Here is a 144179-nt window from a genome sequence, read left to right as displayed (position 1 = left end):
CCCAACCATGAAAGAAGAAGAATATCTCTTCCCAAGAAGAGGATCCACACCAAGAAGAAAAGCTGAAGGAAGACATGGACACGAGAAGAGAAGCTGCCACAAGAAGAGAAGCTGCCCCGAGAAGACTGGAAGAAGAGACGGACGCGTGGAGAGATGCTGCCACGAGAAGAAGACTGAAGAAAAGAGAAGATGTGAGGCTCCAAAGAGTGAGGAGCCATGTGAAAATCTCTAAGAGAGAGAGAGCCCACAACCCAATGTAACCTGCCCCAATAAAGTAAAACCACCTCTGAGCCACCGATGATGTAGGCCACGTGGTAGATGTATGTGTGAGCACTTTAGTCAAGGTCACGGGCACTTATAGTAGCCTTGGACACATAGAGAGAGAGAGTGTCAAGGACTATGGAGTTTAGGGACTTGAGGCACTGGTCGCGGACTGTCAAGTAAGAAAGAAACTTGATACAGGGTCCAGGTGTGCTGAGATAACTTGAGGGGAGGAGTAGACCCTGGTCGCGGACTATCAAGTAAGGGGAGGCAAACTTGGTATAGGGTCTAGGTGTGCTAGGATTATTCACTTGAGGGGAGGTGTTGAAATATACAAGTGAATAGGGTGTGTGTGGGAACAAGCTCTTGGATAGAGGCTGTAGAAGAGATGTAATTGTGAAAGAACCTGTGAAAAGGTGAGAAGAATCTACTGGGAGAGAATAAAGGGTAGCATGAGAGAATTTAGGAGTGTGGAGATATTCTGGGAGATATTCAGGGAAAAGAGAAGAGGTGGAGAGAATCAGGCAAGAGGTGGAGATATTCTGGGAGTGAATCATGGAGAAATCAATGGGATTTGATGCTTGATGTAAACTCTATAAATTGAGGCATAGCCCTAATGAGAATTTGCTGGTTTTTGAGTATCCATGCCTACATTAATCTATTTGCTAATTATTCACTAATTACATCTTAATCATTTCTTAATCACTTTGTTAATGATGTTGATTCTAGTGTATGATCCACCATAGCCCATCATTATGCTCAAATTTCAACACACTGGAGTTTCAGTTTTTCAAGATGTGGACCCATGCGAGATTGAAATAGCAGAACTGGATTTTCTTCTTTGAACATCTGGAATTTGGGATGACTGTCGACCCATTTTTTCCTTCTTTTCTGGATGACTGTGGTGACATAGAAACTTTTAAGGCAAACTTCATCTAGTGCATGCAGCTGGTCCAGATGATACTGAATGGACTCTTTCGGGCTTAGCGCTTCTACTAATAGCAATGTAGAGACTTGGCAGCACTAGGAATTCCATCGGTACGACTGCTTGAGTGCCATATACTAATTTGAATGGGGTCATTCCAGTGGAGATCTTATAGGCTATGCGAAATGCCCATAAAGCTAAATAAAGCTTTTCATCCCAGTCATTGTGATTTTGATTGACCAACTTTGTGAGAATCTTCTTGAGGATTTTGTTAGTTGATTCAACTTGACCATTGGCTTGGGGATAGTATATTGTAGATCGTTTATGAATGATGAGATGGTGGGTGACCAGTTCTTTGTTGACATCATTGACAAAGTGCTTGCCTTGGACTAATCAACTCGATCGGGCATCATAAATGAGTGATGATCATCTTATACAAAAATTTGGCAATTGATTGTGCCATGTTATCCAAGAAAGCATGAGCTTCTACCCACTTGGTGTTGTAGTCTGTTGCTATTAAGATATACTTGTGACCGACGAAATGGGCTGGGGGCTTAAATGTGTTGAAATATACAAGTGAATAGGGTGTGTGCGGGAACAAGCCCTTGGCTAGAGGCTGTAAAAGAGAATGTGTAAATGTGAAAGAACTTGTGAAAAGGTAAGAAGAATCTACTGGGAGAGAATAAAGGGTAGCATGAGAAGATTTAGGAAGTGTGGAGATATTCTGGGAGAGGTGGAGAGAATCAAGCAAAAGACGTGGAGAGAATCAAGGAGAAGAGAAGGAGTGAATCAAGGAGAAATAAGTGGGATTAGATGCTTGGATGTAAACTCTATAAATTGAGGCATTGGCCTAATGAGAATTTGCTGGTTTTTTATTATCCATGCCTACATTAAGCTATTAGTTAATTTCTCACTAATTACATCTTAATTATCATCTAATCTTATCATCTAATCACTTTGTTAATGATTCTCGATATCCAATTATAACATCTCTCATGCTCAAGGGCTTGTAGCTGTAATTGGCCCTCTCATAATCTATTCTCTAGGTTCATCTAATCAATTTGTGAGCCCATTATCTTGCTAATTAGGATTAGTAGAAAATTAATATTTTCACCTCTTTTTCAACTAACCTCTGCACCCCCAGCCATTGGAGGAGCTCAATCTCCTTGTAGGCTCAACCATTGCCCAAGAATTTTTAGGTACTCATAGTAGACTCAAGGGCCTACACACAGCCCAAAGGAATTGAACTAATTCAGCGCAGAACGCCGGCGGTAGTACGATTTGCAGGCGCTTTTTTTTGGAGAAATTCCGAGTTTTCTACTTCATCAAATAAAATCAGCCTAATTCCTCTTAGCCTCGGGGGTTTCAAGCATGCTCTACAAGCTGGTGAAGTCAAAATTTGATTTGATTAAGTCTACAGTGAGATCTAAGCTCTTCATCAAATCTACAGGTGACTTTGGTAAAACTGAGATTAAGCATTCAATGTTTGGTCAAACCTTGTGTTTCTTGGCTTAATCCTCTACTAGACTAATTGCTATTGATGGCCTTGAAAGGATTTGAGCTCATTTGAACTCTAAGGCCTCATATCTGGGCTCCTCGCATACTCTGTTTTCTGCACACAAATCAAAGGATTAATTTGCTAATCAGTGATTAATCAGTGCTAATCACTATATTTTGGTGCAATTGAGGGTTTAAATTAACCATTAGGTATCTGATATAGATCCCTATAACTTCAAATTGCAATTCGAAGATGGTTTGATACTCCAACCATTCCGTACAAATTGGTTATCCTTGATTTAATGTAATTTCTGGTGATTTTATGCTGATAAATCTGTTGTAATCATCTCTTAAATACTAGATTGAGTTGTAAAAGGGTAGACACTGCCCTTGAATCTTGAAATTGGATCAAGAGGTAAGACCCCCTTCACATCATCATGAGTACAGCACAAGAAATAGCCAAATTTAATGGGGAGCAGTTTTACACATGGCAGACAAAAACCATGTATCTGCTCATGAGGAAAATCTGTGAGGGCTAGTTGAGGGAAGAGATGAATGTCCAGAGGTGAGAGTGGAAAATGAGTGGAAGAGCAGGAATGAAAAAGCATTGGGACTTATTGCACTCAGTTTAAATGATGAAATCATCCATCACATCACAGGGATACAATGGGCAAAAGATGCATGGGATGAATTCAATAAATTATTTGGCACACAAGCTAAAAATTCAAAGATAAATCTGTTAATGCAATTCTACAAATTGGATATGAAGGAAAGTGAACCTTTAATCACACACTTGAACAGATATAAAAGCATTAAGTTACACTGGCAGCTATTGGCAAAAAGGTAGAAGATGATGAGGCACTAGCAGTGCTTCTGAAGAGTGTGGACAAAGGCGAATATGAAAACATTGTAGCAGCACTAAAGAATGTACCTGAATTGAAGCTACACAAGATAGAAGGAGCTCTACTAGAGCAAGAGAGTAGAGGCAAAGAGAAGAAATGGCTTGACTCAACAGCAGGAGAAGAAAAAGCATTCTTCACGCGAGAAGGATTCTCTTGAGGACGAGGATGAGGAAGAGGCAGAGTAGGAGGAAGGACCTTCACTTGCCACAACTGTGGAAAGCCAGGACACATGGCAAGAGACTACTACAGCAAACGATGAGCTCAGTTAGTTAAGGCTTTTGACTACGTTAGGGAAAAGTTATCCTGGTGGAATCGCCCGTGCTTTTCGGGCAAGAGAAGTTTTTCCGAGTTCGGTTTGGAAGAATCGAGGAATTAATCACCTGTCCGGATATCCGTGGGCGAGGCCCCGAGTGTGGGGCCCTGCCCGCGCAAGATGTGCTACTTCCGCTGCTAGCACCCCGAATCCGTTGCGCAGTGGAAACAGGGATCTTACAATGGTCAAAAAGACTGGTAGCTAGCTTGGTGGTTGGTGTGTACAATACATGGTTTTCCTATTAATATTGACCATTCCTATGCTTGTGGCCCAAAAAAAGTGAAAATAATACAATGGCCGATGTTAATTCCATAAAGGTCTTCGGCAAAGCTTAACAGTGTTTTCCTAGTCATTAAACTATAGCATGGGTAGACCTCCACAATACCTCCTCTTTTTAAATGCATGATGCTTTTATGGTTTACATGACCTAATCTCTTGTGCCAAAGAGTAAGTGAGATTGATGGGCCATGGCATGAGATATAAGCATGGTGAGAATCATCTAATTTCAGCTTGAAAATTCCAGTGGAGAAGGAACGACATCGGCAAACTTCATGGAGGCTCCAAAGAAAGTGGAGTCAGATCATCTTTTCTGAGAGAAAGAGAGAAAGAGAGAAACCCCACAACCCATGTAACCTGCCCCAACAAAGTAAAACCACCTCTAAGCCACCGATGATGTAGGCCACATGGTAGATGTATGTGTGAGCACTTTAGTCAAGGTCACGGGCACTTATAGTAGCCTTGGACACATAGAGAGAGAGAGTGTCAAGGACTATGAGTTTAGGGACTTGAGGCACTGGTCGTGGGCTATCAAGTAAGAGGGAAGCTTGATATAGGGTCCAGGTGTGATAGGAGTATTCACTTGAGGGGAGGTGTTGAAATATACAAGCCCTTGGCTAGAGGTTGTAAAAGAGAATGTGTAAATATAAAAGAACCTGTGAAAAGGTGAGAAGAATCTACAAGGAGAGAATAAAGGGTAGCATGAGAAGATTTAGAAAGTGTGGAGATATTCTGGGAGAGGTGGAGAGAATCAAGGAGAAGAGGTGGAGTGAATCAAGGAGAAATCAGTGGGATTAGATGCTTGGATGTAAACTCTATAAATTGAGGCATTGGCCTAATGAGAATTTTTTGGTTTTTAATTATCCATGCCTACATTAAGCTATTAGTTAATTGCTCACTAATTACGTCTTAATTATCGTCGTCTAATCACTTTGTTAATGATGTTGATTCTAGCATTTGATCCACCATAGCGCATCACATTGCTGTAATTTTAACATGGTATCAGAGCAAAGCCTAGAATCCATCAATTTGTGAGCCCATTATCTTGCTAATTACTTTGCTAATCAGGATTAGTAAAAAATTAATATTTTCACCTCTTTTTCAACTAACCTCTGCACCCCCAGCCATTGGAGGAGCTCCCTCTCCTTGTAGGCTCAACCATTGCCCAAGCCTTTTTAGGTACTCATAGTAGACTCAAGGGCCTACACATAGCCCAAAGGAATTGAACTAATTGAGCGCAGAACGCCGACGGTAGCACGATTTGCAAGCGCCTTTTTTGGAGAAATTCTGAGTGTTCTACTTAATCAAATCAAATCAACCTAATTCCTCTTAGCCCCGGGGTTTTCAAGCATGCTCTTCAAGCTGGTGAAGTCAAAATTTGATTTGATTAAGTCTACAGTGAGATCTAAGCTCTTCATCAAATCTACAGGTGACTTTGGTAAAACTGAGATTAAGCATTCAATGTTTGGTCAAACCTTGTGTTTCTTGGCTTAATCCTCTACTAGACTGATTGCTATTGATGGCCTTGAAAAGATTTGAGCTCATTTGAACTCTAAGGCCTCAGATCTGGGCTCCCCGCATACTCTGTTTTTTGCACACAAATCAAAGGATTAATTTGCTAATCAGTGATTAATCAGTGCTAATCACTATATTTTGGTGCAATTGAGGCTCAAATTAACCATTAGGTATCTGATACAGATCCCTATAACTTCAAATTGCAATTCGAAGATGGTTTGATACTCCAACCATTCCGTACAAATTGGTTACCCTTGATTTAATGTAATTTCTGGTGATTTTATGCTGCTGATAAATCTGTTTGTAATCATCTCTTAAACACCAGATTGAGTTGTAAAAGGGTAGACATTGCCCTTGAATCTTGAAATTGGATCAAGAGGTAAGACCCCCTTCACATCATCATGAGTACAGCACAAGAAATAGCCAAATTTAATGGGGAGCAGTTTTACACATGGCAGACAAAAACCATGTATCTGCTCATGAGGAAAAATCTGTGAGGGTTAGTTGAGGGAAGAGATGAATGTCTAGAGGTGAGAGTGGAAAATGAGTGGAAGAGCAGGAATGAAAAAGCATTGGGACTTATTGCACTTAGTTTAAATGATGAAATCATCCATCACATCACAGGGATACAATGGACAAAAGATGCATGGGATGAACTCAATAAATTATTTGGCACACAAGCTAAAAATTCAAAGATAAATCTGTTAATGCAATTCTACAAATTGGATATGAAGGAAAGTGAACCTTTAATCACACACTTGAACAGATATAAAAGCATTAAGCAACAACTGGCAGCTATTGGCAAAAAGGTAAAAGATGATGAGGCACTAGCAGTGCTTCTGAAGAGTGTGGACAAAGACGAATATGAAAAAATTATAGCAACACTAAAGAATTTATCTGAATTGAAGCTACACGAGATAGAAGGAGCTCTACTAGAGCAAGAGGAGAGGCAAAGAGAAGAAATGGCTCGACTCAACAGCAAGAGAAGAAAAAGCATTCTTGACGTGAGTGAGGAGGATTCTCTCGAGGACGAGGATGAGGAAGAGGCAGAGTAGGAGGAAGGACCTTCACTTGCCAGAACTGTGGAAAGCAAAGACACATGGCAAGAGACTGCTACAGCAAACCCAGTGGTGGAGAAGGAATGACATCGACAAACTTCATGGAGGCTCGAAAGGAAGTGGAGTCGGATCATCTTTTCTGAGAGAGAGAGAGAGAAAGAGAGAAACCCCACAACCCATGTAACCTGCCCCAACAAAGTAGTAAAACCACCTCTAAGCCACCGATGATGTAGGCCACGTGGTAGATGTATGTGTGAGCACTTTAGTCAAGGTCGCGGGCACTTATAGTAGCCTTGGACACATAGAGAGAGAGAGTGTCAAGGACTGAGTTTAGGGACTTGAGGCACTGGTCTCACGGGCTATCAAGTAAGAGGGAAACTTGATATAGGGTCCAGGTGTGCTAGGAGTATTCACTTGAGGGGAGGTGTTGAAATATACAAGTGAATAGGGTGTGTGCGAGAACAAGCCCTTGGCTAGAGGCTGTAAAAGAGAATGTGTAAGTGTGAAAGAACCTGTGAAAAGGTGAGAAGAATCTACTAGGAGAGAATAAAGGGTAGCATGAGAAGATTTAGAAAGTGTGGAGATATTCTCGGAGAGGTGAAGAGAATCAAGCAAAAGAGGTGGAATGAATCAAGGAGAAATCAGTGGGATTAGATGCTTGGATGTAAACTCTATAAATTGAGGCATTGGCCTAATGAGAATTTGCTGGTTTTTGATTATCCCTGTGAAAAGGTGAGAAGAATCTACTAGGAGAGAATAAAGGGTAGCATGAGAAGATTTAGAAAGTGTGGAGATATTCTCGGAGAGGTGGAGAGAATCAAGCAAAAGAGGTGGAGTGAATCAAGGAGAAATTAGTGGGATTAGATGCTTGGATGTAAACTCTATAAATTGAGGCATTGGCCTAATGAGAATTTGCTGGTTTTTGATTATCCATGCCTACATTAAGCTATTAGTTAATTGCTCACTAATTACGTCTTAATTATCATCTAATCACTTTGTTAATGATGTTGATTCTAGCTATTAGTTAATTGCTCACTAATTACGTCTTAATTATCATCTAATCACTTTATTAATTGCTCACTAATTACATCTTAATTATCATCTAATCACTTTGTTAATGATGTTGATTCTAGCATTTGATCCACCATAGCGCATAACATTGCTGTAATTTTAACATGGTATCAGAACCAAGCCTAGAATCCATCAATTTGTGAGCCCATTATCTTGCTAATTACTTTGCTAATTAGGATTAGTAGAAAATTAATATTTCACCTCTTTTTCAACTAACCTCTGCATCCCCAGCCAGTGGAGGAGTTCCCTCTCCTTGTAGGCTCAACCATTGCCCAAGCCTTTTTAGATACTCATAGTAGACTCAAGGGCCTACACACGTCCCAAAGGAATTGAACTAATTCAGCGCAGAACACCGGTGGTAGCACGATTTGCAAGCGCTTTTTTTGGAGAAATTTTGAGGTTTCTACTTCATCAAATGAAATCTTAGCCCCGAGGGTTTTCAAGCATGCTCTACAAGCTGGTGAAGTCAGAATTTGATTTGATCAAGTCTACAGTGAGATCCAAGCTCTTCATCAAATCTACAGGTGACTTTGGTAAAACAGAGATTAAGCATTCAATGTTTGGTCAAACCTTGTGTTTCTTGGCTTAATCCTCTTCTAGACTAATTGCTATTGATGGCCTTGAAAGGATTTGAGCTCATTTGAACTCTAAGGCCTCATATCTGGGCTCCTCGCATACTCTGTTTTTTGCACACAAATCAAAGGATTAATTTGCTAATGAGTGATTAATGAGTCCTAATCACACTGTATTTTGGTGCAATTAAGGGTTTTAATTAACCATTAGGTATCTGATATAGATCCCTATAACTTCAAATTGCAATTCGAAGATGATTTGATACTCCAACCATTCCGTATAAATTGGTTACCCTTGATTTAATGTAATTTCTAGTGATTGTAATCATCTCTTAAACACCAAATTGAGTTGTAAAAGGGTAGACATTGCCCTTGAATCTTAAAATTGGATCAAGAGGTATTACCCCCTTCACATCATCATGAGTACAGCATAAGAAATAGCCAAATTTAGTGGGGAGCAATTTTACACATGGCAGACAAAAACCATGTATCTGCTTATGAGGAAAAATCTGTGAGGGCTAGTTGAGGGAAGAGATGAATGTCCAGAGGTGAGAGTGGAAAATGAGTGGAAGAGTAGGAATGAAAAAGCATTGGGACTTATTGCACTCAGTTTAAATGATGAAATCATCCATATCACAGGAATACAATGGGAAAAAGATGCATGGGATGAACTCAATAAATTATTTGGCACACAAGCTAAAAATTCAAAGATAAATCTGTTAATGTAATTCTACAAATTGGATATGAAGGAAAGTGAACCTTTAATCACACACTTAAACACATATAAAAGCATTAAGCAACACTAGCAGCTATTGGCAAAAAGGTAGGCGATGATGAGGCACTAGCAGTGCTTTTGAAGAGTGTGGACAAAGGCGAATATGAAAACATTGTAGCAACACTAAAGAATGTACCTGAATTGAAGCTACACGAGATAGAAGGAGCTCTACTAGAGCAAGAGAGCAGAGGCAAAGAGAAGAAATGGCTCAACTCAACAGCAGGAGAAGAAAAAGCATTCTTTACGCGAGGAGGATTCTCTCGAGGACGAGGATGAGGAAGAGGCAGAGTAGGAGGAAGGACCTTCACTTGCCACAACTGTGGAAAGCCAGGACACATGGCAAGAGACTGCTACAGCAAACCCAGTGGTGGAGAAGGAATGACATCGACAAACTTCATGGAGGCTCCAAAGGAAGTGGAGTCGGATCATCTTTTGTGAGAGAGGGAGAGAAAGAGAGAAACCCCACAACCCATGTAACCTGCCCCAACAAAGTAAAACCAACCTCTAAGCCACCGATGATGTAGGCCACGTGGTAGATGTATGTGTGAGCACTTTAGTCAAGGTCACGGGCACTTATAGTAGCCTTGGACACATAGAGAGAGAGAGTGTCAAGGACTATGAGTTTAGGGACTTGAGGCACTGGTCGCGGGCTATCAAGTAAGAGGGAAACTTGATGTAGGGTCCAGGTGTGCTAGGAGTATTCACTTGAGGGGAGGTGTTGAAATATACAAGTGATTAGGGTGTGTGCGAGAACAAGCCCTTGGCTAGAGGCTGTAAAAGAGAATGTGTAAATGTGAAAGAACCTGTGATGAAAAGGTGAGAAGAATCTACTAGGAGAGAATAAAGGGTAGCATGAGAAGATTTAGAAAGTGTGGAGATATTCTGGGAGAGGTGGAGAGAATCAAGGAGAAGCGGTGGAGTGAATCAAGGAGAAATCAGTGGGATTAGATACTTGGATGTAAACTCTATAAATTGAGGCATTGGCCTAATGAGAATTTGCTGGTTTTTGATTATCCATGCCTACATTAAGCTATTAGTTATTTGCTCACTAATAACGTTGTCTTAATTATCGTCTAATCACTTTGTTAATGATGTTGATTCTTGCATTTGATCCACCATAGCGCATCACATTGCTGTAATTTTAACATGGTATCAGAGCCAAGCCTAGAATCCATCAATTTGTGAGCCCATTATCTTGCTAATTACTTTGCTAATTAGGATTAGTAGAAAATTAATATTTTCACCTCTTTTTCAACTAACCCCTCTGCACCCCTAGTCATTGGAGGAGCTCCCTCTCCTTGTAGGCTCAACCATTGCCCAAGCCTTTTTAGGTACTCATAGTAGACTCAAGGGCCTACACACGGCCCAAAGGAATTGAACTAATTCAGTGCAGAACGCTGACGGTAGCATGATTTGCACGCGCTTTTTTTGGAGAAATTTTGAGTTTTCTACTTCATCAAATGAAATCAGCCTAATTCCTCTTAGCCCCGGGGGTTTTCAAGCATGCTCTACAAGCTGGTGTAGTGAGAATTTGATTTGATCAAGTCTACAGTGAGATCCAAGCTCTTCATCAAAGCTACAGGTGACTTTGGTAAAACAGAGATTAAGCATTCAATGTTTGGTCAAACCTTGTGTTTCTTGGCTTAATCCTCTACTAGAGTAATTACTATTGATGGCCTTGAAAGGATTTGAGCTCATTTGAACTCTAAGGCCTCAGATCTGGGCTCCCCGCATACTCTGTTTTTTGCACACAAATCAAAGGATTAATTTGCTGATGAGTGCTAATCACTGTATTTTGGTGCAGTTGAGGGTTTAAATTAACCATTAGGTATCTGATACAGATCCCTATAACTTCAAATTGCAATTCGAAGATGGTTTGGTACTCCAACCATTCTGTACAAATTGGTTACCCTTGATTTAATGTAATTTCTGGTGATTTTATGCTGATAAATCTGTTGTAATCATCTCTTAAATACTAGATTGAGTTGTAAAAGGGTAGACACTACCCTTGAATCTTGAAATTGGATCAAGAGGTAAGACCCCCTTCACATCATCATGAGTATAGCACAAGAAATAGCCAAATTTAATGGGGAGCAGTTTTACACATGGCAGACAAAAACCATGTATCTGCTCATGAGAACAAATCTGTGAGGGCTAGTTGAGGGAAGAGATGAATGTCCAGAGGTGAGAGTGGAAAATGAGTGGAAGAGCAAGAATGAAAAAGCATTGGGACTTATTGCACTCAGTTTAAATGATGAAATCATCCATCACATCACAGGGACAATGGGCAAAAGATGCATGGGATGAACTCAATAAATTATTTGGCACACAAGCTAAAAATTCAAAGATAAATCTGTTAATGCAAATCTACAAATTGGATATGAAGGAAAGTGAACCTTTAATCACACACTTGAACAGATATAAAAGCATTAAGGCAGCTATTGGCAAAAAGGTAGAAGATGATGAGGCACTAGCAGTGCTTCTGAAGAGTGTGGACAAAGGCAAATATGAAAACATTGTAGCAACACTAAAGAATGTACCTGAATTGAAGCTACACGAGATAGAAGGAGCTCTACTAGAGTAAGAGAGCAGAGGCAAAGAGAAGAAATAGCTCGACTCAACAACAGGAGAAGAAAAAGCATTCTTCATGCGAGGACGAGGATGAGGAAGAGGCAGAGTAGGAGGAAGGACCTTCACTTGCCACAATTGTGGAAAGCCAGGACACATGGCAAGAGACTACTACAGCAAACCCAGTGGAAAAGGAACGACATCGGCAAACTTCATGGAGGCTCCAAAGGAAGTGGAGTCGGATCATCTTTTCTGAGAGAGAGAGAGAAAGAGAGAAACCCCACAACCCATGTAACCTGCCCCAACAAAGTAAAACCACCTCTAAGCCACTGGTAGATGTATGTGTGAGCACTTTAGTCAAGGTCACGGGCACTTATAGTAGCCTTGGACACATAGAGAGAGAGAGTGTCAACAAGGACTATGAGTTTAGGGACTTGAGGCACTGGTCACGGGCTATTAAGTAAGAGGGAAACTTGATATAGGGTCCAGGTAAGCTAGGAGTATTCACTTGAGGGGAGGTGTTGAAATATACAAGTGAATAGGAGTATTCACTTGAGGGGAGGTGTTGAAATATACAAGTGAATAGGGTGTGTGCGAGAATAAGCCCTTGGCTAGAGGCTGTAAAAGAGAATGTGTAAATGTGAAAGAACCTGTGAAAAGGTGAGAAGAATCTACTGGGAGAGAATAAAGGGTAGCATGAGAAGATTTAGAAAGTGTGGAGATATTTTGGGAGAGGTGGAGAGAATCAAGCAAAAAAGGTGGAGTGAATCAAGGAGAAATCAGTGGGATTAGATGCTTGGATGTAAACTCTATAAATTCAGGCATTGGCCTAATGAGAATTTGCTGGTTTTTGATTATCCATGCCTACATTAAGCTTAATTACTCACTAATTACATCTTAATTATCGTCTAATCTTATCTGTTAATGATGTTGATTCTAGCATTTGATCCACCATAGCGCATCACATTGCTGTAATTTTAACATGGTATCAGAGCCAAGCCTAGAATCCATCAATTTGTGAGCCCATTATCTTGCTAATTACTTTGCTAATTAGGATTAGTAGAAAATTAATATTTTCACCTCTTTTTCAACTAACCTCTGCACCCCCAGCCAGTGGAGGAGCTCCCTCTCCTTGTAGGCTCAACCATTGCCCAAGCCTTTTTAGGTACTCATAGTAGATTCAAGGGCCTACACACGGCCCAAAGGAATTGAACTGATTCCTTTGGGCCTACACACGGCCCAAAGGAATTGAACTGATTCAGCGCAAAACGCCGACGGTAGCACGATTTGCAAGCGCTTTTTTTTTGGGAAATTTTGAGTTTTCTACTTCATCAAATCAAATCAGCCTAATTCCTCTTAGCCCTCGGGGTTTTCAAGCATGCTCTACAAGCTGGTGAAGTGAGAATTTGATTTGATCAAGTCTATAGTGAGATCCAAGCTCTTCATCAAATCTACAGGTGAATTTGGTAAAACAGAGATTAAGCATTCAATGTTTGGTCAAACCTTGTGTTTCTTGGCTTAATCCTCTACTAGACTAATTGCTAGTGATGGCCTTGAAAGGATTTGAGCTCATTTAAACTCTAAGGCCTCAGATCTGGGCTCCCCGCATACTCTGTTTTCTACACACAAATCAAAGGATTAATTTGCTAATCAATGATTAATCAGTGCTAATCCCTGTATTTTGGTACAATTGAGGGTTCAAATTAACCATTAGGTATCTGATATAGATCCCTATAACTTCAAATTGCAATTCGAAGATGGTTTGATACTCCAACCATTCCGTACAAATTGGTTACCCTTGATTTAATGTAATTTCTGGTGATTTTATGCTGATAAATCTGTTGTAATCATCTCTTAAACACCAGATTGAGTTGTAAAAGGGTAGACACAGCCCTTGAATCTTGAAATTGGATCAAGAGGTAAGACCCCCTTCACATCATCATGAGTACAGCATAAGAAATAGCCAAATTTAATGGGGAAGAGCAGTTTTACACATGGCAGACAAAAACCATGTATCTGCTCATGAGGAAAAATCTGTGAGGGCTAGTTGAGGGAAGAGATGAATGTCCAGAGGTGAGAGTGGAAAATGAGTGGAAGAGCAGGAATGAAAAAGCATTGGGACTTATTGCACTCAGTTTAAATGATGAAATCATCCATCACATCACAGGGACAATGGGCAAAAGATGCATGGGATGAACTCAATAAATTATTTGGCACACAAGCTAAAAATTCAAAGATAAATCTGTTAATGCAATTCTACAAATTGGATATGAAGGAAAGTGAACCTTTAATCACACACTTGAACAGATATAAAAGCATTAAGGCAGCTATTGGCAAAAAGGTAGAAGATGATGAGGCACTAGCAGTGCTTCTGAAGAGTGTGGACAAAGGCGAATATGAAAACATTGTAGCAACACTAAAGAATGTACCTGAATTGAAGCTACACGAGATAGAAGGAGCTCTACTAGAGCAAGAGAGTAGAGGCAAAGAGAAGAAATGGCTCGACTCAACAACAGGAGAAGAAAAAGCATTCTTCACGTGAGGAGGATTCTCTCGAGGACGAGGATGAGAAAGAGGCAGAGTAGGAGGAAGGACCTTCACTTGCCACAACTGTGGAAAGCCAAACATGGCAAGAGATTGCTACAGCAAACCCAGTGGTGGAGAAGGAATGACATCGGCAAACTTCATGGAGGCTCCAAAGGAAGTGGAGTCGGATCATCTTTTCTGAGAGAGAGAGAGATAAAGAGAGAAACCCCACAACCCATGTAACCTGCCCCAACAAAGTAAAACCACCTCTAAGCCACCGATGATGTAGGCCACGTGGTAGATGTATGTGTGAGCACTTTAGTCAAGGTCGTGGGCACTTATAGTAGCCTTGGACATATAGAGAGAGAGAGCGTCAAGGACTATGAGTTTAGGGACTTGAGGCATTGGTCCCGGGCTATCAAGTAAAAGGGAAACTTGATATAGGGTCCATGTGTGCTAGGAGTATTCACTTGAGGGAAGGTGTTGAAATATACAAGTGAATAGGGTGTGTGCAAGAACAAGCCCTTGGCTAGAGGCTGTAAAAGAGAATGTGTAAATGTGAAAGAACCTGTGAAAAGGTGAGAAGAATCTACTGGGAGAGAATAAAGGGTAGCATGAGAAGATTTAGAAAGTGTGGAGATATTCTGGGAGAGGTGGAGAGAATCAAGCAAAAGAGGTGGAGTGAATCAAGGAGAAATCAGTGGGATTAGATGCTTGGATGTAAACTCTATAAATTGAGGCATTGGCCTAATGAGAATTTGCTGGTTTTTGACTATCCATGCCTACATTAAGCTATTAGTTAATTGCTCACTTACGTCTTTATTATCATCTTATCATTAAGTTATTAGTTGATTACTCACTAATTACATCTTAATTACTCACTAATTACGTGTTAATTGCTCACTAATTACGTCTTAATTATCATCTAATCATTTTGTTAATGATGTTGATTCTAGCATTTGATCCACCATAGCTCATCACATTGCTGTAATTTTAACAAAATGGGCCAACAAAGTTGAGGCCCCATTTTTGGAATGGTTCTAGGAAAAGGATTGGGTTGTGTGGCATCCTGTCTCTGTCTATTGAGTGGCCAAGGATGCTAATATACATCACACTGCTTGGCTCGTTTGTAGGCATCACCAAGTAGTGTTAGCCAGTAGAGCCCTGCTTGGACAATTTTCCTCTCGGTGGTGACTTCTCCGGCGAAGTGTCCTCCACTGATTCCTTGGTGAGATTCTCTGAGGACAGCTTCCTACTCATGTGATGGGACACATCTCTGGAGGATTTAGTCAATCCCTTTCTTGTAAAGCTGGCCAACTATGCCCTGAAAGTACCGACTGCAGATTGCAATCTACTTCCGTTGATCTCTGGAAAGGTTATCCTCCATCAGACCTGTGACAACAAATGTTAGCATTTCATCATACCATGTTTGGGGGATGGGAGTGACTATGTGAGTTGTAAATGGTTCAACATCTGGTAGGTCATCTGCCACTCTATTTGGGGCTTCTCTAGACTCAATCCGAGATAAATAATCTGCCATTGTATGATTGGCACCTGGGGTGTGCACTATTGTGAACTCAAATTCTTGGAGTATTAATATCCATCTATCTAGCTTTCCTGCTAGACTCTGCTTATCTACCAAATAGAGCAAGGCGGAGTGATCTACATGAAAGGTAAATTTGTTACCCAATAGGTAGTGCCGAAAATTGGTTATACTGAATAGATCATGCCAAGGGCTTCTTTGTGTGTGGTTGAGTAGTTCCTCTTCTCAACTTAAGAGAGCCTTTAATTGGCATAGTAGACAGGCCAGAACCATTTCTTCTCGGCCTCTTGTATCAGGACATTGCCAATTGCGACATCAGAGGCATCTATACAAAGACATGAAATGGTAGGTCCCAGTTTGGAGGTTGGAACACTGGTGCTTCTGATAGCATGAGCTTAAGATGCCATAATGCGATGTCACATTCCTCCATTTGATTGAAATTTTCCTACCTTAATTTGCTTGGTCAGAGGTTTTTTTATCTGTACCATTCTTTGATTCAAAGGGGTTGCTACATGGGCGAGGTATCTGAGCATTCTATTGTGCCATCTCACTTGTCCCAAAAATCTTCTGAGCTCTTTCTCATTTGTGGGAGGTGGGGCTTTCCAACTTACCTCAACCTTAGTTGGGTCAACTGCTATTCCTTCTTTGGAAATGATGTGGCCTAGTAGCATTTTGCTTTGGATAGCAAAGGCACATTTGGCTAGGTTTAGGGTTAATTTGGAGAGTTTGCATTTGGCTAAACACAACTGTATATGCATTAAATGTCGAGATGTTTTACCCAAAAACACTGAAGTCATCAATGAATACTCGCATGAAGGAGGTCAGAAAATTGGCAAAAATTTCCTGAACCATGCGCTAAAATGTGGCAGGCACATTCTTAAATGTGGCGGGCGCATTCTTGAGGCCAAAGGTCATGACATTGATGCAAATGCTCCCCATTCTATGATGAAAGCTATTTTGTGCTGGTCTTTTGGGGCCATTTGTACCTGATTATATCCATTGAACCCATCTAGAAATGAGTACATTTTATGGCTTGCTACAGCATCAAGCATGAAATCTTTAAATGGCAAGGGAAAAGGATCTGTGATTATATTGCTACATTTAGCTTCCGGTAATCTATACAGGCCCTCAATTTTTTATTTTTCTTGGGCACTATTATGATTGGGGACAACCATGTTGTCTGATTTATCGGATATATGAATCCGACTTGTAGCAGCTTATCTATTTATTCCTTCATCCTTTTGGCATAATTTGGGTTCATCCAGTATCTTTGTTGCCAGATAGGGATGGCATCTTCCTTTAGATTGATCTGGTGTTGGTAAAAGCTGGGATCAATCTCTTTCATCTTGGTGTAGCTCTAAGAAAAGACATCTTTGAAAGAAGTGAGGAACACTCAGACCTCTTCTCGGAACTCAGTGTCCAACTTTGCACTGATCCATACCATTTTGCGGTTACTATGAGTTCCGAGGTTATTTCCATGAGTTTATCCTATTTGACTCTTTTGGAGTGCGTGAGATCTTTGTCAAAAGATTTTTTTGCTGCAATGAGTTGCTGTAAGCTTGGAGTGGTGTCTTAATTAGCTAGAGCCTCATAAAAATCTTCTTCTGTTTCCAAACTGTGTTCCTCCGTCCTCCCTGGGGCAAAGTGATCCTTAAGAACCTCATCCTTGTGGGTGTTGCTTGGTCAATATCTTTCCATTATCCAGACTACATCAATCTCAAATAGGCTAATCAAATCAGCATTTTGTTGGACTACATCAACCTCAAATAGGCTAATCAAATCAACATTTTGTTGAAGATACTCCTCCTCATCAACGTCTAGCCCTTTGAGCATGTTCACTCCTTCGGCTATGTTAGGCCGGGCTAGTTTTTCCACCTTCCACCTAGCTGTTGGCAACAGAGATCTTGATGATAGTAATCATATCCACATCCCAATCTTGCTTGATCCGTGCTTGGCGGAGCTAAATCAAGATACGCTTTGACTGCGGATGATACAATCTGTAACCCTTGCTTTCAGCACTGTAACCAACAAAAATGCATTTGACAGCCTTATCATCCAATTTTCTGTGTTGTTGCACAGGCACTAAAGCATAGGCCAAGCAACCAAAGACACGCAAGTGACCAATAGAAGGCTTCCTGCCATGCCAAGTTTTAATGGAGTAATAGACTGCAAGGCCTTAGTGGGACACCTGTTGAGTACATATGCAGCACACATGACAGCCTCAAGCCAAAACACATGTGGCAAAGCTTGGCTCTTGACCATACATCGTGCCATCTCCATAAGTGACATGTTCTTCCTCTCAGCAACACCATTTTGCTGAGGGGTATACGGCACTGTACATTGGTGTTTTATCCCACGACTAGCTAGAAATGCATCAAACTCTTTAGACATGTACTCCCCCCCTCGATCAAAACGGAGGGTGCCCATAGTACAATTGGATACATTTTCAACCATAAGCATAAACTGTTTGAAGCACAAAAACACTTCGGACTTTGCCTTCAGTGGATATACCCATGCATGCCTTGAGTAATCATCAATGAAAGTCACGAAGTACAAGTGTTTACCAAATGACGGAGTTTGCATAGGCCCACAAACATCACTATGTACAAGCTGCAATTTGCGAGTGGCCCGCACAGAACCATCCTTTGGAAACGTAGAACGCTGCATTTTGCCCAAAATACAGCCTTCACAAACATGTTTCAATGGTGCCTCAAGAGGGGGCAATGAAGCAACCATATCAAATTTCTACAAACGCAGCAAACTAGCAAAGTTCAGATGACCAAAACGAGCATGCCATAGTTTTGCATCTGAAACTGCCTTTTCATCAGAAACTGCATTTGCTGAATCTTCCACACACTTGTCATAAGAATTGAGCCTATACAGCCCACGAAACAAGGTGCCAGATACAATAATCGTATCACCAGAAGTCAAATCATGAACAGTACATCTGTCATCCACAAATTTGACTACAAGTCCAAGTCTAGCAAGCGCAGAGACAGACAATAGATTCTTCTTTATCCCTGGCACATACAAAGCATCTGAAAGTGTGAAAGCACTGCCATTTGCAGCAGTAAGCATAATTTTACCAATGCCCTTCACTGGGTAAGAAGCATTATTGGCACATGTGACAGTATTCCCATTAGGGACAGCCTCAAGAGAAGTGAACATATCACGATGCGAGGTAATGTGCTTTGTAGCACCACTGTCAAAATACCATACATGAGAGTCAACAGAAACTGCCAAACATGCATCATGTACATGTTGAGATATCGAGCTCGTCTAGTGTGGCGGTGGACACTGATGACCCGCCTGGGGGATAGGCCCCACACTTACACCACTAGCATGGTTGGTGAGATCTTGGGTGATATGCGGCCAGTGGGATGACAGGCTGTGTGACAGCCATTCTAGAGACTGGCATAGTTATAGCGCCAGCTCATTTAGTCGGGTTCACACTATAGAGAACCCGTGTATGTATTTGGTTGAGTACCTTTCATTTTGTGTGTACTCTTATCTTGTATATGGTGTGTTGAGTGTTGAGTAGAGAAGAAGATTTCAGCCTCTCACCTTGTGTGTTCTCTATTAGGGTTTTGTGAGTGTGTGTGTGTGCTTGCAAGAGCTCAAGCTCTCTTCCCCCCTGCATCTTTTCATGGTATCAGAGCCTGGTTCGTGCTAAGGGCTGAGTTGCAAGCAAGAGAACCACAGGAAGCGGTACGAGGGTAAGAGCTTCAACTACTCTTCCCTATTTGTGTTGGTGACTACACCCTTGTCGGGAGCTCTACGGGAGGCACTGGCAAACGGTCTCTGATTGAGGAGCTTTCTTCGCGGGAGTAAAGCTATAGGGCAACTATACAATCTTATCGGACTACAATTTTCGGGCCGAAAACGCGTTTCGGGCGCGTCTGGACCTCCGTTTTTCAGAAAGCAGGCGATTTCGACCACTGCGGGTAAGTCATCGATTCTCTGTAGAACTCTATTTTAAGAACTGCAGGAAGACAGATTGACTGTGCAGACACTGTGGGTGCTGCAAAGAGGTCTACAGTTGCCATTGGGTGTATGTATGCACATTGAAGTCACTGGTTGTGACATTTGAGAGTACTACAGTACCGCTGCAAAAAATACAGCATTTGTGCAGGAAAAACCAGAGTGCAGTTTCTGGTAAAATTGTGTGTTTGGCAAGATGTCTAATGATGGCATAACACAGATTGTGGCTGAGAAGCTGGATAAGAATAACTTCCATGCTTGGAGGTTCAGGTTGACGAATTTCCTGATGGGAAAAGGCTATTGGGACTACATAGAAGGTGAGCATGAAGAGGCACCGGAGATACCGGATATAAATCCGACTGCTCTGCAGATGTGAAAGAGTTTAAAGACTGGAACCAAGGAGCCAGGAAGGTTATGTATTGGCTCTCCATTAGTATATAGGACACCATGATTGGGCACATTCAGGATGCCAAGTCCCCCAAGGAGGAGTGGGACACCTTGGTAAAGCTCTATGAAACAAATACCAAGGCACGTAAGATACAGTTGAAGAATGAACTTCATACTGTGGAGAAAAAGAGCATGTTTGTGAATGAGAATACTTCTCCAATGAGTTCTCTGAATTTTTGAAGAAGAATGGTATTCGAAGACAGTTTACATGCAGATACACTCCGCAGCAAAATGGAGTTGCTGAGCGGAAAAACAGGCACATTGCTGAGATTGCGCGAGCATTGATGGAAGAGAAGAATATGCCGCATTGCTATTGGGCTGAGGCTGTTTCTACAGCAGTATACATCATGAACAGGACTCCAACTGCAGCCATACATGATGTAACTCCAGAGGAGAGGTTTACTGGCAGAAAACCAGATTTGTCTCATCTGAAAGTCTTTGGATGCATTGCATATGTGCATGTGCCAGATGAGCTGAGAACTAAGCTGGATCCGAAAGCTGAAAAATGTGTGTTTATTGGATATTCCCTTGAGCAAAAGGGATACAGGTGTTATAACCCTGCTACACGTGAGTTGAGGGTAAGCAGGGATGTTGTCTTTGATGAGATGAGCAGCTGGTATGCTGCTGAAAAAGAAGCTGTTGGGGCTGATGTGAGTGGAAGTGTGGTTGCACAGAATGCAGGTCAGCAATCACAGTCTTTGAGTGGACCAGGAGAGTCCTCATCTAGTGGGTCTATTGATAGACCATGGAGTGGCAGGCTGCGTCATAATACCAGCCCTGCAAATGTGATTACTACATCACGTAAAGGAAAAGAGAAAGTGGTTGAACCCCTTGGTATGCCTGACATTTCTGCAGGGCATTCTCATGTTGATGGAGAGTCTAGTCGCTCAAATATGAGCCTTGATGAGGAGCTTGGGATCCCAGCTATGAGAACACCTGGTGTAAAGAAGGCTATGGAAGCCATGAATGAAAAGCTGCGAAGATCTGGGAGAGTGAAAAATCCTATGCAGAGATTTACCTATGATGGTTATGTGGCACATCACTATGCATATATGGCAAAGGTTGTGCAGGTTGTTGAGCCCACATGCATTGATGAGGCTGTTGGAAATGTGTGTTGGGAGAAAGCTATGGATGAGGAGATGGATGCACTATATGGAAATGAAACTTGGGATTTAGTGCAATTGCCAGAAGGCAAGAAAGCCATTGGATGCAAGTGGGTGTACAAAGTTAAACATAACAGTGATGGAAGCATAAATAGGTACAAGGCTAGCTTGGTAGCCAAAGGATATGCGCAGACATATGGAATTGATTATGAGAAAACTTTCAGCCCAGTTGCCAAGATGGCAACGGTGAGAGTTGTGATAGTAGTGGCTGCGTCAAAGCAATGGTCTTTACATCAGATGGATGTAAAGAATACATTCTTGCATGGGGATTTGCAAGAAGAGGTGTATATGTTGCAGCCACCTGGTTATGAGGATGTGGGTCACCCCGAGCATGTTTGCAGGTTGAAGAAAGCCTTGTATGGCTTAAAGCAAGCACCAAGAGCATGGTCTGACAAGATTTCTGAATATCTTGTCACTATTGGCTTTCATGTAGCCAATGCAAATTTCTCATTGTATGTGAGACATGGTGATAGAGGAGTTGTGCTTGTTGTCATCTATGTAGATGACTTGATCACCATGATGCAGAGATCTTTGATGTAAAGATCTTGCTTAGACAGAAGTTTGAGATGAAGGATCTGGGGGAGCTTAGATATTTCTTGGGCATTGAGGTGATTAGGTCACCACATGGTATTGGATTACTGCAGAGACAGTATGGCTTGGACATGTTGTCCAAGTATGGTATGACAGGCTGTAAGCCTATTTCTATGCCATTGGATCAGAATGGCAAGTTGAGTGCAGATTCAGGAGAGATCTTGGAGGATCCTACTATGTACAGGCGCATAGTAGGAAGTTTGATCTACATGACGATCACCAGACCAAATTTGAGCTATGCCGTTGGGTTGGTGAGTCAGTTTATGCAGGTTCCATGGAAACCGCATTTGGATGCAGTGAGACGCATACTGAGGTATGTGAAGTCTACTTTGCATTGTGGACTATTCTATGAGACTGGGACAGAGATATGTGTACATGGGTACACAGATGCTGATTGGGCTGGTAGTATCTCAGACAGAAGATCTATCAGTGGCTTTAGGTTTTCTTTGGGGAGTGCTGTTGTGACTTGGAGCAGCAAGAAGCAGCCTACGGTTGCTCTATCGAGTACAGAGGCCGAGTACAGAGGAGCTGCTATCGCAGCATGTGAGGTAGCTTGGTTGAGAAAGCTACTCGCAGATTTGGGTCTATTAGTGGATAGACAAGTTGTCATTTTCTGTGACAACATTAGCAGTATACAGTTGGCCAGGAACCCAGTCTTTCATGCTCGTACAAAGCACATAGAGGTCCACTACCACTTCGTCAGAGAGAAGGTCTTGGCAGGAGACCTTGACCTTGTTTATGTCAGCACAGAGGATCAGGTAGCTGACATCTTCACCAAAGCATTGGGTACAGAGAAGCTCCGCAAATTCAGGGCTTCGCTTGGTGTACATGAGATGGAGTTGAGCTCGAGGGGGAGTGTTGAGATATCGAGCTCGTCTAGTGTGGCGGTGGACACTGATGACCCGCCTAGGGGATAGGCCCCAGACTTACACCACTGGCATGGTTGGTGAGATCTTGGGTGATATGCGGCCAGTGGGATGACAGGCTGTGTGACAGCCATTCTAGAGACTGGCATAGTTATAGCGCCAGCTCATTTAGTCGGGTTCACACTATAGAGAACCCGTGTATGTATTTGGTTGAGTACCTTTCATTTTGTGTGTACTCTTATCTTGTATATGGTGTGTTGAGTGTTGAGTAGAGAAGAAGAAGATTTCAGCCTCTCATCTTGTGTGTTCTCTATTAGGGTTTTGTGAGTGTGTGTGTGTGCTTGCAAGCTCTCTTTCCCCCTGCATCTTTTCAGTACAAATGGGTCATACTGGCAATACACGCTAAACGCCCATTCTGTATCCTGCACAACATTTGCAGAATCTGCATTTGTAGAAGCATCCGCTATTGTGGCTACATTTGACTCTTTCTTCTTTGCCTCTTTAGCCTTTAGCTTAGGGCAATTCTTAATGACATGATCATTTGCCTTACAATAGTTGCACCTGGTCTTTTTCTTGCCTTTATCAAGAGCCTTCTCAGACTTATTGTTGTTACCTGTGGAACGAGAAGAAGTTGCAGACCTACTAATAGGAGAAGAAACAGTGGAAGGGGCTGCCTTACCACTTCTTCTCTGCTCTGCTCGGCAGCAATAAATGCTTGATCAACTTCACGCTGCCTGGCCCTGTTTTGCTTGGACTGCGCTTCTTGCAAAAGCTTGTTGACTAAAGTATCATACTTGACAGCTTCAGGTCTGTCCTCAGCAAGAAGTCTCCACGTGGAAGCAAAAGTCTGATATGTCTCAGGTAAAGCATCAAGAACAGTCTGCACAAGAGAATGATCAGGAATAATCTCACCTGCAAAAATCAACTGTTCTTTGAGATCTTTAATCTCAGCAAGAAAAACATTCATGTCATCATCTTCCTGCATAATCTTCAATTCTAGCTCTTTACGCAGGTAAGAGATTTTTGCCTCGTTTACGACCTGCATACAAACCAGCTAGAATATCCCAAGCCTATTTTGCTATTTTAGCTGAACGAATATGTGGGGTGATGTTACGTTTGACAGAAAGTGCAATCAAGGCATGAGCCTGCGCATCTTTACCATCCCAACGAGCTTGTTCAGCAGTGGGTAAAACAGCAGCAACAGTAGAGCTACTAGAACCTGCAACATCCTTAATAGATCCTACATCCACAAAACCTGGACATACATCCATACCCTGCACAATGTTCCACACTCCTTTTGCAACCAAAACATGCTGCATCATGTATGCCCAAAGTGGGTAGTTGCCGTCTCCATCCAGTTTGTCTTCAGCAGACAACATGCGAAATACATCATTGCTGTTATCAGCCATGGCCACTAACTGAAACTGATGCAAAAGCTACCTATAATGAAGCAAAGACTGAACAGAAGACAACTTGTGCTATGTAGCACGGTCCACAATAGAACACGTTTGCCTGTTTTGTAGAAAACTGCACTGTCAAAATTTTTGCAGAAAATGACGAAAACACCTGTGCAGAACTTGAAATGCAAAAACGGAGCCCGAAACGACCTCAGATGCAAATTCTGAGAACGCAAAGGCCTACGGGCCTATTTGCAGAGTACAGGTACCTGCAAAGCGCTCGTGAAAACTCACCTCAATCAGAGAATGTGAGTCGGAGGGTGCTGGCGGCGTAGCCCTGGGAGCCGATGCCTGCTCTGATACCAATTGTTGGAATTAGGGTTGCAGGAAAGCACACAAAGCTTGGAGAAGAAGAAGCAAGAATGCACACAACACAGTGTATTAGATTGTGTCAATGTACAAAAGATAAGTTAGCCCTAGAATTATGGGCGTATATATAAGCCGGGAGAAAAAACCTCCTAAAGAGGGAAAAAGTACCCCGGCGGTCCTAAGTGTGTTCACACACATCACTACCTATATATATGGCAACAAAATCAAATTTTTAACTATTTTCCTTGGTCCTTAGTCCACTTTTCATCTTATGTGAGTATTTACTCATTTTTGGGAGGTTTTTCTTTATTTCTTCAATTTATCTCCTCCCTACATTTGGATTAATCTTATTGGTCCCTCAGACCATTAATCCAAAATTTTCAAAAATTCTGGACCCTTAGGCTAAGGTCTTTTGAGAAGATTATAATTTATTTCTAATGCACCTTAGGAAATTCTTTTAAAACTTCTGTTTCTGGGGAATTTAGTTTAATAAGAAAGGATATTTTTCCATCCAAAGATATCTAATTTCCATCCAAAGATATCTAAAAACTCTCTAGAATAAATTCTCTCTCTAGGCTAAAACAGGTAGAAACAAGATCTTTTACTATTCTGAAAAGGGGATTGATTACAGGGGAAGAAACTGGACCTCTTGAGGGGCTGGGGAGGAATCTTACAATGAAGACATGTTTCTGCCAATATCGTTATGTCCGATGTGGTGAACGATATGTTCATCCATCTGATTTTGTAAACAGACAGTCATGAAGAGAAGACTTAGCCGTTGTCTTGAAAAGATTCCCAGCTGCAACAATAGAGTAGAGGAGAAATGCCCAATACACTCAAAGAAGTATCGCCTGATCCAATTTAGTTATGGTTTTCTTTGTTTTCTGCATCTTCTTACTGAGGACTCAGAGCCCGAGATAGTGACTTTGGCAAGCACTCAAGTGCCAATCGAGGATGATGGGGTTGAGGAAGAGGTGGCTGTAGACCCAGCATAGGAGAGAGCAGAGGCCGAAAAGGAAACCTTTGAGGCTAATGCATCCCTTATCCCCTTCGATGTAGCACCTTCTGATGAGAATGAATAGGGGGACTTGTCACTACCTTCCTTGCCCAGCTTTACTATGGGCAGCCCAAGCTAATTATGTATTATTAACAGACATTATGCAACATTTCAATATTTGTAAAGACTATTGCTTGGCTGCCTTAGCAAATTTTAGTGAAGCAAACATGGGCTGGATAGAGGAAAGAGTTGACAATTATCTACTAGCTGATTCTGCAGTCCAGGACTTCGAGTACCTGCCTGGCAAGGAGATATTAAAGAAGATGTTCGATGAAGCTAGGACATATGAAACCCAATTGCCCTCCGAGGAGGAGGTTGCAACAATTGCTGACCGTCTTAGTTTGGCAGATATGGGTAAATTTTTGGCACCAAGGGTGCATGAAGACAGTAAGTCCACGATCCCTTTGTGGACAAGATCCATGCTTGAGGGTGATGAAAATCAATAGGTAATAGAGCCAAAGATTTTCAAACTATAAGAATTTGATTTACGTGGACTTTGTCAATTTGATTTACGTGGACTTTGTCAATTGTGTGAATTAAACATATAACATTGGTACCAGGTTTTTGTATATGATGATGATTTCCTGAAGAGAGCAGGAGGCTCAAGATCATCCAGAGCTTCCACTTCAAAGTCAACAGGTCATCAAAAGGATGTTACTCTCGCTCAATATATAAGACATTTGAATCATCAAAAGGTACGTGCAATTTACAACACTTGCTTAAAATTGACAGCAAGTAGTGGTATGAGTCATGATGATTACAATTTTAATATGTAGATCATTATATTTCACAAGGAGTTCTCAAAAGACAATGCAAAATTTCCTTTATTCACATTCAAAGTCCTATCCAGGTTTTGTGGTGGACACGAAGTGCCTTTAAATGCTGAGAAGGTGGTGCTTGTCGAGAAACAGTTTGCACTACAGGTGTTTGATCAGGGGTATGGTTGCCAAGCACTAAGATGCCCCTACTACCTATCATATACAGTGCATGCTATTGTAGTAGGAATTATAGACCCAGACACATTGCATCCAAATGGAAAAAGATATCTAATAAGGACAAGAAAAAGCCAGTCGGAATTATTGCCTCCAACAGTGCAAATGCCAAAAATAGATCTCCCGACAGATGAAGAGGAAGAAGAGGAAAAGGAAGATGAAGAAGGAAGACCACTGAAGAAGATCAAGCCCACCTCATCTAGACCACCTTCTCCCAACCCTGACTCTTGAGTGATGCCACAACTGATGGTGCTCTCTCACAGTTGACTGATTCCAAGCGCATTGTCGCTTTTCTTTATTAATAAATTATATTGCATGTGTCAATGATGACTTGAATGTGTCTTTTTATTTTGCTTTGTGAATCAATTTCCTATAAGTCCATTGATGTAACTCTAAAAGACTATTGGCTCGATTCTTGCCTCCACCATGTTTAGTGTGCTTAAAGTAACATGTTCTTGCCATGTAATGTGACTTCTCCATGCCTTGAGTTGACCATATTGACAATGAGCCGTATCTCTTTGCAAAATATGGTGTATGATTATATAGTGTATGCTGCAATCAGGGATTTCACTGACGTAAACGAGAACATGTGAACATGTTAATAACATATGTTAATAACATATGATTATATAGTGTATGCTGCAATCAGGGATTTCACTGACGTAAACGAGAACATGTGAACATGTTAATAACATATGATTATATAGTGTATGCTGCAATCAGGGATTTCACTGACGTAAACGAGAACATGTGAACATGTTAATAACACAAAAAATCTTGTGATCACATGTTATATTCACAAAGCTTTCACAAGGGCCTAAAAAAATTATATTTGTCGGGCATAAAAAATCTTCTTAGGTGGCCAGTGACCTGCTATTATATGTGAAGATGGTAACATGAGAACATGTGAATAGCTTATTCCCAGGTGTAGCCAAGCTTTTAAAGGGTTCCCAAATGGCAAGTGACCTGTTATTTTGTGAACGGTAACATGAGAACATGTGAATAACTTGTTCACATGTGTTATTATCACAAAAAATCTTATGATCACGTGAATATTAAATCCCTGGCTGCAATCAATGACAACAGAAAAAAATCAGATGTATGTATTAGTTGGTCTCATAGTATTGAGATTGCGACAGTTTTAAAAGTTCTTACCATGTAATGAGTTACATGATCACTCCATCCTGCAAACAATGAATGCCTTCCTCCAAGTCTTCAATATGTTTTCAAATAATTTTATCTCACTATTTCTCCAGCTCTTTTTCTCCACGAATGCAAAGATCTTGTCAAGTGGAATGCAAAGATCTTGTCAAGTGAAATCCGCACATCTGTCTTCCGATTTTGGATTGAACCTTCATTTCCAATGTCCTTGACTGCATTATGTAGATCTTTCCATCAATTAAACATCTTTTGCTTATTTTTATCTCGACAATCTTTGAGGCAGTATGACAAAAATCTTTTAGCTTTCACACCACCTATTGATGGTTTTCTTACTACTTTGTTGCCCCCTTGTGTGACTGCTTGTCGTCCTCCTCAATTTTAACATGCCCCCCATGCAAGCCAATGTCTGATAGCACTTTTTCTATTGCTTTGATTACTTTTAGAGATTCTTTTTTTGGCTTTAACCGTCCATGCAAAGCATATGTACAAATACATCAGCTTCTCTACAATTCTACATAGTGCATGCAATGTGCATATGTGCACTCTGGATAGAGGAATATCAAGCACTGCTTTGAAATCTTTATCTTTTAAATGCCTATCAGGAGCTTTATTCCATAGTACACGATCTAAAGTCTTGGCACTTGACATGCAATATAGACATGGACTCTTTACATTTGCACCTTTGCTTATGTTATACATGCATTTTAGAGTCTTCAAATCACCTGCCATGTGCCATTCCACTTTATAGTCACCGAACCTAGGCACATGAAGGACCCTTCCATTTCTTTGCTCATTAATCAGTGATGGAATTGTAGTTTGATGAAACACCCAATGCAAAATTTCAAAGTCTTCTTTATCCACTTGTGTCAATAAGAAGAAGCCCATGTTTAATACAAGTTTCGTGTTTAAATTATTTCAGTGTAATACATAGTTATATTCAATGATAAAGAAGATACCTCAAAATATCCAAGCGACAATATGTCATTCTTCGATTGAACACTGAAATATCTTGCATCATCTTTTGTAACAGATGTGTCTAAGACCCTGTTCATTAGAGTGACAGTAACCCTCTCCATTTTTTTGTTCTTTAAAATCTCACACTCATCCAGTTTCAAAACAAATTTTAGAACTCCTTCACATTCTCCTTAACTAATCTCAAGAACTGAACTTCGTAGTACCTAAGCAAAGCTTCAAGATCAAAGAAAATATTGTTGTGCTGGTTAAAGAGTACCTCTCTGTCTTTAGCAATGAATGTTGCTTCAATGTGTACTCGTGAACCAAGCTTCTCAAACACCTCTAAGTTCACATGTTGGCGTGCAGACTTTACTTGCATTGGTTTTGGAAGTAACGAACCTTTATGCTTCTTACTTTGACATTTCTCTGCTAGTGCCTTAAACAGTATACTATATGCTTTCTGAGAGATGCCAGTCTCATCCAACATTTCTTACACCTGAGTTGCATCGAGCTGGTTCTTGTTCATAGAAGAAGACACATGCTTCTCATTGATTTTTTGAAACTTCTTTTGATGCAGCATCTCTTTCGCTATTCCTTTTGGTACCAAATGATTGTAATGCACTACTCCAGCTTCGGAATGTACCTTGGACTCTGGATGAAGTAAAGATCTAAAAATAGAATAACATCAAATTTGATTACTTATGTCTAGTTTCAAACAAAGAACCTAATCTAAAAAGAGAAATATATATGAAACAAGAGTTAACATTACCTTACAGCATGTACTCGGTTCTTCATCCCTCCACTTTCAACTTTCATTTTCTCTATGTTGCAAAGTTGCCGTCTTCTTTTACGTGTCCCTAGGGTGTGTCCTTTCTCCTTAAAGCATCAATCTTTTTCTCCAAGTCTTGAATTGTTTCTTTGTTTGCCATAAGCTTCTCTGCATACAACCCATTTAGTTTTTTTATTTCAATGTTCTCTATCTGTAGAAAATCCCTCTGTTGTTTTGTAACCATTTCTTTTGTTTCCAAGTGTTGGGCATAACCCAGCAAACCTTGTCTACCATCACCTGTGAAAATGTAGTAGGTTTGTAATGTTGTAAAATGGAGGTGGTGCATTTGTAAATGGATCCTTGGGATACATTGACCCATCGGTCCACAAGGCCAAATGATGCTCTCCATTACTCCTCCTTTGCTCTTTTTGCTCATAACATTAAAAAAATCTCCTATTTTGTTTCTTCAAAGGATGGTACTCAGATTATATGTCCACATGAAGATGGTAAGTATCATATGTTCTTTTACATGCACCATTTCTACTACTGTTACTGAGAATTTGAGTGTCTCCATGTGTTGTTGAAGGTGGATTAATTGGAATCCCCAAATTTGGATTAATGTTCTCATTTGCAAAGCTAGTATTTTTTATCATCATAAAACATATTAAAGAATTGAAACAAGAATTAACTCGATTAGTAAGGACGTTTTTTTAAAAAAGTTTCAGTAGGAAAACCCCCACGGTCAAGATGATGATTAAAGCTTTCCTCAAATTTATTAAATGCATAACTACCTCAAATCTGGAAATCTTGGTTCTGACAAGTTTTACGTGCATCCAACAAAGAATGCCGCCTCATGATGAAATCTCATTGAAAGAATATGTATATTTTAATATACTTAAACCTACTATTATAATAGTAAAAAATGAGCCGAATTGCAAATTTGGATATGTTTTAAAACTTTTTTATTTTCCTCTCTCTAAGATGAGTTGGCACTTCTTATTACAAGGCCCAAAATTGAGTCCACATTTCTCCTAATGCATGCTGGCCACCACCACTGCTACTATAGGCGATCATGAAGAGCACATGGCAAGCCTGGTGCACGTGAGGATTCACATCTAGAAGCGGATGTCACCGCGACCTCATGAGGACACCACACAGCTCTACTTCGACGACACCATCAGCAAGGCCATATACAAGAATGTGTATCCTTACAATAGTAGGGGGCTAGCCGTGTAGGACATGTTCAACAACAACAATCCCTTGTTCACAATCATTGACCGTGTGGATTTAGACAATGGCAATGGTCTCATTGAGCTGCTGGGAGTTCAAGGCCATGCTCAACAATACAGGGCCTTGCACTTCTTTTCGAAAGCACCATATCCCAATCATCATCTGCAAGACTTGAAGGTCATTTGGTGGATCTGACTCCATACTTTACCTTGTCATTAGCAACCATCTCTGTAGAGCCCACTCCAAGTACCCAAGAGAGCCCCCATTCATCCATGTTTGATAGGGTGCTTCATGCAAGCGTAGAGTACTCCATTCATCAATGTTTGATAGGGTGCAAGCACTTTCGTGTGTTGTGGGACATGCAATAGTGTCCAAAGAGGTAGAGCAAGCCTAAAAATGATGAAAAACAGGTAGAGGGAGAGGAGACACACATAGAGGAGCAAACCCTAATGTATTATCAAACCCTAACCATAGAGGGAAGCCATCTCCCTACTCACACAATGCATAAAGCCATAATCCATAAGCTACAACACACTACATGTGTTGTGTCCACACACAGCTAACTCTAGCTAATGTCTACACACTATGACTAGCTCGATGCGGTCATTTATGTCTCACACATGTTACTACTTAACATGCCAGCACATAGTGCAACTGGCACAAGTTGATCGAGCTTGAATCTCAACACTTTCTCTTTGACAAAATGACAGTGGACCTCTATATGTTTGGTCCGCGATGAAAAACTGGATTCTTGGCCAACTGTATGCTGCTCATGTTGTCACAATTAATGACAACCTTGCCATCAATAGGCTCACCCAAATCAGCCCCAAGAGACTCTTTAACCATACTCCTTCACATGTAGCAATGGCTGCACCCTTGTATTCAACCTCTGTACTAGATAAAGCAATAGTAGGTTGCTTCTTGCTGCTCCAACTCACCACTGCACTTCCAAATGTAAAGGCATAACCACTAGTAGACCTCCTATCATACGAGCTACTTGCCCAATCTGCGTCTGTGTAGCCATGTACATCCAAGCCTTTACCATGCTCATAAAGAAGACCATAATGTGCAGTGGTCTTTACATAGCGCATAATGCGTCTCACTACATCCAAATGAGGTTTTCTGGGGCTCTACATAAATTGGCTTACTAGCCCCACAGCATAACTGAGATCTGGTCATGTGATAGTCATGTAAATAAGACTACCAAACCATCTTTCTATACATAGATGGATCATCCAACTCTTTACCAAAATCAGCCCGTAGCTTCACGTTCTGATCCAAAGGTGTACTTATTGGCTTACACCCTGTCATCCCCTATTTTGCCAACATATCCAATGCATATTGGCATTGCACTAACTCTGTCCCTACATGGTCTTTGATCACTTCAATCCCAAGAAAATCCAATTCACCCAAGTCTTTCATATCAAACTTCCCACTCAATGCCTTCTTGACATGTATAACATCTGTAGTATGATCTCCTATGACAATCAAGTCATCTACATAGATGACAAGCAATACAATCCCATGATCTATTTTCTTCACATAGAGTGAAGAATCTGTTGAAGAAACCTAAAATCCAAGGGAGATAAGATATCGGCTTATCTTATCACTCCAACCACGAGATGCTTGCTTCAAACCATATAGTGCTTTCCTTAATCTGTATACATGAGTGGGGTACCTCAGGTGTACATATCCTTCTAGCTCTGCCATATAAACTTCCTCTTGTAAATCACCATTCAAAAATGCATTTTTTATCTCGCCTTTTTATGCGTACGTGATTGAGGCAGTGACTTTTGGAGCCGAGATGCTCTATGTATATATCAAAAACTTTTGATAATAAATGATGTTTGCAAAAGATTCCAAATTGATTTCGTGGTTTTGAATATTGATTAGCAAAATTATAAGAGTGAATCTTGTTTTCAAAAATTATGATGGAATAATTATTGTTCAAGAAATAAATCTCAAAAAATTAAATAGTCATAAATCTGATGATGAAGTTAAGTTGACAAAAATATCGTTTTGTCAGAATCATGAACGCGCAGCCCATGCTAGGCAACCAGATTCTCTTATCGATGATGAAGAGTTAGATCCGGACGTTCGTAAAGCCCTGCACCGATCCCAACCTGGTCCATTTAAGGGTGAAGGAGAACAATTAGGAGAAACAGTGGAAAAATGGATTGAGGCAATGGAAGAGTACTTTGATGTAACCGGTTACAATGAGAAGAGCAAGATGGCTCTCGCTAGATTAAAAATTATGGAAACGACCAAGGTCGCATGGAGGAACCATTGGGAGACAAACCGTCTCGACCAAAATACTCAGACCTGGTTAGATCTTAAAGCATACCTTAGGAAAAGGTTCTGTCCTCCTGGCTTCCTGGAAACCAAAATGAATGAGTTCTTAGAATTGAAGCAGGATAGCCATATAATTGAAGAATACCATCAGGCATTTGCCCTTCTCCTCAAATATTCTCCACTTTTTTTGTTGAGATATCGAGCTCATCTAGTGAGGCCCCATACTTATACCACTGGCATGGTTGGTGAAATCATGGGTGATATGCTACCAGTGGGATGACAGGCTGTGTGACAGCCATTCTAGGGACTGGCATAGTTATAGCACCAGCTCATTTAGTTGGGTTCACACTATAGAGAACCCTAGTATGTATTTGGTTGAGTACCTTTCATATTGTGTGTAATCTTATCTTTGTATATGGTGTGTTGAGTGTTGTGTGAACAAGAAGAAGATTTTCAGCCACTCACCTTGTGTGTTCTCTTTTAGGGTTTTGTGAGTGTGTGTGTGCTTGCAAGAGCTCAAGCTCTCTTCTCCCCTGCATCTTTTCAGTAAAAACCAGCCTTTAGCTGTAGCCACCATAATCACAGCTATCATAGTTGTCGTCTTTGGCCAGGGAAAATGTCTCCTTCATAATCAATCCCATGTGTCTATGCATATCCTTTGGCTACCAATCTAGCCTTGTACCTACTTATGCTAATCACTATTATGTTTCACCCTATACACCCACTTACATCCAATAGCTTTCTTGCCTTTAGGCAATGGCACCAAATTCCAAGTCTTATTTCTATACATATCATCCATCTCCTTATCCATAGCTTTCTCCCAATACACATTTCCAATAGCCTCATGAAAACATGTGGACTCTACAACGACTTGCACAACTTTTGCCATGTAAGCATAGTGATGTGCCACATAACCATCTTAACTCAACCTCTGCACAGGGTTTTTGACTCTCCCAGATCTTCGTAACTGTGCATTCATGGCTTCGGAAGCCTTCTTTACACTAGGTGTCCTCATTGCTAGAATCCCAAGCTCCTCATTAAGGCTCATCTCCAAGCCACTAGACTCTCCATCAACAAGAGAATGCCCTACAGAAGTATCAGGCATACCAAGGGGCTCAACCCCTTTCTCTTTGCCTTTATGTGATGTACCAACTACATTTCTAGGATTGGTATTATGACGCAGCCTGCCATTCCATGGTTTATCAACAGAACCATTGCATGAGGACTCTCCTAGTCCGCTCAATGACTGTGATTGCTAACTTGCATTCTATGCAACCACATTTCCACTTACATCAGCCCCAACAGTTATCACGGTTTGTCCATCTAATCCTTCTGTGGTTAATTGGGGACACCTAATTACCACTATGTTCGTAGCATGGCACTTGAGTGATTCCGAATATTCCATGTGTAGGACATATGAAATTAGGGATGGCTGGAACTAAGTGTTGGATTTATTACTTATGTGCTGTCGTAGACATTTAGCATGTGTTGCTAGCGTGTAGTATGTTTGAATGGACGACCTTGTGTAGGTTGGTGAGATTGACGGGCTTTGGTGCTCGTAAGCCGGAATGGCTGGGATGTGATGGCAGTGATATGGCGTGAGTAATTACTGGGAAGGGTTATCTCTTTTTTGATAATTGGTCGTAATATTTACTACAAGATTTTGTATCATTGTGAGCCGCCCACCTTTGTTATAATTGGGCGTGAACTTAGTGATTTTGTCGCACGTGAATTATCCCTTGGAGGCTCTCTATGCATTTTTCATTTAGTGGTTTGATATGAAAATTTTATCTTAGCTTTTGCTTAAAGCAACCCCTACTTTTGTAAAAGGGCAAGCCCATGCATAAGCGTGCATCTATTTTTGGCACATGGGCTAATTTTATGAATAAAGCATAAAGACCCAAGAGATGGGAGAATGCCGACACTTCTTGGGAGGGGAGATTGGACCCAACACTGTGTACAAGGTGATGTCCACTTCATTTTCTTGTGATGTTGATCTATTTCTTTTGTTTTATGCTCATCTTATTAATTTTAATTCCAATTCAATGCTTTAGTCTTTGTATTAATTGTGAGTTTTTAGTTATTCTTCAACAAGTATTTCAAAGATTTGTGTGAGTGGTATCAAAGCATAGGATACTTGATTTGAAGAATAGAGGAAACTCTCTAAAATCCAATGGGTAGAGTAGTGAAAGGCTGAAGGACTCTCAGGTAAAGAATTGAATGGTTCATGGGAAATTTGTGGACCCTTGTATGAAAGTATTGATGAAGGGATCGAAGAGTAAATCATCACCTTCTTCTTCAACCACCTGCTCAGTAGAAAACCACGCTTCAAGATTGAAAGTGATTTTATTCTACACTTTATGCTTTATTCATAAAATTAGCCCATATGCCAAAAATAGATGCACGCTTATGCATGGGTTTGCCCTTTTACAAAAGTAGGAGTTGCTTTAACCAAAAGCTAAGATAAATTTTTCCTATCAAACCACTAAATGAAAAATACATAGAGAACCCCCAAGGGCTAATTCACATGCGACAAAATCACTAAGGCCACGCCCAATTATAACAAAGGTGGGCGGCTCACAATGATACAAAATCTCGTAGTAAATACTACAACCAATTACCAAAAATGAGATAACCCTTCTCACGCCATATCACCGCCATCACGTTCCAGTCATTCCGGCTTACGAGCACAAAGCACGTCAATCTCTCCAGCCTACACAAGGTTGGCCATTCAAACACACTACAAGTTAGCAACACGTGCTAAAAGTCCACGACAACACATAAGTAATAAATCCAGCACTTAGTTCCAGCCATCCCTAATTTCATATGTCCCAGAATCACCGAAGCGCCATGCTACAAACATAGTGGTATTTAGGCATCCCCAATTAACCACAAAAGGATGGACAGACAAAGCATGAAAACAACATCTTTTTCAGCAGCATACCAGCTACTCATCTCATCAGATACAACATCCATGCTTGCTCTCAATTCACGTGTAGTAGGATTATAACATCTATATCCCTTTTTCTCAAGGGAATACCCAATAAACACACATTTTTCTACCTTTGAATCCAGCTTAGTATGCAACTCATTTGGCATATGCATATATGCAATAACAAGTGAGACAAATCGGGTTTCTTGTGCCAGTAAATTTCTTCTCTAGCATTACATCATGTATGGCTGCATAGTAGGAGTCCTATTCATGATATAAACTGCAGTAGATTCAGCCTCAGCCCAATAGCTATGCGGCATATTCTTCTCCGTATCAATGCTTGTGCTATCTCTGCAATGTGCTTGTTTTTTCGCTCAGCAACTCCATTTTGCTATGTGAAGTGTATCTACATGTAAACTGTCTCTGAATGCCATTCTTCCGCAAGAAATCAAAGAACTTATTCGAGAAGTATTCTCCCACTCCATCTGATCTTATGAACTGCACATGCTTTCTCGTCTGTTTTTCGGCGATCACTCTGAAATTCTGAAAAATGAGTGAAAACTTCACTCTTCTCTTTCATGAAATACACCCACACTTTCCTCGTGTGGTCATTAATGAATGTTACATAGACATAGTCTTCGCAGGACCCCATACATCTAAATGCACAACATCTAGTACTTTTCTGCTCACATTTCTGTCGTGTGAAAATACATGCTTTATTTGTTTTCCAAATCGACATGCTTCACATACTTTCTGCATACACTCAACCTTAAACTTAGGCAGCCCTGTCACGATTTCTTTAGTCCTACATAGACTTTATTCTTTGCACATTTACATGCCCAATTCTCTTATGCCAAATGTCTATATTTGTAACAATTCCTGAACCATTTGCAAACATTGCAGCACTCACTTCAGACATATTTACATTCGTTGTAAACATTCTGCCCACTCTATTCTCTTTTACAACTAGCCTACGCTTATCTTAAAGTCTTCTACATAACAACCATCAGGGTTAAACTGATGAATGCCGATTGTTTGTTTGCCATAGTCCAAGAGAAGGATCAAATGTCCTTAACCCCTGTAATTTTTGAATAGAGTTTAGACTTTGTGGATCTCATTAGCACAACCACACTAATGGAATTCAGACACCTTTTATCATCGTTGCCACATATTACTTCACGAAAGGGGTCGAGAAAAAAGCTACACATAGAAAGATGTTGCGAGCTCTACCACCAAGCTTCTCTCTATGAGAATGTATTTCAGTTGTCTACTAGTAGCAATCGCATTACCTACTAGTAGCAATCGCATTACACATTTTATAAACAAAGTGGTGGAGTTCTTACTCAAAGAGTTCCTTGGGGTGCATGTAAAGTCGACATCTTACTATCCAGAAGCAGACCGCCAAGCTGAAAGCACAAACATGATGACGTGAACTCTTCTTACCAAGATTGTAGAACATCGAGGAGCGATTGGAAGCACAAGTTATACTCTGATCTATGGGCCTACCTCACATCATACAAGGTGATGGTTGTCAACACGCCTTTTCGGTTTGCATTCAGGCTTGATGTAGTCACGCTAATGGAGCACTTGGTTCCAAGCCTCTGAATTACAGCAAGACATAACCTCAAGGTAAACCCTCTCACCGAGTAGGAGCAAAGATTGCGACTCACATATGGATTGATGGTTGAAAAACTACAATGCAAGCATCAGTTTGACTTGATCATATTTACGACAGTGGGGGTTGGAGGGGCTGCGAGGGGCACATTTGTGTCGTCTCCTAGTGTAGCCCTAGCCCTGGGATAGTATATCACAATGTGACCCTATTGTTGATAGGTTATATCACTGGTATGGTCTACTGGCAATCTACATCCGATGTCTAGAGAAAGAGTCATCCGGTCCTACATAAAACAAAGGTCACACGCACGAGTATCACGACTCCTGGTACCCCATCAACACTCATCGTGATAGCTACTGCGCGATTGTGGGAAGGTGTCAAGGAATTCCAAAACTTGTCTGATTGGCTTTGGCAAAAGCCATAATGCCAATCAAAGGACGGACTGTTGACTTGAAAACAATAAAGACTTTTTCGTATGTTCACATAGGCAAAGAAGGGGGAGGGACAGAAGGAGGAGCTTATCTATGTAAGATAGTGGAGAAGAAGGCGAAGGCGGGTAAACACAGAGGAGGGGGGCAAGGTGGACAAGAGAATTACGCACAGAGGGATATGGCGGGCAGGAGAAAGAACACATGCATGTGGAGAGGTGCGCAGATCAAGACATACGCGGAGCGGAGCTCCGGCTTCCGTAAGGCTCCATGTTTAAAGAGAGTGTACAACTAAAATTTCTCTCTTTTGAATCACCTTAGTCATTATAATTTATCATCCACCTATTTCTAATATGGCACCAAACATGTTTTTTGCATTTCCATTGAAAGCTTGCAAAAGTCAATGAAATGATGATCCCCTCTCTATTTAAGGCAATGAAATGATGACCCCCCATATACTTTCTATTTGCATGCATTCATCCCTCCATATCCTCTCTATTTAAGGCAATGAAACAATGACCTCCAATATGTTTTCTATTTGCATGCATTTACCCAATGTAACTTCCGGGGTTTCAATGCAATTAAACACTGAAATTGGCCATAGCCTTAAACATGTGCCACTTAATCCAAAAAAATCTGTAAACTTTTGATTATAAAAGCATTGTCCTCTTCTTTTCCCTCTAGATTAATTTCTATATTCAGGAGGGTGTTCTCCAAATGTTGGTGTTTCAACCAATGTTTGTCACATTGTATTAGTTCAATGCAAAGGTTCACATTCTGGACCGCTAGAACTGGGCGGATGGCTGGGACAACCATGAGAAAAACTCTCCTCAAGAGATTCACAAAATATTGCCACCTTAATAAATATGGAATTGAGTTTACCCCTTTTCACAAAGACAAAAAAGTATGGACTCAAGGGTGTACCTACAAAATGTTTCATATACACAAAAGGTACTGCTGTTGCTAAGGAGCTTGTAGCTCTTTTGTACTTATTACTTTGGGCACTCCTCCATTCTGCATGAGGCATGGAACCTTGCGCGAACATTCATGTAGTGTACACATTGCCACAGGAATCAACCTCTTTCCTCATATTCTTTGTAATGTAGGACTGGAATCATCTTTGAGGGGTTGGAGTCCAAATATCATATTGCTCTTCCCTTGAAGGGGGCTAGATTTTAAGGGTCATTTTGATTTTCCACCAGGAAGTGGGGTCACTAGAGTGTGGTAGTCAACACCTTGGACACCCCGTGTGACTCGTTGGATGTAGCTCATCTTTCTTTGGAGGGGTGCACCACCACCTTGGCCACCTTGGTCATTGTCTTCTTTGATGGTGGAATCTCCACCACCCTGCTCTTCCAAGTCCTCACCATCCTCCAGACATTGGAACTCGCCAGCAGGACATTGGAGCTGGGTAGGATTGGAATCTGCTGCAATGGGCATTCTCTCCCCCTTAACCAAGACCGCCATGCTAAGGTTTTGTGTTTCCTTTTCAGGCAACCTCGGACTCGTCATCTGCATGTGCTCATCGTCACCACCCTTTCCCTTCATCTGTGAGCCCATCTGCATGCCAAGGCTTACGTTAGTATCTGAAAATCATTTCCATCTTCACATCAGCTTCCCTAGGGTAACCATTTATGGTCCAAAAAGAATGCTCAAAGCCACTTTCAGAAGAGAACAGCACAAAAACTTATTGAAATCTTCAAGGAATAGATTGCACAAGGCTAGCCTCTTTGCACTGGGCAGCCCTGTTGAACACACATTCCTTTGAAAGACCCAATGTATCTTGCAACTCCAATATTTGCAGAAAGGCAGTCCTCAAATCTTGTAACAATCTTGCAGCTCCTGAGAAAGGCATGATAATAACATAATATTCTCTTAAGGATGCACAATATAACATGATGTGCATGAACTCATGTAGGTGCCAGCCATCCTCACCCCCTCACCTCCAAACAGCCAGGTCATTATGTTGCCTCCTCTGTCGAGAGGTGACTCTTATCATGTTGAAGTCTTGCGTTATCCATCATGTGCATGTCTGGGGACCATTAGTGTACATGAATTCAAAAGGAGATCCCGTCTCTAGTTGAGTTAGGGGTGTAGAGGAAGGCTTAACACGTTGATCGCCATCAAGTATTAGAATCCCCTTGCCCGGAATCAGCATCCCAGAAGGCCTCACTTGGTTGCTTAGAGATTGGCTTATTTTCGGACAACTAATCCTAAAGTTCTAGGAGAGAGGAAATACTTAGCCTTGACATCAACTCTTCCATCCCCTTGACGTGACTGGCCCTGATCTTGGACCCTCCCCCGATGCAGTGGTTGAAGTGTTCATCACTAGGTACAACATACCTTTGGCTGTCTATGGTACTAATGAGAGCTCCACCTTTCTCACCTTCTTTTTGGGACCATATAGTAGACTTGATAAAGCACAAATCCTTATGAAGAATTTTAGTGGATGCACCTTACAGTGGGCGAGTGTGATAGTGATTGGTTTCCATGAGCACACATGGACTATAGATCATCCATTGGCCAAGGTGGCTACAGAGGGATTTTGGGATGATTGATCGCCTATGGAATCATATGACAGCATATGCAGGTGCACATGCCTGCTCGCCGAACAGTGCAAAAGCTGGAACTAGAAAGTATGGAACTTGTAAGCATCTCGTCAGATGACCTAGCACAGCAAACAGTGAGACAGGTGCTCCTAAATCATCAGGATGTCAATCTCACCACCTATCACAGGTTGCTGAAGCTCCTCTTGGATCACCATCTTGTGGCCATTTGAACAACATAGGCCTTAATTTTCCTGATGATGTGGCACTGCATGTGACTGGGGGGAAGAGATGGTGGAATTCAGCAGAGTCCTCATCTGCCGTAAGACAGGTCCTTTGGCTGATGCTCTACCTCAAGCTGTGGTTGAGGTGTCATGAAGAGGATTTCTTTGAAGGCCACTCCTAGCCAAGACCTCGGAGTCAAACTCAATGCCAAACTAGCACCAGCCAAGAAGAAGGATGTTCGTAATGTGCCCTTGTCGGGTGGCTTGCACAAGGTGGCTGCTTCCCATGATTGCCTCCACAAGGTTTATGGATTCAAGTGTAGTCAAATAAATCGGAGCAGCTGCCATGGAGCGCTCTGAGGATAAGGAACCAGAGGCGATCAAAAGGAAACTGGGGAAGGATGGAAAGAAAGGAGTTTATTAACGTCAACAAAAGACGCGAAAGGTCTATGAGACCGAAAACAAAATACGTATGATTCATGAGTACACTGGACATAAAACATATGAGAAAATAAAAGGAAAAACTAGCTGCCAAAAAATTAAAGAAAGAGGAGAAGGAAACAGGAGAAGGGGGGGAAGGGCAGAAAAAACATGTTGACAAGAGCTGATGCTGGATTAAGGTTGCATCAGACAAGCCAGGCACCACATGTCTATGCTTAGGTGGTGGGTTGGCCACGGTTATCATTGCCTATAAACATACTACATTGACCTTTGTAGAAAAGGAGTTGACAACCTGAGAAACAAGAGCATAAATCGGGAGCATAACATAGCCACATATCAATTGTGCAAGAACCCTGCAAAACACCATAATCAGATGTTTAGGCCCCTCAATCAAATGCTTTATTTCTTAAAGCTTCAGTGTTTGTATCAGAAACCTCAAAAGGAATATCACTATACATGCCCAAAAGCAATCGCACCCAAGGAGGAGGCGTCCTAGAAGTAGGTATCGATGCCGGTAGAAGCAGTTGCCCTTCGCAAAAACAAACTGGATCCAAACATTTCAATCGTTTAGAAGAAAGAATTTTGAAGGGTTCAAGTGGTGTCTGCATGCATGACGAAGTGATTTTTGTCTCACCGTGCTCCAGAGATGAAGGGAGACCTCAAGTGCATCCTATCATTACAATATCTCATCGATGTCAAGGCTTAAATCATGTGATAAATAAATCAATTATCTGTTGTGAGAAGTCTTAAGCACTAATCTTATGTGATGCAAACCTGAAATAATATAAAATGGATGAGATAGAGTATAAATCTTGGACTTCCAAACCAAAAAAGTTCATCAGTTGGTTTTACATCTGGCATGCCTTCTACCACAGCATGTTTCTCAAAACACTGGACAGCCATCTGGGTGATGATGTGCCGTAACTTTGTGCCAACGGTAAGAACCATCTGCTTCATCCAAAAAGAAGAAATCAGAAGATATATATCCCACATTTTAGATTTGTATGAAGGGAAGCCCAAACAACTTACAATTAAAGGTACGAAAGAAGCCCAAAAATACATTCCCCATCCTAAAATGGGAATAAAAAAACAAACAATCCTGTCAGTGTAATTAAATCTGCTGAACAGGAAATGAAAGCAAATATTTGACAAATAACTAATTGCAAACTTACCATCCACATTTAATAGTGTCAACAGAACTGTGTATCCCCATAGCGAAGGACTGTGTAAGTTGGAAAAAAAAGAAACAATAATTATTCACAAGTAAAACAACACCTGGTTGCAAAATAAGAAAAAATCAGATCTCTTGCTCGGTACGGCAGGGTTGCCCTTTAGCCCCATTATTATGTATCATAGTTGCAGAGGCCATGAGCATCTTCCTCTGCTCCATTGCTGGTATTTCTGGATTGAAGTTGCCTCTTCATAGTCAAGAGGAGCTGGTTGACTCTAAGTTAGCTGATGACACAGCCATGTTCTTGGAGGCCTCACACATATGTTTATGTTCCTTCTAGGTGGCATTGGAAGAGTTTTGTTTGGGAGCAGGGGCACTCATTAATTGGCACACATCTGTTGGTTTTTGGATTAGCGACTCGCCGAGAGTTGCTTGGGATGCAGAGCTTGGTTTTACTTGGATCAGTAAAGGATGGACTGTTAGATATTTGGGATGCCAAGTTGGGGTTGATATTTCTCTTGTGCAGCAGTTTGCTCCGATACTTACGAGTATCCAGAAGAAGCTTCTTCATTGGAGATCCAAGAGATTAGATTTAGCCTCCAGAGCATTGGTGGCTAAACAGGTATTGCTTGCCTTGGCTTGGTTTATTGCCTCTTGTTGGTGTGCTTCTCTCGTGCATGCATTGGTCAATTGCAGAGGTTGATCCACAATTTTCTTTGGTCGGGTTTGGATGGCACCACATAGACACGTGCCAAGGTGGTTTGGGTTACAGTTATTCAGCCCAAACGAGAGGGGGGGGAGGGGGGGGGGGGGCTGAATATTATTGATCCGGATGTTTAGTGCAAGGCGTTGCTTTGCAAACTTGTGGTCGGAGCTTTCCTACCAGGCACTAAGCTTTCGAAGGATTTTTCCTTGTCTCGGATTTCTGGATGTACACCCCATGTTGGGAGAGATTGGCTGCCAAGCACACGGTTTTTGTTCATAGAGGCTGATCTCAAGGCACCATCTTCCCCTCTTACTGCAGCCATTGTCAGAGCATGGAGCAGCATGAGACCATTCTTGCGACAAAGGCTTCCTAGGTCTTCTCATCACTCGATAGATGCATAGGATCCCTACTCTCAGGCCTCATTGGGAGAGTTATGATATCTCTCTAGTGATACAGCGCAGATATTGGCATAGGCTATGAGGCTGACCAACAACCTATTATGTGGAACGAGTTCATTAGAGATGAGGCCCGTCGGCCACTTGGTGCATCTCGTTGCATGCAGTGGTCAGGATGGGGGAGATGTGCATACATAGTTCTTGCTTGGGGAAGACCTTTAAGGGTCTTCCGGCAAATCAGAGAGCTGCATCCATTCAACATCTTAGGGACTCTCGCATACGTATTGTTTAGATTGATGCAACTATACCGCATGAGAGGTTCTCTGGGACCTTTCATGGAGATTATCATCCGAGTTGGCTAGGAGTCTTTTCGAGGATAGGCATACCTCTGTAGGTCATTGCTCTCCCGGGCCAAGAGGCTACAGGTTGCATCATCTATTCTATCATGCTTGGGGGAGATTGAGTAGATGTAGCATGGAGGGGATCATCCCAGATACTAGGCTTAGTCCAGTGAGGATTGTGAAGCACTGGTTCATTGATCCTTCTCCTCAGATAGTGACTCACGGCTCTTGGTGTTTGTGGCTATATGGCGGTAGTCCTATCTTCAGTGGGATCCAGGTGAGTGGGAGTGGATTGTTGCCTTTGATCCATTGAAAAGCCTTCCCTTTTTCAGTTTCACGGTCCGGAATGCCAAGCTTGGAGCCAGATCTCTCATTTCTTTTGGTTATTTTTACATGGTGTTCTCCCCACCAATCAGTGGAGATCGGTTTTCGATGTAGCACCTACTTGCCCGGGATGTGCGGCAACTTCTGAGACTATACAGCATTGTTTATGGGGATGCATCACTGCACAACATATTTGGGATTCTATAGCCCAACTTATGGGCAAATTGAGTAGCCGCGCCATTCATGTGGCAGTTGCTTGGCTTTCCTACTCTGGTCCGCAACTTTTCTACGAGGGTACTAATACAGACTGCTATTTTCATTCGTAGAGGTATTGCCCAACATGGTTTATTGCAGGATGTCCCTCACTCTGATTATCACCCTCCCAGACAGAGGATTGACACCAATTGGGAGATTGTTGCCAGTATTACAGCATGGAAGATCTGGACAGCTAGATGCACGGAGGCTATTGAGGGTGTCCAGATTTTTGAGTCTCAATGCATTAGTACTATATGGGGTGATATCATCCATACTCTCATGGCTACTTGGGCTCGTATTCAGGGGTCCTCTCATTCCGTGCAGGCAAAGTGCGTTATATTTATGCGGGAGTGAGACCATGGCATTTTCTTTTCTTGTAGTCCCATAGGTCTCTCGTGGCATCAGAGGAGTCGTCTACTATGGTACCGATACTTGTTGCAGATATAGAGGAGGTATCATTTTCCTTGGAGCTATCAGTGGTTCCCTTTCTTGAGAACAACTTCTTCTTAATTGATCCCGATGCTGCTTCTACATCTCGTGCTTTGGATGTGTCCATTAATGCAACTTGTACCTCTTCCTTCCAATTTGAGAGGAGGTGGTGTTCTTCTTCGTCGAGTGTTCATCAATCCTTTTCAATCTTATATGCTTTATAGGACATTGATCAACCAAAGGATCCCCCGAACTGAGCTTCGGCTACTTTGGAGGTGTTACTTCAACATGCTGGTATTGGACCGACCCTCTGGTGCTGAAGAGGAGGTGTTGGAATATATCATCTCCAGATGGTCTACATCACCATTTTCATGCTTGTATTGGCCATTTATGAGGCCTTGCATTGGCATATCTTACCAAATATTATTCAGCATTTTTCTACCATTTTTTAGGTATTTTATAACATTTTTATAGCATTTTATGCTATTGTCCTGTTGTCGACCTGCTACAGCTCGCCGACCAACACTCTAAGGGATATATAAGGGTTCTCACCCTTTCCCTTATTTTCATCTCATCCTTTTGCATCTTGTTGAGGTCATTAGCAGCTGCTTCTGTTTCTTATCATTGTACAGCACCTACGGGCTTCCCTCGTGCTCAGTTTTCAGCAATAAAAATCAGTTTCCAGCATTTACAGGTCTTGTACCTGGGCCCACACCTATGTTTTCTATTTGCTTCACTTTCTTTCAATATGTAAGCATGAAAACATCATTTTCATTCATCATTCAGCACATACAGCATTTGAAGAAGTAGAATCCAGCATTAAGCATGTAGAAGGGGCCAGAGGTCACCCCTTTGGAGGTAGATCAAGGGCCTAGATCATGTACAAACAAACAATCACCTTTTTGTACCATATAATAAAGAAAACCTGACACCAGCTATCTCTCTCTTCTTCTCTCCCTATAGTTGTTGGGGTCCATGGGGTCACCTGCTTTCAAGATAGGTACAATAGTATTCGATGACCAGCTGACGGGGTAGCCTTCGCATAAAGCCTTGTTAAACATGTGGACCACTAAAGGGGTTAGCGTGTCTCTAGCATCGGAGAAATGCTCGGTGACGAGTCCATCATGATCCTGTGCTCTCCCAGTCTGCATCCTGTCAATAGCATCTCTCACCATGCTGAGGTGAAAGAAGGAAGAGTGTGGGGGACGAGGTTCCGGTGGATGGGGGAGAGGTGGCTACTCGGGGACATGGTATAGAGAGGTGGCATAGGTGTGCCAGGTGTTGGGTGAAGTAATCGGAGTTGGAAGGCGATGATCCTGGAAGATCCTCCAGGCCTCCTTACAGTCCCTTCCAAGAAATAGCTCATATAGCTCTTCCTCAAGCCTTGCTAGGTAGGCTCTCTTCTTTCTCCGTGTGAGACGTCGAAAGATCACTCGTGCCTGCTGGTGAGTGGTAGATCCTAGTGCCATCTCCCGATGTAGACGGGCTCAGGTATCACGACATTCCTTGTCGTACCAACTATTATGTGGGACAGTCCCTCCTGGTGATGTAGGGGTGGCTTTGGATTGTGGGAAGGCGGATGCAGCGGACGTATGGAGGGTGGCTGAGAGGCTCATCAAGTGGGATGTGGGGTCGAGGTCGGAGAGGATGCGGTAGATGTGATCAAAGTAGATGGAAGAGGTCTCTCTGGTGAAGTGGTATCTCGGACGGTGATGGGGCAAAGCAAGTGATTGCATGGTGTATCGGCATGTGAGTGAGAAGGCCACGTATGCATGGTCGGCTGCAACACCGATGGGGCGAGGAGAGATGGTAAACTCCGAAATGAGTGGGATCAAAGAGAGGGATCCCATTAGGTAGTCCACTGTACTAGCTCCATGTCGGAAGGGGTAGGAGGTGAAGGAGTTGGATCTAGGCCATCTAGCCAGGCCATTATAAATGGCTAGCCTATGAGCCCCTCCGAGGGCTAAGAGATACTCTCCATAGTCTGTGCGGGCTGCTGTATCCTGTGATGTCCGCTCCAGATCTGTACCCATCGTGTCAATCTCCTGGTACATCGGATCATCTGTCTCAAAGAAGGGTACCTGTGCACCTCCGGTGCGGGCATTTAAGTCTCCAGCCAGGAGGATGTCCCCTAGACTAGAAAACTTCATAATGTCACCATAAAGGGGCAGGTACGAGGACTCTCCATGGGTGGCATATTTAGAATTCCAAGGTGCAAAGTAACACATTGCAAGGTAGATGTCTCAGGCCCTCCCTGTCTGGATCCTCACCCACAAAAACCGTGCGGCCTCATCCCGTCTGACCACCTGTATCACATGTTGAAGCTCCTCCCTGTATAATAAAGACACCCCTCCCGACCCCCGGGTACCCCCTACTGTGCGGTGAACAGACTCCCATCTGTATCCTCTCACCTTTGGAAGCCGACTCCCCTGGCATTGATGAGTCTCTGTGTATAAGACCAAGTCTCTCCCTCTAAATGTCTCCTCGAACAGACCTGCATCTGTCCTCAAGGTGCCATTGCAGTTCCAAACCGCAATCTCTAGCTTGGTCTCATAGGTCTCGCACCGTCATTGGGCACGTCACTCGGTGATAATCACCCTCCCATCTCGGTACACTGTCCATTTCCCTGCCTTCCGTGCATCCAAGATGCGTGGCATGCATTCCATCCTGTGTGCCACCTATGCTAGTGTGAGATCGTCTTCGAGGTAAGTCTTTTCTCCTTTTAGTGCCCGCCTTTTGGTAAGGAATGCTTGCCTCGCCTCCAACCCCGCAAACTTGAGGATGAGTGCGCGTTCCTTGGTGGTGTCTTTGCCCACCCTCCATACCTCGACGAAGGGGGTATCAACGATTTCCAACTTTTTGCATAGTGCTATAGCGTCCTCTTTCGGCGAGGCTCCTTCCTTCCATCCCACCACTCTCACATTCAATGCCCTAATCTTCCTTCTTTTCTTCTTCAAGTGTGTCATTGATGATGTTTCGGGATGATGGTGGGTTCCGTCGCTTCTTGGCAACCTCAATCCATCTGCCTGCTTCTTCCACTTGTTTCTGTGTCTTCTTAATCACCTCGGCCCATGTGGTTGCCTCGTTTGCCTTCTTCTCCTCTTGTTCCTGGAGGGTCTTCAATTGCACTCTAAGTGTATTCAGCTCATCATTGAGGGATAGTTGAATCTCTCCTTCTTCGAATTGAGTACGTGCCCTCAAGGTCTTGTTTTCCGCTCTAAGGGTGGCGACTTGGGCCTCCAGCTCCGTGATTAGTGAGGTGTGGTGGCTGGTTTTTGCGTCCAGCATTTGACCATTTCCTCCTAATCTTGCTTAGCTGATTTGCCATGTATGCCTGCATGTCTGCCTTCCACCTATCCATATCCTCTTGCATGGAGACACGCAACTCATGCCCAAGGTCATCACTATCCTTATTCTTCCCGAGCTTCTTTTGTAGGTGCTGAATGTCAGTATCCTGCATTTTGCATACTTCTCTCATGGTGGTCAGGCATGTTTTGATATGGGGGTCGTCGATCTTCTGTGAGCTCGCCCAAATCGAGCTGTATTTCCTCTCCTTCTCACCTCTAGTCCTTGTTGCCGGCGAGCTGTCCATGTTGGACTGAAGGGGTCCCCCTTCTAGTACTGAATTTGCTCCTCAGCTGGTGGCCCCCATAGATGGCCAGCTGCAAGTGGGAAGCAAGTAGCAGCAGGTAGGTATGTTGCTGCTTGGGGGCCTAAGCAAGGGCAGGTGGGGAAACAGGCGCAGAGAGAAAAGCGAAGAGAGAGAGGGTGGGTGGGGAAACAGGGGCGCAGAGAGAGAAGCGAAGCGAACAGCAGAGAAGTGAAGAGAGAGAAGGCGCACAGAGAGAAAAGCGAAGAGAGAGAGGGCGGGTGGGGAAACGGGCGCAGAGAGAAAAGTGAAGAGAGAGGGCGGGTGGGGAAACGGGGGCGGAGAGAGAAAGAAAGAAAGATTTTATTAACGTCTTCCAAAAGACCGAACTCGGCCTATGAGACAAATCGGAGTACCTGTATGGGGTATCCTCTGTCATCCCAACAAAATGAAAAAGTACTCAACAAAAAAAAAGCTGAATCTGGGTGTGCAAGGGATGGAGCTCTACTACTAGAAGAATGCAAAGCTATATGCATGGAGTATACAATCATGATATGCAACCTAGCTAGCTCCATCCTGTACCATACTGGGCGCAGAGAGAGAAGCGCAGAGAGAGAGAGAGAGAGAGAGAGAGAGATCTATTAGCTTTTTACATATAATATAAAACACCATTTCACGAAAAAAAAAAAAAAGAGAGATCTATTAGCGTCTACAAAAGACCCGAAGGGCTCTACCTTGTTAGCTTCTTCTACTTGAGACTCCTTCCTCTGTAGTGCCCCCCTCATTCTTACGAGCTCTTTCTGGATAGTTTCTTGCAACTGCTTTGGCTTTCCTCCAGCTACTCACTGAGCTCTTCTAAATATGTAGAGAGCTTGGTAGCTTCCTTGGCCTTGGCCTTACAGCCACATTTCGTTGATCTTTTGGTACAGCTCCTAATTGTTTATCTTCATTGTTTGGAGCTCTTGCAGCTTCTTGGCTGTGATGGTTTCTCTTTTGCCTTCTTCTACTGCTTTTCTTCCCCTTGGAGTGCATTGAATTTGTTACTACCACCTTTGGATATTTTCGAGACTGGTATACAGGAGAATACTTTGCTGACCTAAGAGAAACTCCTTTCCAAGACTTTAGTCCTTTCCTAAATTTGATTAACCGCTCACCTTTCTCTTTTGACAAGACTGACACAGGTGCAATTGATCTTGGAGAAGCGAGACCTTGGTTACTTTGAAGAAACTGAAAACAGAGTGGAAGAAGAGTAATTATCAGCTTTCTACCAACCTAAAAGTACTTGTATCGGCTGAAGTGACGTGGACCTGCGGTGCTGCCCCCGCCTGCCCTCTTGCCTCCGCCTGCTCCTCTGCTGCCTTCGCCTGCCCTTCTGCAACCCCCCGCCTGTCCCTCTGCAGCCTTCGCTAGCCTTTCCTCAATCCCCGCCTGCCCTTCGCTAGCCTTTCTTCAGTCCCTGCCTGCCCTTCAGCTGCCCCCGTCAGCCCCTCTGCTGCCCCCCTTTTGCTGCCCCCGCCAGCCCCTTTTGCTGCCCCCGCCAGCCCCTTTTGCTGCCCTGCCTCCCCCTTTGCCGCCCGCCCCCTGCCTTCTTCAGTCCCCGCCTGCCCCTCTGCTGCCCCCGCCTTCCCCAGCTGCTCCCCGCCTTTGCCCCCCTTCCTCTGCTCCCGTTTTCCCAGCAGCTATTTTATCTGGATTCAAATCGGCCGCCCACTTTTCTTCATTGGTCTTATGGCTTTTTTTGTCACAGCCAATCTTTCATCACCCCCACTGGCTGGGAGAATCATCAATTTTTCACAAGATGAGCTCACCTCTCTTCAGCACGACATTGACTTTGAGGTCCAAACTACCCTCGTTGCAAGAGTTTATGGTTCCCACCCCTCTCGTTCACAGGCCCGTGAATGGCTTCTAGCAGCTCTCCCTTCGGAGCTGATTGTGCACTTTGAGGATACTCGTTTACTTGGTCGAGGCTTCTTCCAGGTGGACTTTCATTCTTCAGAAGCTACTTCTCAGGCTTTGGCTAGCAACCCCTTTCCTCTTGGTCCTAGGAAGATTTTCTTCTTTCAATACCAGGTGGGCTTTGATCCAGTGGTGGAGGATCAGCGCCTTACCCCGGTCTCACTACGGTTCCCTACTCTTCCTCGGTCCTATTGAAAGCTTTTAGCTTCCATAGGGGCATCCTTTGGCCAGGTTCTAGAGGTACCAATCCTCCCGAGCTCTCCCGCCTCAGCTTCCGCGGCCGTTACCGCCACATTCTTGATGGTGTACCCCGGGTCCTTGTGCTTGTTCCTGATCCATCGATTACTGATGATCATGTTATGCTTCAAAGACCTAACGGATCTCATTTCCGCCAGAGGATGGAGATTGCAGGCAGACCTGGCCAGTGTCGGATTTGTCATCGACAGGGTCACATTGCTAGAGATTGTCCCAGCTCGAGGGGCCATGCTAGGAGGCAGTGTGGTCCTGCCCATCAGAGGCCTTCTGCAGATGCCGAGACTCCAACTGCTCCTTTGCCACAGCAGACCACACAGCGTTGGGTTGTGGTTAGGGATGGCAGGCACCCTCGGACCCCCATACCTGCCCCTTCACCCACACCCCCTGTGGAGAACCCTAACCCCTATGCAGCTCTTGCCTCAAAAGATGTTGATCCTTTTTTGGAGGATGAGGCCTTATAGGCACATGATCTGGATCCCTCACAGGAGGATGTTGCATTACAGTTACAAGATGATTGTACCCTTGAGGATGATGTTGCACATTGGCATTGTCATGGTACCTCTCCAGTTCTGAGGACTAGCCCTGGCTTTTCCCCGGAGTGGGAGAGAGAGGTAAGGTTTACATCATCAGATTTTCCCTCCCTTACCTATGCGAGACGTACTTCCGCCTCTAAAGGGGGTCCTTCGTCGACCACGAGATCTGGTCGTTCCTGCTCTGAGTCTTTATGAGGATTGTCTCTTGGAACATTCAGGGTCTTAGGGGTTTTTTTCCGCGTCAATGGAAACAAATTGTAAAAACCCAGCTTCATTGTGCAGTCACAGGTGGACCTATGGATATATTGCTCTTGCAAGAGCATAAACTGAATGCTAGTCAGTGTGGGAGATCAGGCAAGCTTCTCTCGAGACACACCTTTTGGTCACCAGCTGTTGGTACCAAGGGTGGTGTTTGTATCTCTGTTTCAGCTTTGATCTTGCCTTGCATCATTGGACATGGTGTCATTTTGCCTGTGAGAGCGCAGTGGATCCTTCTTATGCAGGGTACTACACGCATTGGTATTCTCAACGTCTATGCTCCTAACCATAGGGGTGAGAGGATTGCCTTTTGGAAATCTCTCACTACATTGATGCCTCTTGCCGACCATTGGATTATTGGTGGGAATTTTAACATGGTTGAGATGCCAACGGATAAAAGAGGTGGACATGAGGGCTTGGTGCATCCTCTTGAAAGAGCGTCTTGGGAGAGGTTTATACTCTCCATTCATGGTAGAGATTGCTAGCATGAGGATGACATTTTGAGGAGCTATCAGATCATTGCCCAGTGGTTTTATGTATTAGAGATCCGAATTGCCATGGATCAGCACCCCATGTACGCATCCCTGATCATTTGTTTTTAGATGCAAAGCTATCGCGTCGTATGTTTGATATTTGGAGATCTCATGACTTCTTACAGGCCTCTCAAAGCCTGGCCTCTGCTCTCTGTGATATTAGTGACTTTTATCACACATGTGTCCTGTCTAAGACGTAGATTGGCTGCCTTGCAGAAAGAGCACGAGAAACATCCTCATGCTCAATGGGTTGCAGATTCTTTATGTACTGTTAGAGCAGAACTTCATCACTCTCTTGAGCAACGCGCGGAGTACCGTTTCCATGCCCAGGAATCCTTTGGGACACAGATGGGTGGCAGATGTAACAAACATTTCTTTGCTTCTCACGGCCCATCTCATGCCAGAGATAGTGTTAGGCAGTTGCAGGATTCACATGGCACTCTTCACTCAGATCCTCTTATGGTTAGAAAGATTGCCACCGATTTCTATTGCCAGCTTCTTAGTGCTGAGCCGCATTCTGATTTGAGACACAGGGCACAAAAGAAGGTTTGGAATGCATTGCCACATTTGATCATTGAGGAGATGTGTGCCGCTCTGGATGCCCCTTTTTCTATGCACGAGTTTAGTCATGCTCTTCGTGCCTTACCTCATGGTAAGTGTCCAGGGGAGGATGGCCTCTTCCCTGTTTTTTTCATTACTTTTTGGGATGAGATTAGGGCTAAGATCCCATTGGCTTTGTAGGAGATGTGGGCCACAGGTTCTATGCCTTCTTCTCTCACTGAGGGGCTTATTTATCTTATTCCTAAGAGCGGGGATAAGACATTGATTGGCCAGTGGAGACCTATCCCCTTACTTGGGACTGCCTATAAGATTCTTGCTAAGCCAGTGAGCATCAGGTTGCAACCGATTTTGCATGATGTTATTCATGATACCCAGAATGGATTCTTACACGGCAGGAGCATCTTTGATAACATTTTCTCGTTTTGGGAGGCCGTCGAATGGGCTAAAGCGAGCAATCAGCCCTTAGCCATTCTGCTCTTGGATTTTGAGAAGGCCTATGATAGAGTGGATTGGGACTTCCTTGAGGGTACTCTTAGTCATATGGGCTTCTCTCAGAGATGGATCAAGGGAGTTTCATGGATGTATCGTGATGCCCACAGTAGAGTTCTTGCTTGCGGTGATAGAGGAGAGCGGTTTCAGATTTCTCGCTCAGTACGACAGGGCTGCCCATTAGCCCCTTTATTATATATCATAGTTGCAGAGGCCATGAGCATCTTTCTCCGCTCCACTGCTGGTATTTCAGGATTGAGATTGCCTCTTCGTAGTCAAGAGGAGTTGGTTGACTCTAAGTTAGCTGATGACACAGCCCTGTTTTTGGAGGCTTCACATATATGCTTATGTTCCTTCCGGGTAGCACTAGAGGAGTTCTGTTTGGCAGCAGGGGCACTCATTAATTGGCACAAATCTGTTGGTTTTGGGGTTAGTGATTCACCGAGAATTGATTGGGATGCAGAGCTTGGTTTTACTTGGATCAGCAAAGGATGCACTGCTAGACATTTGGGTGCCAAGTTGGGATTGATATCTCTCCTGCATAGCAGTTTGCTCCGGTACTTATGAGTATCCAAAAGAAGCTCCTCCATTGGAGCTCCATGAGATTAGATTTAGCCTCCAGAGCTTTGGTGGCTAATCAGGTTTTGCTTGCCTCAGCTTGGTTTATTGCCTCTTGTGGGTGCTTCTCTTGTGCATGCATTGCCCAATTGCGGAGATTGATCCGCAATTTTCTCTCGTCGGGCTTGGATGGCACCTCAGACACTCGTGCCAGGGTAGCTTGGCTCACAATTATTCATCCCAAAAGAGAGGGGGGCTTGAATATTATCGATCCAGATGTTCAGTGCAAGGCGTTGCTTTGCGAACTTGTGGTCAAAGGTTTCCTACCAGGCACCGAGCCTTGGAAGGATTTTTTCTTGTCTCAGATTTCCAGATGTACACCCAGGGTCGGGAGAGACTAGATGCCCAGCACACGTTTTTTGTTCACAGAGGCTGATATTAGGGCACCATCTTCCCCTCTTATTGCAGCCATTGTCAGAGCATGGAGAAGCATGAGATATGTTTTGCAACAAAGGCTTCCTAGGTCTTTGGACGAGGCTGACCAACAACCTATTATGTGGAACGAGTTCATTAGGGATGAGGCTGGTCGGCCACTTGGTGCATCTCGTTATATGCAATGGTCAGGATGGGAGATGCGCATACACAGTTCTTGCTTGGAAGACCTTTAAGAGTCTTTCGGAGGATCGGAGAGTTGCATCCACTCAGCATCTTAGGGGCTCTCGCATTCGTATTGATCAGATTGATGCAGCTATTCCGCATGAGTGGCTTTCTGGGACCTTTCACGAAGACTATCATCCGAGTTGGTTGGGAGTTTTTTCGAGGATAGACATACCTCTACAGGTCATTGCTCTCCCGGGCCAGGAGGAGATCATCCCAAATACTAGGCTTAGTCCAGTGAGGATTGTTGGTCGCTCGGGGAAGCACTGGTTCATTGACCCTTCTCCTCAGATAGTGACTCATGGCTCTTGGTGTTTGTGGCTATATGGTGGCAGTCCTATCAGATATCTTCAGTGGGATCCAGGAGAGTGGGAGTCGATTGATGCCTTCGATCCTTTGAAAAGCCTTTCTTTTTTCAGTTTCACCGTTAAGAATGCCAGGCTTCTCCTCACTCGACAGATGCATAGGATCCCTACTCTCAGGCCTCATTGGCAGAGCTATAATATTTCTCCAATGATACAGCGCAAATATTGGCATAGACTTTGGCACTCATATAGAAGGAGCCAGATCTCTCATTTCTTTTGGTTATTCTTACATGGTGGTCTCCCCACCAATCAGTGGAGATCAGTTTTTGGTGTAGCACCTTCCTGTCCTAGATGTGCGGCAGATTCTAAGTCCGTACAACATTGTCTATGGGGATGCAGCATTGCACAACAGATTTGAGGTCCTGTAGGGCAAATTGAGTGGCCGAGCCATGCATGTGACTTGGGGGGCAGTTGCTTGGCTCTCCCAGTCTGATCCGCAGCTTTTTTATGAGGGCAGTGGTACAGATTCTGCTTTTTTCATTCGTAGTGGTATTGCGCAGGATGGTTTATTGCAGGATGTTCCTCACTCTGATTATACACCCCCTAGACAGAGGATTGACACCAGTTGTGTCTAGGATTGACACCAGTTGGGAGATTATTGCCAGTATTACAGCATGGCAAATCTGGAGAGCTAGATGCACGGAGGCTATTGAGGGTGTCTAGATTTTTGGGTCTCCGTGCATTAGTACTATATGGGGTGATATCATCCACACTCTTATGGCTACTTGGGCTCGCATTCAGGGGCCCTCTCGTTTTACGCAGGCGAAGCGTGTGATATTTATGCAGGAATGAGACCATGGCATCTTCTTTTCCTCTAGTACCATAGGTTTTACATGGCATCATGATGCTCCTCAGTGGTTGAAATCACCTTATATATTAGGGTGATTCTATTCTTTTCCGGCTTATAGCTATGATTGTTGTATGTTTTTCTCATGCTTAATAGAAGTCTCTTTCTGGAAAAAAAAAAGTACTTGTATCAAGGAACTTTGATGAATAAAGGCCGTTTAAGTTTAGACTCATTTGGGTATTGTTTCTTTGCACTTGCGTAAGTGAAAGAGTCTTAGGTAGCGGCCAGTTTGGTGGATCAGACAGAGCTACTCACATTCCCACAACTGGCAGTGGAACTGGGTCGTAGGAGGTGCAACACAGCCGAAGGCCTCTTAAGTATCATGTCATATAATTCCTAGAGATGTGTGCATAGGATAAATGTGATCTACACACAAGCTTTAATACACATACAAAAAACGCTTTGTGGCAAAATGAGCTTCAAGACACACAATTTTTAGAATAAATCTTGTTTCTGTAATGTTGTTTTCATAGATCCTAGGTTGCGCAAACCTGATTCCAACAACGTGCTTAAAGTCATCCTCCAATGTTTTCAGAATATATTTGTGGAAGTTGAAACTTTTGAGCATGTGCTTCTGCCATCAATAGTAGACAAAAAGATCAATTGAGAAAATTAACACGCGTAGAAAATGACAAATTTATGCTTTTATGAGTTGTCCAAGAAAGCAATCTTTGATGAAAAGTTGTAAGTTGATAGTGTTTTTATGAGTTGTCCAAGAAAGCGATCTTTGATTAAAAGTTCTAAATTGATAGTGCTTTTATGAGTTATCCAAGAAAGCAATCTTTGATTGAAAGTTGTAAATTGATAGTGCTTTCCTTTATGGGAACAATTCAATGGCATTCAAATGCAAAATGTGCTACATTTTCAGACACATGAGCTGCTAAGAAACCAATTTAGTAAAGTGGCACTATGTTTAATTAAGGCCACAACATTTATGTCAAGGAATGAAGCCAAAGGTTCACATGCAATAGCCTTCATTTGATGTTGTTCTTTATGATTTACCAATTTGAATTATTGTATGTCAAACATTCCAAGAGTATCTTTATTATTTATCGATGTGAATTCCAAGAGTATCTTAGAATGTTGGGACAACACTTGTACTACTCCAAGACACTGTTACATGCTCTTTCTTCACTGTACTGAGCACACCCAGCAGAGGTCACAGAGAGTAAGACGACACAAAGGCTCAAATTGATGACAAGTACCCAAGGCTGAGGCTAGGATGAAGCATGAAGGATTTTCTCGAGGATGAGTTGAGGGACCATTTAAGCATTTTCGCAAGACATGGTAGAGTCGATGGAATCTCCTATCTCTCGTAGATGCCATTAGAGTGGCAACCTTTGGTGGAATCTCCTATCTCTAGAAGATGCCCGTTGGAGTGACAGTGTGGTGCTTTCAATGCTGGTGCATACACCTCTAATGTATCCGTTGGTGGTGCACCTCCACTTCTGGATGGTCCAGCGAATGCTCCGGGATAGTTCCTTCCACTGTGGCAGTGTTGCGATGTGGCGCCCAGAGTTGGTCCGGCACAGTACAAAGTGGGCAGCCTTGGTGGCTATAGGTCGCCCACCACTAGAGTACTCACCATTCTCAGCGAGGAAGATAAGAAACATTTTGCAGTGGTAGATTGTTACATATGAAAAGATGCATTACAGGTACAAAAATTAAAATATTGACATCATGAAAAGATGATATATACAATGATATCATAAAAACTAAACATGTTCCTCATGAGTGCTGCCCGATGTAGTACTAGGTACCCCAGTGGATGAAGAATTATGAGGGCCAGAGAGAAGTGACTGGAGAGGACAAAGGGACTCTCAAAGTGCATCCAAGACTACTACTTGGGCCCATAAAGAAACAAGCTCCCTCGTCTGCTGTGCCACCTGGTCACATAACTCTATCACCTCCTCTGTGCTGTGGGAAGATGAGGCATGTTGTGGGAAGATGAGACGTTGCTCCAGAGTGGACACCTGAGTCTAAAGACCTCGAATGGTGTCCTTAGCCTGACGAATGCGATCCCACTAGCGACAACGAATCACTGGAGATCTCAAAGATGTGGTCAGTGAGGTAGGTGGAGTGGATGCAGGGATCAGCAGAGAGGATGAGGCAAAGCCAACTACTCTAGAGGGTCGGGAAACCACAAGCAAGGGAGATCACCCAAAGAGATATCTGGAGAGCACTATAGGAAAATGGAGAGTCCGGAAGATCAATGCGCTCAGTGCCCTCCCGATTTACACGGAAGGTCACCTCGTGTGGAGAACTCAAATTAGGTGTAGGAAAGAAAGGCCCTCCAGAGGCGATGGTAGGGGTAACTGCAGGGATGGCAGTCCTCACCATGGTAGTAGGAGTGTCGGGAGGGGATCTTGAGGACATCTTCCTGGCCCACGATGGAGGTTGAGAAGTGATGAGATTGTTGTGGGTGGTTGGCAAGGAGGGTGATGGATGGAACCCAAGGCCCTCCAGAGGCGATGGTAGGGGTAACTGCAGGGATGGTAGTCCTCACCATGGTAGTAGGAGTGTCGGGAGGGGATCTTGAGGACGTCTTCCTGGCCCCCGATGGAGGTTGAGAAGTGATGAGATTGTTGTGGGTGGTTGGCAAGGAGGGTGATGGATGGAACCTCCTGCTATCGATGAAGCGAGCAAGGTGGGGAGGGGAAATATTGTTGTTCTCGAGGATGGAGGGCTAGAGGACGCCACGCCACTGATAGCGGAAGAAGGTAGGATGGCAGGGGTAGCGGGAGGAGCCGTGCATCGACAGAATGAGGCGGGAAGATCCCTTTGCACCCGAGGTCAGATGCGGGATGCCATCGGAGTGGACTGGCCAGGTTGGCAGGGTGGTAGAGAGGTAAGTGGAATAGGAGGCTGCTGCAAAAGATAGGTGAGAAAGCGTGCAAAGAGCCAAGTGAAAGAGGCAATTTCAAGCTTATTAAGTTGAGTCAAAAAATCAATGGCAACGGAGGCGGATAGATTCGTAAAGGAGATGATGGAAAGGAAATGGGCAGCCTATGAAGAAATAGCGGAATGCCTCTGTGTAATGGGTGGAGACGAAGGGCATGAGATAGTAATGGAAGAAGATGTAGAGATGGATGGGGACCTAGGTAGGGAAAGGGTAGGAGCCAGCAGAGAAATTGTGGTGGCACAGAGCTCGGCTGGTGGGAAACCAGTAATGCGAGTGTTAGAATGTCGATGGAGGACCGAACTCTTTGGAGGGCCAATTAGGTGGGCAAGGTAAGCAGAAGTGAGCCGTTGGGCATCATAGGAAAGTTGGTGAGGAAGGTAGCGCAAAAGGAGGCATCCATGTCACGCAAAGCCGGAATAGAAGCCAGACCCTACAGGCCCAAGATGGCGAGTTCGGTTGGAGAGAATAAATAAGCAAGCTGAGGAAGGTGGAAGCGTGATGGGTCAATGAAGTTAATGGTGAAGAGAGTGGTGCGGGAGGTGAAAATGATGTATAGAGACAGGGATGGAAGCGCTAGGGTATGGGTGGAATGGTGACAAGAAGGTGGGCGAGGAGGTGGGGCGGAAATGGGGATGACAGCGTCATCCTCAGATGGGATCACTGTCGGAGGATGATGATGAAGAAGAGAAATCCGAAGAAGTGGACGGAAAATCTACCTGTTGGGCCACCGTTGCTATAGTATCTCATGTAGGAGGCAACGGTTGCGCAGTGGAGCCAGCGCCTGACGGAGTAGCTTGCACGGTGACAATAGGATACACCTGGGTGGGTGGGACCACCTATGTAGATGGATAGCACTCCACAGGTCCTAAGAATCTAGCGATGGAGTGCTTGCAAGACACAAGAGTGGTTCATAAGCCGTCCGCCATGAGTGGGTTACGAGGGAGGTGGGAGGAAGAATAAAAATGAAGAATGAAAGGTAGTGAAGCACCGTTGCTGTAGTAGCTAATGTAGGAGGCGACGCTTGTGCAGTGGAGCCAAAGCCTAATGGGTAGACTGCATGCATGCTGGCAGTAGGATGCACCTAGGTGGGTGGGGCCACCTACGTAGATGGATAGCGCTCCACAGGTCATGAGAATCTAGCGATGGAGTGCTTGCAGGGCACAAGAGTGGTTGGTAAGCCGTCTGCCATGAGTGGGTTACGAGAAAGTAAAGAGAATACGGAGGAGAGAGAGAGGTAAAGTTCCTTGCAAGCAAACACACACACACACACACACACAAGAGTGCAAGACACGAGAAAGATGGATGGCTCAATTTTCTTCTTCTATCTTCTTCTCTTCTTTACAACCATATAACTAAAAGATAAGAGTACATACATAAAGGGAAAGTACTCTCCTACAAAAACATACAACGGCCGATCTATAGTGTGAACCCGACTATATAAGCTGGCACTATGCCATAACTCTAATACTCCAAAGTGGCTGTCCAACAACCTGTCATCCACTGGCGGCATATCAACCATAATCTCACCAACCATGCCAGTGGCATGAGTGCGGAAGCTATCACCCAGGTGGGTCATCAATGTCCACCATAGCACTAGTTGAGCTTGTTATCTCAACAGAAGGTGGGAGGAAGAATAAAAATGAAGAATGAAAGATAGTGATGCAGTGTAGTAGAGAAAAACAAAAATAGTAATTTTTATTTTATTTTATTTTATGACAAAACTTTGCGGAGGTTCAAGAAGGGGAGGCGCTATGGGGAGGGCGGCGTGTGTAAGGCGGGTTATGACGGAAAGGGGGTTGAGCGGGGATAGCCGTTTAGGCAAGTAGGAGGTAAAGCAATTGGGGAAGGTGAGTAGGAGTAGCAGGGGGCAAGGATGAAACGAGTTGAAGGGCAGTGGTGGATTACCGAACAGCAGATTGGGTCAGTGATGGAATAGGAGACAGGTGTGACAAGGAAACGGACGAGGTGAAAGGGGGGGAAGCCGAGGTTGGTGTAGTTGGGTGGGGCAGCGAGAGTGCGCAGGGTGGAAGGGGATAATATGACGAGTATGGAGGGTTAGGCGATAGGGGGGGCAGCCCAAGGAGGAGGCTAGTATGAGGTTGGAAGGGGGTGAGTAGAAGATTTTGAGGAGTTGTGTATGAGGTTGGGAATGAGTAGGAGACGAGGAGGGCACGTAGTATGTGTATGGAGGAGATGAGTATGACATGTAACACGCGGAAGCCTTGAGACTCTTCTTTCAACCCTAAACATCACTTTGAACATGCTGATGCAAAAATGCAGACAGAAGGGAGAGTAGAGAGAGAGAGAGAGAGAGCTGGAAATTCAGTATATTCATATGGTACAAAAGGTACCTAGGTTCTACAGCCATAGGCTGCCTTTCATAAAAAGGTGGATCACCCAAAACAGTCCTAACACTGGACCCACTCCCTAGTGGAGTGAATGACCACAACAATGAGCAAACATGCCTATTTATAGGCTCTTGGACTCTTGGAGTGCTGGCCCACTGCTGGTCGGCCAGCCGACTGGACTATATCTCATAAAGCTTTGATGCACCGGCACAGCCGATAGTCCCTGTTACAGCCGACAGACCCTTCATGCAACCGACAACATCCCTCCTTGTCCTTCTCCTAGTCCAATACTGCCACATCTGCACTTTATGCTCCAAATTCTGGTTCTAGCCATCTTTTTCTAGCATGGGCAAACTTGCACATGACATCCCCCTCTGCTAAACTTGATGACGGGATTCCAACCTATCCTTGGATGACTGTCATCATCCCATTCTATTCCCTGAATCCCTCTGTCATCCATCCATCTCTGGCAACCCTTTTCACTGAAAACCCACAGCCTGGTCTCCAAAACCACTCTGACTCTGAATAAGATCTATGCATCTGTTCCATCTAGTCCCCAATCCGTTCCTGCCCTGACTCTGAACACCGTCTTGGTCTTCATTCCTGAGAAATGAGTCTGGCACTCTCACTCCACCCCTTGGAGGATCATCCTCCCTTGGGACCGTTGCCCGAAAACCTATCTAGCTCACAGGACTGTCGTCCCCTCTTGCTTTGTGGAACACCACCAACAAACCTCCTGGGAGCTCTTCCCGATCTTGTGTTCCTTGCCTTGGGCTTCATATCCGTGCACTTTCCTGTACCTTGGACCTATACACCCTCATATGGGACTGAATCAGCGTATAGCCTTGCTGAGCCTGATGCTCTGATACCAATGTAACATGCGGAAGCCTTGAGTCTTCTTTCAACCCTAAACACCACTTAGAACATGCAGATGCAAAAACACAGACAGAAGGGAGAGTAGAGAGAGAGAGAGAGAGAGAGAGAGAGAGAGAGAGAGAGCTGGAAATTCAGTATATTCATATGGTACAAAAAGGTACCTAGGTTCTACAGCCATAGGCTGCCTTCCATAAAAAGGTGGATCACCCAAAATAGTCCTAACATTGCACCCACTCCCTAGTGGAGTGAATGACCACAACAATGAGCAAACATGCCTATTTATAGACTCTTGGACTCTTGGAGTGCTGGCCGACTGCTGGTCGGCCAGCCGACTGGACTATATCTCATAAAGCTTTGATGCACCTGCAGCGGATAGTCCCTGCTACAGCCGACAGATGTGGATGCTTTTCATGTTCCCTCTGAAGAGGGAGCAGTCCTACGCCTAATAGCTCGCTCCTTGTCTAGGGCCTCCTTCTTGGACAAGGCCGTGCTATGATAATGATGGCTGGTCCTCTCAAGAGCTAGCGCAATATTATGACGAGGATCAAGACCGTCACAAGATCTCCATATCTCTCTGATCTCAAGGGAGATGTCAACATCTAGATAAAGAGAGTCAAGGATACGGACACGGGGAGAGGCCGAGCGAGCCCCAAGCTCCCTGAGACACAAAACAACGGGGCAATGATCGGATTTGGTGGTGCCAGGCATAATAGCAATGGTGCCTCCTCTGTCCAAGGACCAATCATCGACATAAAACCTGTCCAGACGTGCAAAGATGCTCTCATCCCCACTCCTGCGGTTATGCCAAGAGAAAGATAAGGAATTTGTCCTACTCTGGAAGTCATCCTCGCTCCAACAATCCCTGCCAAAAAAGGAAAGCGTGAACCTCTCCCATGAGGTTCGCTCTAGAGGATGTAAGCCCCCTTCACGTCCACCCTTCTTGTCAGAAGGTTGCTCAACCATACTCCCACTATCCAATGATCAACCTGGGGAATGACATTTGTAATGGTGTCCCAAAAGTCATCCTCGCTCCAACAATCCTTGCCAAAAAAGGAAAGCGTGAACCTCTCCCATGAGGTTCGCTCTAGAGGATGTAAGCCCCCTTCGCATCCACCCTTCTTGTCAGAAGGTTGCTCAACCATACTCCCACTATCCAATGATCAACCTGGGGAATGACATTTGTAATGGTGTCCCAAAAGTCATCCTCGCTCCAACAATCCCTGCCAAAAAAGGAAAGCGTGAACCTCTCCCATGAGGTTCGCTCTAGAGGATGTAAGCCCCCTTCGCGTCCACCCTTCTTGTCAGAAGGTTGCTCAACCATACTCCCACTATCCAATGATCAACCTGGGGAATGACATTTGTAATGGTGTCCCAAAAGGCCACCCTTTCACCTCTCACGTTAGGTGCATAGATATTCAAGATTCCCAATTTCTGACCCTCATGCATGATCAAGATCCACTACGCTCTAGCAGGGATGATAACACCGTGCCCAATAAAATGAGGCATACAGATGCTGCCATTGAAATGCAAACACCCCCTCGAGTCCCAACTGCCGAGGACTAGAAGGTGTGGCCAGAAAGCACCTTACCAGTTTTGCCACACTGAGATCTATCCAATTTGTGTTCCTGCAACAAAAGTACATCCATAGACCCTCCTGTAACAGCAAGGTGAAGCTGGTCCTTCAGAAGGTGCTTCCTACCACGGGTGGAAAGCCCTCTAAGGCCGTGAACATTCCATGAGACGATTCTCATGGAAGAGAAGAGGGTTTGACCCCCGATCTAAGAAGACGATGGGCAGTCTGAGGACGCCTCTCATAATGCTGGAGTACGGGAAAATCCACAGGGCAAAGTCCACTGACATGCCCTTGTCCGAGGCCCTCCACAGTATCTGCATATGTACGAGAAACCTGTTCGCCTTGCGGGGCATCAAGGGCAATGGCATCATGCTGAAAATCCTGCAATACATGATCCCCATTGCGCTGAACATCTGGCATATCGCCCCCTCCAAGTCGAGAGGACTCAACAAAATCATCCTGATCTGAGATATCATCTCTCTGCAAAGATGCATCAGCTGACACATCCCTCTGACCAGAAACATCATCTACCTGTACATGATCCAAGGAGGCCTTCCCATCAATCGCACCAGGGGGGCAGGTGTGAGAGATAGCTCGCCACACCTAGCGGACTGAAGGACGGGAGGGAACCAAGGGAGGTGGCACCTGAGAAGCACACTTACGAGAGGCCTCCTGCGACCCTGAACCCGAGGGCAATCTCGAGCAAAGTGACCATGTTGTGGTGACAAACCCGACACTGATCGGGTTTACCTGCAATCTCCATATGTTGCTTCAAAGGGCCACAAGGGCCCAGAAGCAAAACATAGTCCTCAAAGAGCTCAATGTCACAGGCAAGAACCATGACCCTGGGTACAACATCCACCGAGGCAGTGACCACTTGGGCAGAAGATGTCGGCAAGGTGTGGAGGGGGGGACACTTGAAGAACTAGCCCAAAGGCAGACCCGATGGGCTCTAACATAGGCCAATATGCACGAGGAAGACCTGGGAATGTGAGACTAATCGGGAAACGGTTCCGGTCTTCCTCAACAGGGTCAAAATAGCTGGAGTAGGGAAGAAAGAATATCTTCCTCGGGCCCAATGGCAAAGGGCTGCCCTTCAAAACCTCTGAGGCTGCATCCTCAGAATCAAAATCCACTTGGAAGAAACCTCTTCCAAGCATCGAAAGTGTGGAGCGAGGTCGGAGGACAGAGCCGGCAGGACCCAATCCTGAGCCTGGAGACGGGACGGGTGACATCCAAAGATTCTGGCAATGAGGGTCGTTTTGGAGTCTCTCTATTTCGGCGTAGAGGACCGCGAGCTCGGCTTCAGAAAAAACAATGGTTCGCCCGGCGGAGGGAGATTGATTAGCCATGATGCTAATCAAAGAAAAAGGCCTACTTGAACCCGGATGAGGAGCAATCCGAACCAAGGGAAAGAAGCAGGCAAGGAAGCGGAGGAAAGGAAGGGAGGGTGGAAAAGGGCAAAGAAAGAAAAAAAAAAGGAAGAAAAAAGAAGAGAGAAGAAGAAGAAGAAAAGAAAAAAGAAAAAAGAAAAAGGAAAAAAGAGGAAAAAGAGAAAAAAGATAAAATAAAATAAAAGAAGATGAAGAAGAAGAAGAAAAAACCAGGCGAAGAAGGGCGGGGGAAGGGCAGCGCAGCAAAGGCTGCACAGAATGGAGGAGGCGGAGGAAGGAGGGGAGGTGGAAAGAGGAGGGGAGGCAAACAAGGAGAGCAGGAGGGGATGGGGCGCAGACTGGAGACGGCAGCAGGAGGAAGAGGGGCGGGCAGAAGCAGGGGCGAACGACGAGGGAGGAAGGAGGGGGGGCGAGACAGACGACAGAGGCGGAGGTTCGGGGGTCTTCAGCATGCACGTTCGCTTCTCCAGGTGTTCGTCACCTCTTGTCTTCAGTCTGCAAGCTCTCCGTCACAAGTGACCTTTTGATCAGCCTGTTGTGCCCTCTCCTTCCGCCTTTGACTTCGAGTGCAGCCCTGACCTTCACGAGCACAAGCGCCACTCTTTTCTTTGCTCCAGATAAAGGTATTTGATATGGCTATGCAAGTTTGTTGGCACTCTTATGGAGGCTCGGCAGGTTCACTTAAAAATATGTAAGTCTACTACACAAGTCATCCACTGCACATCTCTCTGTTAGCACTTTCACAACACTAGTAGTCTTACACATTACATGCATGCATACATACGCACACATGCTAAGTTTTGTGGAGATCAAGATGAGGAATAACAGCTTTTGTACATCATTGCTTATTTTTCAAGGAATCTTTCTTATCCCTTGCTTGACTCTTATCTTTTGTATGTTCTATCATACTTAAATAGAGACTCCTTGGAAACAAAAAACTAAATAGAAAAGAAAAAAATTGATTTGAAATTCAAGAGGATGAGCCTCGCAAAGTGAACGTTGAGAAGCAGATAGAAGATCACCTTGATGAATCCATGACGAAGAGTGAGATAATCCGTTTCACTCACTGACCGAAAGAATTGTTGGAAAAACGCAGCCTACAACAAACCAGCTTCTTATCAGAGACTTGAATGAAGGTTTAATTACCAAGAATTCCAAATTCAAGATCACATCTAAACAGCATTATCTTCTTCTTTATGACATGCTAAGTGGTTTACTAAGCATAAACATGGGCTCTCTTTCATTCATAACATGATTGAGCAGCTTGTCGCTAAGCATCCTTAAACTCCCTTTTTTTTTTCTCTAAACTTCAACAAAAAAAGGATATTAAAGAACAGCATGAAAGGAAACAAAGCTTCATGCTTTACTTACTACATAGGCCAAGAAAATGTTCTTGCTCCACATTCCTGCTGCATGCCTCCGGATAAATGTAATATCTCTTGTTAGCCTTATTTGACCTTTTCCACGAGAATAACAACCCAAACTGATAGTCAACACGCGGTGTGCTTAAACAAAATCAATGGAGAATTTAAAACAAATCACAAGATGTGAGCATTCGTACACATGCATATAATTCTCTTGGATTAGTGGGTTCTTTTTACAAAAGAAAGAACCTACTATTCTGTTCCCAAAAATGATTGGTTATGTCAACATTTAAAGAAAATATCTTGCTTCAATTGGTATGTCCAACAATTGTCAAAGGTCATCGTTATAAAAGCTATAAAATGTGCGGATTAGTGAAAAGAACAACTTCCAGCCAACCCAACCTTTAATCCCATTAAGGAAATGGAGGAGCGTCTGTTGGAAGATTCTAAGGGGTATAAGCTACAATTAAGATAGAAGGTGATTGGGTTAGCAAATAGGTTGGATCTCAAGCGGTGAAGTGGAATGTGTCATCAATAATTGTCATCTTCAAGTTGCCACAAATGTAGCTCCTAGAGGCTGATATTTGCGCAAGGCTAGGATAATCCACATCTCAAGGTTGATGACCAAATTTAACAGAACTGGAGATCCCATTCAATGACTGGAGGAAGTATCAAGTTTGCGAAACCAACATGGGAAAGATTGATGATCCCACCAAGATCCGTCCATTCAGACTTTGCCTTAAAGGAAAAGCACACTAGTGGTTTAGGGAAGTAAACCCACTTGAAGAGGCCAATTATGAGGTCTTGAGATACACTTTCACTGTGGGACTTTCACCCAATTGGAGCTAGATGGAGCCTGATTATGCAAATCTACAAACTGCGGGACTACATTTGCCAAAGCCAAGTATATGCATATGAGATGTGAAGTCCCGGGGAAAGGCTGCATGACTTGTCGCTCATTGATCAATTCACGATCGGTCTTAAGAGCAAGAGGCTTCATGACCACCCACCCCTATTGGTCTGGACTATAGGTCTGAACACAACTCTTTGAGTGTTGTCGTGAGGCATGTTTTCACATCACATGGGAGAGGAAGCAAAGAGGATACAGGCACTGCTCTGTTTTGCCCTTCCTTTCTGTACCTTGCTGCCCTTGGGACACTCGGACCACACGCTAAATTCACTTTCATGAGATTCTCTCAAGATCAATGAACACCTTCCAAAGATGTGGGACTAGATGCAACCAAATTCACAAGACAAGAGTGGGAGAACTTATCAATGAAGACCATTTGCAACTTTATAGTTGCATGCCATCAATTTTTCTATGCAAAGACCAATTTCTTATGCTCAGAGGAGGGATTTACCCAGATGCAATGGTACCAGAGACTTTGATTATTTAAGCATTGGGAATATCTACATGTCTCAACACACAAGTTGCATGTAGAGATAGGCAATGCAAGACTACGATTGCCGTGATTACATCAACAAAGATAGATATGAGGAGGACGACAAGCAAACTTGAGCACAAACATGCTGATAATCCTAACACTAATCCTTGTATTATGTATAATGTATTAAGTACAACTGAATATTCACAGTACAACGATGATCGATTCCCTGCTGATCTGAGCCCAAGTTGCTGCTGATTCCTGAAGCAACGTTGGCTGCCACATATTTTCTTGCTCTCCAAATGCTAGTCCTCTGGTGCATTGAGAAGCCAGTGCAGATGTATTTGATGATTCACATGAGGAGGGGCTGGGAAATTCTTTTATAAAGACCCACATTTCTAGTCATTGATTAAACCCTTATAATAAAGTTGACTTGTCCCAACTACAATCCTCTGAGCTAAGGTTCGCAAATGACACAGCCGCCTACCTGTCAAGAGACGAGGGGATCTTCACGGGGCCCGATACTGAGGCCTGAGCACTGCTTTTGAGGATAGATTTGCAACCAGTTTGTTGAGAGCTTGGGACCAGCCCTTCAGCAACTCTCTCTGGCCTCGAACGAGAAGAGACTCCACCAATCACTAATCTGGAACCGCCTCTTCAGGATGCCCAACAGTCACCTTTTGGGCACGCATTCTCACATAGCTTGGGGCCCCCTCAGCTTAAGCCTGCCCGGTCTCTTGGCGAGTGGACTAGTTTCAGGAGGCCCAAGACAGGCGTCTTGCTCAGATCCAAGGCAAAGAGCATATAGTCCTCACCATCGACTCAGCCATCCCCCCCACCCCACCCCACCCCCCCCCCCCTGCAAATTGACAGACCCCCTTACAGGACGACTCCCCTCCCAAGTGGCTGGAAGCTTTCACACGCCACAACATCCTTCTAGCGGTTCTAGGATTAGACAAGAGACCAGCTCTCATTTTCTCAATTGGATGCCATGGGCTGTTAGATCACCGTAGCACCACTACGGGTGCTATGATCACCGTAACACCACTACGGGTGCTACCACAGGAGGGGACGGCCTCTGGCTCACCACCCAGCCACAGAGGAAGAATGAGGATTGCCCCTCATCCCCCAGGCTATATAGTGTGTGGCCTGCCGTCCACACTAGCCTGGCCGCCCATGACTCCGCATGGGCGTCCTCTCCCACTGAACCCCGGATGGCCACGTCCTCGGCGCTCCGGCCGAGGCGTTGACGCAAAAGCCCCGTCTAGCCATCCGGTCTGCCGTCGGTCATCACAGGCGTTACAGCCTACGTGACATTACTCCCCCCTTAAGAAGAGTTTTCGTCCTCGAAAACAAACTAGGGAAACCTCTTGGAAATTGCACTACGGCGTTCCCAAGTAGCTACTCCCTGAGGAATTTCCAACAGATGGAGTAGTCCTCCAACCTTAAGACGTTCGAGTTTATTGACCTGGCACTTATTGCATTTCAGCACATAAGTCTAGACGTCCTTAAATAAACTAGGCCAATAAAACTGTCTTTTTACTAGTGCATAGGTCTTTTGAATCCCGGGATGACCCGCACTTGGACTATCATGACTTTCTTTAAGAATTTGGGCCGAAAGTCACCAATAGTTGGTACACATACTCTACCCTTGTAAAGTAAGTACCCATCATCAATGGAGTAATTAGCATATTTCTCCCCCTGATGAAGTTTATCACTCTCCTTTGAAGCCGTGGCAGTCAAGGGTGATGAAGGGCCTACGTCAGAGCTCTCCGGCTCCAAACTATACCCAGAAGACACGGCTAGTCTCTCCGGACTAACTCTCGCTTCCCTTCCCGTTGCACCTTCGGCCAGTCTCTCCGGACTAGCAATCCGTGCCAACGAGGGAGGTGGTCGCGTCTGTGAAGAAGTGCGTACGCGTACAGCGCGCCAGACCTCTGAAAAAGATGGATCGTGCTCACATAAACCACGTAGTGACTTCAAGAAATCATTCTTGAAGACTGTGAAACTAAGTTCATTAATCTGTGGCATGCGATTAAGTGCATCTGCCACCACGTTATACTTACCTTTCTGGTAACGTATCTGAAGGTCAAACTCCTGTAGAATCTCCGCCCACCGAGCTTTTCTACCCTTCAGTTCACTTTGACTTGAAAGCCATTTCGGACTTTCATGGTCCGTCCGGACCTCAAAAGAAGCACCATATAAATAGTGTCTCCACTTTTTCAATGCATGAACTATCGCTAGTAACTCTCGCTCGTAAGCGGAGTAGTTATGCTGCGCACGATCTAAATTTTTACTCTCAAATGCAATTGGGCGTCCCCTTTGCATAAGTACGGCCCCAATGGCCTCATTACTAGCGTCTGTTTCCAAGACAAACGGCTCATTTGGATCGACAATAGTCAAAACAGGTGCAGCTGCTACGGTCACCTTGAGCTTATCAAAGCTCTTCTGTTGGGCTTCCTCCCACCTATTGTTTTTAGTTTTTCACTGTAACTGGTCAGTCAACGGGACTGCAATTTTCGTATAGTTCTTCACATACTGTCGATAGAACCCCGTCATGCCAAGAAAAATCTACAGTTCCTCGAGATTCTTCGGCGCTGGCCATTTAAGAATAGCCTCTCCTTTTTCTGGCTCCATCCGCGTACCATCAGTGGGATATAATATGGCCAAGGTAGTGAATTTCTGTTTCAAAAAATTCACATTTGCTCTTCTTTGCAAATAGTTTGTGCTCTCGCAACAACTCGAACACTAGACGCAAATGCTCTGTGTGTTCTTTATGTGTCTTATTGTACACAAGAATATCTTCTAGGAAAACTACTACAAATTTTTCCAGATATGGACGTAAAATGCTATCCATCAACGTCATAAACATCGCTGGAGCATTGGTTAGCCCAAATGGCATAACCAAAAACTCAAAATGCCCAAAACGGGTCCTAAATGCTATCTTCGTAACATCTTCTGCTTTAATTCTAACCTGATGATACCCTGATCTCACGTCTACTTTTGTAAAGTATCTCGATCCATAGAGTTGATCAAACAACTCATCCATGCGTGGCATCGGATACTTGTTCTTAATCGTTATCTGATTAAGAGCCCTATAGTCTATGCACATCCGCATAGATCCGTCTTTCTTCTTTACCAGAAGAATAGGCGATGCCTACGGACTTGAACTAGGCCGAATAAAGCCTTTGTTCAAATATTCCGTCAATTGTTTTTCCACCTCCTGTACCTCGGAGTGGCTTAATCTATGAGCAGGTTTGCTTATAGGTTTTGATCCTAGCATAACTTCGATGCCATGGTCTACTTCTCTAGATGGTGGTAAGCCATCTGGCAAATCATAAGGAAAAACATCCTGAAATTCCTCTAATAAATTCATTAAAGTATCTATGTACTTTTTCTTTAATGTCACTTTCACCTTGGATTTTTTCTTGTTTGAATCGCATGCATGCCAAACAGGGTTTTCAAACAGTGGGTCTCGTCCAAGGCTATTTTGTTTTCCTTGTTTGTCTACGTAAACATCATCTACAGTTTCATCTACGGAAAAAAAAATTAAAAGAGGGTAACAAGCATATACCTCTGCTATCTGGCCTCTGCGGACCGCTGTGCACAGCTCCATGGAGGAAATAAGTGGTGTGGCAGGGACAGTACGGTCGCCCTGCAGGATAATGACTCTACCTCCATGCTCAAAACGTAGCGTATTATGTAGGTAACTCCGAGCTAGACTAGGGCCCAAGCCATACAGCCACTCCCTGCCTAGATATACGTCCAAATTAAAGAGGAGTATACTTATGATCGCTCTGGGTCTCAGTCAACCCCAACTTCTTGACTAACGAGTAGTTCAAGAAGTTGTGGCTAGCTCCATCATCGATAAAAACTGTGACTCTACGGCCACCTATGGTGCCATACATGCGCACCATGTCATGCGGACCTACAGTAGGCTGGCACATCGCTGGTGTCACCGAACACGCGTGATGCTCATCACAATGACACACTGTCACCTCTCTGAACTCTGTGGAACTGAGAGGGAGTCTCTGCACTGTATACAACTGCCTAGAGGATTTACCATCTCTTTGGGCTCGTTGCCGCTCGTGCTGGCTTTAAGCTTTGGACACTCAACCTTCGTGTGCCCTACATCGTTGCAATTAAAGCAGCGATTTTCCTTTCGCGCTTTAATATACTCCTCTTTTTTTGGACTTCGCTGTCTCTTTTCTTCTTGGATGGTGGCGGTTTTTTAGACCAATGGCCATTCTGTCCTCCCTGGTCCATCCTATCCCCCTGCTTATCACTGCAGAACCCTTTTCTTTTAAGGCCTGACCTCCTCTTCTCACTACCCTCTTTTCTTCCTGGATGGTCACGGTTTTTTAGAACAATGACCATTCTGTCCTCCCTGGTCCATCCTATCCCCCCTGCTTATCACTGCGGAACCCTTTCCTTTTAAGGCCTGACCTCCTCTTCTCACTACCCTCGGCCCTGCTCGAACCACCACGCGTACTACGGCGCTTGATGTCATCAAATATCTGCGCATACTTAATTGCCTCTACTAAGTCTTTAGGCTATAAGGGCTCTACGTACTCAAGGTAATCATCTTTGAGGCCTCTTTTAAAGCCTTGCAATGTCTGGAATGCATCGATCCTCTTTAGCTTGAGTACTATCTCCCTATAGTCTGAGATGTAGAGAGTCAGGAATTTGTTCTCCATCGAGCACTTGTCCCATAACTCCCAGCTTCTCTCCCCCTCATTAACAGGCAAAAACTCTTTTCGAAACATCATTTCAAACTCCGTCCAAGTGGCAGGACGAGTTGTCAAACTCATCCACCACTTGTACGCTTTGCCGGTTAATGAGAGGCTAGCCTCTACGGGCTGCACCCGCCTAGGCTATCGCAGCGCGTGCAAGTCTGACCACTTCGCTAGAAACATGTTGACCGAGTCCTTGTTTCTCTCCTTCTCCTCGCCACCAAAACTAGGCGGCTTCAAGTCTTTCAATAACGACGAAGCTGTCTCTACGGACGGCCCTGCAGGCGCATCGGCCTATACTCCTGCAACCACAAGCGAGGCTACGCTCACCCGTGCCGCAGGAGCTCGTCTATCACGAGGAGTCCGAGTACTAGCCGAGGCGACTGTCAGTGCGTCTAACCGTGTGCTGTGGGCCGGCCGCCGGTTGCGCTGGCCTGGCTGGCCGCCGGCGCTGGCCTGGCTGTGGGCTGGCCGTCGGCAGTACCAGGCAGACCGCCCGCTGGGCAGGCCACAACCCTTACAAGGTTCGCTCAACGCAGGCGATGGACGATGACATCACCCACCGATAGATGGTAAGCACATTGACGACCTCAGCGCCCCACAGCTCCAGACACACACAGTCGACCCTCAGCTCCCCACAGCTCCAGACACACACAGTCGACTCCAAATTGACAAGCTCCAAAGCAAAAAAAAAAACACAGAAATTCTTACCTGCAATGGAGAGCTCGGGTGTGTGCAATGGAGAGAGAGAGAGAGAGAGAGAGAGAGAGAGCCCTTCCTTCCAGCTATGGTCAACCTCTTCTTCTCCACGACTTCTTGCTGTAGGACCTTTGGGATAAGGTTATCCCCCCAAATTTGAGAGCCAATCATTAAACGGCTGGACCCGCTTCGCGCACCACTCGCGATCTCGACGCCAAGCTCTGATACCATTGTTAGATCACCGTAGCACCACTACGGGTATGTTAGATCACCGTAGCACCACTACGGGTGCTACCACAGGAGGGGACGCTCACCACCCAGCCACAGAGGAAGAATGAGGATTGCCCCTCATCCCCCAGGCTATATAGTGTGTGGCCTGCCGTCCACACTAGCCTGGCCACCCATGACTCCGCATGGGCGTCCTCTCCCACTGAACCCCGGATGGCCACGTCCTCGGCGCTCCGGCCGAGGCATTGACGCTAAAGCCCTGTTTGGCCATCCGGTCTGCCGTCGGTCACAGGCGTTACAGCCTACGTGACATGGGCCCTCTCGCCAACAGAAGGTTTTAGCGGTGGCTCATTGCACAAGGTCCGGATCATCGGCTTCCATGCGCACTGCTGGCACATCAAACCCCCTCCATTGTAGGTAGCCCGAGACAAGTCCTGGAGACTCTAGCTATGGGAGAGCCGACCTTTGATGTGGATCCCCAATGAGATCCGCATGTGTGAGTGGGCAGAACCCTTTAGCCCTAAGAGCCCCACCACCCCCTTTTTCACTACTCGACAAGGCTAGGCCACCGGATACATATGCATGAGATTGCCTGTACTACCGCTTCAGCAGACCACTAGTCCTCCCAGGACATCTCACCTAGCTTCCTCACTACTGGAAGCGACTGTGGAATAACTTCTGACCTCGAAAGGTCACTCTTCATCTGGTTGTCACGTGCACAATATTGGCCATGGCATAATCTCAGCATATCTGCAGTAAATCCCTGTTTAGGACAGCATTTAGGACATTAGCAGTCAGCAGCAGTTTGGGCAGCCAGTCGGCAGCATGGACAGCACCAAGGCCACACGTGTGAGTGAAAAAGCATTTAATGCTGAATTTATTAGGTCGTGGAAAGATGAACAGGCCGACAGGTTCTTCTCTTGGCCGACCAGCTCTACCAAGACCTATATAAGCATAAACCATCATTTGCATTGCATCACAACCTTGTGAAGAAGCATAGAAGTCAGTAGAAGTCATGTGGAAGGCCCAAGGCCACCCTATTCGGTAGACCAAGGGTTTGGCAGATGTGCAGACATTTATGTCACCTTTTTGTACTATAATACAAAGAAAACTCTACACCAATACTCTCTCTCCTCTCCTCTGTCTTAATCATTTTCATTAATTCAACATCTTGTTCTTAATCAAGCTTAGGGCTGTGGATTAGGCAGTAAAGCTTCCGCTATGTAGCATGGGTATCAGAACATTTAGGCTCAGACACTAAGCATAGTCCCAAGAAGGTGTAAAGATCCATCAGGAGAACGTAGCCAGGGTAGAATATGAAGTGGTCTACAACAGGCAAATCTGAAGGAAAGCATTCTTTGGGGGTATGTACTTAGAATCAATATGGGGACAGCAGTGGAAAAGATGATCAATTCTTCAGCAAGACTTGGAAGTGGAGATCAGAAGTGGTAGGTGTTCAGGCAAAGTGTTAAAGTCAAAGTCGGTAGTCCAAAGAGGAAGGATGACAGTGTCCACCCCGTCATCAAGTTTAGCAAGAGGGGATGTTACATGCACAGCAGTGGACATGGCATAATCTCAACATATCTACAGTAAATCCCTTCTTAGGACAGCATTTAAGATATTAGCGAGGCTAGTTTATGGTCTTAGGAGCAGTCGGCAGCAGTTTCGGCAGCGCCAATCAGTAGCATGGACAGCATCAAGGCCACACGTGTGAGTGAGACAGCATTTAATGCTGAATTTATCAGGTCGTTGGACAGATGAACAGGCCGACAGCTTCTTCTCTTGGCCGTCCAGCTCTACGAAGACCTATATACGCGTAAGCCATCATTTGCATTGCATCACAACCTTTTGAAGAAGCACAGAAGTCATGTTGAAGACCAAAGGTCACCCTACTAGGTGGGTAGACCAAGGGCCTAGAAGATGTACAAACATTTATGTCACCTTTTTGTACTATAATACAAAGAAAACTCTACACCAACACTCTCTCTCTCTTCTCTCCTCTGCCTTGATCATTTTCATTAATTCAGCATCTTGTTCTTAATCAGGCTTAGGGCTGTGGATTAGGCAATAAAGCTTCCGCTATGAAACACTAGTAGATAGCTCACAGGAGTTCGGTAGTTGGCACGTGGCACATGGCACGTGGCTGGCCATTGGTGATCGTCCAGCGTAGTGCATGAGGTGCAACCACACCCAAGAGTCAGAGACATTGCCGTTAGGACTGCCCCAAAGCACATCAAGTTTGGTTGAGGATTCTTTGACTATTCAGCACCTCTGGGGATTCCTCCCACATCATTGGGGGGCATTCGTCTGGGTGACAGAGTCAGGTGCCGCCCTCCACTATGAGGAGACAGCTGATGGCCAGGCTCTCAGGCTCACACATTGCAAGATAGATTCTATCCCCACCCCCGACTCTCCGGTAGAGGCATTGTCCCCCGGCACTTGTTAGAGGTGGGAGATCATCAGCAACATAGCGGCATGACACATTTGGCCGGCACAATGCAGTGAGACCATTGAGGGTGGCCTCATCCCCCTAGCACAATCCATCTGTGCCGTATGGACAGATATCATTCATACCGTCCACGTCCAGTGGGGGAAGCTAGAGGGAGATTTGGACGGCATGCGGGAACGTCGAGAGTCCTTCCTACGCATTTGGCAGCAGGTCCCTCTTCTCTCGAACACTGTCGGTAACCTCACTTGGCACTACAGGCCACCGGTTTGGCTTCCCTCCACCCCCACCCCATCCCCCCCCCCCCCCCCTTGTATGAGGTAGTTCACTTTGAAAGAGGGCACTCATGGAGGGAACTACCGTCCCGAGTGTTTTTTCCTCTTTTGGAGGCTCTGAGCATGTAATTCAGCCTATTGGCTATTTTTTCATAAAGCTAATAAAAGAATCTTTTTCTGGATTTTAATAAAAAGGATCTTTTTTTTGGATTTTTTTTTTACTTTTTGGGAGACTCTGGCCCAGATGTGCTGCCCACCTAAACAGACACTACCCAATCTTCCCTTATGCAACCCGTCAACATGTGTGACCTTGATTGACCACTACTTTATGCAAAGCTACAGAGCACATCTTGATTCCAATTAACCCTAAACATTCTAGACATGATTTTGTTGAAATTCGTGGTGCTTATGCTAGATCAAGATGACGGGAGGAGAGAGACCCACAAAATACAAGAACAAATCTTGTTTATTAAGTTGCTTATGCATACAACTTGGCCTATGCACACTACATAATGCCTCTTCTAGCTTCACCTTTAAATAGGTGAGCTAGTGGACCATAAGTCCATTCACACACACACCCTTCTTCTACCCTTTTACATGACGTTAGTCTTTTAATACCCTCCCTCAATACCAACTATGAAAGAATTGGAATAGGTGGTGTTGGACATAGGTTGCCTTTATAACATTAGGCGTACAAGGTTAGGAATATAGGTGTTGTTACATTGAGATTTAAAACAAGTGCTCAGAGGATTTAGAGGTTGATACAAAGTTAGCCTCTGACTCTTTGTTAGGACATTTAGAAGTGATATGTCCCGTTTGTTTACACTTGTTACATTTCATCTTGTTGGGATATTTGATCCAACAATTATTTGCAAAATGACCTACCTTTTTGCAATGGGTACACCTTACTTTGCTCACTTGATGTGACAAAGCTTGTTCGATATTCAATGGAGTGGATACATTTGAAGATTCAGCTCCTCCCTTTGGCCTCTTTTCTTCATCAAGAAAGATTGAATGACTCCTTCAAGGGTGGGATTAGGTATGTTCTTCAGGGTGGTGACTAAAGTGGAGTACACCTTCTTGACTGCTTTTAACAAAATAGCCACTGCATCATCTTCATCCATTCTCGCATTCACCGATGCAAGTTGAGCCATAAGGCCCTTCAAATGAGAGATAAAGGCTCCAATACTGTCTCCCTCTTTGAGCTCCAAGCTGAAAAATTCAATTTTAAGTGAGATCTTGGAATTCTTACCACGAGCTCCATAGAGCTTGTCAAGCTCATCCCATTTCTCCTTTGCAGTTGGAAGCTGGTCCACATGGTGAATAAGAGCCTCATCAAGATGGAGCATGATGATGGCTTGTGCCCTCTCATCATCTTCAATATCTTCAGCCTTAGTTCGATCAATAACCTTAGTGCCGAAGATGAATGGCCAAAAACCTTTGGACATTATCTTGTACTTGACAAGAACTTGCCAAGTGTGGAAGCCCTCTCCTGAGAACTTCTTAATTTGGGTGTTTTCCTTTGACATTGGGTATTGAAGGGAGATTACAAGAGTGTAATGGGCTGATTTATGAAGAAGAAAACCAGAAAATTTTGTGATGTTTTGGCTTAAGTAGAAAGAGAATGGCTTACGAGAGGGCAACAATCCTTAATTAAGCCAAGGATGTTGCATAAAAAGAGATTGAGATGATGAAGCTTATGGTTTAGCACTTAGGGTTTGTGCCCAACTACTAATTCTGATGGAGATGAGCTTCATTAGTGTCAAAGAACACTTTCTTTGGTAATTAAGATCACCATTAGTATTTAGCGACACTATTAGTGCTTAAGAGCATATTTTTAGTGTCTAATGACACTTGCATTGGTGATTAGATTCACCATTAGTGTTTAAGAACACTCTTAGTGCTTAGAAACACTCCGTAATGTCGAGAAGTTCCCTTTTGCTGATGGCTACACCCACCAATAGTGTTTAGCAACACTTTTAGTGCTAATAAGCACACTTGGGAGTGTTGAACACTTGATGAAGCTTGATGAAGTTTGATGAATGAGACTTATGAACACCTCATGGTGTATGTCAACAACTTCAGAGGATGTGGAGCAACAGCACTTTCAAGAAGCACTTAAGTGATTAAGGTTAATTAAGCCAAGATTAGTGTAAAAAAACACTATTTTGAAGCTTTTATTGAAGTTTCCATGGCTTCCTCACAGGGCTGCCCTGGTTTTCAGCTTCTTCGCGCGCGTCGAGCAGCCATTGAGGCTCATCTCTTGACTGTAGAGCCTTGAGGCTATGGGCTTCAAAAGCCCTAAGCTTATGTGGCTTAATCTTACCCACAGAAGGCGCACAGTTGTACGAAAACCAGCGCTGCAGAAATCATGCGCCGGCCTGCTCAGAACATAATGGCGCGGCTGAGAGAGATGTAATCCAACAATTGGCTATACGAAGCTGAGCGCCCGGAGGTAATCTTCATCTTCCTAGTTGAAATCACGCCAAGATATGGCCTCCACAAGCAGCTGGAAGGTCTCCACTGGTTGAGGGTAGATGAGATGCACTCAAAGAACACTTTGTTGACCTAGTCTACACCTTGCAAGTTGCCTAGCTCTAGATACCATGTTGAAATTCGTGGTGCTTATGCTAGATCAAGATGAGTGGAGGAGAGAGACCCACAAAATACAAGAACAAATCTTGTTTATTAAGTTGCTTATGCATACAACTTGGCCTTTGCACACTACATAATGCCTTCTAGCTTCACCTTTAAATAGGTGAGATAGTGGACCATAAGTCCATTCACACACACACCCTTCTCCTACCCTTTTACATAACCTTAGTCTTTTAATAGATTTTGTATTGATTTTTTCATACTATTTGAGTGTGGCTCTCTATTTGCATATGCTTCACACCGTATAACGAAATTCTTATGACAATATACAAGCACCCATGGACTCCTTACTTCTTTCCTTTCAAGAATTAGCCTATGTCTGGCACGAAATCGTTACATAGCTCTACCTACCTTTCTCTACAAATTTTTTTCCCCCTGGAAAAGAGACTTCTACTAAGTATTACAAGAAGAGAGATTTTTAGATCAAGGAGGAGGAAAATCTCAACCAATCTAGTGCCTTGTGTTGCTAGCAAGGTCCAATATAAGAGGTAGTGAAAAAGATACCATGATCCCACTCTCTCATGATCTTGCTACATTTTCTCTCGATAGCCCTCAAAGATCCCTGAATCCTAGCCCAAGTGGCCATGAGCGTGTGGATGGAAAGATGATATGCTCTGGGAGATTCGCACAACAGTTGCATCGTATGAAGGCACTTTGAAGACATGTATGGCTGACCGCGAAAAAGACATCACAGAAATGCAAAACACTTTGGAATCATGTAAAGCAAAAGTGGCTGCAGGTGAGAAGGAAATGCATTCATGAGCTGAAATTGCCAGTGCCACAAAGAAACAAATTGAGGAAGTCAACCCATGGATTGAAGTAGTAAAAAAGCAGAAGGATACACCAGTCAATAAAGTAGAGGTGATGAATGCTACATTGGAAGAGGAAGCCAAGAGACGGGCACGTGCCTTACATGTACGCGTAGTTGGTTGGGAAGATAAGGGAAATCCCCAAGAGGATGCAAAAGCTCTTGCAACAAAAATTGGAGCCACTGATGTACCCATTACTAGAGCATGGCGAGTAGGCAGAGATGAAACTAGGGCGAAGATATTGATCATCAGGTTTGGTGACTTGAAGAAGAAGAAGGCCTTCCTCTCCAAAAGGATGGCCCTTAAGGGGGAAAAGATTTATTTGGATGAGGACCTTACACTGGCACAGATAGCACACCTGAAGGAACACATGCCGCGTGTGCTTGAGGCAAGGAAAGAGGAGAAATGGGCGGCATACAGAGATGGCCGAGTCAACATTACGGAGAGGAGGCCCGCTTGACGGTGCGCGGCCTATGAGACCTTGCGATTCATGGTGTGGAATTGCAATGGAGCCCTTAGAGAACAGATGCCAGATACTTTGAGGATACCTTCAGACACGGTGATATTGCTATGTATACGGAGACCCATCAATGCACAAACAAGAAGCTTCCTGGCGTGCGGGGTTATAGATGGGAATCAGTGTTCCGCCCTCAGCCACGCACAGTGGAAGGTACCAGAGGATCTGGAGGAGTGGCAATACTTTTCAGGGAGGAGCTTCGTGACAAAACACATGTGGTACATAGAGATGCAGATGCGAGGTACATGTGGGTCCGAATATGCAAAGAGAGGCTCCGCAAGCTATATGTGCGAGTATGCTACTTTCCCCCAACCCACTCCAGGTTCGCACCATCAGGAGAGTCGCCCTATACGCCACTATATGATGATATCATGAGGTTTGCCAGCATAGGAGACATATTACTATTGGGAGAATTTAATGCACGTACAGGCACAGAGCAGACAGAGCTGTATGATACTCAAGAGGCTATGTACTGGGAGATCACGGCAGAGGATGTAGGGTTGCAGAGATCAGCACAAGATGAGGGGGAGATTACAGATTATGGCAGGCATTTTCTCACACTCGGGAGTGCACATGGGTTGGTCATATACAATGGCCTATCGGGATGGCAAGGATCAGATGCTCTCACACACTGGAACTCTAAAGGGGGAGCGAGCACAGTGGACTACTTGATGGGATCTCCTTCATTGATACGTGATGTGCGGGGTTTCACAATTTCCAGTCGACCCATTGGCCTAGCAGCCGATCATGCATACCTAAGTTTCACACTAGTAGGTAGATCCTTGAGAGATGGGCCAGCCACTCGTCTACCTAGGTACCCAAGATATCAGTTTACACGTGAGATAGCTAGGGTTTACCGAGATGCAGTATCTGATGGCTTGTTTGCTTTTAGACCCGCATAGCCCTCTGGATGAGATCACGAGAGGATTGGTAAGTGTACTACATGCATCCACCTCATGCGTGTTTTTTTTTTTTCCAGAAAGGAGACTTCTATTAAGTATGAAAAATTTTACAAGATGGAGATTTCACACCAAGCAAGGTGGAGATCTCAACCAATCAAGAACCCTGTGCTGCCAATAGGGTCCCGAATGAGAGGATGTGAAAAAGATCCCAGCACTTCCCTGCACTATGATCCCTTCCACCCCCCCCCACAGCACTGCCCCACAGAACAGTTGGTATGATGATGAGTGTCGTGAGACACGAGCACAGCTACAGCGTGAGATTGCCATTGGGACTCACGCATAGACAGCCTAGGATGATCTTTCAGCGCCTTGTGCGGAGGAAGAAACGAGCCTACCTGGCTAAGCTAGAGGAGGAGATCTACCAACTCTTCTTGGGGAAGGACAGCAAGAGGGCATGGAAGATGTTTCAGGAGAGACAGCCTAGTACTCCGATTACTACACCTCAGGCATGGCATACTTATGCTAGAGAGCTATATGATGCACCAAGACAGCCCCCCACCCCCCCTCCACTGGGAGCTAGACCGGCTAGCAACACCTTTTTTACTATGCGGATGGTGCTAGATGCGATAGATAGGTTACAGAATGGAAAGGCACAGGATCATGACGGGCTAGTTGGAGAGCACTTCTCATATGCGCGCAACACTTTGGCTCCGCTCATCGTACATGTGTTTAATCGTGCCATTTGTGAGGGTTTCCCAGCAAGCTGGAGAGAGCATATCATTGTACCCCTCTTTAAGAGTGGGGACCCCATGGTACCAAGCAATTACAGGACGATCATGATTGGTCATTACTTGGCCAAACTATATGGCTCTATATTGGAGTCAGAGCTGAGCCACTTGGCAGAGAGGCATGATCATCAAGCACATGGACAGGCCGGCTTCAGGAGAGAATTTACTACCTTGGATCACATACTGACACTTCGGGCACTTATTGAAGAGGGGCAGGGCACAGAAGAGAAGGATATATTGCTGCTTTGTGGACTTCCGCAAAGCCTTCGATACCGTACCACGTGCCAGGCTTACGCACAGGTTGCATGACATTGAGGTACCCGAGGATATGCAGTGGGGGATATATGCTTTGTATGAGTTTGTGACAGGCAGAGTCCGAGCTCCAGGCGGACTATCCGATATGGTGACCAACACGATAGGGGTGAAGCAGGGATGCCCGCTATCACCCACCCTCTTTGGACTGTACATTGATGTGGTCTCCGATTATGTAGACAGATTAGGAGACCCAGGGGCATGCCTGGCAAAGGTGTTGATACCCATCTTGTTATATGCTGATGATATTGTTCTAATCTCAGACTCTCCAGAGAGATTACAGAGACACCTAGATGCATTACAGGTTTTTTGTGCAGATAGAGATCTGACAATGAACCTTGGGAAAACCAAGGTTATGGTGTTTAACACCACACATGCATGGGTGACGAGATCAGAGCCTCAGTTCACTTTCCGAGGGGGGCCGGTTGAGTACGTCAAGTCATATGTCTACTTGGGAGTTACTTTCACAGCAGCTAGATTAGCTCGAGGGCATGCAACCTTGGGGCACTTGAGAGGCAGTGTGCACACATACAGTTTCAAGAGCCGGGCACCAAATTGTGGCTATTTGATACGCTTGTCACACCGACCCTCCTGTACGGAGCTCCAATTTGGGGGCCTAGCATATATCACAGATCTTAGAGAGGGACGGATGAGGGATGGAGGCAAATGGAGAGACCACTGATTATGATGATTGCCCGCATGATTCGGAGCAAATCATCAGTACCACATGAGATTGTTCGGGCTGAGCTGGGTGCCGCACCAGTAGTGACCGAGGCCCTATTCCAGGCAGTTACCTTTTTACAACGGCTATGGGAGCTCCCTGAGTAGAGGTACTCCCGATTGGCATTAACCTCATCCATACAATTGGCAGAGGATGGAGATACTCATTGTTGGTACGCTCATATGAGATCATGGTTTGACCTACATGGTTTGCGGATAGAGGCACTACCACCCTTTCAATAGAGTCTGGATTGTCCATTTTTGGATCTCACCCGCTCAGAGCAAAACCGCATGATCAGGATGGATATCATCAGAGTGGACACAGAGAGGACATGGACTAGTCCCCTTGAGCCCTTAGGCATGAAAATGGTTCATTACAAGGGCCATTTTCTACACCTCTCACCAGATGATTTTATCACCCGCCCGGCGTACATGGATGTACACCTATCACATGGGATACGTTGTGCCATTGGAAAGATCCAGACCTCATCACACCAACTGCGGATTGAGACAGGGCGATATGTGCATCAGATCTTGGATGACCGCATTTGTCAGCTATGCTACCAGGAGGCAGAGACAGAGGAGCACTACATTTGTCGATGTACAGTCTATTATGAGATCCGAGGGCGATATCATTGCCTCTTCCGAGAGGGTTTTGGGCCGTTACGCAGGGTCATGGAGTTTGAGGATCAGAGATGCCTGGGATTGTTCCTACTTGAGCTCAGGAGACACAGAGAGACCCTCTTGGCAGACAGGAGACCGAGCCATGATGTACCTAGACAGAGGACCCTGATAGATTTCTTCGGCACCAGCACCAACAACCCAGCCCACACACCTCCTGATACCTCCTCCATCGGGCCATCAGGGTACCGACCACGCTCCCAGGGAGCCACCACTAATAGAGCAGTCATCTTATGTCGTGCTTGTCGGCCAAGGATCCCGACCACACGGCATCCTCACCATCACCAGATTAGAGCCATTATTGCTCGGCATCGGAGGCGCCTACCTCGCTTCTACAACCTCTCCATTCTAGACAGCCCCATGGCGGAGATATTTGATCTAAGGAGAGGGCAACAATTCAACTGATCAACATACATGGATCTACCTGATATACATTTTCCAGTATTCTCCAGTATTTTCTACTCAGTATCATCTCGGAGTCTTACAATTCTGTTCTTATAATAACTGTAAGACAATCAGTTTATTGTACTTTTTGAGTCTCATTTAGTTGTTCTCTTTGATGAGACACCAACTTCAGATGTACTCTCAGTTTTGGTCTCATAGGCCATTATGGCCTCTTAGACACGTTAATATATCATTTCATTTCTCACTGGCCGGACCATCGGAACAATCCATTATAAGATAGAAAGAAACCATGTATGCAATCAACATAAACATACACCCCATTCCTAGTACACACGCATCTCCCTTATACTGACCCTACCTTTATCTCCCTCATATATGCTTGCACCCTTCACCTTATTTATATTCATATTTGAGTAGCAAGGAGATGATGCATAAAACTGCAAGACGAAAAACAGAAGGGTGTGTACCATGTGCATTTAAAGCTGCCATGTTAGACCTCTCTTCCCAAGCCCTCCATTGATAAACCTGGGTCAAGAAGCCTTATTTCACTGACCCTTTTCCAAATACTGAAATTGAATACACTAAGGACAACTTTATCTGAGATCTATTCCAGGCTTGGTAGTACTTACTTTCCACATTCCAAGAGCCATTATCATGACACTATAGAGCACGTGAACAATTGCCAAGACAAACAAGAGAACGTGCAACTGATGCACGCCCTCTAAAAGGATAAAGGGCGCTTTACCCTGCATAGAATAAATAAACAACATTAGTGCCAGGTTTATTATAGAATTGTAAAACCATGTTGAAATATCTCCATTGATTTTCACATCAAATTCAGAGTAACACACACTAATCGCAATTTGGATAAGGTGACCAGTTTTGCATAAATTGATAATTAGTGCCAAGGCTTGGTGCAGTATTGAAGATCATAAATCTTTTTATTCCCCTTCTCTCCTTTTCTTTTTCATTGTATCTTTTTCAGGACCTCATGTTTTCCATGGGAAAAGAGGAGTCAAAGGACTTTCTGGGAAACATCTTGGGCAGTGAGCTCCCCGGCTGCTAAGGCTGTGCCCTTCCCTCGCCCTCCTCTGCCTGCCTGCAACCCCCCCTCTGCTGCCTGCCTTCCCCCTCAGCTGCCCGCGCTCCCCCTGCCTGCCTCTTCTTCCTTCTTGCTGCCCTACCTCAGCCTGCTGCCTGGCCTTGGTTTTGGGCCTTCCCTAATCATTCACCCCCGGCCAGGCAAACCATTAATTTTACAGAAGCCAACAAGCTTGGACCCTCTTCGCCAAGATTGATAAAGACACCAAAACGACCCTCATTTTCAGACTAAGCCAAAAAAGGTGAGAGTATTGCGTCATATTTTTATCGAGTTTTTCATTCTCCGGAGCCCCCCTCTCCATAGAGGGATGGTGCACAACACAAAGTTTGGGAGTGCATGCACAAACTTATCACAGATGATGTGTGTTTCTCATGGATGCCCCTTTCTCGAAAGATGAGATAAGACATGCATTGCAGGCTCTTTCAAAAGGAAAATGCCCATGGAATGATGTGTACATATGTGGCATACAAGTACGATGCCCCCCTTTCTCACGGATGGTCTTATCCGCTTATCCCGTGGGATAAGACCAACATCAAGCAGTGGTTACTTGGATCTGCATATAAAATCTTAGCTAAGGCATTAAGTATTAGGTTTTACAGCCTGTTCTTCAAAGGGTTATTCATGACACACAAAATGGTTCCTCCAAGAAAGGAGTATATTTGATAACATCTTCTCGTTTTGGGAAGCTCTAGAGTGGGCTAGATCTAGCCAGCAACCCCTTGTTGGAAATAAGTGCACACTAGGTGTACTATTTCTAGTCTAGTTTCACTTAAGTCTTTGTGTCTTGAGTCTAGTGCCATGTGGCATCTCTACATTTATCCCATAAGTCAGTCTACTCAATCTTGTACTTCTCACCTATATATTGTAGGTGTCACATCAATGAAATCAATCCAGCTTGTGTCTTGTCTACACTCGTCTCAAGGTAACCTTTGGTCTTTCAGTCTTGTTATCATTTCATTTCTAGTTTATTGCTTTCATATTTTCTACATGGTATCAGAGCAGGGTTTGCTCCTCTAGTCTTGCCACTACCCTACTGCTGCCCGCCATTCTCCCGGAGCTGCTCACATTTCTGCCCCCGCATTTGCTGCGCAAACCTCTACATCTGCTGCCTATCTGCGCAGATTTCTGTCTGCTTTTTCTGCGCTGTATCTGCTCCTGGCCCTGCTCCTGCTCCTGGCCACCGTGCTGCTCCTGAAATTCTGTGCCATCTTCTTCAACAGGCTGCACTTCTCCAGGAGCTGCCCGAGGTTCTGCAACAAATTCTCCACCGCTGCTCGCTCTCCGGCCTCTCTAGGTATCGTGGCCCTGTACTACATCTCTCTTTATTTGCAAAAATCTCTGTTCGCAGCTCTCTCTCTCTCGGGTTACCCCTGAAAGGGTGGAAGACCTGAGGAAAAAAACCAAAGTGGTATGCTTCAATATTTTCAGTTCTATTTTTCCTCAAAATTAATTCAAAACTGAATTCTCTCTTGTAAGGGAATAGACACTGCCCTTGCATCATTAGCAAGAGGTAAGACCTTCCCACATGGCATCTTCTACCCATTCTCTCATGTCTATCGACAAATTCAATGGGTCCAACTTTCATACTTGGCAAATCAAAATCAAGTGCCATATTATGAAAGAAGGCCTGTGGGATGTTGTTCATCATGCTACTCCCGAAGATTCCGACATTGAGCAAGTTATCACTTATGCTCCCACTGCCAAGAATGACAAAGCCTATGCTATCATCTTGCTCGGTCTTGGAGATGATTACATTCATCACATCTCCGACATACAGTCTGCTTCTCGAGCATGGATCACTTTGGATACCCTTTTTGGACCCCGCTCTAAAAACTCTAAGATTGCACTTATGATCTCATTCTTTGATCTATATATGCAGGAGGGAGCTACTATAGCCTCTCATGTCAATTATTTTCGCAGTCTTATGGTTCAGCTTGCATCAGTGAAGTCCCCCATCTCCGAAGATATTGCTATTGCTGTGCTTCTCAAAAGCTTACCTGACACCTATGCTACTCTTGTCACTACCTTCAAGTATCACAATAATCCTACTCTTGAAGGTATCATCAATGCTCTCCAAGAAGAAGAAAGAACAAAACAACAAAAGGTAACTGACACTGCATTTTTAGCAAAGAAAGGAGGATCTAAGGTAAGAAAGCCTTGCACCCATTGTGGAAAAACTAATCATTTGGAGAAGGACTGCTTCAAGGCTCATCCATGCACCATTTGTGGCCGTGATAATCACCGGGAGAAGGACTGCTACTCTAAAACCTCTACATCAGCCCCTGCATCTGCCGCAGCACATGTTGCTGCAGCATCTACATCAGCAGATCTTGCTATTCATTCCTCACATGATGAGGAATGGGCTTTCTGATTACTTCACCTTTCTTGTCTACCACTTTGACCACCGATGATGTAGGTCAAGGGGTTCTAGTGTCTTACTCATTTTTGCTTTTTGACCTCTCTCTTGTCCCTACCCAAGAGGCAGAGATTGCCCTTGAGGAGGGGTTGTCTTCAAGGTCCATCTGTTTGTCTACAGTCAGTCTTCTGTCTATCTAGTCTTGTCTGTCTGTCTATCTGTTGTCTATCTATCTGTCTATCAATCTGACTGTGTCTTGTTTTAGATCCACCTTGTCCCTACCCTTGTGGACCCATATGAGGATATCACTTGAGGAGGGGTGTCTTAGGATCTTTTGTCTCTCATGTCTAGTCTCTCTGTCTTGGTCTTATCTTTTGTCATGCCATAGTCTTGTCTTTTTGTCTTCCTCCTAGTGTCCACTTAAGGAGGGTGTTGGAAATAAGTGCACACTAGGTGTACTATTTCTAGTCTAGTTTCACTTAAGTCTTTGTGTCTTGAGTCTAGTGCCATGTGGCATCTCTACATTTATCCCATAAGTCAGTCTACTCAATCTTGTACTTCTCACCTATATATTGTAGGTGTCACATCAATGAAATCAATCGAGCTTGTGTCTTGTCTACACTCATCTCAAGGTAACCTTTGGTCTTTCAGTCTTGTTATCATTTCATTTCTAGTTTATTGCTTTCATATTTTCTACACCCCTTGCCATCCTCATTTTGGGGAGTTTGAAAAAGCATATGATAAAGTGGATTGAGACTTCTTGGAAGGCATGATGGCACGCATGGGGTTTCCCTAGGATTGGATCAGAGGGGTCTCATGCTTGTATTGTAACATGCGGAAGCTTGATGGGTAGAATCAGTAACTTCAATACCCTCTGTAGGGCCCCCACCACAAATGGTGTATTTGCTTTATTAGAATGATCCAAATCCGCACAAATCTTCTGGTTCTTGACCTTTCACCTTCACATTGGCTGAGAGCTTACCCCTTGGCTGTCCGAGCCCTTGGAAGACCTTGGGCCTCAGTTTGTCTCTAAATACAAAGGAAGAGTATCGGACTCTAAGCTAGCGTGTTTTTGCATGCCTCACATGCATGTCTTTGTGCCTTCCGGACAGCCTTGGAGGTGTTTTGTTTGGCAACATGAGCCACATTAATTAGCACAAGCCTGTGGGATTTTGGATCAGTGACTCTCAGCTAGGCAGATTGGGGTTTGGATGTGGGATTCACTTGGATTAGGGGAGGATGCACTGCCAAATACCTTGGCTTTGCCAGGTTGGCATAGACATCTCCCCAACACAACAATTTGCACTTGTGCTCATGAGCATTAAAAGAAAACTTCAGCATTGGAGTAGCACGAAGCTTGATTGTCATCTAGAGCCTTGGTGGTTAACCAAGATCTACTGGCCATTGCTTGGTTAATCACTTCTTGTTGGGTTCTTCATAGGGGATGCATTGGCCAGTTACGTTGCCTCTTTCGTAATTTTCTTTGGTCACGAATAGATGGCACATTACACACCAGGGCTAGAGTTTCTTGGGAAACCATTATCCTACCCAAGCAAGACGGGAGATTGAACATCCTAGACCCAGAGGTACAATGTACATTGCCTCCCTCTTGGTTAGATCCCTTGTTTGGGTTTGGGATTGCATGAAGAGGTTCTTGGTTCACATACCTCCATGGTCGACTGAGGAGGCTAACAAGAAACCCATGTGGAATGAATTTTTTTCTTTTTCCCCACAAAAGAGAGCCTTCTATTAGTTACCAAAAAATAGCCATGCGGGCCGACGATAACCTTGTCTTCATAAAGGAAGCGGTAATCAAAGGGGGTGGTGCTCTCCTCACCAGTCTGGCCGCTCTAGGGGGAGGGGGCTACCTCATACAATGGGGAGGAGGGAACAACCAAACCAGTGGTCTATAATGCCAGGTGGGCTCACCAACTGATAATGAGAAACGGGCCGTGCCGCCAAGTCCGCAGTGTTAGCACTTTCATCCCCAGTTTCTGCTCTTTATGGTGCCCATTTGGTCCCCTTTTGTATGGCCCTTGCTTGTGGGCTGGCCACCCCTTTTTTACTATTTTTCTGGGATTTTTCCCAGCCTTTCTAGCATTTTTCCAATGAGCCATGTCCAACAGCTCCAGTCGGCCTGTTTATGAGCTCCAGTCGGCCAGCACTTCCCCACTATAAATAGTGGGTGCTAGCCTCTCATTTTCCATTGAGTCTTGTACTTATTTGCTCCCTCACTTATGAGACTATCACTGTCTCTTGCTTGGGACTGTTTTGGTTCAGTATATTCAGCATAGTTTGCTCCATATCTCTCTCTCTCTTGCACTCTCTGTTCAGCACATTCTAGTGCCACTCTGCTTCCGCTCTGTGCACTCTTTCATGGTATCATCGCTCCAGGTTTACCAACCTTTCTGCTGCCCCAGATTCAGCCCTGTTTTCAGCACCTTCTCCTCTGCGTTTTCTTCCAGATCCATAGCTTTTGCTGCTGCGTTTTCTGGACAGCACTCTGCTGGTCGTTTTTTCTTCAGATTGGCTTCACCGATTCAGCCGTCTGGCTCTTGTAGATCAGCGTTTCATTGCCCACTTGGACATTGGACTGCAGGCGGCCTGTTTTCTACAGGACAGCACTTGTTCATTGCTGCGTTTTCCTCTCCAGTGGTCCTTTCCCTTTGCAGAGGGGGCTTGTGGTGTTGCAGGCTTTGGTGGCACTCTTGGTACCTGTGGAGGACACCTTTTCTTCAGAGTTTGTGCATTTCTTGAGATTGAGCCCAAGCTCTTGTGATGGCTGCTCCCACTTCTCTTCATATGTTTGCTAAGTCTGCCAAGTTGGATGGTTCCAACTACACCCTATGGAAGGTGAAGGTGAAATCGGCCTTGCGTGGCGTGGATCTCTGGGATTGGCTTGTTACACCAGCCAATGCCACCCCTCCCACCCTTGCTTCCGGTGGTGTGACTCAGGCACAGATTGATATTTGGCAGTCGACGTGTTTTCTCCTTCCTGATGTTGAACTGTCAGGATGCTGTTCTCTCAGCTGATGGAGCTTTGGCAGCACGAGATAAAGGGAAGCCTCAACAAAAGAAAGGTAAAGGGGGTTCTGACAAGAACTCCAAGGATTCCGATAAGGATAAAGACAACAAATCTTCAAAGAATAAGGACATTGAATGTCATTATTGTGGCAAGAAGGGTCACAAGTCACCCCAATGTCACAAGAAGAAGCGTGATGAAGCAGCAAAGAACTCTTCCTCAACGGCGGTGTCTCAACCCAAGAAGGATGATGGAATTCTTCTCTTAGCAGGTACTCGGCGTATACTTGCTCTTGTGACTTCTTAGTCACGGTCTTGGATTGTTGATAGCGGTGCTACTGCTCATATGACACCCCATCGAGATTGGTTCGAGGACTTCACTGCCAGATCAGGCGAGATCACTCTGGGTGATTCTTCTTCTGTGCCAGTGCATGGTCATGGCACTATCCCCATCTTCCGTTCTGATGAGGACAAGAGGTACTTCTCTGACGTTCTGTATATTCCAGATTTGGCTTTTAACCTTTTGTCAGTGAGAGCTCTTACAGCTCAGGGTGCGGAGGTGATCTTTTCTCGTTATGAGATTACCATTCGTGATAAAGCGACTGGTAGCATCTTGGCTCAGGGAGTCCAAGATAGTGGCCTCTACAAACTGACCGCTCTGCTTTCTTCTGGTGCTTCTTCTGCTCTTTGGCATGCTCAGTTTGGCCATTTGAGCTATCAGCTTCTGCAGCGAGCTTCGAAGGATGGGTTGGTTGATGGATTACCAACCATCAAGGCTCCGTCTTCTGCTTGTTCCTCTTGTTTACAGGGGAAGCAGCACCGAGTCGCCTTTCCGAAGGAGGCGACACACAGATCTTCGACATCACTTGCTCTCATTCATGCAGACTTATGTGGTCCTATGGGTACCGCGTCTTTGAGTAAGGCGTTGTACATGCTCGTGATGGTGGATGATTTTACCAGATATACTTGGGTTTTCTTTCTGAAGACCAAGGATGAGACTTTTCATCACTTCTGTGATTGGAAAGCCGAGGTGGAAAAAGAGACCGGTCACTCGGTCAAGGCTCTCAAGACCGATGGAGGGGGTGAGTTTACATCCCAGGAGTTTCAGCAATATTGCAAGACACATGGCATTCGGAGACAGCTTACTACAGCATATACTCCATCTCAGAATGGAGTTGCCGAGAGGAAGAATAGGACCATTATGGAGATGGCCCGTGCTATGCTTGAGCATTCTTCATTACCTCGACGTTTCTGGGCTGAGGCAGCTTCCACTGCTGTCTACATTTAGAATAGGTCTCCTACTGCTGCTCTTCCCGACAAAACTCCATATGAGGCTTTCCATGGTGAGAAGCCCTCCGTTGTTCATTTCCGGATATTTGGATGTACCGCGTATGTTCATGTGCCTAAGGAGCACCGCTCCAAGTTGGACTCGAAGTCTCAGCGCATGACTTTTCTCGGATACAGCACTATGTCCAAGGCATATCGTCTTTATGATCCTCACGCCGGTAAAGTTGTTGTGAGCCGTGATGTGGTGTTCGACGAGACTCCTACATCTTTAGAGGGGGGTGGTGAGCTTCTTCTTCCTGCACCTCCTTCTTCTCCTCCTACTCCTCCTCCTGCTCCCGCTGTTACTGTTACACCTCCAGCTGAGGATTCTCAGTCAGATGATGATGACCCTGCTTCTCCTCCGGCGAGTTCGAGCAGATCTGTACCTGGTTGGTATTATCAGACAGTTCGTGACTCTGGGTTACGTGAGCTTCCTTCTACTCCTCCGCCTGGTTCTCTTCGGCGTTCTTCCAGAGTTACAGGGAAACAAATTCATGAGGGCAACATGTTTGTTAATTATGCTCTTATGTCTACAATCATTAATGGTCCTTCTGATCCCACTTCTGTAGACGAGGCTCTTTCACATGAGTCTTGGCGTCATGCTATGAAGACAGAGGTGGATGCTATCGAATGGAATGGCACTTGGATTTTGGTGCCTCGGCCTCTACAGCGTAAGGTGATTGGTGTGCGTTGGATTTTCAAATCAAAGTTCCGAGCTGATGGCAGCTTGGACAAGCACAAGGCGAGGTTGGTTGCCAAGGGTTATGCTCAGCGCCCTGGTGTAGACTTCGATGAGACCTTCGCTCCAACAGCCCGGATGACTACCATTCGCACCGTTCTTGCACTTGCAGGACATCATAGATGGCCCGTTTTCCAGATGGACGTCAAGTCGGCTTTCTTGAATGGAGAGCTTACACAAGAGGTTTATATTGATCAGCCGCCAGGATTTGTTGTTCCGGGCAAACAGGATCATGTGTACCGGCTGAAGAAGGCTTTATATGGTCTAAAGCAGGCTCCACGGGCTTGGTACCAGCGGATTGATGAGTTCTTTCAGAAGCTCGGCCTGCGCCGTTCTCATGCAGATTCGAACCTTTATATCCTCCTTGAGAGGGGGTTGATTGTTATCATTGTGGTCTATGTTGATGACCTCATCTTTACAGGTTCTTATTCTGTGCGGATCCGTTCTGTTATGGATGCTTTGGAGACGGAGTTTGAGATGACGGATCTGGGCCTCTTGCACTATTTTCTTGGCTTTGAGATTTGGCAGACCTCGAAGGGCATTTTCTTCTCTCAGCAGAAGTACACTCGGGAGATTCTCGACAGATTTCAGATGACTGGGTGCAAACCAGTATCTTCTCCTTTGGATATTGGTGAGAAGCTTTCTTCACTTGATGCTTCTCCAGGGACTGATCAGGGACAGTATCGGGATCTCGTCGGTTGTTTGGTATGGTTGACCTACTCCCGATTGGACATATGCTTCGCAGTCAGTTTATTGAGTTCCTTCTCATCCAAACCCCGTCAGCAGCATTGGCGGTGTGCTCTCAGAGTTCTTCGGTACTTACGTGGCACTCTGGATTTTGGCATCTTTTATGGCCAAGGACGCACTCTTGTTGGATGGTCTGACTCAGACTGGCCGGCTGGAGATCCAGATACACGACGTTCGACCATTGGTTGTGTTTTTTCACTTGGGTCTGGAGCCATTTCTTGGAGCAGTAAAAAGCAGCCTACTGTGGCGCTTTCCTCTACCGAGGCGGAGTACCGTGCAGTTTGTTTTGCTGCATGTGAGGCGATATGGTTGCGGAGATTATTGGAGGAGCTTGGCTGTCCTCCTACCGAATCTACTCTTCTTTGGTGTGACAATCAGAGTTGCATCGCCATCGCCAAGAACCCTGTGTTTCATGCTCGTACGAAACACATTGAGATTCAGTATCACTATGTTCGTGAACGGGTTCTTGCTAGAGATTTGCATTTGGAGTATTGTCCTTCCGCGGAGAATGCTGCAGATTTGTTCACCAAGCCGGTTTCTCAGGCTTCCTTGGCTCCTCATCTTCAGATTCTCGGAGTTTGTTCAGCATCTGGTGCTGAGAGGGGATGTTAGCACTTTCATCCCCAGTTTCTGCTCTTTATGGTGCCCATTTGGTCCCCTTTTGTATGGCCCTTGCTTGTGGGCTGGCCACCCCTTTTTTACTATTTTTCTGGAATTTTTCCCAGCCTTTCTAGCATTTTTCCAGTGAGCCATGTCCAACAGCTCTAGTCGGCCTGTTTATGAGCTCCAGTCGGCCAGCACTTCCCCACTATAAATAGTGGGTGCTAGCCTCTCATTTTCCATTGAGTCTTGTACTTATTTGCTCCCTCACTTATGAGACTATCACTGTCTCTTGCTTGGGACTGTTTTGGTTCAGTATATTCAGCATAGTTTGCTCCATATCTCTCTCTCTCTTGCACTCTCTGTTCAGCACATTCTAGTGCCACTCTGCTTCCGCTCTGTGCACTCTTTCACGCAGGAGGGCCTCATGGTGCTTCCGCATGCGATCACTTGTTGTTTCCCCCATTGTCCGCGGAGAGTGTGAATGATGTTGAGCCATATGCTCTAGATGGGAATTGGGACTGTTCTAGGCTGTGAATATACAAGGGGAATGACTGAATATGCTACATTTACCTTCACCCAGGAGGATGGAGAAAACGATGATGGATATGAATGCTGAAATCTGTTGTGGGACTGAAGCGCTTCTTCCCTATGCTGATGATGATGCGTTTTGCTGAAGGCTAGATGCTTGTATGCTTCAAAATGTTGATGCTTTATGTGCTGAATGCTGAGATGCCTAAGCTGAATGAATGATGAGAAACACTTGCTATTTATATGGGCATATAGGGCTGGTCGGCTGGCTACAGATCTGGCCGACTGGGCTAATAAAGCTGCACGACTTGTATTAACGATATTGTCATGTGCATGAAAGATGCCATGGACATTCTCAAGTGTTGGTCCAGAAGAGGCAGCCAGATAAAGAGTATGAACCAGATAGAGCTAGGACTTGGACCACAAGGTGCAGTATTTGGACTGGAGAAGGACAAGGATACATTGTCGCGGCTGCATGGCAGAGCTGTCGGCTAAACCAGATAAGACTCCAGGAGCTGTCGGCTAAGGCGGCTACAGGCATATCTATGTTTATAGATTTTATGATTATTTTTGTCCATTAGGCTGGCCGACTGCTGGTCGGCCAGCACTCCAAGAAATCCAAGAGGGTATTAAAGGCCAAGGAGCTCATTGTGTAGATTCATTCACCCCTTTATGGAGTGGATCCTTAGGGGTCCCAGTTAGGGTTGGTGATGTTCACCTTTACCAAGAGGGCAGCCAAGGGCTGTAGATTAGGAGTACCTTTTTGTACCTTATTAATATACTGAATTTCTAGCATATATCTCTCTCTATACTCTCTCTTCATGTCTACGTTTTGCTTCAGATTGTTTCCAGGAGTGTTTAGGGCTGAAAGAAGACCCCCAGAGCTTCCGCGTGTTATAGATATATGCTGAATTTAATGCTAAATAAGCTGGCCGACTTGACATTAGATGCTGCCGACTGGATGATAATTATGGATAAATGGTCTAATAATATTCTAAGGCTTATGCAATGGTTTGCATGCACATGAGATGAATGCTATGCAAATGCGGACCATGAATTGATGCAAACCCTAAGGCTTCAACTGACTTCTACATGCATGAATGATTCGCTTCAAGTGGGTTAAGGGACTTGACTGACTAACTAACACTGTAAGACTGAGGAAAGACCTACGTAGCTCGTGCCTAATATATCCCGGACTGGGGCTTACAATGGGGTCACGGCATATGACAAAATCATATCCTAAAGGGTCCTACTGTTGTACAATGATGCACTCATGATGAGCCATCTTGTCACCATGCACTGCATTGCAGAGTGCATGTGACATTCCCTCCTATTTAGCTTGGAGGCAGGTTCATGGCTTCCAAGTAGTTCGCCAATAATTGGGGGTACTCTTGAAAGAACGCCTCGTCTAGCCAAACACCTTTTTGGGTACCTCAATCTCGGAACTTCGTGTAAAACTGACGGAGTCTTTGACCGGAACCATGCTTCCAAGGATGAAGAAGGATCTGCTCACGCTCAATGACTTCTACTTCATCAACCACGTCTGGCTGATGCTCAATTGAAACATCAAAAACTTCTAGTCCAACATATGGTTTTAGCCAAGAAAAATGGAAAACATCATGCATTGTTGAACTGTTAGGTAGCTTTAACTTCATGCAGACATCACTTAGCTTCTTAACTATAGGAGAAGGTCCAAAACTATGGAAAGAAAGCTTGGGACAACGTTTGCCCACTTGTTTCAATCTATGTTTCATTATTCGCAAATAGACCCAATCCCCTTCCTTGAAGTGGACATCTCGTATAGACTTATTTGCCTGCCTGCTGTAACCTTCCTAGGCTTTGGTCAAGCGGTCTTTAACTGACTCAATAATTTTGGAGAATGCTTTCGTCTTTTTGTTAGCCTCAAGAGATGGAGACACCATCCCCGTCAAAAGAGAAGAGAAATGACGACCAAAGGCTGCCTCATACAGAGTACATCCGACACTAGATGAATAAGTATCGTTTAAGATGGCTTGAACCAATGGAAGATCATGTTCCCATTTGGACTGCTGGTCATGATGTGGATGAAATGCACTAGACAACTGTAACTTGGTCCCAAAGTTCTTGAATAATGCTCTCCAAAAATGCGAGGTGAACTTGGAATCCCTGTCTGATGTGATGGTGCTAGGCAAACCACAAATGGAATACCAATGTTTGAGAAATAGTGGGCTACATCCTCGATTGTGGCCGTATGCTTGCATGGGATGAGCATGTAGAACTTACTAAAGCGATCCACAATGGTAAAACATTGAGTGTTGCGAGATCTGGTGGAAACTGACAAAGGCCCTACAAAAGTCCATAGAAATGTCAATGAAAGGTCCATTGAGGATAGGCAAAGATTGAAGTAAACCAGCCTTTCTCGAATGTGGAACCTTTACTTTTTGACAATTCTTACAGACTTGAATATGTGAATAAACATCACACCTCATTTTTTGCCAATAAAAGAACAATTCCAATTTCTCGAGGGTACTGTTGATACCTCTATGGCCTCCAACTAAGGAGTCATGGGCATCATGGAGAAGAGCTGCTCGCTTTTCCCGAATGACACAGAGGCAGCTCTTGTAGAATAACCAACCGTTCTGCACTGAATAATGGCTACGCTCAAAATTGAGGTCCAAACTATATTGAGTACCAAACCATTCTACACAAAGGCGGCTCTTGTAGAACAACCAACCATTCTGCACTGAATAATGGCCACGCTCAGAATTGAGGTCCAAACTATATTGCGTACCAAACTCTGCCGAATCGATATACTGATATTTCTTGCTTTCCAAGTCTTTTCTAGTGATCTTGAGAATGGTATGACTCCTACATGGTCTGGATGCTGGTCTTTCTACTAAGAGCTTCTGCCACTAGGTTATATTTACCAGGGATGTACTTGATCATTCCTCCAAACTGGTGAAAGAGCTAACTTCATCTAGCATGCTAATCACTCCACTAAGCACTTGGCATCGTCAGGAGCCACTCAAGTGCTTGGTGGTCTGTTTTGACTGTGAAGACTCATCCATAAAGAACAGGCTTCCAATGCTTGAGTGTTGTGATCACTGACTGCTTTTCTAAAGTATTGAAAAAACGATAGGAAAACTTGCTAGAAGGTTCTGCCTCAGGGACCAAATCGATATGATGATCCACAAGACGAGAGGATGGGAGACTAGGTGGGAGATCGTCCTTAAGCGTACTGTCCTCATGTCGAGAAAGGACGATCTGCAAACTGAGGGACTGAAGAAGAAGATGAAACAGCTACTAAAGATGAGACAGAAGCTGTCTGAGCACGAACATAAATCAATGCTCCCTTGCGGATAGCTCGTCGGGCCTAGAGATGAGAAATCATAGGACTGCCAAGAATGCTCCTATCTCCACGAATCATGACAGGGTCAAGAAAACCTTACAAATAGTAAAAGTGTCCTGCCCCCAATTGGGAATGGGTTCATACAGGCGAAACCACTGGATTCCTAAGACCCCAAAAGAGACGAGACAATGAAATCTCGCTAGAATGAGGCCTTTTGAACTTGAAAAGGAAACTGTTGTGCCTTTTGAGAAATGTGGGTGTAGAGACCAGGTGTAAACCCATCCACCTCCAAATGATAGGGCACTAAGATACAGCTTATTTTGGTAGCCAACTGGAGAGAGATGGCGTTTGGAGAACTGTCCATGTCAAAAAGGATTATAAACTGGTGACCCTTGGCAGAGCCATAAGCTCGGATCAAGCTTTTCTATGTGGTTGTAGCCTCACCCTCTTGCTTAGCATCACGCACCACGGATGGCATGGGATGCATAGAAGGTAAGAGCTGAACTGCATTGGCGATGGCAGGCAGTGCTGAAGGAGCGCGAGATACTGTGGCACAAGGCTCTTTGGAGGCTTGCTCCGCTTGCCATTTCTAACAATTCTTCTTACCATGCCCAATGGTATGACAGTAAAAACATCGGTTTTTTTATTGGTACTTCCTTTGCGCCTCTGGAGGAAGATATCCTCTAGTGATGCCTGCTTTAGCCTTTTCCTCAGGGGTTTTCTTAGGCTTGGATTCCTTACTCCTTGAACTAGACCTAGAACTGTGGTCTGTTTTAGCGTCTTTAGAAGACGGAGTACCCTTCCCCGACTGGGTTTTGGTACTAGAGTACGGTTGTTTAGGCTTGCCTTTGTTCATCTTCATTTTGAGCTAGAGTCAAAGCCCGGTCATATGTGCTAGGTTCAGAGTTGCGAGCTGTGAACCGAATGTTAGGATCCAATCCACAAATGAATTGACCCATCTTGGCCCACTCGGATAACCCTGACTACTGTGCTAAAGTGATAACCTTACCGAAAAACTGAAGCACGGGTGACCCGTTCTATTTGAGTCCATAGAACTCATCTGCCAAGTTGGTCATATAAGAAATATGGTCTTTAGGTCATGAACGAAGATATCCCAATCAAAAGCTGTGACACCTGTGTGGTCGGGTCTGTATGTAAACTAGACCAATGCTGCCACGAAGTGATTGCTTCACCTGTAAGATGTGGAGCCGCTACGTGGACTTTATCTTGAGAATCTATTAGTTTTGTCAAAGGAAAATATACATTAAATTGATGAATAAATTGATTGACAGCTAAATGATCACACTTACCGTCATACTAAAGTTTGGCAGAGTCCGGATGATAGTCATTGATGTTGCGAGAGTCTAACTGGTGGCACCTATGGGCGAACAGACTGAAGACAGGAGGGTGTGTTGAAATTGTACATGCATGGCCTCCCTTTCCCGCTTGTGTTCAAGTATGATTCGCTCTCGATCGAGCTCACGTTGGTGCTCCCGATCTATGAGGTCAGCCTGATGCTGGTCTTCTTCAAGCCTGCGTTGAGCTTCCTCATAGTCCCGTCCGTCTACTTTTTCTTGTTGCTTTCTTGCTTTTGCTTCAGCTTTTTCTTCCCGTCGTCTGGCCTCATCTTCTCGTCTTTGTTGTCCATCTGAAAGAAGAGAGAGATGAAATAGGGGGTAGCTGGAGGAGTGGGTTTTGCTGCGCAGCCTCCAAGAGTTGGAGACGCTCCATGAGAAGTTGGTTTTGTGCTCGGAGTAGAGCTATGGTATCTGATGTTGGTGGAAGAGCATGGTCTCCTTCGAGGGAGACGTCGTCCTGCTAATGTGTACTCTGCTCTGTAGACATTTTTTTGAATTCGATGGTCGTGCCGGAGCGAAGTATGACCATCCAAGGATGCTCTCACAGTAGGATGTGGTGTGTGTGGACAAGCTGAATCTAATACCAATGTAACATGCAACTGAATTATGCATAGATGTAGGATCCTGTCACACAAAGTCTAACACTGCCTTCTCTATCCTGAGTTTCGTGAGTCTTTAGCAATCCACTTTATCACTTCACACTTTAAGATATGAGAGAGAGAGAGAGAGAGAGATTTTTACACCTTATTGGGTCCCAAATTGCCCACTGAAGGGGCCCCTCCTATTGCTAGGAGTATTTTCTTTATTACTTTGAAGAGAATGACTAACTTTGGGTTGTAGATAAGCCAAACGCAAGACCTTCGGAAGACCAAGAGTCGGGTTGACTGTACACTGCTATAGAAGCACCAATGATGACCAGTCTCGATGCCAGTGCACTCTTCCAAGGGGCTATAGAAAGGCTACAAACTGTGGCTGAGAAAAGGGCTGAATTGGGACTGTTCTAGGCTGTGAATATACAAGGGAAATGACTGAATATGCTACGTTTACCTTCACCCAGGAGGATGAAGAAAACGATGATGGATATGAATTCTAAAATCTGTTGTGGAGCTGAGAAACACAGATGGACTGAAGCGCTTCTTCCCTATGATGATGATGATGCGTTTTGCTGAAGGCTGGATGCTTGTATGCTTCAAAACGCTGATGCTTGATGTGCTGAATGCTGAGATGCCTGAGATGAATGAATGATGAGCGCTTGCTATTTATATGGGCATATAGGGCTGGTCGGCTGACTACAGATCTGGCCGACTGGGCTAATAAAGCTACACGACTTGTATTAATGAGATATTCTGAATTTAATGCTAAATAAGCTGGCCGACTTGACATTAAATGTTGCCGACAGGATGATAATTATGGATAAATGGTATGATAATATTCTAAGTCTTATGCAATGGTTCACATGCACATGAGATGAATGCTATGCAAATGCGGACCATAAACTGATGCAAACCTTAAGGCTTCTACTGACTTCTACATGCATGAATGATTCTCTTCAAGTGGGTTAAGGGACTTGACTGATTGAATGACACTCTAAGGCTGAGGAAAGACCTACGTAGCTCGTGCCTAACATATCTTGGACTGAGGCTTACAATGGGGCCACGGCATATGACAAAATCATATCCTTCAGGGTCTTACTAGTGTACAATGATGCAGTGATGATGAGCCATCTTGTCACCATGCACTACAATACAGAGTGCATGTGACAAAAATGGAGCGCGAAGTCGGAAGGCAATGTTGCCAACCCCCAACCACGGGCTTGGATACGTGGGGTGATATCTCAACACTTGGTCCTAGAGTGGAAACCCACCAATTGTCTGCAAGGGTAACGAGACACACTATAGAAAGAAAGAAATAAAGAAAGAAAGATATATTAAGCGTCTACTAAAGACCCAATGGGCCTATGAGACCAAAGTGATACAATAATGTCCATGGCATATCTCATCATGGAATGGAAAATAAAACAGAAAGAAAACATAAACATAGCTATCTCATTGGGGTGATACAAAACTGTCCATGGAAACTCATCATGGAATACTAAGAACATAGAAACATGAGAGCAGCATCAGCTCCGAGTAGATGGTATACCACTCTCCAAAATATCAAGCATGGGGCTAATGAGTATGGCCAAGAGGTCTCCCTCAGCTATGCCACGTGGAAAGGTAGCTCGATGGCGATGGAGCATGTCCTGGATCTGGAGCTGATGAGGCGATCGTGGCCGGTGACCAAGGGGCCAGGGGCGTCGGGCACGCTGGAGTGTGGAGGCTCGGTCCAAGGTAACTCCTCTCAAGCGAGGTAGGTCCGAAGCAGCTCGAGGAGGGTCCACAAGATCCACTATATCAGTGTCCACCTCATGGGTCCGGAAGAAACTGGTGATGGTTGGCTGGCGAGGGAGGGGGCAAGGTGGCTGGAGACCCTTAATGTTCCAACTTATGATCCTCATCTGCAAGAAGGAGATGAGTGAAACTACGTGCTCAATCTAGTGGCAGATATCTCAACATTTGGTCCTAGAGTGGAAACCCACCTAATATATGTCAATGTAGGAAACTCAACTTGAGAATAATGAGAAACCTAGACATACCCAATGGAAGGTAACTTCTTGCCAAACCACACCAAAACCCAGCTTAATGATTGGCTTGTGCTACACCACCTCCATGAAGGTATATGGTGACTGGTCATCGACATGCTCATGTGGGAACAACCCCCTATCATGATTCACCAACTGTTCAATGTATCCGGACACCTACATGTGATGACACAAGCTATGATGTCAAAAAAGCTAGGGCTTTGGCTTGTGCCTCAAGGATGTAATTGCCTATTTAAAGGCACCTATGCTCATTAATCAAATTGCCTTTTGTCTTACAATTGTGCCTAATTACTTATATAATTACTCTCTAATCACACACACTCACGTGCCTACACACACACACCCCATCATGATTGTCTATTGGGATCCTCCATAGCCATACTCGCACACTCAAATACCAACAGTGGTATCAGAGCACTTAACAGCCTAGGACATAGTTTAGCCTTAATTATCTTTATTTATTACTTAATTAGTTTCTTTATCTCGCACACAAAAGGCTAAGAGATGAGTTCGTCAAAGCGCACTAGCTTAGTAGAGCGGCCAAGCAATTCAAAGCCTTTGTTGGTGAGGCTAGCAAGCCACATCAGAGAACAAGGAGGCGGCTAATTATCAGCTAGCAAGGTGTGCATGCAATCCATCGTCTGAAGCTAGCCTTTGGCCAGCCGTCGGATGATTAATGAGCTACTACTGAATAGTAGCCTACTTGCGCCCCCAAGCCTCACCGCCTTGGCATCCAAAAGGGCCACCGAGTAGTGCCCACACAGACCTATACTCAGCCCACAGCGACGGCATAATCTCCAACCATCCAGCAACCCATCCTAGCCTCCTCCCGTCGTCCAATAGCCTACACACCAAGGGTGACCTCGACTGGATGGTTCCCTGGCACGATAATCGGTAGCAGTTGCATCAGTCGGCAACCGCCATCCATCTTCAACTGCCATTGACAGCCCATCGAAGGCCTTCAAGGTCATCCTTTGCCACTAAGGCATCTTCGTCCAGCCGCCGACATCTAGTTGGCACCATCCCACTAGCTGCACTCACCACCTAAACCTTCCTACTCTCGATGGACACCACAACAAGGGCCCTGCTAATGAAGCCATCAGTGCCGTTGCGTGCCACGTCTCCAAGTCACTGCCTCTCCTTGATCGGCGGTTTAGATGTGGCCATACCCTTTGACTTTAAGCCCTTATACTTAAGATCTTGTTCACACATTAACAAAAGGGGGAACTTAAGGGCCACTTCACACGTCCGGAACCGAGGAGAGAGCTCATCTCGCTAGTGTTTGTTCACACGGGCACTATTGAACAGAGGTCACTAGTAGCAGTTCACATGCTATGTTTGAGGTATCTATGGCCTTGTTCTTGTGTTAGGCCCATCGACATTAACTACACTCAAGGTGGACATTTAAAACTATGTGCCTCTAACATTAGAAGAGGCAGAATAAGGGGTTATTCATATGCCGATGTTAAGGGAGAGCAAACACTTCAGCTAGACATTTACAAGAGCAATCATCCAGCCTGGGCTATCGGAGATCATCTCATCAAGAGGAGTCGTCATGCTTGTGCTCTCGAGGATATCTACTGCAACAAGTGCTTTATGTGTCTTCTATGAGGACACCAACAAACATATCAACACCAAGATGTCAAGAGCCAGGGAGGGCTATTTATCAACAAGCGCTTCATGTGCCTCTCATGAGGACACCATCTTGCCATCAACATTATGTTAGCAAGGGAGGGTCATCATACCCTTTATGTGCCAGCATATTCAAGCATTCATGGTATATCTATTTGGAAATCTATATTGGCTATATGTCATGCTCCAGCTACAAGAAGAATTTGTCAGATATGTCATACAAGGGGTTATGGTTCCAGCATTTCAAGCAACTTTTCGACCATTATGGATGTTATCATGCAAGTGTTATAGGCTCACTGAGCCAATGTATGCGCCTCCTACTCCGATGTTATGTTAAGCACCCACATGTCTATGTGATATGATAAGATGTCATGTCATGTAGGTCAGGATGAGTCTCCCAATGGGACATCACTCCTATGTTTTATGCCTCATTTTATGTCTATGTCCTATGTCATGTTATGTACATTGGGGTGGGAGTCTATGTGAGGTTACCAATGGCCTCAACTCATGTCTGTCATTTTCATTGGCATAATGTGGCTACCAATGGCCAACCATGTTTCCTTATTCACACTGGTGTATGTGGCTGCCAGTGGCCAAAATCAAATCATGTACATTGGTATATGTGAGGAGAAATGAAATGAAATGATATATTAACGTCTCTAACTGGCCATAATGGCCTATGAGACCAAAACTGAGAGTACATCTGAAGTTGGTGTCTCATCAAAGAGAACAACTAAATGAGACTAAAAAGTACAATAAACTGATTGTCTTACAGTTATAAAAACAGAATTGTAAGACTCCAAGATGATACTGAGTAGAAAATACTGGAGAATGTATATCAGGTAGATCCATGTATGCTGATCAGTTGAAGTGTTGCCCTCTCCTTAGATCAAGTATCTCCGCCATGTGGCTGTCTAGAATGGAGAGGCCGTAGAAGCGAGGTAGGCGCCTCCGATGCCGAGCAATAATGGCTCTGATCTGGCAATGGTGAGGATGCCGTGGTCGGGATCCTAGTGGGCGTGGTCGACGGCACGACATAAGATGGCTGCTCTATCAGTGGTGACTCCCTGGGAGCGTGGTCGGTGAGAGAGAGACTATGTCATGTTATGCTCCCGAGGTCCATGTCTCGATCAAGGGAGGGATTGAAGGTCATCGACATGCTCATGTGGGAACAACCCCCTATCATGATTAACCAATTGTTCAATGTATCTGGACACCTACATGTGACGACACAAGCTATGATGTCAGAAAAGCTAGGGTTTTGGCTTGTGCCTCAAGGATGTAATTGCCTATTTCAAGGCACCTATGCTCATTAATCAAATTGCCTGTGCCTAATTACTTATATAATTACTCTCTAATCACACACACACACACACACACCATCATGATTGTCCATTGGGATCCTCCATAGCCATACTCCCACACTTTCGCACGCTCAAATACCAACACTCCAAGAGGTTATCACTGTGAAACATGTCAAGGGAGAGAATGAGTTCCGTTGTAGCATCTGAACCCATGGAGAATAAAGAGGAGTCTGAATCAAGGGAGGGTGAGCAACCAACTGCAATGGAGAATCTCTACCTTGGGCCTCCAAATGATCTTCTCTGCTTGTCTAACAGGGACATACTGCATTAGGATCTTAAGAGGTGCCTGCTCAATTAAGAGCCACCGAACATCTTGGTGACCATGCTCCATCTGAAGATGCCTGCTTGGCATCAACATGGGGAGGCTATGGAAGGACCAGATCCGGTGCACCTAAAGTCCTGCCATCCCTAAGAGTAACCAATCTAGGAGAGCAAGGACCATCCTGAATATCAACCTTAGGAGGGTTCCTTTTCTTCTTTTTTTCCAGAAAAAAGATCCTTCAATTAGTTAAAGAAATAACAGCCACAAAGGTGTAGAAAATATGAAAGCAAGAGCAGACTAGAAATGAAACAAGAACACAAATGAAAGACAAAGAGTTACCTTGAGATGAGTGTAGACAAGACACAAGATTGATTGATTATTGATGTGACACCTACAATTTATAGGTGAGAAGTACAAGATTGAGTAGACTCACTTATGGGATAAATGTAGAGGTACCACATGGCACTAGACTCAAGACACAAAGACTCAACTGAAACTAGACTAGAGAAATAGTACACCTAGTGTGCACTTATTTCCAACACCCTCCTTAAGTGGACACTAGGAGGAAGACAAAAAGACAAGACTATGACATGACAAAAGATAAGACCAAGACAGAGAGACTAGACAAGGATTGAGAGACAAGCTAGAAGACAAGATGGACAAGACTAGAAGACAGACATAAACATAGTTGTTTCTCGTACGCGTACGAACCTATTCGTACGTACGAGTCGTACGGTACGATACCGTACGAATTCATACGATATCGTACGGTACGAGTTAGGTTTTCCCCCCCCCCCCCCCCTCCCAAATTTTTTTTCCCTTGAAAAAAAATTTCCAAATGCTTAAAAAAAATAGAAACCCTGCTTTACGAAGATCCCAAATGCTCGCAATACTTCGCAACTTTCGTGTCCACTCAGTATTCCATATGGGGTTGTGGAGAGACCTAAAAAATCTGGCGAGGTAGACTGGTAGTGTACACTTGATTGGTAGGATGAGAGAATCTTGCTACATCACTTGGGGATCCCTGGTATAGGTAGGCTAGACAATTAGATTCTCAAGTTATGCACAAGGGAGAACATTTGGACATGGCCATTTTGATCTAGAGAGGAGTCCCTAAACTTATCACCCTAGATGCACTCCTCGTATTTGTGCAAGGACGGTCCCTTAGTCATAAACGCTACACTGGGAGACCTTTGGTATTGCATTACCCATCCAGGTTCTTTTTTGGAGACAATCGGGAGATCCAACCGGGAGAGACACATATCCATGTACTGGTTTCTCAAGCACTGTAGACTCCTCCCCTCCCAACCTTCCCTCACATTCAAGCTTGAAGCTCCATAGCTTGTAAGTGTAAAAAATAAAAACCGTATTTTATCGTACCGTATCCCAAAATTTCATATCGTACCGAATATTCCCGTACGGTATCGTACCGTACCGTATCGTATTTTCGTACCGTGACAACTATGGACATAAAGACTGATAGATTGAGAGACAAGACATGAGAGAGAAAAGATCCTGAGACACCCCTCCTCAAGTGATATCCTCATATGGATCCACAAGGGTAGGGACAAGAGTGGATCATAGACAAGACACAGTCAAATTGATAGACAAATAGACAGATAGACAAGACTAGATAGACAGAACCTGACTGTAGACAAACAGATGGACCTTGAAGACATCCCCTCCTCAAGGGCAATCTCTGCCTCTTGGGTAGGGACAAGAGAGAGGTCAAAAAGCATAATGAGTAAGACACTAGAACCCCTTGACCTACATCACCGGTGGTCAAAGTGGTAGACAAGAAAGGTGAAGTAATCAAAAAGCCCACTCCTCATCATGTGAGGAATGAACAGCAAGATCTGCTGATGTATATGCTGCAGCAACATGGGCTGAGGTAGATGCAGGGGCTGATGTAGAGGTTTTAGAGTAGCAGTCCTTCTCCCGGTGATTATCACGGCCACAAATGGTGCATGGATGAGCCTTGAAGCAGTCCTTCTCCATATGATTAGTTTTTCCACAATGGGTGCAAGGCTTTCTTACCTTAGAACCTCCTTTCTTTGCTAAAAATGCAGTGTCAGTTACCTTTTGTTGTTTTGTTCTTTCCTCTTCTTGGAGAGCATTGATGATACCTTCAAGAGTAGGATTATTGTGATACTTGAAGGTAGTGACAAGAGTAGCATAGGTGTCAGGTAAGCTTTTGAGAAGCACAGCAATAGCAATATCTTCGGAGATGGGAGACTTCACTGATGCAAGCTGAACCATAAGACTGCGAAAATAATTGACATGAGAGGCTATAGTAGCTCCCTCCTGCATATATAGATCAAAGAATGAGATCATAAGTGCAATCTTAGAGTTTTTAGAGCGGGGTCCAAAAAGGGTATCCAAAGTGATCCATGCTCGAGAAGCAGACTGTATGTCAGAGATGTGATGAATGTAATCATCTCCAAGACCGAGCAAGATGATAGCATAGGCTTTGTCATTCTTGGCAGTGGGAGCATAAGTGATAACTTGCTCAATGTCGGAATCTTCGGGAGCAGCATGGTGAACAACGTCCCAAAGACTTTCTTTCATAAGATGGCACTTGATTTTGATTTGCCAAGTATGAAAGTTGGACCCATTGAATTTGTCGATAGACATGAGAGAATGAGTAGAAGAGGCCATGTGGGAAGGTCTTACCTCTTGCTAAAATGCAAGGGCAATGTCTATTCCCTTACAAGATTGCAGAAATGAATGAAAGAAGAGATCCAAACTGTTTTTAGAAGCTGGCTCTCTCACCACTTGTCAAGGCCATAGCATGTGACAGCCCATCGAAGCATGAGGAACTGGCAGTTTGCAAATATGAGGATAAGAAAAGGACTGACCAACAAACTGAAGGAGACAATGCACAGTACCTTGTAGACTCTTCAAGAGAAAGCGATGGCAGAACTGAATGCAGCAAATAGCTCGTTAGGAGGAAAGTCGATCTGCAGCTGCCTCTAGATGATGCGCACCCTTGAGTCGATGAAGAAGGCAGCCAAAGGAGAGCAGCAACAGTACAGCGGGCTGTAGCAGTTCCAATATGACGGGCAGCAGCAGCTCCATTAGAGAGAACAGTAGCAGCTCCACGAAAACGAGCTGTATGGGCCTGAACACATACAAGAGTCCGCAGCAGCTACTGGAAAACAGGTCGGAACAGGGTGGACAGCAAGAAAGTGGGCGGACAGAAAGTTCAGGCCGGCGGGCCTGTTTAGAATGTGAATAGGCTGGTCCTAAAAGCTGAGCGCAGCTAGGGAGATGGTGGCCTGAAGCTATGGCGGGCAACATAGGGCAGGAGCAGCCTGCTCTGATACCATGTAGAAAATATGAAAGCAAGAGCAGACTAGAAATGAAACAAGAACACAAATGAAAGACAAAGAGTTACCTTGAGATGAGTGTAGACAAGACACAAGATTGATTGATTATTGATGTGACACCTACAATTTATAGGTGAGAAGTACAAGATTGAGTAGACTCGCTTATGGGATAAATGTAGAGGTACCACATGGCACTAGACTCAAGACACAAAGACTCAACTGAAACTAGACTAGAGAAATAGTACACCTAGTGTGCACTTATTTCCAACAAAAGGGCTACATACAAACTCGCCTCATTTAAGGGTGGGAATCAAATGATCATGAGGGGAAGATACGCTTCTCCTCCAGCTGGTCGCTCTATGAGGAGAAGGCTATCTCATACAGGGGGAGGGGGGGTGGGGAACAACCACACAGGTGATTTGTAATGCCAAATGGAGTCACCGCCTCTATTTGTAAGGAAAGGGCCAAGCCTCCAAAGTCTCAAGAAAGCTTTCCACCGCTTCCGCATGCGGTCGAAACCTCCCTGTAACTTCCCCCACTGATCGCGGAGGGTGTGAATGATATCAAGCCATATGCTCCTGATGGTCTCCGCTGGCGGAGTGTGGGTACCCCCTCGATGGCCTCGCTGCTTCTAGCACACCAAATGTGCCAAGCTGCTATTCTACTGCAAATCTCCCATCTCTGGCATGATCCTGGCCGCCAGTCCCTTGTAGGTGGGACTGTGTTGACTGGTACTGCTGCAATACAATGGTGATAGATCTAAAGGCCTAGCCCTCCCCCATCCTCCTCATAAGCCATGACCACTCTAGCCTCTGTGGCCCAAGCGACAATGCCCCATGTGATGATCCGGGTCAATGCCCTGTTTATAGAAAAGATGCAAAGAATCCGCTGCCAAATCTACTGAGCCTTCGGGCAATCTCAAAGGCAATGTCTCTAGGTCTCTTGGGGGTGGCCGCACCGCGGGCGCGAGCCACTACCACCAACTACCAGCCAAGTACCAACCACCAGACTCTTATGTGCCATCAACCAAAGAAAGAGGGTGAACTTTCTTGGCCGAAAGCTATCCCACAATCTTCCAGAAATCTGATACCAACCACGAGACTCTTATGTGCCATCAACCAAAAAAAGAGAGTGATCTTTCTTGGCCAAAAGCTATTCCACAGTCTTCCAAAAATCTGAAAGGAAACGTTGTGAGAGGCCCTGAGACTGCCAATGTGCTGCAATGTGCTACTGTTGCCGGTGTGCCATCCATAGTTGTTTCTCGTATCGGTACAAATGGGTTCGTACCGTACGGTTCATACGATACGATATCGTACGGTACGAGTTTCTTCCCCCCCAAAAAAAAAATTCTTGAAAAAAAAAATTCCAAATGCTTTAAAAAAATATAGAAACCCTGCTTAACGAAGATCCCAAATGCTCGCAATACTTCGCAACTTTCGTGTCCACTCAGTATTCCATATGGGGTTGTTGAGAGACCTAAAAAATCTAGCGTGGTAGACTGGTAGTGTACACTTGATTGGTAGGATGAGAGAATCTTGCTACATCACTTGGAGATCCCTGGTATAGGTAGGCTAGACAGTTAGATTCTCAAGTTATGTACGAGGAAGAAGATTCGGACATGGCCATTTTGATCTAGAGAGGAGTCCCTAAACCTATCACCCTAGATGCACTGCTCGTATTTGTGCGAGGACGGTCCCTTAGTTATAAACGCTACACTGGATCCAACTAGGAGAGACACATATCCATGTTCTGGTTCCTCAAGCACTGTAGACTCCTCCCCTCCCAACCTTTCCTCACATTCAAGCTTGAAGCTCCATAGGTTGTAAGTGCAAAAAATAAAAAACCGTATTTTATTTTATTTTTTGTTTTTTCAGAAAGAGACTTCTATTAAGTATGAGAAAAACATACAACAATCAGCTATAAGCCGAAAGAGAATAGAATCACCCCAATATGTAAGGCGATTTCAACCACCGAGGAGCATCATGATGCCATGTAAGACCTCTGGTACTAGAGAAAAAGAAGATCCCATGGTTCCATTCCCGCATAAATATCACACGCTTCGCCTGCACAAAACGAGAGGGCCCCTGAATGCGAGCCCAAGTAGCCATAAGAGAGTGGATGATATCACCCCAAATAGTACTAATGCACTGAGACCCAAAAATCTGGACACCCTCAATAGCCTCCGTGCATCTAGCTCTTTAGATCTGCCATGCTGTAATACTGGCAATAATCTCCCAACTGGTGTCAATCCTCTGTCTAGGGAGTGTATAATCAGAGTGGGAACATCCTACAATAAACCATGCTGGGCAATACCTCTACGAATGAAAAAAACGAAATCTGTACCACTGCCCTCATAAAAAAGTTGCGGACCGGACTGGGAGAGCCAAGCGACTGCCCCCCAAGTCACATGCATGGCTCAGCCACTCAATTTGCCCATAAGTTGGGCTACAGGACCCCAAATCTGCTGTGCAATGCTGCATCCCCATAGACAATGTTGTACGGACTCAGAATCTGCCGCACATCTAGGACAGGAAGGTGCTACACCGAAAACTGATCTCCACTGATTGGTGGGGAGACCACCATGTAAGAATAACCAAAAGAAATGAGAGATCTGGCTCCTTCTGTATGAGTGCCAAAGTCTGTCAATATCTGCGCTGTATTACTAGAGAAATATCATAGCTCTCCCAATGAGGCCTGAGAGTAGGGATCCTATGCATCTGTCGAGTGAGGAGAAGCCTGGCATTCGGAACAGTGAAACTGAAAAAAGGAAGGCTTTTCAAAGGATCGAAGGCATCAATCCACTCCCACTCTCCTGGATCCCACTGAAGATATCTGATAGGACTACCACCATATAGCCACAAACACCAAGAGCCATGAGTCACTATCTGAGGAGAAGGGTCAATGAACCAGTGCTTCCCCGAGCGACCAACAATCCTCACTGGACTAAGCCTAGTATTTGGTATGATCTCCTCCATACTACATCTCCTCAATCTCCCACCAGGCATGATAGAATAAATGAGGAAATCTGTATCCTCCTGGCCTAGGAGAGCAATGACCTGTAGAGGTATGCCTATCCTCGAAAAAACTCCCAGCCAACTCGGATGATAGTCTCCGTGAAAGGTCCCAGAAAGCCACTCATGCTGAATAGCTGCATCAATCTGATCAATACAAAAGCGAGAGCCCCTAAGATGCTGAGTGGATGCAGCTCTCCGATCCTCCGGAAGACTCTTAAAGGTCTTCCAAGCAAGAACTGTGTATGCCATCCTGACCATTGCATATAACGAGATGCACCAAGTGGCCAACCAGCCTCATCCCTAATGAGCTCGTTCCACATAATAGGTTGTCGGTCAGCCTCGTCCAAAGACCTAGGAAGCCTTTGTTGCAAAAAATATCTCATGCTTCTCCATGCTCTGACAATGGCTGCAATAAGAGAAGAAGATGGTGCCCTAATATCAGCCTCTGTGAACAAAAAACATGTTGGGCATCTAGTCTCTCCCAACCTTGGGTGTACACCTGCAAGGCTCAGTGCCTGGTAGGAAACCTTTGACTACAAGTTTGCAAAGCAACGCCCTGCACTGAACATCCGGATCGATAATATTCAAGCACCCTGGGCTGAATAACTGTGAGCCAAGCTACCGTAGCACGAGTGTCTGAGGTGCCATCCAAGCCCGACCAAAGAAAATTGCGGATCAATCTCCACAATTGGCCAATGCACGCACGAGAGAAGCACCAAGAGGCGATAAACCAAGCTGAGGCAAGCAAAACCTGATTAACCACCAAAGCTCTGGAGGCTAAATATAATCTCTTGGAGCTCCAATGGAGGAGCTTCTTCCGGATACTCATAAGTACTGGAGCAAACTGTTGTGCAAGACAAATATCAATCCCAACTTGGCATCCCAAATATCTAGCAGTGCATCCTCTGTTGATCCAAGTAAAACCAAGCTCCGCACCCCAATCAACTCTCGGTGAATCACTAACCCAAAAACCAACAGATTTGTGCCAATTAATGAGTGCCCCTGCTGCCAAACAGAACTCCTCTAGTACTACCCGAAAGGAACATAAGCATATATGTGAAGCCTCCAAAAACAGGGCTGTGTCATCAGCTAACTCAGAGTCAATCAACTCCTCATGACTACGAAGAGGCAACCTCAATCCTGAAATACCAGCAGTGGAGCGGAGAAAGATGCTCATGGCCTCTGCAACTATGATATATAATAAAGGGGCTAATGGGCAGCCCTATCGTACTGAGCGAGAAATCTGAAACCGCTCTCCTCTATCACCGCAAGAAAGAACTCTATTGTGGGCATCACGACGGTATCCAAAAATTCCCGTTCGGTATCGTATCGTACGGTATCTTATTTTCGTACCGTGACAACTATGGTGCCATCTATCTCAAGCATCTGGATCCTGCAGCCTAGCCGTGCAGTATATGCAAAGAAGGGGGCATCCCGAGTCTCCTCCTAATCCGTTGGATCATGCCAAATGCACTCTCCCAGATCCCATTGAAGGTGCGTGAGAGGTCAGCACTCCCATATCCATAGCCGCCATAGTCTCTCCCTGGCCACCTTGGCCGGTGTTAGATCAATATGCCATTCCCGTGCCCGAAAACCAATCACCCTCACCCTCTGCAAGGTACATCCACTAAAATCCTCCAAGGGAAGCTCAAATCTCTCTAGTCTGCCATGGGATCCAATAGAGAAAGTGAGTAGACCACTGTCCTCATCTGCTTCGTGGACCGCCACTAGGATATCGTGTATAGTAAACACGACTAGCCACACTGGCAAGAGGATCGGTTCTGGGGGAGTCAACCACTCCTGAGGGATAGCTGAGTCGATGTCAATGATGAGCCTATCTCTAACACGGATCCCTGTCAGGCCTCTCTCCTGCACCTCCCTGTGGGAGATCCAATCTCCAAGAGACCTGGTTGGTCCCATGCTCAAGGCACCCCAAGAAACATGCGGTCGGGCCCCTAGCATGTGGCCACTACGTAAACGGATCAGGGGTTCTAGACCAAAGGCTGCCGAGGCCGCTCCTTTGAGGCAACTAGAGCTATCTGTCTGACGACAGGCCTAGGGTGCTCCCAAGCACGAAGTAAACTGGCTGCAAATCTGTCCTCAAAAACCAGGCTAAAACCACAGGCTCACATCTCTATGAAGATCCATCTGGTACTCTGGGCCAAGGGCTCCCAAGACTCGGAGTGCGGGCTGAAATCCGGGCTAATATGAAATCCTTCCAGGGCTCACCACCGAGGAGGAGGCCTCTAACAATCAGCTTGCCCAGCAAAACACGGCTCTAAATAGCCAGGTCGATGAGGCCTAGCCCCCCTCTGGGACATGGCTGAATAATCACTCTCCATGCCACCTTGGCCTTGCCTGGCCTCCCATCACGTCCAGCCCATAAGAAGTTCCGGATCAATCGTCGTACCTAGCCAATACATGCCCAAGAAAAGGCCCAGCACGAAGTGATGTGCCACATAGTGGCAAGAAGTACTTGGTTTGTCACCACCACCCTGCTTGCTAGGGAGGAGTGCCTCGCTGAGCTCCAATATAGAAGCTTCTTCGGAATACTCAGAAGAAGCGGGCGAGCTGCTGCTCGGGACAAATATCAATGCCAACCTGGCAACCGAGATATCGAATTGGAGTGCCCCTCAGGATCCACTAGAAATCCTCAACTGGTAGCCAAGTCGAGACGGGTGCTGAGCCTACCCAAAAACCACAGAACTTGTGCCAGTTGATCTGTGCTCTTGATGCACAGCAAAAAACCTCGATCACCTCTGCAAATCTTTGTAGATTCCCCACATCTCCTGCAAGGAAAGCTGCTGCGTCGTCTGCAAACTCAAGAGTCCAAAAGCTCCTCCTGTGTGCAGAGGGGAAGACACAATCCCTAAAGCCCGGTCTCCTGGGTGGAGAGAAAACTACTCATGGCCTCGACGACGAATAAAAAGAGGTAAGGTGCCAAAGGTCGGCTCAACCTAACCGAGCGAGAGAGGGGGAATCTGTCGCCACGGGCTCCCTGAATGAGAACCTGGCTGTGTGAGACTGAGTAAAGTCCTAAGACTCCATGAATCCACTCCATGGGGAATCCCATCTGGCTCATAGTGCCCTCCAGAAAGCTCCAATCCACCCTATCATAAGCTTTCTCAAAGTCTAGGAGTAGCACAATGAGGTCATGTTGCCGCATCCTGGCCGAAGCTGTCGCCTCCCAGAAGGTAAAGATGTTGTCCAGAATGCTCCGATCTTGAACAAAGCCGGTCTGAGTGTCATGGATCAAGTCTGCAAGAAAAGACGGAAGTCTCTTACTGATGGCCTTGGCCAAGATCTTATAGGCTGTCCCTAGAAGAGTGATGGGTCTCCACTGTCGGATCTCCAATCTGTCACCACCCTCCTTGGGAATCAAGTGAATCAAACCCTTTGAGAGCCTCTCTAGCATGGCACCTGTGATCATAATCTCATTGAAGGCAGCTCGAAGGCCACCTTCCATGAGGTCCCAATGGCGAAGAAAGAAGGAGACTGGAAGCCCACGGTCCGCCCTCGGGCATTTGCCCTTGGGAAGTGCCGTCAATGCCTCCGCCAACTCCTCAGCAGTAAATGGTGTCGATGAAGAGAAGAGGGAACCACCTCCCTCGTATGCCACCAAACCCTCTCGCGTGCATCTACCACTTGTGGAGTTGCTAGGACACCAGTGAGGAGGGATCGAAAAAAGTCCGTGGCGATGGCTCAAAGAAATCCCCTGTGACTTTGTCGCCTGCCTGAGTCCAGAAAAAGGCCCTGGCATGATACCTGTACTCTACCCTTCGCTCCTCTATGGATCTAATTTCTGTGCGAGCGGTGGAAAGCTGACTCTCGATCCACTCGGGGACCTCTCTTGAAGCAGCTGTAAAGAGGCAAGAAGACTCCTCAAACTCCTCTCCTGCTCCCAGAAACCCTCTAATCGGCTCTAGGTTGCCTCCTGCAAGAAATTGTTAATCTCCCCTAAGCCCTCATCCAATGTGCACCGAGCAGCAAAGCCTGAAACAAAATTCAATCCCGCCCATATCTGCTTTATCTTGCTGCATATCTCGGGGTCCTGAATGAGACTCTCCGGAATCCTCAATCTCACATGCATGTCATGCCTCCAGGGGTCCTCAAAGGACAAAATAACCAGGGCGTGATCAAAGAATGAAGTACCTGTCAAAATACCAATCATCGGCTGCAAGCCCACTCATCAACATAAAACATGTCTAGTCTCCTATCCGATCTCCAGAAGCAAAGGTTCCCAGGGCGTGATCAGAGAATGAAGTACCTATCAAAATACCAATCATACCCCCTCGGCTGCAAGCCCACGCATCAACATAAAACATGTCTAGTCTAGAGAGGTTGGGGCCAGTGCTCCTCCTATCCGATCTCTAGAAGCAAAGGCTCCCAGGGCTACGCCCAAACTCTGGAAGATGCCAAGGGTCCTGTCCCCTGAATGCAAGAATCATCTCCTCCCAAGCTGAGTACTCTGCTCCTGAAACTATGGCCGTGCCACCTCCAAGTCTGTCCTCTACTGCCTCTATCATGTTAAAGTCACCGCCCAAGCACCAAAAGTCAGCCTGAGGGAGGTCCTACCGTATTGAGCTCCAAAAGAGGGCTCTACCTGCAACAACGTTCGAAGCATAAACGTTGAGGAAGCCAACGCTATCCTCTCCATTAGTAACGGTAATCCACTGTGCACGCCCTAGGACAATGACTCCTGAGCCAGTCACTACCGGCAGCAGCTACTCACTGACAGATATGCACACCTCTCCCTACGTCCTCGAGGGACCGAAGGATGGGGACCAAAAAGTGTGACTCCTACCTGGAAGAATCTTCCCGTATCTGTGGGTGCACCCCTCTGAGAGATGATGCTCCTGGAGGAAAAGAATGTCTATGGGTCTCCCCACTATGGCCCTCTGAAGCTCACCTCGTAGGACCCTCGTCTATGAAAGCACTGAGGCCCCCCTAAACCCCGAATGTTCCATGAAACAATCCGCATATCAATCTCTATGTGATGCAGCACTAGCGGAACTGCCCTCCACTCGAAGAGTCTTGGGCGAGAGTTTAGGCGGAGAATAATCACAATCTATGCGGGGACGAAGGCGTGCCAAGTGGGCACTCATCCTGACCTCCATGTGATGCCACTCTGTACGAGCGCGCGCATATGCATGCTCCGAACTCCATCAATCACAATGGAGGTACCTATAAGACAGGGGAAGAGGTACCCTAGCAGAAGCATGCATGAACACAAAGAGCAGCACCTCCAAACTGGAGACTACCATCTCCTCGTCCTCGCCTCGATGGGTTGAGCCTCCAAGCTCCATCCTAGCCAGAGGCCAAAAATGGGTGAGAATGTCGATGATGTGGAGATCGTGGAGATGGTGGGAGAGTTTGACTGCCTGATGTGGATGGCACCTGCCACCAACTAAGGATCCCTGAGGCTACATTGAAGGGAAAAGAGAAGATCATCGCGCCATTATCTGGCAAAAAGGACCTAGAGTGGTGAAAAACCACACATACCCGAACCACACATACCCGAACAGGGGCTACTATCTCCTCAAACATGTCGGCCCCTTCCATCGGCAGGCACTGAAAGAAACTGTAGTCCACAAGCTGTCCCAGGATCCTGGGGACTCCGATGGGAGAGCCCTCACCGGGAAGGCGGCAATGAGGCAGCCGGGTCAAGGGCTGCTGGGGAGCAACGAGAGTGCCCTGGAGAGGCAGAAAGGGGGGGGGGGGGGGGGGGGAGGCTCGGACGATAAATGCGGGGCAGAGTGCACTACCGGCGGGTAAAGTCGGTGTCGAGATTGGGAGAGGAGGAGGGGGAGGAGGGGGAGACGACGAGAGAGGGCAGAGGGGCGGAGAGACTGGGGAGGGGTGTTGCTATATGAGGGATCCACCGGAGAGAAAAGCTGAGGGGAGGGGCCCACCAGAAGCTCAAAGGGGCCGGCCGGCCTCTCAGAACACTAGGGTTCCCGGGGGGGAGGGATGTATACGAGGGATCGGCCGCCATACTGATGGGGCCAAAGGGTCCCGCTCCAGGACTGGAGAGGGCACATCACCAACGAGAAAATGCTGAGATAAATACTCATAACGGTTCTCTGACAGAACCAAATTCTCCTAAGATCTGCCAGCCTGGCGCACGGCAACGGCCCTCGGCTCTGGTGGTCATCTGGGAGCCCGAGCGAGGTCCAACCGTCCGCCACTCGCCGTCCGCTGGGTCACCCGAAGTCGAGGCCTGGTGCTCTGCTACCTGAAGGCTTGCCTCAACACGAGAACGAGGGGGAGGAACCACCGTATGCAGTCTCCTGGACTGCCGCCGAGAGCAAGCTTTGGCTAAATGACCCATCTGTTTGCAAATGAAGCATTGGCCTAGAAGGCTAGAATACTCCACGCGCTATTGTATGACGTCACCTCGGAGGCTAGGAATAGATATACAATGGGGTACATACTCTGACGAGGCCACACAAATGCAGAGGGATGGAATCCTAGCTGCCCTCGCGAGGGCTGAGGCAACGATCAGGGGGGCTCCATCACCCTCCCAATGGCAGCACCAATCACCAAGAGAAGAGAAAGGTACTCCTTCCTAAGGCCTGGGAAGCAAACTGTTACTGGGAAGCCCGAAACGCCAACCAATGGGTCAAACGCTGGATCAAAGCCGTGCGCCGTGCTGCCACCGTGGAAAGAAGGCCTTCGCCATACGCAGTGCAAGGGGACTCCGCTGCATGACTTAGTCTGACGCCAATGGTGAGTCGAACTCCACCTAGTAGTATCCACGCCGCCCTAGAGGGTGAATATCGGTTATCTTTGCAGGTTTGCCAATGAGGCTGGCCTGAAAAAGATCCCTGAGCTGTCTGTGCAAGTCGAACTCCACCTGGCAGTATCCACGCCGCCCTAGAGGATGAATATCGGTGATCTTTGCAGGTTTGCCAATGAGGCTACCCTGAAAAAGATCCCTGAGCTGTCTGTGCACAGGGCGGCTACCAACAATTTTGCAGACCAGGGTGAAGGCCTCAAGTGAGGCAACAGTCGTACCAAGAACCTGTAGATCCGCTTCGGAGAAGGAAATGCAAGCAACGGCAGCTTCGGTCGAGGATGACGGAGCGGTTGCCATGGAGTCTGAAGCTTGCCGAATAAAGCTAAAAACCCCAGAAGCTTGGAAGCACCAACCTACACGGGAGGAGAGAGAAGAGGGACGGGGAAACGAAGAGGAGGAAAAAAGGGGGGGGGAAGAGGGGAGGCGGCAGCAGCACAACAAGAGGGGGGAGCATGGAAGCTGTTGGATATGATAATTCAGCTATGAAGATTGATCAAAACATACTCAAGGTGGATCAAAGTTTGTACAAAACATCATGAATATGAGGGACAAAAACTGGTATATGCAAAAAATTGCTTTGAGATTAACACAAGAAGACACTAATTATCATTAGGCATGAACCAAACTTACATAATCACTTGATCACGACTTGTACCTTATTTAGAGACTCCTCTATCCTATTTTTAGTTGCATGAGTTACATGAACCATATGCACCAACCATTTGTAGGCTTTACACACCAACCACTGACCACTAGCCTAACCACCACATATTAAATTGGACTAAGGAGTTGGGATTACATTTATCCAACAATCCCCCCTTAAGACCAACTTCTTACAAGAACATGAACAAGTCTAACATACCTGCTTGACACAATGAGTAAGAGTCCCCCCTTAACAACAACATAGGGTGGTGTACTCTCCTCTACAACTCGTCAAGTTGGAACAACATAAGTCTTGACTTAACCACATACATGACATAATCTAAAAAGCATAATCATCATTTACATCTTTTATACTAAGACTAGAACAAAGATTTGTTTCTTCCTGTTGGTTGACTTCTTCAACCACATGTGCCTTTGCTAGCTTTTGATTTTTTTGGTAGCACTTTGAGGATGGATGATTTGTCTTTCCACAATACTCACAAGGATGTTTGGAGAAACAATCCTTAGTAAGATGATTTGTACGACCACAAATAGTACACTTCTTCTTTGCCGATGTCGAAGTAATAGTATATGCATAAGGATCTATCACATCCTTTGTAATCTTCGTATCTTCTTCTTGTAAAGAATTTATGATACTTTCCAAGGAAGGGACTGGCTCCTTCTCTTTAAGTACCGTCACAATTTGCCTAAAGCTTGAAGGTAAGCTTTTAAGCAATATAGCAATAGCATCCTCTTCAGGAACAGGAGACTTAACATAAACTAATTGTGTCATTAAGCTCTTCAACCTGTTAATCACAGCCGTTAAATTTTCATTACTCTCCATGTTTAGATCAAAGAGTTGCATCTTCAAACTGATCTTGGAATGCTTTGCCTTTGCACCAAAAGTACGTTCTAGTAATTCCCAAGCTTCCATAGCTGACTCAACATTATCAAAATAATGAATAAAATCATCTTCTAAAGCAGTAATGATAATACCAAGTGCTTGCTCATCTTTTGCTTGAAGTGCAACCGTTGTAGCTCTTGTAACTGCAACAGAAATACCTGCTTCATCTTCAGTAAGTGGCTTGACCGTACTCCACAGATTTTTTTTCATAAGGTAGCCCTTCACCTTGATTTGCCAAGTATGAAACCTGGTTCTGTTGAATTTGTCGGGGAATTTGGAGCTCATGATGATACAATATGATGCTTGATGTTGATAACTTGCTCATATAGATGATTTAAGCCCAAATAATAATAATATCATCAATATAGATCAAAATAATAATCACCATGTTGTTGGAGCAAAAGAGACAAAAAAATAGGCGACTGAAAAAACGATGCGTGCAGCTGCTCCGGTGAACCAAATACTTCAAGATTTGGTGTGCTGAATCCTCACATGATAGCCTTGAAGCACCTAAAAGGAATTAGGCTAATTCGTAGAGACGACGCCGAATGGATGCGTTTAGCAGAAAACGGCCTGTTTGAATGACGATGGCGAATTCGCGAAGATGCGACCAAATTGGGCTGTGAGCTGCGTTTTAGGGCAAGCGTGGAAGCAAAGCAACAAGCCTACATCAAAATATTGGGATATAATCACCTCAGATGCAAGCATGGAAGCAATCTACAGCATGCTGTCCAAACAGAGAAAAACTGGCTATGGTGATTACGAGAAAGATTAGGGTTTTCGCTAATCAACTAAACCTAATTGGATCATGCTCTGATACCAAATGTTGGATATGATAATTCAGCTATGAAGATTGATCAAAACATACTCAAGGTGGATCAAAGCTTGTACAAAACATCATGAATATGAGGGACAAAAACTGGTATATGCAAAAAATTACTTTGAGATTAACACAAGAAGACACTAATTATCATTAAGCATGAACCAAACTTACATAATCACTTGATCACGACTTGTACCTTATTTAGAGACTCCTCTACCCTATTTTTAGTTGCATGAGTTGCATGAACCATATGCACCAACCATTTGTAGGCTTTACACACCAACCACTGACCACTAGCCTAACCACCACATATTAAATTGAACCAAGGAGTTGGGATTACATTTATCCAACAGAAGCTTGCGCACAAAATCAAGTTCCTGTTGCCTTGATATAGGAGGGTTCCTTTTCTTCCTAGGACGCCTCTTAATCCGAGGACACTCTCTAGCAAAGGTCCCATAAAGTGTATAAACAAGGTGAGGATCTCGTCTCCCTGCAATCTCCATCCTCTGTCTGAAACACTGAAGCATTCCTAAATGTAAGGGTCCAAGATAATGACCTTAACATGAAGCACCCCATCTATTCTAACATCCTCGGCATGTTTTTTCCCCTTTTTAAAAGAAGATCCTGCATTAGTCATAAAAGAGAAACGTCAGCAGAAAAGCGAACTACAAAACTAACAGCCCCAAGGGGGAGCCTGCTATGTACATCCCGCCAAAGAGGTAAAAAGACAAAAAACAAGAGGGGGCTCCCTCTCCGGCTGGCTGCTGTCGAAGCAGGCATGCCTTGTAATAGAGGAATCTCAATTAATGACCATGCCAAAGGCTGTTCCAATGGTCAAAAGTAGTCAGTGGTAAACTTGAGATACCCTTGGAAAGCGAAAAAACATATACTTTCCCCACTGGGTGAAACCCCCAAGGAGAATAAAACCAGATAGATCAACTCGGAACTGCGAGCAAGCGGAACGGCATAGAAAGGGGCCAGGTGAGAGAAAATGGGCAGCAGTGAAGGCAGGCAGAAAAAGGGGCAGGGTGAGAGGAAGGAGAAGAGGGAAAAGGGCAGGCGGAAGGAAAGCAGAGAGAGAGCTCAAGGACAAGGAAGTGTGCAAGGGATGCCGTGCAGGGAAGGGTGCAGCTGGTCAGCCTGACAAGCGTTGTTGAGTACTTTCTATTCCAATATAAGCTTTTAAGGTGCTTCTGGAAACATGGGAAACTGCTCTGCCTCTTTGAGTATTTTCTATTCCAATATAAGCTTTTAAGGTGCTTCGAGCAAGAAAGTTATCGTACCGCATGCTTGGTCCAAAACTTCCTCGGTTCTGAGGAATATCAGCAACTTGGCACGCTATAATTGATTTGAAATGGAAATCTTTGTTATCAGCCACTTGTGAGAGGACATTGATAGGATAGTTGTTTAATGTTTGTTTGAGGATGCTCTGCCTCTCTTTATGTTTGCTGGCATGAAGATGCGATATACCTTCACTCAAGATAAGTTACGCTTATGCCACCACCGTGCTTAGGAACTGTGCAAGCATAGGTAGTGTACACCTTCAGGTTGGAGAGCCAACATAACACAGTAACCTTACTTAGAAAAGAGGAGAATGTGGTAGAGATGGGGTTTAATATGCCTGTGGTGCCTCACATGAATCTTGCTTTGAAAGCTGGGTGCACCTGTGCACATGTTTTAAGCATCACCTTGTGTGCCTAGAGCTTTTTTAAAAGCCACAGCTATTGAATATTAATCTTGTAGAGATACTCATCTCAATAGGGATGATCTTTTCTCAGCAAACAAGCAGTAGACACCATGACTAAACTTCAATGCCTTTGGATGCCCAGAAAGCATCCCAAAGTTGAGGAATTAAAAGATCTCTGAGGTCTGTGCTCTATTAAACAATGTGCAAGTCTTGAATGGCAGTTCGAAATGTTTTTTTACCTCGGCGCAAGCTTGCTTTGGCGAGCCAGTTTCAAAACTTGTTTCGGTGAACATCGATTCAGTGTCTTTTCCTTTGTGTTCCATAGGCTTTCTGCACTGTGGCATGAACTCGGTCCACTTCCTTGGAACACAGATTTGGGCAACGCTTCTCTGCCCAACGGTGAGAGCAAGAGAGATGAAGCCCACCACCATGAGCTCTGCAAACAAAAACAAAAGGATCAAGCATTTGAAGAAATGTATTTGAAACCAAGGGTTATCACGAATCATTCTCCTCCATTGGAACAAGGGTTTAAATATTTGGCAGAGACTAGCTACCCATCAAGGCTCACCTTCCTTAATTTTCTCAAGAGCTTCTGAAAGGGCTGTTTGGTTGTGTGTTCTGAGGACCTGCCAGACGTTGGATAGGTTAGCCCAAATGCTGGTTGATGACGGAATCTTGAGAAGTATGCTTAAATGTATTTGTATGTGAGCCCAATGATTCATGATTCTGTAGTTCATGCGATGTTACATGTCCGAGGAAAAAGATGGCGCGCTCCATAGCAAGAGAACACAGGATGAAGATGGCACACACGGCAGCCACGGCCCAAGTGGGCGTGTAGAGCAGACTACTGAAGTCCTCCTCCGCCATTGAAACTCAATAAAGACAGTTCTTGTGTTTTGACACCAAGAGATTAGCCTTGGTGTGAGCAGAAAACAGGCCTCTGTACACAGTGCTTTACGCGTTGTGAACGAACGGCTCATGAAAACGGTTAGGTTTCTTTGCATGTGTGTCCGCCTTGGTACAGCCAAAAAAGCAATGGCGATAGCGATAGCCATTTCTAGGAGATCTCGGGAAAAGGTGGTGCTGCAGAGCGAGACGCATGTAACTTGTACAGTCGTGAGTACGCGAAAAAAAACAAAAAACAAAAAACCACAACATATATCTTGAACTTTTTACACACTGAGAAAGAGAGTGTGTGTCTTCCTGTGAGACTACGATGGCGCGCGCGCGCGTCTATGAGCGAGAGTGAAAGAGAGAAAAAAAAACATCAGATTCTTTTTCAGGCTTTTAAATATACTTTTTAGAATGCACCCTAAAATAGGCTCTCTCTTCACCTAGCAAGGTAATTAATCTCTCTACATTGGTGATCCAAAATGGGCACTCTCCCTCTTTTATTCTTTTTTTTTTAATTATCAAAAGTTATATATATATTGACTGAAATTCTTTACATCAAAGTCTCCCTCTTTTATTCTTTATACATGGGTAATTAATCTCTATACACGGTGATAAATGCTCTCCAAAAAAGGAGGGCTTAGGGGTTACACTCATTAGCATGAAGTACACACATGTCCCACTCATCATAGGGAGTAGCACCTAAGCATGGAAGGACTGCCATGAAATGGCACTCTCCCTCTTGTATTAGATTAGATATTTAGGTCTTCAACCTAGGAATCCCTAATTAAAGAGATGCCCATTCTTAAATCTACTCAAGCACTCCTCATGCGGTATTTGATTACATGCTCAATACGATATCTGATTACATGCTCAATACAAATAGAAAAATCCTTGGAAATATAATTAACAAGTTTAAAAATCACTTTGCAAGTTAGAGTGAATGATTGTGTTGCTTTTATGTCATGTGTAGTTGAGATTTGAAGTTAAAGTATTACACCTTGACAAAAAGTGTTATGCTATCGTTTTCCAAACCTAGGAATCCCTAATTAAAGAGATGCCCATTCTTAGATCTACTCAAGCACTCCTCATACGATATCTGATTACATGCTCAATACAAATAGAAAAATCCTTGGAAATATAATTAACAAGTTTAAAAATCACTTTGCAAGTTAGAGTGAATGATTGTGTTGCTTTTATGTCATGTGTAGTTGAGATTTGAAGTTAAAGTATTACACCTTGACAAAAAGTGTTATGCTATCGTTTTCCAAACCTTGCAAGATGACAACCTTGCATAAGGCAGATTTTCCTTTCCACCCTGTTATACTTTACATAACAAGATGGGTGTAACAAGTGGTCAAATTATAGGCCCATATTACCTTCCTTTATTTTGAACATAAGGGATGTAGCACTGGACATAGTGTGTGGATTGAGGACACTTTCTTGTAGAGAAGCCTTCAATAGTGTGATGGAGCACTAATCACCCACACACTCAAATCCATTGACTACACCCATCTTTCTTGAAATTATTTTTTCTTTATCGCTCCAAAACAAACTACTTGTATTAGATTAGATATGGAACTAACCTTAGAATACTTTTGAATATTGTTTCTTTATTTCAAGTGACTATGATGGCAAAGATGACTCCAAAATAAACTACTTGTATTAGATTACATATGGAACTAACCTTAGAATACTTATGAATATTGTTTCTTTATTTCAAGTGACTATGAAGGCAGAGATGACTCCATCTATTAGATTACATATGGAACTAACCTTAGAATACTTATGAATATTGTTTCTTTATTTCAAGTGACTATGAAGGCAGAGATGACTCCATCTATTAGATATGGAACTAACCTTAGAATATACTACTTATATTAGATATGGAGCTAACCTTAGATACTTATGAATATCTTTTCCTTATGGAACTAACCTTGTGAATACTTATGAACTAACCTTAGAATAAACTACTTATATTAGATATTAGATACTTATGAATATCTTTTCTCTATGGAACTAACCTTGTGGATACTTATGAATTAACAAACCTTTTGAGTACTTATGAATCAACCTTAGATACTTATGAATATCTTTTCTTTATGGAACTAACCTTGTGAATACTTATGAACTAACCTGAGAATACTTATATTACATATGGAACTGCTTGTATTAGATATGGAACTAACCTTAGAATACTTATGTATATCTTTTCTTTATCTCAAGCAACTATGAAGGCAGAGATGACTTCATCTTAGAAAAAGTTATCCAAACCTTAAAATTCTTCAAGTAGTGGCATCTTATAATCCTGGATATGTAGTGACCAAGGTGGCCCAAACAATGTGTTTGTGTTGGAGTATAACAGGATGATCATTTGTGATGCATTAATCCAAATATGTGCTTAGCATAAAGGTACTTAAGGGCATGTAACTCATTGAATTAGGTGGACTTTAGAGATACTAGTCAATAAATTGGGTTACTGAAACTAAGTGGGATAAAAAACTATGTGGGATAAACTCATTGAATTAGGTGGACTTTAGAGATACTAGTCAATAAATTGGGTTACTGAAACTAAGTGGGATAAAAAACTAAGTGGGATAAACTCATTGAATTAGGTGGACTTTAGAGATACTAGTCAATAAATTGGGTTACTGAAACTAAGTGGGATAAAAAACTATGGGGAAGGGCAAGGCCCATACCTTGTCATAAACCCCTCCACAAATAGATAGGGGGACAAATGGAAATAATCCAACCATGTCCACAAAATTCTGGTGTACCGAGCCAAGCATTAAGGGCATGCAACTTGTTGAATTACATGGACTTTTCATAAGAAGTTGGTTACTAAAATTGAGTGGACAAAAAAATCATGCAACTCACCTTTCAAAATTGAATTTAAAAATAAAGCAAGGTCATTTAAACTACCAAAAAATATTTCTTGATTTAATGAAAGTAAAAGTAAACACTTACCTAAGTGTATTACAATCCATAACCACCAAGAAGCACACGATTATATGGTGGTGGTTGATTACTTGAGAGAACGCCTCAAGAGAGGCATTTACGGAAGATGGAGCAAAAGAGAAGAAGACAAAAGATGAAATTGTTGGAAATTAATGCTCCACCGTTAGCATTGTGACTCTCTAGGTGGCTACTTACTCTATTTTATAAGGCCCCCTTTGTAGTTGTTGCATGTTAAGCATGCCTAGGTGCCTGAGTTTAGACATTAGGTGGTTGGATGGTTCTAGAATTTCTTAGGTAGAGCATGGTAGTGCCCAATTTGTTTAGATAGGTGGTCCTAGGATTGCTTATGATGTAGAGAACGCCTATGCGCTTTTAACAGTGCCTACTTTAGACACTAGCTATAGGTGGACAATTAGTTCTAGGATTGGTTATATAGACTTAGCACTATGCCAAGTAGGATACATGTAAATGCGGATTGATAGATGCACTAGTGCTTGGGCATGTAGACTTGGGACTAGGCCAAGTAGGATGCATGTGTGCCAAGTATGATGCATGTTAAGTGTTGATAGATAGATGCACTAGTGCTCCTTGAGTAGAAGGATATCTTCCTAGGACACATTGTCCTTATCCTTAGGTTGTGGGGCTTGAATGGCCACCTAGACAACCTCTCGATAACCTTAGATATGCTTAGAAGCTACACCAAGACACATTGTCCTTGGGTCGTGAGGCTTGAACGGGCACCTAGACGACCTCACATGGGCTTAGAAGCTACACCAAGACCTATAGTTCTTTGTTTAGTCTAACTTATTATTCCACTTAAATTATGTGGTTGGTTCATCAATCTATATGTACCAATTATAGTGGTCTCTTTGGGAGAGCTCTAGCTCAAGGCAATTAAGTTATTGTTGATTTTGTCTTAACCACATTGTGAAGGCTACATGTATAGAGATATGTATGCTAGGGGGCTTATAGTCTCTTTCATTCTTTTTTTGTCGGATGTCGGCTTAGGGCCCACCCTTTGTTTTTCATTGGTCAACCTCTCTTTTCTCCTCCTTTTCTTATGAATTTGATAAATAGCATTTTAGCTTGCTACCATGAAATATCCTTCAGTCTTAGCCCTAACTAGGGTTTCTATATTTAGTTCTCCTTGATGCGTCGGTGACTCAATAGGCACTTTGGTCTCGATACTTGAGTTTCCATTTGGTGTTCTTCACACTATATATAAGTACCATGTCTCCTACCTTCATGCATTCACACAGTTCTCCTTCACGCTATACATAAGTACCATTTCTCTTATCTTCATGCATTCATGCACTTGTCCTTGAGCTGGTTGTTAAACCACTACTTTCTGTTGCTTGCATCATAGTTTTTCAACCATTAATTTGTATGCGGATATCACAATCTCTACTCACTTAGTTTCTCTAAGGTAACTACCATTTCTCTTATCTTCATGCATTCATGCACTTGTCCTTGAGCTGGTTGTTAAACCACTACTTTCTGTTGCTTGCATCATAGTTTTTCAACCATTAATTTGTATGCGGATATCACAATCTCTACTCACTTAGTTTCTCTAAGGTAACTAATCTCTTTGTGAGATAGGGTTTCCCTTGAGGTTATACCTTGTTGTAACTCAAAGGCTTGGAACCAAGTGTTCTTGCATCAAGCCGGAATGTAAATTTGCCACCACCTTGTATATGATGTGGCAAAACCATAGAGCAAAGTGCAAACTTGTGCTCCCAATTGCTTCTCTACCATCTTGGTAAGAATAGTGCACAAAGTTTTGTTTGTTATTTTGGCTTAGCCATTTGCTAAGTCATAAGGTGTTGACTTTTTATGCACCATATGGGACTCTTTGAGAGAGAGAGAGAGAGAGAGAGGAAAAAAAACTGACAATCATCATAACCATAAACATGAAGAATTGTGGGTTTAAAAAGAAAGAATAATCACATCAAAGATAATTGCTTCCTGAAGAACAAGGTTTGATCTCTCCTTATAGGATAAAAAGAAGAAGTTAATGAAGACTAGGAGAAAGAGGCCTCTCATGATGTTAACCATGTTGTTCATGTGATTAGGCTCTTTAAAAGAGGCCAAGGACCATGCCTCTCATTATCGACTACCCATAGCGTGGGCCCTAGTTGGAAGAAGTGGATGAGTACAATGGGAAAAAAACTAGATAAGGATTATGTGGGGGGAGAGAGAGCCATGTAGCAAAAAGCTTATGAATTGCTTAAGCTAAGAAAGATGTACAAAGTACCTTTCTTCTCTCACACAATATGAGAGAGATTTGATCCCTTTATAGTTTCTAGGCTAGGCTAGGGTTTGAGGTTGGAGAACTCATCGGGTATCGCCTTGAGAAGAACCACCACGGTGTCCTCTTCGATTCTTGCATCAATGCTTGCAAGTTGTCCCATTATGCTCTTCATGTTGCTTATGAAGCCTTCAAGGGACTCTCCACTCTTCATTTAAAGGCCAAAAAATCTCACCTTGAGAGAGACACGGGAGTGCTTGCCCTTTGCTCCATATAACTTTGCAATCTCATCCCACATTGCCTTAGCGGTCTTCATGTTGGCCACATGATGGATGAGCTTTTTGTCCATATTTAGACCTATAATGGACTGATCTTGTTCATCATCTTCCACAACTTTGGAATCATCAAAATCCACCACCTTCGTGCCTTTCACCAAAGGCTATAAACTCTTGCCCATGAGAGCATACCGCACTTGGACTTGCCAAGTGTGGAACCCTTCTCCATTGAACTTGTCAATGACATATGTTTTCTTTGACATGATGATGATGGGGAGGTAGGAGAGGTCTTACTACTTGCCTTATAGAATGGCAAGAGCAGTGTCTAGCTCCTTTACAACCGGATGTCCCACCCACGAGAATGGAAAAAACAAGCTTAATTATTGCAAAAGCAAATGCTTATGGGAAAACACAATAAAGAATCTCATATGAATACACTCTAATTGGGGACCTTTTACACCATTAAAAAAATTTGAGGCTAATGGTTAACCCTTAGGGTTATCTCAAGCCACTCACCCTTACAAGGTGACGTCGAGCTGGAGTGACTTTTGTGGCGGGGGTGGAACGCTGGTGGAGATGCAATACGTGTTGGCGCCAGCTAAGCTACTTGAAGCAGCGCAATGGCAAGCAAGGGCAGACAACTATGATGGCACACAATCGACATTGTTGATGACGTAGCTGGTGAGGTAGAGGCACAGGCTTGTGTCGATGTCGTCTGACAGCAGTTGGTGGGGGCGGACAAGAAACACACTGTCTTGGTGAGGGTGATGACGGTGACTGGGCGAGTCGCCTAGCCGCGCAGTAGGGTTTGCATATTGAGCAGCTTGGCCACGCTTGATGCGAGCGCTTGGAGGAGAGACACTTTGATAATACGACTGGCTGTGATACCAAGTTAGAAGAATGGGAAAAAAACTAGATAAGGATTATGTGGGGGGAGAGAGAGCATGTAGAAAAAGCTTATGAATTGCTTAAGCTAAAATAAGACTTATAAAGTGCCTTTCTCCTCTCACACAATATGAGAGAGAGTTGATCCATTTATTTATAGCTTCTAGGCTAGGGTTTGATACACACAAACCTTATCTCTAACATGTGATGGTTTACTACACACACACATACACCTTATCTTAACATGAGTGTACAACAATTTCAACAGCCCTCGTGTTTTTATCTTTGTTTATACTAGGAGGCAGTAGACTACTTCACACCCACAAATAGACAAACAAAGATAGATACACACACACACACACACACAGAGTTTGGGCAGTTTGAAAGCCTTAGGACATTGTCCAATAGCATACAACAAATCAAGTGTACCATATGATAGTGGAAAATAAGCGCTGGATCACTGAGAAGGCTAATAGGGTATGGAACATCATGAAAATTAGGGCCTAGTGGAAGGAAGTAATCTTACGGGCCTGGTGGTCTAAGATTCCATATCTAGGAAAGGTGTTACTATGGCGCATGCTAGTTGGAGGCCTACCATTGGGGGACTAGTTGTGAAAGCAGTGGATTGCTTCTGGTAATTGTGTGTTTTGTACATGCTTGGAAACATGGTCGCATCTTTTCATTTTATATCTAGTGGCAAAGAAGGTGTGGGGTTTCCTTTCTCGTGTATGGATTTCGTTGTTAGATAGGCTCGTAAAGGTTAAAGACTAGATTTTTGGCAAGATTTCGAATGGGCCGGATAACCCAAAACATTCAATTTTCTTTCATTTTTCTAGGTGGAAAGGTTTGTGGCATATCTGACTAACTAGGAATGCCTTCATATTTGATGCAAAAGTTGGTATTACAGCTCACATAGGTCGTATAAAAGGGCTACTATTGTGGCAAGTCTCTTCCTTGCGGTCAGCTCACATAGGTTGTATAAAAAGGCTACTATAGTGGCAAGTCTCTTCCTTTTAGTTAGCTCATTTGGTGGAGAATGACACGGATATATATTGAATGAGGGTACTCCAAGCTACACCTATGGTTTGGAGTAATTAGTGAGGGAAAGCTAGTACATCACTCGGAGTCCATGAGGCCATTTGTAAAGTAATTTTTGGTAATATAACCATTACAAAAAAAAGGGAGGGAGGGAGGGAGGGAGACTCTATGTGTGTGTGTGTGTGTGTGTGTGAGAGAGAGAGAGAGAGAGAGAGAGAGAGAGAGAAAGAGAGATGAAGAAAGCTTTATATGGCCTTAAGTAGGCTAGTAGAGCATGGTATGAGAAGATAAACTTATACTTGGTTGTAAACGGATTTTGCAACACTCCAATGGAGAGTATTCTCTATGTAAAGAGAAACTTAAAGATTGTTTTGTGGTCATTGTTTTATACGTTGATGACATTGCTTTCACAGGTTTCAGCCTTCAAGGTTGAATTACATGTGTCATTTAAGATGACAAATTTGGGCTCGTTTGCATTATTATTTGGGCATACAATTTATCAGTATGATGATGGTATTGTGATGTTACAGTCAAGGTAAATGAGGCTGCTTACATGGTTTGGTCTACCACTTCATTTATAAAATACGTACCACAATTACTCATTATTTCTAGTGGGCGCAACTAGAATGAGAATCACATTCTCATAGAGGAACTCTATGGTAGATCTTGCAGTAGCATTCTTTATATCTTTGGTCTCATAAGTAATTGTAAAGTAATTAGTTATTATTATAAAGTACATGCATGTTCACTCTATAATTGTGTAGCTTTGGTCTCAAAAGTAATTGTAGTGTAATTAGTTATTATGGAGTGCACGTATGTTTACTTAGCAGCTCTTGGGCTAATGGGACCCACCAATTCTAAACCTTTAATCCTCAAATGGTTGTTCCAAATTACAGGGGTTAGGAGCATTTGATCCTTCTCTTAGATCATATCAAATCCTCGGCATCCATCACAACATTTGAAAAACTCAGTTTTGCATCTCCAAAGAGTGTAGGCAACTATAGTCCAAGCTAGAGAACCTTGTGGGTTGTCGTCTCCTCCGTCCTCTACCCCTTGCTATCCAAAATGAGCTTGCTAAAGCATGTTGACAAGGTTATCCTCATGAATGTATTTACTCATGCTGTCGTCTTGACCCCTCTTGCAAAGTATTCGTGTTATTAATAGGGGGAGGGCGCCTTCTTGATGAAGCATCTACCTCTGTCTGGGATAACCAATCGGAAATTTATCTTCACTCCATTCTTGAATGTGGTCAATGTGAAATAAGGAGTGTTTGGGAAGATCATCGTCCACTCCTAGAGGGAACAGCCATCCCGTTTGTGTTTTGGATGCCCTTAGAATCATCGAAGATTGTCGAGGTGATTAATCCCCGCAAAATACAAAGCGTTGGGAACGAAGAAATTGTCAAAGAGTTTATTTATAGTACCAAATTGTGGTGAAATTTATGCGGGAGGTCTTACCTCTTGCCTTAATCTGGACAAGGGCAGTGTCTGTTCCCATTTTTACACTGATGCAATGTGCCCAATACATAATGCGTATAGCATTCATTCTCATGCACATTCTAAATGCAACTCTGGCTGTGAATAATCTTGAATTTGAGTGAGATTTATAGGCATTAACCAAGGGTTAAATGCAAAATGATGATTTTTCACAATTTTATCAGCATAATTTTCCCAGAAATTACATTAAATCAAGGGTAACCAATTTGTACGGGATGATTGGAGTATCAAACCAACTCCGATTTGTAATCTGAAGTTATAGGGATCTGTATCAGATACCTAATGGTTAATTTGAACCCTCAATTGCACCAAAATATAGTGATTAGCACTGATTAATCACTGATTAGCAAATTAATGCTCTGGTTTGTGTGCAGAAAACAGAGTATGCGGGGAGTCCAGATCTGGTGCCTTCCACTTCAAATGAGCTCAAATGCTTTCAAAGGCATCAATAGCAATGAGTCTAGTAGAGGATTAAGCCAAGAAACATAAGATTTGACCAAATAATGAAAGCTTAATCTCTGTTTTACCAAAGTCACCTGCAGATTTGATGAAGAGCTTTGATCTCAATGTAGACTTGATGAAATTGAATTCTGTCTTCACCAGCTTGTAGAGCATGCTTGATTACCCCTTGGGCTAGGAGGAATTGAATCAATTTGAACTGATGAAGTGGAGATCTGCAATTTACTCAGAAAAATCAGCGCTGGAAAAAACGTGAAGTTCTCCTGAACCCGTCGACCGGCGGTTTGCTGCGTTTTCTTGATGGGCTTGAAGCCAAGGATGTTAGCTAGCTATGGTTAGAAGCTTTTGCCCTAATTTGATGTGTGCATGGTGCTAGAGATCCTCCACTGGCTGGGGGTGAAGGGGAGAAGTGAAAACTCACTAAAAATTGATTTTTTTGCTAATTACCTACTAATCCTAATTAATTAACTAATGGGCTCATAAACCTGGTTGATTCTAGGCATGGCTCTGATACCATGTTGAAATTTGAGCATAATGATGAGCTATGGTGGATCAAACACTAGAATCAACATCATTAACAAAGTGATTAAGAAATGATTAAGACGTAATTAGTGAATAATTAGCAAATAGATTAATGTAGGCATGGATACTCAAAAAACCAGCAAATTCTCATTAGGGCTATGCCTCAATTTATAGAGTTTACATCAAGCATCAAATCCCATTGATTTCTCCATGATTCACTCCCAGAATATCTCCACCTTTTGCCTGATTCTCTCCACCTCTTCTCTTTTCCCTGATTATCTCCCAGAATAACTCCACACTCCTAAATTCCCTCATGCTACCCATTATTCTCTCCCAGTAGATTCTTCTCACCTTTTCACAGGTTCTTTCACAATTACATCTCCTCTTTTACAGCCTCTATCCAAGAGCTTGTTCCCACACACACCCTATTCACTTGTATATTTCAACAGATACTTCTTAAGCTTTCTATGTGGTTTTCTTATTCTTGGTTGGGTGACTTTAGGTAATGCAGATGAGTCCTTGATAGATGAATCACTCTGAGATACTCTTGCAATGGTTTAAAGGTGTTGTTTGCTCCCAAAACAGACGCTGGAATAAATGTGATGGTTATTTCCGTCTTGTCCAGTCTCACAAACCTTGTTCCAAGCCTTTATGGAGGATTTTCCATGGTTGAAGACATGAATCCAATTTTTAGAGTTTTCAAGTTCGAGAAGAGGCTCTTAGTCCTCATCTTCACTATCCAACAACTTGTTGCAACATTTAAACACATTCATTGAAGGAGTTCATACAAATGTGTCACTCATTACTTAACCCATAAGATGAGTCTTCCCTGTGTGTGAGCCTATAGACATAAGTCTACAGGCATAAGCCTACATATGTGAGCTTATACTATAGATGTGAATCTAGAAGCATGAGTCTAGAGGCGTGAGCCTAGAAGCATGAGCCTATAGACGTGAATCTAGAAGCACGAGTCTAGAGGCATGACCCTATAGATGTGAATCTAGAAACATATGAGTCTAGATATATAAGCCTATAAACGTGAACTTAGAAGCATGAGTCTAGAGGCATGATCTTATAAGCATATGAGTCTAGATGTATGAGCCTATAGATGTGAATCTAGAACCATATGAGTCTAGATGTATGAGCCTATAGATGCCCTGCAGACGTGAGCCTAGTGAAAAAAAACGTTTAGAGGTGACTCTAGCCTACATATGTGAGCCTAGAGACATGAGTTTACAGGCTTGACCTTAGAGACATGAGGCTAGCAAAAAAAAGGTTCAAAAAACCAAAAAAACTCAAACTAAAAAAAAAACTTATTTTTTGTACCTTGAGTATGAAATCTATTTTAGACCTACTTTAGGAGGCACTAGAGACCGTTTCACAACACCAAAGTGAAACCCTTTGATGAAAACCTGATCTAAACTAATTGTTAGAAAAAATAATACAGTTAACTACGCATCAAGCTACTCAAATCTAGCCAGCCTCTTTCGGTCCCTACAAACAACCAGCTCACTTAATAGAGTACCTCCTTATTAAGAAGACAAGACTTCTTTGGATCTATCCCAAGTCAAGAGTAAAAAATGAGCTATTCAAATGCAAATGTGAGCAGAGGAATAATGGAACCCCTTAAAATGAGATAGCTGCCCATGGCCCTCCAAGCCCTAGATTCTCCAACAACTTGCTCTATAAACATCACCATCATAAACTTTGTGAAAAGATTATTAAATCACCCTATCTTTGGGCAAATATCTAGTGAAGAAATAAGAGAGTAGGACCAAGAACATTAAGGTTTTCTCCTTTAAGAGAGTAGGACCAAGCACATTAAGGTTTTCTCCTTTAAGAAACCATGTCAAATGCTATAATATTTTAAACATTTTGTGTCGATCCTAAGTTGGGTTTATCCCAAGCTATAGGTAATGGTAATTGGGACATGCCTATTATTTTGTTGTACCATTAGGGACAAGTGTTCCCCTACAACAAGCACAGATAGTGCAATCACAAGTCCCACTACAAGAGCCCATTATAGAAGCTTCTTCACACCACATTCTAGAGAAGGCCATTATAGAAGATTCTTCACACCACAAAACTAGGTTCCAGTTTCTTTCTGTTCACAGCACGAGAAACATGGACCGTATGGAAGGGTAAAGAGAGAATGTTAGGGACTACCTCAAACCTAAGGGATGCAAAAGGGCATTTACATATTATGTCCTCACATAACAAGCCTACAACTATAAAGACAAGCTAACGTAGGACAAGTGCCCTTAAGTTCTGTCACCATGTGAATATGTAGAAGATATGCTTATGATGGCGTTTCAAATGGGAAGGGGGGTTGCAACAAACATAGCACCACCTAGAGGTTAAAAATTGGGAAAAAACACCCTTGAGCCAATCCATGTCTCAAGGATGATGACCAAAATTTGATGGAACTTGAGATTCCATTTAGTACGTGGAAAAGTTTGATCAAATTTTTGAGGGGAAGGATTGATAATCCCATAAAGATCTGCTCATTCAGACTTTTCCTTGATGAAGGCAAAGTAGGCCAATTGTTAAGGTCCCTTAACCCACTTGAAAAGGCCATCTATGAGGTCTTGAAATAGACATTCATTGTGGTTGTGTGACCAAAATTTGATGGAACTTGAGATTCCATTCAGTACTTGGAAAAGTTTGATCAAAATTATGAGGGGAAGGATTGATAATCCCACAAAGATCTACTCATTCAGACTTTTCTTTGATGTAGGCAAAGCAAGACAATTGTTTAGGTCCCTTAACCCACTTAAAAAGGCTATCTACGAGGTCTTGAAATAGACATTCAATGTGGTATTCTCACCCATTAGAGCCAAAGGGAGCCCCATTTGCACAAATTTATAACCTCAACCAAGAGGAAGGAGAGACAATGCAGGATTATATTGCCAGAACCAAGTATCTCCACATAAGATGAAGTTCCCCATAAGAGACTATCAATTTATAATCAATCTCAAGTGCAAGAGGCTTCATGACCATCTCTATAGGTCTAGACAACACTACATCCCTAATGAGTGTTGCCGCCACACACGAGGCAATAAACCTAGTAAATAGTCTTCAATAAAAGGATGTAGAAGTTGTCCACCCAAAGCAAGAGATAGGGTGTGTAATTATCCATTAATTCCTACAAGTATGAAGTGCCTATTGCTAAGACCTAGACAATAAACAATTTTTTACTCACTTCCAACACCACGGGTAACAATGACATTGTTGATACCAAGGAAACCCGCCATGGTGGACTTTGGCACCATGATAGATGCTCCCTAAGCCAAGGTAACCATTAGTCTTGCTAGTCCCACCAATCGCTCCTCAACCGACATAAGATCTACTGCCTACCTACCAAAACCCCTTTACTTTGAGAGGTATGTATAAACCCTCAAAATTGCCATATCCACCTCCAGTACTACCTCAACTGATTCCGCTCCAAGAACAACACTTGTACAATAGTCTGGCTTTCCCCCTGTAGAGACAAAAACCTGGAACAAGAGAGATATGAGTCTTATGAACAAGACCCATACAAGTAGTAACAATACGATCCTTATGGATATCCTAAACATGCTTTAGCCATAGACTGTGCCTCTTTATTCGAAGCCATGGTGCAACAAAGTGCAAGAGACCTCAATATATATGGTATGTATGCCATCACTGTAATGTTTTTGATGATATCAGGGCCCACATCGTATTGCACAGTGTCCCCACACAAGGAACCTACACCAAATCCCCCAAGTTCTTAAGCATTCTTAATCTCATTATCCAAATCCCAATGGCATTCCTTATGGAGGCATATGTTATGAGTGTGGATTCGACCATGCTTATAAAGATCATCCTAACAGAGTGATAATTACACCAGTGATAAAATATTAATTACCACGATGAGCCTTAATTTATAGAGTGTACAAGAAGGAATTATCCATACATCTCCCTTTAATGCCATGACAAGGCTCCAAGTTAACACAAGGGTATCTCAAGGGAACATCCCAAGGAAGGAAGCAGCAAAAATCTTGAGGTGCAAATTTTGTGTGAACTAGGTTCATGGACTTATTTCTTATAAAATAAGCCTATGCTAATATTATTGTGCAATCATTGGATAATAATCATACTTAAAATCCCAATAATTATAAAGAATAATAATTTTTTTGAGAAGGTGGTATAGATTATATGATAGGAAAATATCTAAAGGACATGTGTAGGTATGTCCTTAGAAGTCTTCAAGGTAGTTATTAGTTAGTACAATATTAGATATAGTTACCTCTAGACTCATGTCTATTGACTCACGTGTCTAAACTCACAAACTTAAGCCTCACTATGAGTTAACAAAATCATGTTTGTTGAGACTAAACTCATAGCTCATGTCTTCAATCCAGGCTCACATGTCCAGGCTCAGTATTCTCACATCTTTTTTGGGACTATGTGCTCACACCTCCAAAATTAAAATTTATTTTTTGAAGTTTTTTGTGATTTATTAGATGGAGTGATTAACATGCTGGTTCTGTAAGTGATTAAGTACTTTGTTATTATTATTATTATTACATGCTTCTAAGCTACCAATTCCAACAATGCATGAGAAAATATGAAATGCATAAAGAAAATGAACTATGCCACTCTAATCCACACCAGATAAAGCTCAATGCTTATGTTTTTGAAGTGAATTCCCCTCCTAACCACAATTACTAAGATATTTCTTGACTCTAATGCAACATTATCAAAGCCTTGTGGCTCCACAATCATGTAGATAATCTCGGGGGGGTCACTATATGTAAATCCTCTATATCACGTGCGTTCAAGGCCTATTTAAAAAGTCCCTTATCTGTGAATTTTTTAGTGAATATAATGTATCCTTTCCTATTCAAATCTGTAAATTTTTTTTAAAATACAATAAATAAATCCCCTCTGTAAATATATTTCTGTAAGTTTTAAATATTTAAAATGTCCTTCTGTTGAACCCACGTGATACTTACATATTTATACGAGTGACTCCCCCGAGTAGATAATTAAGAAACTAGGGATTTCCCTTCCAAGCTATGAAAATAAAACACCCCTAGGTTTGGAAACAAGCAAAGGAGTTAGAGATAGTTTCAAAATTAGCAGGACTCGAGGCAAGGTTAGGAGGCATAAAGACCTCTAGAAGTTCTTTCGAGTTATCCAAAATTGTAGAGTTCATCAACACTTTACACCATGATTTAAAGTTGAGAACTATAGGGTGCATAGCATAGGTATGTGTGGCCATATAGTCAGTAAGATATATATCATTATAAAAAGAGGTCATTATTACAGTAGGAAATTATCCCTATCAAAATTATGTTGGATTAAGGCAAGGTCTCCCCTAATGCTAATATCATATTGTAAGAAAGAGAGTTTTAGGGTAGCAAAGAAAAAGGTGAAAGTTTGAGGAGGGGTACGAGGAACCACCAGGACAGTGAAGCCAATTGTAAAAAGGAGCACCTAATTGACATCGAGTAATATTGGGTGATCCCAATAGCTAGGAATGGATGATCCCAATATCTAACAAGAGATGCAAGAATAAAGGGAAGCCCTAAGCTAGTCCCTGCCAGTAGCACTAAATCTGTTTGACTCAAGAGCTTACCTTAGCCTTGGAAAATCGTGTGCCCCATGTCCTCAGTATGTTGTTATACCAAAATGCTCCTTTGTTATAAGGGGGTGAAAGTAAATATTTCTATACCTAGATAGAGGCAAAGAGGGAGAGCCTAGAATGTCCTTTGTGGTTGTTCTCTCTTCCTTTGCCTCTCGGTTCACCTAGCCTCTCTCTTCCTCCTTTTCTTTTCCTCACCACCATTCCACCTTTTGAGTCTATTGTGTGCCCAATCTCCCCCGCCCTTTTTTTCAACCCCAATGATACCATGAGCCCATGAAAGCCATTTTAAGGAGATCCTAAGCTTGGCCATGAGATGTGGATGGATTCAAACAATCTTGCACTGTAGGATTTATGCCTATACATTTTTTCAAGATGCCAAGGGCTAGAGTTCCACCTTTGAGAATCAACAATTGAGGGTCATCTCAATCGGGGATGTGGCTCCTCTCTTGCGATGACGAGTGATGAGCTAGTAGAGGGGGGCTACCAGGGGGGGGGGGTCATATGTATAGTGAAGAAAATCTTGCTCCAATGTTACCAAGAAACTGAAGATAAAGGAAGGGGGATCGAGGAGGATAGGGCTAGGGCTGGGGGTGTAAGAATCACACATGCCATTGTCCAACTTTGGCCCTCATCATGTATTGAGTTTGTGACCCCCATGAGGTCTTAATATTTTCACATTGTTGTTTTCTTCCACATGAACTTTGCAGCTAAGAAAGGGTGCTTCACATACCTTCATAGTAATAATAGGGGTCTTTTCTTGGGTGAGGTCTTAATATTTTCACATTGTTGTTTTCTTCCACATGAACTTTGCAGCTAAGAGAGGGTGCTTCACATACCTTCATAGTAATAATAGGGGTCTTTTCTTGGGTGATGCTAGGTCCCATGCCACTTTTGAGTGAGACTTTTTGGCAGCAGGATCCACATTTTTTTAGAGTGCTTATGCCTTGAGTAGATATCCAAACATCAAATAACACAAGCTAAGGAGAGGTTCTTTAGGGTCTACAACCTCGTCACTTAGCCATGATAGCCTCATGGAACATCCATGGATGGGAAAAGCCTTGTACTAACGGAGAAAGGGTGATACATGAGGAGATTCACAGGGCTCTAGTAGTAGGTGAGATCTTTGTGTGTCTTCATGGTACACAAGCATCCTTTGACAACAAGCAAGAGTAGATTATTGTGAAACAACACCTTTTAATCTCTTGCTCATGGTCCCATGGGAAAATAAGGAAAAGGTATGCATTTCCATTGGTAGCACCAAACAAGTGGAGGATTTTGGCACCATCATGATTGGAAGGGCGTAATGGTGGTTTCAATTAGGGAGGATGTACTGGCCTCCTCAACATTTATGCACACAGTTCTAGATACAGGTGCACTAAGTTCTTTTGCCTATAAACTTTTGGTACATGGGGCCATTTTTTACATGATAGAGACTCTAGAGGACCATAATGGTACCACAATGGTGTTATGGCCTGTTTCTAACTCTCAACAATTCCCTTAAGGAAGAAAACATGCAACGATCAGTGTGGGGATACTTACATTGCTTCCAAGCTTAACTAGTGGTTGCTAACTGTAGTCTTCCTAGCCACACCTCTTATTGTCACCAAGCTACTTGCACCTTGCAAGCACACACTTCTCTCACTCTCTATGCCCTCTCTTATAAAGCACAAGGAGGCACATGTACTAAGAACAACAAGCTCAACTCTCTCTCTCTCTCTCACACACACACACACACACAAAGGAGCAAGGAGTATACAAAAGCTCAATTAGAATAATCCGAAATTGTGTTTACATTATATTTACTTATATATAATTGGCCCTTATTCACACTTGGCCCTTATTCATAGGTGTCTACATTATATTGCCCTTATTCACACTTGGGCACCGAAAACTTAAATCAATGGCCCTTATTCATAGGTGTCTGCATTATATTGCCCTTATTCACACTAGGTAACATGGACGTTGCTAGCTTTTCTCATAAAGATTACAATGTTTATAGTGCCTTTTCATGATGACTCTCTCTCTCTTTCTCTCTCAATCTCTCTTATTCTCCCTAACTCCCTCTATTTCTCTCTCCGACTCACTAATTCTCTCTCTCTCTCTCTCTCTCTCTCTCTCTCATTGGGTATTTCGGAGTCTCATGTACGCTTGCATGTACCTTTGTTTATGAACCCAAATGTGTGTATATGTGAATAGACCCTAAAGGGGTGTGAATAGTCACTTATGTGTAAGTGTGGTGTACTTCAAAACACATCTAATCAATGAACATTGAGTCATGCAATATCATTTACATTCTCTCTCTCTACTGATCGCTTCTCTATTGGCCGTTTCTCTCTCAGTCGAGATGCAGTACCACCATCCATAGTGAATGTAATAGCTTGGAATTGGTATCAGAGCCTCGTTGCTTATCTGCTTAGAGCTTCACGGCCTGGTGTTTGTGGTGCCCCACTAGTCTGCGTCAACCCCTAGTGTTTGCAGTGCCCTGTTGGTCTGATTCATGCCCTAGTCTTCATGTCGCCCCCACCACTGCCGCCTCCAACCACCATCTCTACCTGTTTGTGCTGCCCAGGCTGGTTGACCCCATGATAGGGTGCCGACTAGGTTGTTGAGCTGCGTGCCACTGCATAGCTGGCTAGCTGAGCTGCTCACCCTGCCAGGCGGCGCTAGGCATCCCAAGCCCTTGCCAGGCTACCCTCATTTTTTTGGCCCTCTAGCTGGTAACTTTCTGCCCTCGTCGATAACTTGTCTACATTTTTTTCCCTTCTTCGCCTAGATCAGCCAACGAGAAATTCTCTGCAGCCCAACATGGCAAAACAAATTGAGGCTTAGACTCATGAGAGATGGTCTATGGAACATAGTAAAAGGGACAAATAAGACGCTCAAGGGTCTTGTCGATAATGATACATTACATCGACTTCGACAAAACTCTGCAAAGGAGGTATCAAACAAGTTGAAAATCTATTTGGCAATAAGATTAATAATTAAAAAGTGTTCAAAACAAAATACTATGCATTGAAAATGAAGGAGCATCCCTCACTTCAAGAACATTTGAGCACTATTGGTTCTTTATTACAACAACTTGTTGCCCTTACTGGCCAGCATTGATGAAGACGACAAGAAGGATGTCCTCTTCTCTAATCTTGAGGACATAGATAGGTTCAAGGAAGTCCTCTCTACACTTAGACTGTCTAGGGAGATGACTTATGACAACATGATAGTAGTCCTTCATGACAAGCACAAGAGGTTAGAGGACCAAAACAAAGTGGTCCTCGATATGGAGAAAGGCTTCTTCTTAAGACAGAGAAGCAAGTTCAAAAGCAAGCTAGTGAATTGCACCTATTGAAGAAAATTGGGCCATATTAAAGACAAGTACTTCAAGAAAATGGCCAAGGAACAAGAAAAGAACCATGCAACCTAGGAAGATGTCTTGGAGGATCTAGAGGAGGTGGAGGAGGTGGATATACTGATTGCCAAACCACAAAGGAGATTTTGGTAGGCATGGGGCTGGAGAAGAAGAAGAGGCCCCAAATGAAGAAGGCATCATTTAAGGCAAAGCCCTGGAGAAACCAATTCCAGCTAAGAGGATACATAAGAGGAATAAATGGATTTGCCTCCCTCCTTAACCATGGTCCCAGGACTGGAGCACATGACTGAAATAGAGTTTATTACATTCATCACTGAGCCTATGAGCCACACCATATGTTGACCCATCACAATCTATGTAGGAATAGGAACCACTCTTATTTCATGTCGAATATGTGCAAAAGCCAGTGAGCATGCTAGAGGAAAGTCCAAAGCAACCGACAAAACTCCAACTGTCGAATATGTGCATGAGCCAGTGAATGTGCTACCGACAGACCCAAAGGTGCAAGCAAAGGAAAAAGTGCCTTCTCCACACCATCAGAACCATTTATGGAAATGCAAGCAGTAAAAAAGAAGACAAGAGACCAAAGCTTTTGCCCAAACTGGCAGGATGACAAAGCTGGCCCTTCAAGGAAGCATGGTAGAACTGAAGATGAAAAAGAACTAAGACCAAGGTACCAACTGAAGGATCCGACATTACAAATACCCAACCCTAAAAAGTCTCAAGAATGTACATATGTTGTGTTCCCTCATCACACATAGAGTCGAGCATGATTAACTACATGTCTTCCTTAGAGCATTGCTTAGGGGGAAGATACAAGGATGTACACTCATACACGGGTAAGCTACAAAAAGATGAAGACAATGAGAAACTAGTGTCATTATGCCATATTTAACTAGTTACATTCTCCTTCATAAATCAAATGCACAAACAAAAGTTAGCTCAACATGTGAAGAAAAAATCCATTATGCAAAAACAAAATTGCATGAAGAAGTGACAAAGAGAAGAAGCAACTAAGCAGGACCTTCGGGTATGAAACAAAATTATCAGACAACCTTAGAGGAGATCAATAGCCACCTCGATTCTATGAAGGAAGATTTTGATAAGAAGGTTTTAGAATTTCTGGCCTATGAAGACGAGACTCAAAGGTTGTAGGCCCAAGTTAGTGAGCACATCAAAGAGTTGCAAGCAGAGAGAAGGAAGATTGTGAACAAAAATTACAATAAGAAGTGGTAAAAGCACAAGAATTATATGACAAGCTACAATAGCAGATATAAGGAGACTTCAAGGCAAGCGAAAAATTAATTGAATTACGGATCACTAAATTGCATAAGGACGAAGAGATAAAGAAGCAAAGGATTGAATACCTTGAGAATGAGCAAAGAGAGTTGAACTAGCAATATGGCTAGCTAATCAAAGCACATAATGCAGAGATCAAAGAAAGAAACTAGCAGCTAGAGATGGCCATCAATAGCCACGATCAAGTGGTGATGCACCTCACAACGTAGGAATCAAAGACAGAATTAGGATGAGGTACTTCAATAAACAATGCTGCATCTAGAAACACAAATCAAAGTAGCACAAGATGCTACTACAAAGTATGATCAGCTTGCAGTGCATGGCCTACAAGGGAAGAGGGTATCACAAGGTTATTAACTAAAAAAGATCAAAGAATAGCCCAACTAGAGTAGTAACTAAGCTAGCAGCAGCTTACGCCATAGACTAAAGGACCAAATGTAAGGATGAAGCACCTTGGAGTGTGTTGTACAATTGGCTTCGCTCTTGTGGTGGTCCCTCGGGCCCGTTCTTAGACTCTAACATGTTTTTTTAGTGCACTAACCCCCTCTTTATTACAATATGACATGTACATTAATGAGGATCTAACTAGGGGGACCTTACATCTGTTCAACAAAATCTGGTCTCACAATGCTGACCCTACCCGGTAATGGCCATTTTTTATAATGATATATATCTTACAGATTATACAAGCATGTATACTCATGTCTCATGCCCCATAGTCCTTAACTTTTGATCATGGTGTGTAATACTAATGAACTCTAAAACTTTGGATAATAGGGATGAAATACTTGAGCTGTTTATGCCTCTTAACCTTCCCTTGCCAATTTTGAAACTCTCATTAACTCATTTCCTTGGTTCCAAACCTAGGGGGTACATAGAGACCTATGATATGTACAAATACCTAAGCTTATATGAGAGTACCCTATACCACCCTTACGATATCCTAAATCTTTAGCACATAAAATCAATAAGCATCTAGATAAAATTTTGATATTTGTGGTATATGATTTCTCACTTGAACAAATTGAATATCTTGCTATTATAACTCCTGAAGAAACTTAATACCTTCATAAATACCACTAAAGCCCCTCCACCTACAACTCTTGATAATGATAAGGAGGGGGAAAAGGCATAATCTTGCCTCAATCTTGCACATATCCACTCAATAGGCCTCTCTCCTCTAAGCTTCTTTAATCTCATTAGTAGTATGGATTTTTTAAGGATAATAACTTTCCTTAAAATTTGCAGCCTGTACAAATTTTTAGATAGGAAAATTCTCATTAGATATGAGTATGTGTGTCCTTACAAGTCTTCAAGAAGGCAATAATAATTGGTCAGTACATTGGTACATAAGTACAATGCTAGGTATACCTACATTTACACTCATGTCTCTAGGCTCATATCTATAGGCTTAAGTGTCTAGGCTCATGTGTG

At 44.0% G+C, this 144179-nt stretch overlaps 1 protein-coding gene across 4 annotated transcripts; it reads right to left on the bottom strand.

The window, feature by feature from the left end:
• Positions 1–38745: 38745 nt before the first annotated feature.
• LOC147622842 (MLO-like protein 13) lies at positions 38746–129203 on the bottom strand. 4 transcript variants are annotated; one of them, XM_086822481.1, is made up of 15 exons: positions 128585–129203; positions 122265–122322; positions 121936–122132; positions 84121–84237; positions 83959–84016; positions 65944–66029; positions 65595–65669; positions 55971–56053; positions 42430–42479; positions 42287–42327; positions 42032–42205; positions 41892–41927; positions 41734–41801; positions 41550–41610; positions 38746–39606 (listed from the first exon to the last, which is right to left on the bottom strand). In XM_086822481.1, the coding sequence occupies exons 3-15, from the start codon at positions 122125–122127 to the stop codon at positions 39229–39231; spliced, it is 1419 nt and encodes a 472-aa protein (XP_086678607.1). In that variant the 5' UTR covers positions 122128–122132; positions 122265–122322; positions 128585–129203; the 3' UTR covers positions 38746–39228. The 4 variants fall into 4 exon arrangements, with proteins under 4 accessions (XP_086678607.1, XP_086678605.1, XP_086678606.1 ...); XM_086822479.1 differs by lacking the exon at positions 128585–129203 and adding an exon at positions 122444–122896; XM_086822482.1 differs by lacking the exons at positions 38746–39606; positions 128585–129203 and adding exons at positions 40919–41207; positions 122444–122896.
• Positions 129204–144179: the final 14976 nt, after the last annotated feature.

The sequence above is a fragment of the Cibotium barometz genome, chromosome 28 (assembly GCF_041138505.1).
Source record: "Cibotium barometz isolate CiBa-2024 chromosome 28, ASM4113850v1, whole genome shotgun sequence".
Lineage (NCBI taxonomy): Eukaryota > Viridiplantae > Streptophyta > Polypodiopsida > Cyatheales > Cibotiaceae > Cibotium > Cibotium barometz.
This window is presented reverse-complemented; position numbering and strand designations above follow the sequence as displayed.

Excerpts from the sequence above, each read along its gene's own strand:
- LOC147622842 (XM_086822479.1), bottom strand. The coding sequence starts at position 122,563 with ATGGCGGAGGAGGACTTCAGTAGTCTGCTCTACACGCCCACTTGGGCC. Across the intron at positions 41,928-42,031 it reads TCCATTTTATATTATTTCAG|GATGCACTTGAGGTCTCCCT; the intron begins GTTTGCATCACA and ends TTGTAATGATAG. Across the intron at positions 39,607-41,549 it reads TTTATGCTCTTGTTTCTCAG|ATGGGCTCACAGATGAAGGG; the intron begins GTTGTCAACTCC and ends CTTGGCATGCAG.